A 136,497-nucleotide genomic window follows, 5' to 3' on the forward strand; every position below is an offset into this window, starting at 1 on the left:
TTAGTAGCCACACCTTCACACCTGTGCCTCTGTCAATTGCTAGCCAAAAGCAAGTGGTTACTGAATACCTGTTGTGGTCCAGGGACTGTGTGCTGTCTGGAAAAGTACAGCTGAGACAGGATGCATGGACTCATACTCCAACTAGTTTATGCACACCACGTTCAACACCACTGCCAGCTGTGTGGCGTCCACTCTCATGTCCCCATTTCAGAGGCCAGCTAACCAATGCTCCAGGAGGCTGAGTTCAGTTTTCCCAAGGTCATTGGATTTGAACCCAGGTCAAAACTGGAGCCCGAGTTCTTTCACAATCCCTGTTCCTATGGGATTTTAGGACCCTATTACATACACCCAGGCTGCTGCACAAGAAAGCTGGAGAGAGGTGGGGTTATAACAGTAAGGCAAAGAAATGGCACATGTCGCTTGCAGGTCCACAAACATCACTATCTGTGCCATGCCAGGCATCATGATGCTAGGTACCGTGAGGTCCAGGGAAGCTTGCAACAAGCTCAGATCTTAGTGAAGTACAAAAACCTAGTTTAGGGGACACCAGGGCACCCACCACAGGAAAGGCCGTTAGGAGCAAAGTAGACAGGCTATTCCATGGGCTAATATCATGGCATATCAGGTTAATCTGCCATCTGTGATCCTGGCATCACATATGGACACTAGTTGAAATCCTGCCTGGTTTACTTCCAATCCAACTCCATGGTATTTCACTTGGGTCAGCAGCAGAAGATGGCCCCCAAGTCCTCAGGCTTCTGCAACCATGTGGAAAACCAGAATGAAGTTCCAAGCTCCTGGCTTTAGCCTGGCCCAGCCCGCTGCCACTGTGTGCATTTGGGGAGTTAATTAGTGGGTGGGCTCTCGGCCTCTCAAATAAATTACCTATTTTTTAAAAAAGGTAAGATGGTAAATTTTATTTACTTATTTTTTACTACATTAAAAAAGCGCTGGGCCCGGCGGCGTGGCCTAGTGGCTAAAGTCCTCGCCTTGAACATGCCAGGATCTCATATGGGTGCCGGTTCTGGTCCCGGCAGCTCCACTTCCCATCCAGCTCCCTGCTTGTGGCCTGGGAAGGCAGTGGAGGACAGCCCAAGGCTTTGGGACCCTGCGCCCGCGTGGGAGACCTGGAAGAGGTTCCAGGTTCCCAGCTTCGGATTGGCGCAGCACCAGCCATTGCGGCTCACTTGGGGAGTGAATCATCAGACAGAAGATCTTCCTCTCTTGTCTCTCCTCTCTGTATATCTGACTTTGTAATAAAGATGGATAAATCTTTAAAAAAAAAAAGTGCTATTCCCAAGAGGGAACAGGTGTTGCCACCTGGGGGAGGGGAGGAGCTGGGACAGATGAGCTTCAGTGCTACCCCTGGAAGCAACCCTTCATTGGGGATGGAGAAGGGCAGCACTTGGTGTAGCCACTCCCAACTCGTCACAGGGTGTCAGGGCATCTTTGCTGGCCTTTTACTGGTAAACCACTGATATTCCTATAGGCTAGAAGCAGGCCCAAGTTCATCAAATTGTTAAATAATGACTGAAACTCTGATATTCCATGCAAGGCACTCCCCTGCCCCACCTCTATCCCATCCTGTCTGTCAAGAGAAGAAAGAGTCCGGCAGAGAGACACCTGAGGAAAGAACACACCTGGCGCCTGCCAAGGAGTGTTCAGAAACCAGTGTGGCTGGAGCGAAGACACGGGGACCGGTGTGAAGCTTCGCATGCCAGGTGCATGACATATGGCAGCAGGTGCTTCAGGCAGTTCCTGAAGCCTGACTTTACTCCCTCTTCCCTCCCCTGCAGCTCCCCTGCGGCTTCCACCCACCAACCCCACTCTCAGGAAACTGGCATCGCACCAAGACCTTTCCACTAAGCCTCGGTCTTCATCCATGCCACCTCTTTGAAACTCCCTTCTCGTTTGGTTTCTATTAACATCCGCCTACCTCTCTCTCCATCTCTGAGTCTCTGACTTGTTCTCCCATCCTGTTCTAGAACCATCAGCGCCTGCTCAGGTCCAGGTTCAGCTCCAAGGACCTTGTATGGCTGTCCCTCTTTACTCCAGCTTATGAAGAGCCCTAACAAGGCCCCACCTCCAACCTCCTCTCTCCTCAGAGGGGCCTGCTCCTTCAGCCTCCAAGCCACCAGTCACCCTTCATGCTTCCTCTCCCTATCACATGGATTCAGCAAATGCTTAGTGACTGTCCACCAGGTGCACTGCCCCACTGCCACAGGTGTCTGCATTGCAGAACAAGGCACTGGCCTGCAGCGACCCTGAGTCACTCCTCCCTCTGCTCCGTGGTCAACTCCTTTCATCCATATCTGGTTTTCTGTGTCTACTTCCCAGCGTGAGTCTCTGCCCCCACTCCCCCACAGCCCACATGGTCGTCATAAAGCTCACTCCCATCGTGCCATCACTCCTAGGATCAGGGACACCCTGGGCCAACTCTGCTGTCTCCACACTCACTTCCCACGGTCCCCCTAAGCAACCCTTCCTTCCAGTGACAGGGCTCCCAGGACGTGCTGCCAGCTACTTGCAATGCCTCTGTCTCCGGCATGCCTTCAGCTGACACACCCTTTCTACCTTCACCGCCTCTCTTACCCTTCTGCTGAGACCTTGGCTGGGTTGCACCTCTTCCCTGGCTGCCAACGACCCATCCTTGCCTTAGAGCCACTGTACCACACGTCTAGCATGCGCTTGCCACGCTGCCCTTAGGTGCTATATCAGTGTCAAGCTTCAGCAATTTCTGAGGAGCCAAACCTCAGAAATTACCCCACTTCTAAAATAAAAGCTGAGTAGTCCTTGGTTTGAGTCCTTGGCTAGGAGCGCCAACCAGTGCTTTTTAAAAAACCCCAGCCATGGGCCCGGTGGCGTGGCCTAGCGGCTAAAGTCCTCGCCTTGAACGCCCCGGGATCTCATATGGGCGCCGGTTCTAATCCCGGCAGCTCCGCTTCCCATCCAGCTCCCTGCTTGTGGCCTGGGAAAGCAGTCGGGGACAGCCCAAGGACTTGGGACCCTGCACCCGTGTGGGAGACCTGGAGGAGGTTCCAGGTTCCCAGCTTTGGATCGGCGTGCACTGGCCATTGTGGCTCACTTGGGGAGTGAATCATCGGACGGAAGATCTTCCTCTCTGTCTCTCCTCCTCTCTGTATATCTAACTGTAATAAAGTGAATAAATCTTTAAAAAAAAAAAACCCTTAAAAAAAAAAAAAAACCCAGCCATGGGGCCAGTATTGTAGATCCCAGCATCTCATATCAAAGTGCTAGTCCAAGTCCTGGTTAGTCCATTTCCGATCTAGCTTCCGATTAATACAGCTGGGAAGGCGTCTGATGACAACTTACTTGGGCCCCTGCCACCCATGTGGGAGACCAGCATGGAGGTCCCAGCTCCCTGCCCTGACCCAGTTCTGGCTGCTGCAGCCATTAGGGAAGTGAGTCAGCAGACAGAAGACCTCGTTTGCTCACTGTCTCTGCTATTCTATCTTTCAAATAAAACAAAAATCTTTTTAAAGAGTTCACCAATCTACTTGCTAGTTTAGTTGCCCCAGCTGTGGGATGGGTGGCTCCAGCCTCGGCAGAGGGCAGGAGGGAAGCTCTTGGCCCTGGGGCCCATCCGTCCCCATCTCGCTCCCTCTCACCATGGCAGCTGCAATCTCTTCTGGGCTGTCCCCATCCAGATCAAACCGGAAGGTCACCATCTTGCTGTTGTGGGTCTGCAGCTGGCATTCAACCACTCTGTCATTCTGGTCTGAGACCTTCCAGGGTAGCAGAGAAAAGAAAGTCAAGCCTTCTGTCCTCACTGTGTGTGCACCTCCTCCGCCAACAGGCACCAGCATCCGGGCTGAGTCTGGGACGAAGCAGGCTCCACCCTGGTCGCCAGTGAGACACTAGCCAGGTTGCCACTAGGGAGTTGGTTACATTGCCAGCCCCCTTATCTTGTTGACTGCCTGTCCACCTGACCATACCCTCCTGGCCCTGTGGGACACATTCATCTCCTTACATTGGTGACCCGCAGCCGGGATCGGGGTCTGCGCCGGAGATTCCTCCCTGGGGGTCTTCTCATCCGTCCTAGCCCTTCCCCAATGTCACTCAGGCCTGACGCTGTGTCAGAAGCATAGCTGGGGGGAGCAACAGGTGCCAGAGGGGGTCATGGTGGAGCCCAGTGCCTCAGAACACCAGACGGGATACACCTGGCCCCCAGCTCATTCCAGAACATACCTGTCCCCAGCTGAAAAGTCACTGCCAAGAGGCCCAGAACATGGAATGGACAGGGCAAACGCCTGAAACAGGATAAGGATTCACAGGGTCAGAAGATAACTGCTGGGAACTGGGGTGCTGGGGAGAGACTAGGAAAATGAGATTGGCCTGGGGTGGGAAAAAAAGATAAGGGTGGTGGATTCCCAAGAACAAGGGAACAGGTCATGGGGCTTACGGTTGGGCTGGCTGGGAGCCCACCCCCCCAAGCGACAAACTAACCGAGGGCAGGCAGACTTGGGACTCGGCAGGGCAGGCCGATACCCCGCCGGGGGCCTGAAGGGCAGGATCGGAGGCATCCAGAAAGCCAGAGGAGCTGAGGTAGCCATCTGTCTCGCAATCCGCTGGTCAGGGAATGAATGATCAAGAGATGTAAAGGACAGGAGTAGGAGAGGAGGGGCCTGCCTGAACTGGGAAGGGGCAAGGAGATCTCCCCAGGGGGAGAGGCCAGGCTGCAGGTAGAAGTGCCAATGATGCGAGGCTAGCTTCTGAGTGGGGCATTGGTGGCCCAGGGTCTAGAACCTATGTCCGAAGCGCAGGTGGGACTTACAAGTGGTAGATGAGTAGCTGGCATGACGGAAGAGGAAAGGCTGGTGTTGGTCAGCCTCTGGCTCTTCAGGCTCAGCGGGGAAGGCACTGGGTGAACAGACAGCCACGGGGACACTTGGTGGTGGAGGTCCTGGCTCTGGGGGAAGGGCCTGCAGCTCCTTAGCTTTGCGCAGCTTCTCACGCTTTCGCTGGATAGCAGCAACCCGCTCCCGCACGGCACGGGCCACTGGTTGGTAATCAGCTTCACAGACCAAACCCAGTGCCACCTGCATTGAGAGGGTGAAGAGCAGAACTTGAGGTACCCCCAACCTCAATACACACACACACACACACACACACACACCATACACTTCTTGAGGCCTCTGGGACACGGGAGGCAAGGAACCAGTTATGGATTACCCGCTGTGTCCATGAACTGGCGACTCTTTGCCATTCTCATCACCAAGTGCTCTCTAACACATAGTGAAATGGATCTGCCCAGCCTCAACTGAGAGACAAGGAAAGTAAGGGACTGGTTCATGGTTATACAGTAAGATAGTGGTTCTCAAAGGGGGAAGGGGATGTTTATGCCACATCTAGATACACGTTTGGCTGATGCGACTGGAGGGTAGGTGCAACCATGGGGGTGAGAAACTGGGGTTCTTGTCAATGCCCTGCAATGCACAGGACTGCTCCAAGGCAAAGATGCAAGCAGAGCCATGGTCAAGAGGCCCTGGCGACTAACAGTCAGGATTTGACCTCAAATCAGGCTGAGTCCAACACAGTCTTGGGTTCATGATCTCCACTCTGCAACTGTCATTTCTCTGTTGAGAACCCATCGTCCTCCCATGCGTCCCATCACCCTCTGAACCCAGCTCACCAACTTCTGTTTTCGCATTTTCTACCTCTATCCATGTCTCTCTCCTTCCACCAGCTTCCATTTACCCCCTCCAAATTTACTTCAGCCACAAGCTTTGCTGGGTAACTAAAGCAAGTGGGTAAGGTAACTGACTAAAAGTCTCAACTCCTTGGGTTTATATGTAGCTCATATCACTTCCTTCGTTGGGACCTTGGATAAGAATATACAACCTTGAGTTGGTGTTATGGTACAGCAGGTTAAGATATCACCTATGAAGCCTGCATTCTATACAGGTGCTGGTTCAAGTCCTGGCTGCTCCACTTCTAACCCAGCTCCCTGCTAATGCCACCTCAGAATGCAGCGGAAGTTGTTTCAAGTAGTTGAGCCCCTGTCACATGCTGGGTTCCTGGCTCCTGATTCCTGGGCTTCAACCCGGTCCAGCTCCAACTGTGGAAACCACTTGGGCAATAAAACAATAGGTCTCTTTCTAACTCTGCCTTTCAAACAAATAAATCTTAAAAATGATATACAACCTCTTCAAGCTTCATTTCCTCATCAACAGGTTGGACTCCCATGGCCCTCCATGCAGCGCTGCCACACAGCGATCAGAGGCAGCCTCAGGCAGTGTGGCTAGAACCATCCAGCGGCAGCAGAGTGCTTTGAGTCCTGTTTGGGCATGGGCTGATAATGAGCTCCTACTATGCACCAAGCACCGCCAGGGATGGAAAAATCAGGAAGGTCAGTCTCTGGCCTGAAGGAGTTTAGAGTCCAGTAAAGGTGAAAGGCAGGAACGTGGCCAGGCACAAAGCAGACCCGTGTGGGCAGGACCTGCTCAAGCGGAAAGCAGCACTGACATCTGACTCCAGAGGGGGAGTCTCCCTGCGTCCCATGGTCCTGAGGGCTGGAGAGTGGGGAGAAAGACAAACTGGCAAGAAGGACAGTCCAGGGACCAGGCACTTACATCCACAGGTATGTGTGTTGGCTGGTGCAGGTGACACACTGCATCTGACCCTGCACTGGTTGGCACACACCAAGAGTCAAGTCTGAGTTTACACCAGGCGAACTTTCTTGGGGTACTCCCCGACTGGACTGCCAGACTCAGACCCCAGGCACAGGGGAAAAATCACAGGGTGTGTTGTCTGACCTTGGGGTGCATGTTTCTGGATGGGGCCTCCTCAGTGGCTGAGGCCGTTGTGATGGACAGCATGCCCAGATGCACACTGGGAACATGATGGCCAGCTCATCTAGACCAGCAGGGGAAATCAAGTGCCTCATCAGAGGATGGGAAACAGAACAGATTGGACAATTCCAGCCAAGCTAGCAGCATGATCCTGGGTCTGTGGATGTGCTAAGGTGGACTTCACTGACCAGTAGACCTTGGAAAGATTTTTTTTTTAACCCTGGAGCAACAAAACCAACAACCTCTCACAACTAAACAAAACCACTCAAGTAACACCATCAGAATACACTTTCTCATATCGGGTATCTAAGGCATCAAAGGATTGTCCCCAATCCCAGGGGACTGATGTGGTTTGACAGCAAGGAGCAGCCCTTCCCCCTCCTCCCCTATAGACACAGGAAAAGAAAAACAGGAAAAACAAGTGAAATATTTATCCCACCCACCTTCCTCCATACCCAACCCTCCCCATCCTAGAGGCCCACATGGACATGCAGTCCTCTTAATTATGTAAATGATACTAAAAAAAGAAAAAAAAATTAAAAGATGGAGTTCCAGGAAAACAGATCTGCAGGAGCCAAAACAGAGTGAAATACACACAAACACACACCTGGCAGGCCAGCCCAGGGCTTATCCTGGACGGAACACTGGGTGTGCGAGGGAGTGTAAAAGAGACACCCGCTCAAGAGGCTGGGAGGGGTGGGATGGGATGGGCAACTCTCCCCTGTCGCACTGGCCATGTGTCCCATCCACGCCCAGCAAACAGAACAATTTGTCCTCTGCTTACCATCTCCTGGGCCACCTCCTCAGCCGCATCCCGGCCCAGCTGGAACAGGAACTCAATGGCCTGGTTGTCCCGTGGGCGTCCCCCACGCCGCACGTCTTCCATGCGCAGCCAGAGCTTGAGGCCCGGCTTCTCGCCGTCATCCTCCTCCGCCAGCTCAACATGCACACCGCGCTCCTCGCGGAAGAAGGCGTGCGCCAAGAGGTCCTGGATGGTGAACCTGGGGGCGGCAGTGTGGCCATGAGTGCAGCCCGCAGCGACCTGTGCACCCGCCACACCCCCGCCCCAGCCCCTAGCCCTACCTCTCATTCTTGTCCGTGCGGATACAGCCTTCGATAATCTCCTTCACCTCGGGTATCTTCACCTTGTAGAAGCTGTTGGGCTTCGTGCCCTTTGCGGAGAGGAGCGCATGAGGCCCTCATGGCAGCAAGCAGCAGCAGGAGCCCTTCAAACCCCAGCCCCCTCACACTTGGGCATGTGACCTTGTCCCTGTGCCTTGCACACTGTGCTTTCTGGTTCAGGAAAAGCAGGGCAGGGGGTGTGTCCTGCTGACCTGCAGGGCGGCTGGAGTGGCCGAAGACCCCAGAGGGGCCATCTGGTGCATGCGCACTACGCATCCACGTTGTTATTCTCAATAGTCTGCGCTGGAAACAGCCTGCGGGCAGGTGGCACGACTTCCCTGTTCAACTCCCTGGCACCCTAGCTGATTTCATAAAGGACATGCCCCGGAAGATTGAACGGGGTGGGGGGCTGGAATTCCTTCTCCATCCCCACCACGCCCCTCTCACCGAGGTGACCTTGCGGTAGATCTGCGCCGCATTCTGGCACTCGGAGTACGGGTACTCGGAGGTGGCCATCTCGAGCATGCACATGCCAAATGCATACACGTCCACTGCCTCATCGTACTTCTCCTCATACATCTCAGGAGCCATGAACTCTGGAGTCCCTGGAGGAACCACAGCAGGAATCTGATGGCCCCCTTCAGGGCCAGCTCACAATCAGGAATGGGCGGAGGGGGGGATTCCATTTGTCCCCCAGCTTCCTTAGGGTCTCCCAGTTTGGGGGATCCTCCAAGGGCCTTGTCTAGGGGAGGGTGATCCCCAGGTTTTCTTCTGACCGGGGTTGGGGGAGACAGGAATAGCAAGGCTCCCCTCTTGAAAAGACGCACCAATGACGCTCTTGGCAAAGGAGGCGCGCTTGAGTGTGGCCAGACCCAGGTCCCCGATCTTGACTGAGCCCGTTGGGCCAGTGATAAAGACGTTGTCACATTTAAGATCGCGGTGAAGGATGGGGGGTACGCGGGTGTGCAGGAAGTGAAGCCCCCGTAGGATCTGCCGGCTCCAGCGTTGAAGGACTCGTGGCTTCATCTCACGGAAGCGCCTCAAGTACCTGCAGGAGGACACACAGCAGGGGTCGCAGCGGGGTGTGGGGGTGGAGGGTCTCAGCACCGGGATGGGGACGGAGCGCTGTAACCAGGGAGGGCTGCTCCTCACTCACTCCACCTCAGAGCAAAATTTCTCAGGGTCAGGGAACTGCAGGGTCCTAGAGGGAAGTCAAGAAAGGGGTGTGGTAGAAAGAGCTTACAAAACTGGTTGGTAGGTAAACTCTCAGGTAGGGTCAGGGCCCAGTGCGGTGGGAAGCGTCGGAAGGGATGACTAATTGCCCCCCCCTCGCATGGGGGAGAGCTTCGCTGAGGAAGTCACTTCTGTGTTGCCTCTTGCAGGAGGAGTGGAAGTTCAAGGTGAAAAGTGAAAGGAATGGAGACTTTCCAGACAGAGTAGACGTCCCAGGCAGCAGCCATAGGGCAGGAAGGGGAGGGCAAGCTCTTGAACTGGTTTTGTCTGGACTTTAGGTTCAAGATGCAGCTGTACCCTAGAATTTTGTGAACAAGTTCATCACTGTGGGTTTTATTCCTGGGGCTGTGGGAATTAGGGTAGGCAGAAGGTGGAATCTGCCTCTAGGAAAGATTCCCCCACCCCCAGGCTGCAGTGAATGGAAGCGGTTAGAGGAGCAGAATGGGGCTCCACACCAGTGGCCTGCAAGGTGAGGGCAGAGACCAGGCAGATGTTAAATAGGGACTTGGACAGACTGGAGAGGGACAGAGAACAGTGAGGAGAATCTGCAGAAACATCCATGGTCTCAACTGGACTCTTGGTGGGCACAGGTCAGGGAGGTGGCCGTGGAAGCCCGCATTGCACTTGGTTGTGGCGTTTACAGGGCAGCAGCAGGGTCCTGTCCCAGCCCGGCCCACCCCGCCCAGGGTACAGAGCTCACGTCTTGAGCGTGCCCGAGGTCATGAGTTCGGTGACCAGCACGATGCACACCTGGCCCCTCAGCACCGACTTCCACGAGTCATAGAAGCGCACGATGTTGGGGTGCTGCAGCCCCTTGAGCATCTCCACCTCCTCCGAGAAGCGCTGCCGCTCGGCCCGGGACAGTTTCCGAGTCTATGGGATTGGGGAGACAGAGGTGAGGCCTGGGGCGCACGTGAGGTCAGGAGCCCATGGATGGGCTCAGGTGAGTGGAGTTGCTCACCCAACAGGGTACAGACCTCGAATTCCCAGTTAGTCTCCTTGGGCTGCTCCAAGCACAGGTCTAACCTGGGCCTAGGGCAACTTTCTTAGACCCCCTGCCGGACACAAGCCTCTTTATGCAGCTTTTTGCAGCCTGCTGAGCTCAATAGCGCCTTTGTGGCGGCCCAGCCAGCAGTGGGGCGGGAGGGGGCACCCAGGGGCTGGCAGCAGGCAGGCAGCAGGCGGACCCAAGGCACAGCATTGGGGCCAGCAAGGGGTTGGCCCCAGAAACTGGGAACTGCTAGATCCCAGAAGGCAGGAAGACTGCAGAGGGAGATACAGAAGGAGAGAGAAGCATCAGGACTTGGAAGCAGACTATTCCCACCATGACCATACCCCCCACTTCCCCAATTTGGCCCTCACCCCCTTGCTTGGCCTACAGCCTTGGGTGTGGTACTGGCAGGCACACAGGGCTCACCATGTCCAGCCCCTGTGTAGAGTGGAAGCAATGCCCGGACGGTCCTTCCAACCACCGCCCTCCTCAAAGTCACAGTTCAGTGGCTCTGGTTCTGGGAAGGGACAGCCCAGGTAGGTAGACCAAGGGATAAGGACTGGATTCCGGCCAGGGCTGGTGCTTCCTGCCCTCTGTCCCTCCTGCTCCAGTGGCTGTGAAGTCCACAAATCAGCTGGCTCCAGGAGCCAGGCAAGACCCCTTTAAGCCGCAACTGCCTTAACTCTTGTGGAGGCAGAAGGGACCCTAACCCTGTGTGCCAGCCTGCCGCTCTGCAAAGACTGGACCAGGTTCCCAACGGAAGATTTCCAGAGGTGGGGGAAGGGACGAGACAAGACACTACAGAGCCAGGGAACTGGGAAGGCCAGCCTCTCCCTGCCAGGGGGCGCCTAATCAATTTCCAAGCCTATTTTCTCCTGGGGGAGTGTGGAGGGGGGAGGATTTAGTGTGGAGCCTTTAAAGAAGTTCATGCCCATAGTGGAGCACCTGCCTCAGTTTCTCCTTCAGCAGCCTAGAGGCAAGTCACTGGGGCAAGGAGGGAGGGGAGAGCGTCCGGGCACTGGAGTGGAAAAATACGTCCTCCCCCGGAGGCTGTCCTCCTCCCACGCTCCCATCCCAAGACCGCTGGAGGGTCCCATCGTGGGGGAGGGGGGCGCCCAGCCGCACCTGCAGCTCACACCAGGCCACCTCCACCGTGGTGTCGGTGTCCAACCCTCGGTACACCGTCTTGAAAGAGCCACGTCCAATCTCGATGTCAAACTTGAGGTAGCGGCCGTCCGGGGAAGTGGCCACTGCCTGGGTCTCTGTGTCCTCCTTTTCTTCCTGCTCTCGCTGTCGTTCCCGGGCCGCGGCATCGAGGATCCTGGGCTTCTCCCCGGACCCTGGGGCGCCTGCGGATTCCGAGAGCTCGGGACGAGCAGAACCTGCCGCCTTCGCGGGGGCTTCCCCAGCCCACGTGCCCTCGGGGAGCTCTTGAGGGTTGGGGGTTGGGTTCGTCGCCCGTTCAGGACCAACCGAGTCCGGAGGGTCAGGGGGCTCTGGAGCGGGCGTGGCTGGCTGGAACCAAGAGCTCAGCAGCCCCAAGTCCACGGAGCTGCGGCGGCTGCCACGAGAGGGGCGCGGCCGGGGCTCAGCCTTCCCGGAGAAGCGGCGCATTCGGCGAGGAGGGGGCCCGAGGCGTGGTGGTCCCACCGAGCCGAGAGGCGGCAGGGACCGCAGAGCCAGGTCGGCCTCGGTCTGGGACATGGGGACTGCAGTCTCCATGGTCCGGGGGTGCCAGCATGAGGAAGAGCAGGCCACCGCGGGGTGGAAAGCCAGACGGCTGGAGCGGAGGAGGCTTGACCAGCAGACTGTGGCTGAGCGCGCGCCGCTCGGGGCTCGGGATGTGCGGCCGGGGCCCCTGCCCCAGCCCGGCCTCCCCGCCGCCCCGCCCCAGCCCCGCCCCAGCCCCGCCCCGTCCGTACACCCCGGGGCCGCCCCGTCCGGGCAGCGGGCAGCGTGGATCCCGGCGGTGTGCAGCCCCTCACCTCGGCCGCCCCGCCCCCGGCCGCGCCCCTCGGCGGAGCGCACCGCCTTCCGTCTGTCCAGGAGAACGCCCAGTGCCCTCTCACATGAAGTAAGGCTGTGCAAAACCTGCCTGTTACAGGGACACGACCAAGACACTAGGACAGACAAGGAGCGGAAATGTGACACTGGCTCCCAGGTCTTGGTGGCTGGGTGGCTAGGGGGAGGGTCCCACTCGCCTGCACACCCCAGATAAGGCAGCACCACTAGCCTAATCTTGGGGGGCGGGGAGGGCATGTAGCCCCAGGCCAAGCAGAGGTCAGTGAGAAGGTATGATCTCCTCTGGCCCTTGGTCCACACCGAGATGGGCCTGTGCCTCCAGCACTAGTCCCTCCCCCAAACCAAAAACCCATCTCCACCACCCCGCCTCGACCACGGCCTGGCCCTAGACAGAGTGGCTGTTTTTGCTGTGGGCTCACCTTCCTCCCTCTTTCTGTTTGCTGAAGTCCCCAATAAACCAAAGTCCGCATCCGGTTTACCGCGGTCCCTGGCTCCCCCTGGCCAGGACTACCTCACCCAGAGCAGCCTCGTGCAGGAAGAGGATTAGTAGTTGAGGACTCTCACAAGGGGCAGAATGAGCGCACCCAGGCGGAGGAAAGGGGCCAGTCCCCAAGCTGTGCTCCATCAGCCCTCCTCCACACAGCCCACTAAGTAGATGAATCCCAGGCTCTGGGAATCCTGCCTCAGGCCTACCCTCCAGTCACTTGAGTCCTCCCGCCCCTCTTCCGACAATCACTTGAAAGGCAGACCGAGGGAGCTGAGATTTTAATATCATAAATCAGTGTCAGGCCCTGCCTCTCACAGCCAAGTCTGCTCCTGGGCCCTCCGGCCTTCGCAAAGCCTGGAGGCTGCCTGCAGCCAGAGCTTCCGCCATCCCCAAGGAGGATCCAGCACCAGCCAGACACAGGAGGCCACAGCAGCTAAGGGGGGAGGAGGAGAGCCAGAAGCTTGAGCAGGTGTGTGTGTGTGTGTGTATACACACATCTATGCTCAGGTGTGTGAGCACGTGTGAAGTGTTAGGTTTCCCAGCCCTGGCTCAGGGGCAGTCTGGGATGGGGGAGGAGGTAGGGCAAACAAAAGCAAATCTTTTCTCATTGGCATCTCGGCTGATCCTACCCAGGGGACAGACAGACAGACATAGATATGTGAGAAACCCATCCCTGGGTCCCAGGCTTCAGGACTGGAGCCCTTGTTGAGTCTGGTGGCGTGACAGATCCAGGCTGCAGGGATCCTGGGCCTGCCTCCGTTGGGAAGCCCTGGGAAGGCGGGAGGTAGGAAGTGAAGGGCAGCAGGTGTCAGCTAGAAGAACTTGACGCCTCGGCCGTCGTTGATGGAGATAATCTCGGCCTTGTGTTCCTGCTGGAGGGCCTGCAGAGCCCGCAGGAGGGTCGCCTCATCCAGCCCATGGAATTCTGCACAGGGAGAAGCAGGTCGTCAGGGATGCTCGTGGGACTGAGGGGAGTGGTCTTGCTGCAAGCTCAGGCTGCTTGGAGGCTGGCATATAAATGCCAAGGGTCTGTCCAGCACAATTAGAAAAAGGCGTGCGGTCACAGCATATTTTGACACAGCAGTCAAAATGTCACTTGAGAGGCCTGTATCAGAATGCAGGTTTAAGTCCCAAAGACATCCCCGATCCCAGCTTTGCTCACTCACACCCTGGGAGGCAGCAGGAGATGACAACTCAAGCAGTGAGGTCCCCACCACCCACGGGGACACCTGGATGGAACTGTCAGCTCCTGGCTTCGGCCTGCCCAGCCATGGCCATTATAAGCATTTGGGGAAAATCTCCTGCCTCTGCCTCAGAAATAAATAGAAAAACTATATTTTTTTAGAAATGGTTTAATTACTTAGAAGGCAGAGTGACAGAGGGAGGAAGAGAGAGGGAGAGAGATCTTCTGCCCACCGGTTCATTCCCCATATGGCCGCAGCAGCTGGGGCTGAGCCAGGCTCAACTCCATCCAGGTCTCCCACACAGGTGGCGAGGGCCCAAACACTTGGCTTAACCTGCTGCTGCTTTCCCAGGTGCATTAGCAGGAAGTTGGTTAACATACAGAACAGCAGGGACTTGAACTGGTCCTCTAATATGGGACACCTATCCTGCAAGCGGTGGGTTAACATGCTGCACCATTACATCGCCCCCACCCCAAGTGAAAGTTCTTAGGCTGTTCAGTTTATTTTGGCACAAAAAAAATTTGAAATCCATGTTTTTCCCAAAAAAAATGTATTTTCTATGTATTATGGGAAAAACAAGTTGCACCAAAAATAAACTCATCCTTTTAATTTCATTTTCCAACTTTTGAAGGGTGCTCATATACTTCCATAGCTACCATCCGTACTTCCTGGGCACCCCCGAGGAGTGAGGGATGGAAGGAAGCCTGGGTCAGCATGAGGATTCGGGCTTATTTCGCCCTCTGGCTTTCCTGTCTGACGCAAACCCCCTCCGACTCCAGTCCTCCTGCTCCCTGCCACTTCATGTCTGCCACACAAGGATGAGACTGTATGCTTCTGGGCCATGAAGGGCTCCCTGCAGTCAGGCCTGAGGAGGCCAAGAACCCTGTGAGCAGATATCTGTACAAATGAGGAGGGCCTGCCCCGACACAACGAGGTATGGCCAGTACTGCCAGCCAGGAGACTGGCCAACTTTGGCATTGCTTTCTGCCCTTTGTTAGTTCAAAGGGACAGGGCCGGGAGCCAAGGGCCAGCAGAGTTCCTAGAGATATGGCATGATACTGAGGGAGATGTGAGAGGCACAAGGCAAGCCCCGACAAGCAGCAGGCGAGCTGCGGGGGACCAGCTCCAGTGAGGGAGCCTCCCACTTTGCCCAGCCTGAGCAGTGGGCAGGGCGAAGCTGCCGCACTGAAGTCATGGGTGCTACTCGTGGGAGCAGCAAGCAGAGGCCTGCAGGGCAAGGGGAGACAGCCAAGAGCTGTGACTGGGTTGGGGCAGCCAGGGTCTGACAGCCGCCTCCCCAACCTCCGCCTGCCCTGCCCCACTGCCCCCCGCCAAAGCTGAGACTGGATCACTATGATCCTGGGGATCAGAGGGAGGAGTCAGAAAAAACTAAGGAGGGGTTCACACTGCCAAAAAATCAAAGGGTATCCGAATCCTTGCCAAACACCAAAGTATTGAAATGGGCTGGGGCTTTTGGCCCAGTTCCTTCAGCTGACACCCGCAAACCTTGAGGTCTTGGTGAGAATAAAGGCTGAGCGGACCTGAGTCAGCAAGCGGCGAGCTTGCCTGCTAATCTCCCGGGCAGCTGCCTCCTTTGCCATTCCCAGCAGGAACTCCTAACTTTCCCTGGGCTCCCACAGGCCCCATACTGAGGACTCTCCCTAGAAAAATGCACCTGCCCTCAACCAAACACCATCTGAGTTTTGGACAGGTGAATTCAGGTGGTTTCTAGAATTGCAGGATGTGAATTCAGGGGCAGAGAAACAGAAAGAGTGCATATCAGTTAGAGCCAGGATGGGAGAGAGGATGTGGAGCAAGAGAAAGGCATTACCCTCATCCTCTGTGTCTTCCCCATTGGTCAGTTCATACAGGGTGAACACGGAGTTGTTCTGGCCACTCTTGGAAACCTGTGGACACCATCAGGGCTGGGTAAGGCTGAGAATCTCTGGAGAGAGGGAACACTCCCCGGCTCCACCTCTTTCCTCCAAGAACTCTGCCTATTTCCAAAGTGCAGTTCACGTCACCTCTGCCAGCGGCCTGAAAAGCACAACCCCTACAGGTGCTATATTTATATGTGTACACACACCATCAGGCACCACGAAACCACAGGCCTGCATGTGTCCGTGCACTGACCTCCCCTGGCTGGTTTCCTGTTCAGGAATGGGTGGTGTGTGTGTGTGTGTGTGTGTGTGTGTTATATTTAGGCTGTCAATGCTTCTTCCCTGCTTTTCTCCCCTGAGGAAGGTTTGTGGCTAGTGGGGACTAGGAATTTAGGGGTGAGAGTTTTCAGCCCCCCCCCCACAATTTAGAATGTCTCATTCATAGTATGGATAGCACCATAATGACACAGTGGAGGAGGGGCCCCAGGGGTGTGTGTGTGTGTGTGTGTGTGTGCGCGCGCATGCGCATGTGTCTCCCCTTCCTTTCCCCATTTATCTCCTGTGGTCAGAGCTTCCAGCCAACAATAGTACTCCTGGCTCCCGGGACCGCATTCTCCATACACAACCTCACATAGCCTCTGGTCCCCCACAAGCAAAGACAGGGCGCTCCTGTGCACACAGAGAAGTTGAGTCACTCACAGGGGTTTGCTGGAAGGCCTACACTTCCTCTTTCTGCACCTTCTCCCAGCGGGTTCCATCTCAATCCAGGAACACCAGGCACAGCGACCACCACCCCCTATCCCGGGTCACTGCTCAGTACTCGGCAGCAGGATGGGCTCACCCACTGGTAGATGAGTTTCCCCCATTCTTCCGGCCTCCGCCACATGATCAGGAAGCTAGACTTGTTCTTATCCAGCCACTCGAGGTTCCCTGTGAAACAGACTGATGAAAGCCTCGTGCCCTAGAAAGGGACAAAGAGGCAGACACCGAGGGGTGACAGAGTGGAAGAGATTCTGTTTTTATTTTCCTGTTTGCAAGGCACTCGCTCTCTTTTTTCTCACTTCACTTCAGGTTGGGGTGCAGAGAGATTTCAATGTTGTAAACATATGGGGAGAAAAAGCACCCAGAATCGGGCCATCTGTGGCAAAAAATGTTCTTGGTCTCAAGCCAGAGGTAGGAAAAAAAAACTTAATAAAGGGAAAAACCTTGGACTGACTTAACCTCAGGAAAACCCAAGTAGCAGAACAAATAAGAAATCTGAGGGCCCAGTGAGATAGCCTAGTGGCTAAAGTCCTTGCCTTGAATGCGCCAGGATCCCATATGGGTGCCAGTTCTAACCCTGGTGGCCCCGCTTCCCACCTAGCAACCTGCCTGTGGCCTGGGAAAGCAGTCGACCACCGCCCAAAGCTTTGGGACCCTGCACCTGCATGGGAGACCCAAAGGAAGCTCCTGTCTCCTGGCTTCGGATTGGCTCAGCTTCAGCCATTGCGCTCACTTGGGGAGTTAACCATCAGATGGAAGATCTTCCTCTCTGTCCCTCCTCCTCTCTGTATATCTGCCTTTTCAATAAAAATAAATAAATCTTAAAAAAAAAAAAATCTGAGAAGGCAAACCCACCTTTTTTCCTCAGTTCTTCTAACACAATCTGGATGGATTCCACAGGAAGCTTCCCTAGTTGAAGGTTAAGGGAATCACACACATGTAAATTGGGTGGAATAAAAAAATTAAAATCTAGTCAGTGTTATGCCAAGAGCCACCTTCTTCTGCCCCCTTCCACACATGTCCAGGGTAGTTGAACGCACATTGGATATTAAGAGGAGGGAGGTGGAGAAAAACTCTTGTAGTTAGAAGGGTTTTAGGGGGAGGTGTTTGAGGGCAGCAGTTCAGGCACTGTGTCTCATACAAAGCTTCTGTCCTGCAGAGCTGGTCCCAAGCTCCCAGCACCAGCTTCCCACTCCCGTGCTCCCTGGGAGGCAGCGGGGGATGGCTCTGGCCCTTGACACCCACATAGGGGACCCAGACTGAGTCCCTGGGTTCCCAGCTGGCTCAGTCTCAGCCGATGAGGGCATGTGAACCCGTGGATGGAAAAACCTGTCTGTGCCTTTCAAATAAATAGTAAAAAAAAAAAAAAAGCGAGGGGGGGGCAGATTTAGGACAGGAAAGGTTGCCTTCAGCCTTTCTCCACATAGTTTCAGGGTGACACAGAAAGCCAGAAGAAATGAGCCTTACTTCCGGGGGATGGAGAGAACGGGGGCAGGAATGGAGATTTATTAGAGGGAGTCGTGGGTTTCAGGGGCAAGAGCTGAAGCCCGAGGATCTGGGGGCGACACTTTCACGCGCACACTCCACCCTAAATCCAGTTGGGGCTGGGGGTGGGACCCTGCCTAGTGTGGGTCCGGGACAGGGAAGGGGTAGTGTCTTAGGGGAAGTGCACGCAGGTGCGGGTGCATGGGCTGCAGGGGCGGGGCTGCAGAGGCTGTAGGGGCTGTAGGGGCTGCAGGGGCTGCAGGGGCTGTAGGGGCGGGGTTGCATTGCCTGCAGGGACGGGGGCTGCAGGCGCGCCCCAGGCAGGATACGCTGCAGTTTGACGTTGTTGAAGAGCGGGCTCTCCTGCGCCTCCATCACCGTCATGCTGGCCTGCTTGTGCAGGCGGCAGAAGGACAGCACCAGAGAGCACCACGCGGCCAGCTGTTTCTGCCGCGTGTCCATGTTCGGCTGCAACCTGGGCGGAGGGGTTCAGGCGCACAGTTAGAGGGGGCGACGCGTGCGGGGTGTGGGGTGTGGGGAGCCGGGTCTCTTCTCCCCTCCCCCAGGGCTAGGTCCAGGGAATGGAAGGGAGGAAGAGCGGGGCTTCTCGGGGGCTGAGCCTCACGTAAAGAAGGGCGGGAAGCGATATTGCCAGGGCCATTCGAAACTCATCGCCATCGTTGTAGCCCAGGGAACCCGGAACCTCCGCGCAAGGCACTTCCGGTTTCCACTTGGATCCCTCCGGGCAGAAAGCACAGCAGAATGGTTCCGGATGTCGCCCTAAGGGCCCATGTCGTCAGCCAGGCCTCTACCCCAGCAAAGCCTTGTCCTTTTAGAACAGAACGAGTTTTTTTTTTTTTTTTTAAATAATCTTGCTTAGTTGAATAGGGTACAAGGGTCAAAGGTTACAGGATGAAAGCGGATAATACGATTATTTCCACACTAATATAATTTTTTTCCCTGTATCTGGGGTCAGGGGAGAAACAAAGGGAAAAGCCCCACACAGCCTCCCACCCATCCCAGATCCCCAATGTGAGGCGTGCACTGAGGGTTCTGCTCAAGCACTTTTGGTAGTTCAACAGTTCTGGATTGCTGCCAATCTCGCCGTTCCAATCGCGATGAAACCTATTCAGAGTCCACAGGCTGAGATAGTCTCTTCACGGTTGGGGTGAACAGAATGAGTTTTAAGGCGCCAATATGGGATCCCGGCGTGGTGGCCTAGCGGCTAAAGTCCTCGCCTTGAACACGCCAGGATCCCAAATGGGCGCCGCTTCTAATCCTGGCGGCCCTGCTTTCCATCCAGCTCCCTGCTTGTGGCCTGGGACAGCAGTCGAGGACGACCCTGCACCCATGTGGGAGACCTGGAGGATCCTGTCTCCTGGCTTCGAATTGGCGCAGCACTGGCTGTTGTGCTCACTTGGGGAGTGAATCAACGGATGGAACATCTTCCCCTCTGTCTCTCCTTCTCTATGTAAAACTGACTTTTAAACAAATAAACAAAAATCTTAGAAAAATACCTCTTATTTATTTGTAAGGCAGGGTGACAGAGATTTTCTAGTGGGGGGCTGAGCCTTGGAGTTCCTCTGTGTCTCGCATGTGGGTGACAGGGGTCCAAGCACTTGGGCCATCCTCCACTGCCTTCCTTGTACATCAGCAGGGAGCTGGATCGGAAGCAGAGCACAGATAGTAGCTTCACCCACTGCACCACAACACCAGTCCATCCATTTCTTCACTGGATGAAACCCATGGAGAAGAAAACTAGATTCTGTTTCATCCATCTTTACAGGACAACACACCATACACGATCTGTTATACAACCAGCCACTTGATGCATGTTAGTGGTGTGTGTGAAGACGAACACAGGGGATTCACACACCCCAAGCTGGTACTCCGTTTCCAAGCCTGGTTCCTGCTAATGTGCACCTTAGGAGGCAGCAGAAGTGGGCCCCTGCCACCCACCTGGGAAATCTGAATGGAGTTCCTGGATCCTGACTTCGACCCAGCCCAGCCTTGGCTGCTACAGGCATGTGAGGAATGCACAGTGAATGAACAATCTTTTCCTGTCACTCTGAATATCAAGTAGATTAATTACTAAACGTGTTATTTAAGAAGAGGACGGCTGTGTTCCTAGAATACAGCAACCTCTCTTTCCATGAAAACTGGAAATATCCTTAGCAGTCCTAGAAGGAGATGTGTCTGGTGTGAAGTGTTAGGCAGGCCCCCATGAAGTAGGCAGCCATGCCTCAGGAATGAGACTGTAAGTGTGCTATTGTGGTTTTAGGCAGTTAATTCAGGGTCACGAGCTTGGAAGCCACACCTCCCCCATATACGTGGTCCTTTTGTTTTATTTTGTTTTAAGATTTAGTTATCTTGGGCTTGGCAGTATGGCCTAGTGGCTAAGGTCCTCGCCTTGATCCCATATGGCCGCTGGTTCTAATCCCGGCAGCTCCACTTCCTCTCTGTCTCTCCTCCTCTCAGTATATCTGACTTTGTAATAAAAATAAAATTAATCTTTAAAAAAAAAAAAAAAGATTTAGTTATCTTTATTGGAAAGTCAGATACACAGAGAGATGGAAATTAAGAAAGATCTTCCATCGGCCGATTCACTCCCCAAGTAGCCACAATGGCTAGAGTTGAGCCGATCTGAACCCAGAAGGCAGGAACTTCTTCAGGATCTCCTATGCGGGGGCAGGGTCCCAAGGCTTTGGGTCGTCCTCGACTGCTTTCCCAGGCCACAAGCAGGAAGCTGGATGGGAAGTGGAGCCGCTGGGACATAAACCAGCACCCACATGGGCTCCTGGTGCTTTCAAGGCGAGGACTTTAGCCACTAGGCTACAGTGCCAGGCCCGTTTTGCCCACCTGTGACATTCACCTGGAACCTGAGATGGGGTGGTATTGCATTGTTGTGTAACCACTCCCTCACAAGCCCCCATAAAGGCCCATGATAGGGAGGGGCTCTCTCTCTTTTTTTTAAAGATTTATTTATTTTTGTTGCAAAGTCAGATACATACAGAGAGGAGGAGAGACAGAGAGAAATATCTTACATCCAATGATTCACTCCCCAAGTACTGCCCAATCTGAAGCCAGGAGCCCAGATACTCCTCTTCCAGGTCTCCCACGCAGGTGCAGGGTCCCAAGCTTTGGGTTGTCTTCGACTGCCTTCCCAGGCCACAAGCAGGGAGCTGGATGGGAAGTGGAGCTGCTGGGATTAGAACCAGCACCCATATGGGATCCCTGCATGTCCAAGGTGAAGAGTTTAGCCGCTAGGCCATGGCGCCGGGCCCAAGGACTCGCTGTCTTGATCGTGTGCTTCCTTTACTCTGGCACTCCAACTCTTGGCCTCCCCAGTATCTGCTTGCATTTTGGCTTCCCGTGGACAGACGGCCCCTGAGCATGGCCCCTGTGTGTCTGTATTCCTCGCCCTCTGCTCACTGCTTGAGTGGGGTTAATGCTATTTCTTTTTCTTTTTTTTTTTAAAGATTTATTTATTTTATTACAAAACCAGATATACAGAGAGGAGGAGAGACAGAGAAGGAAGATCTTCCGTCCGATGATTCACTCCCCCAAGTGAGCCACAACGGGCTGATGCACGCCGATCCGAAGCCAGGAAGCAGGAACCTCTTCCGGGTCTCCCACACGGGTGCAGGGTCCCAATGCATTGGGCCGTCCTCCACTGCTTTCCCAGGCCACAAGCAGGGAGCTGGATGGGAAGTGGAGCTGCCGGGATTAGAACCGGCGCCCATATGGGATCACGACACATTCAAGGCGAGGACTTTAGCCGCTAGGCCACGCCGCCGGGCCCTGCTTTGTATTTCTAATCTGGGTACTTTCAAGAGTTCTAGGAGAGGTGAGGCCTAGCAGTAATGGAATGTGGGCAAAGAAGCCATGAAAAGGTGAATGCTTTCAGCTTTTTAATCGTGTACAGATTATTCACTGCATGTCTCTTGGGGTTAACTTACATTGTTGGAGAAGCCAGGACATATGTCTTCATTTTTTTTTTTTTTTTTTTTTTTTTTTTTAAAGATTTATTTTATTTTTATTACAAAGTCAGATATACTGAGAGGAGGAGAGACAGAGAGGAAGTGGAGCTGCCGGGATAAGAACCAGCGGCCATATGGGATCAAGGCGAGGACCCTAGCCACTAGGCCACGCTGCCGAGCCCCATATGTCTTCATTTTAACGGACGGGTTTCACAGTAACGATCGTTTTTTGCTCTCAGGATTTCGATTCATACTGGCTTCCTACATGCACTTGTCATTTGCTAATTCCTAATGGGCACTGCCATGAGCAGGCTTAGTGAATAAAGACCCCTTAACACATTCTAGACTTGCCTGGCGTGATCTCTCCTGTACACTGCAACACAGCTCAGCAAGGAGGAAAGCCCCCAGTGAGACAGGGAACAAATAACAGTCATAATAGTAATAGGTCTCCATGGAAAATCAAGTTGTTTCACAAATGCTGTTGGTGGCCTGGCAAGTGTGTCCCAAGGGAGGGCTGTAGGTGAAGTTACTTCATGAACAGGGCCTCCCCTTGCACAGTGAGTTGTAGAGAGGGGTTAGATACATCCCTAGAAAGTGGGATGTCTTAAAAAAGCATTGGTATGTCTCAGAAAGAACTAGTGGTTGCTATGGAAATAACACTTCCCTAAGCTTTAGGCTCTCAGGTTTCATACAAGTCTTGGCTTGAACACCAGGGGGCAGTGTGTGGTCATGGTGTGGGCCACACCCCATTCAGGACAATGTAGGATGGAGGCCCTAGACGGAGAGGGGAGGGGTGAGCCTAGCAAAGGAAGCCCCACGCCACTCCTCCCCTCAACTCTGAGGTCTTGGGGCCCAGGAGAAGGGGCAGATTCTTGGGGTTTAGTTCAGGGTTCCTTTTCCCAGGACCTCAGATTAAACTGAGGCAGGAAGAAGAGGGAGAGTGAGGGCTGTCCCCTCGTTATGGAAGTCACAGCAAATTTGTCCCTTGCCCCTCCTCCTGCATTGCCCCTAGTTGCTGTCCAGACCGGAAGGGAGTCTTTTCCTGCTTGCTTCCTGGAGCTGTGTTTGGAGAGGCGCAGGAAAGGCCCTGCCCTGGGAGGAAGGTACATGGGGGCATGGCCTTCATCGTGGGGAGGGGCAGCAAGGGAGGGAGGGGGAGAGGCCATGAACGAAGTTCCAAACCGAACCCAAGTCTTCCCACTCTGTTGTCCATTGTGGGAAGGGCAAAGGCTTTGGGAGGGACGCAGGCTGCATTAGGAAGGGAAGGGGGCCATTGTACCCAAAAAATGTCTTTATTTAGAAGATTTCAGAACCCAGACCCACCTTCCACTTCCATCCCCATGGATAGGGTCAGGAGTGAGAAAAGAGAGCAGGGAGGGGAGAGAGAGGGTTACTGTGGGCCAGGGAGGAGGGTCAGTCGGCTGTTGAGAAGCCTGTGTCGCCCTGGGCCTGTGTCGTCCTGGGCCTGTGTCGCCCTAGGCCTGGGCCTCACTGTCCTTACTCTTCCACACCACCAGCGTGACCAGGAAGGGGATGAGGCAGATGGGGGCAATGATCATGGCCAATAGCACATCCTCAGGAGGGTCAGAGAAGGTGGGCTGCACCAGCGAGCAGTTGGCAAAGTGGATCTGATGCGTATCCAAGATGACCCTCTCCGCCAAGGGGTTGGGAAAGCCCAGGCTGAAGACCTCTGCGCTGTGTTCCAAGCATTCTTGCAGATCACTGTATGGTCTGGGGGTAGTAATGGAGGACTTGAGTGAGGGACAGTGGAGCCCCTTCACTGGCTCAGCAGCCTGCCCACCAGCAGCAGGTCCGACTCCTGGCCCCTACCTGCTGATTACAGCCCAGTTGCACCAATCTTTTTCAATAGTGTCCATTTGGTTCTTGTACCTGTTCCAACAGTATACCACCATTGATTCATAGTTCACCTCCACTGTGCTCCCTGTGGGGACATAGGCTGTATGGTGATCATATCCCACCTTCCCTCCCACACCCTCCAGACCAGCTACTGCCCAAGGGGAAGCCCAGACCCTGGTCTTCAAACTTGGGAGCCCCACTACGAGTTCACCCAGCAGCGAGTGCAGCTGTGCAATTCTTGATGCCTCTGGTATGGACAACTCTGGCCATCCCAGCCTAGCACCCTGCACAGGCATCCATCTGGGTCCAATCCTGCTCCAGACTGGGCCACCAGGACACCAAACAAAGGCAGCTTGGTGGGGCAACAATGGGAGTGAGGCAGCGATTGGGAAAGGATTCGGTCACTCCCCATCAAACTGTCCTGGCTCTCCTCCTGACCCTGGGCCTCCCATCCACAGCCCCGGGGCACCCACCTTCAAACTCCAAGCTGTCCGGGGTGGGAAGAGACTGGGCCAGCGACTCCTGGGGCTTCAGGAGAGCTGTGGGAGACTTGAGAGAGGAGGACTCAGTGGCAGTGATGTGGGCAACAGAGCCTGCAGTCGAGGGGGCATGTAAGCTGAGACCCTTACAAATCAAGGTGCCAGCAGAAGAAAAGGAACAGTGCTGTTTCCCACCCCCGCCCCCTCCAAATTCCACACACACCCACACGGGAAACCTCGACCCTGGAAAGAAGGTGGCAAGCACCAGCTCCTTCACGCTCACACTCAGGCCCAGGCGCGCGCACACACACCCACACCCTTTGCAAAGCTTGGACCTCCAAGACTCAACCCGCAGAGCCCCGGCCCCGCACCGAAGTGGGAAGCAGTCCGCGCTGCGGCCGCCCCGAGGTGGGGCCAGCGAACCCACTCGCAGGATGCGCTGCGCGCCGAAGAAGTCCGCTCCGGAGCCCTGCAGCCGGTGCTGGCCCCAGCCCTCCACCCCATTCCCTTCCCGCGCCTCCCTCCCGCGGTGCCCCGGGGCTCCGTGCTCACCGCCCAGCAGAAGCAGGAGGAGGCGGAGCGCGACCGGCCCCCCGGCGCGGGTCATCGGCAGCCGAGGGCCGCCAGCGGCGCGCTCCGGCCGGAGCGAAGCCATCGCGCGGCGACGGGGCGAGGAGGGGCGGCGGCGCTGAGCCGGGCCCGGGCGGGGGCGCCTATATCCCCGGCCCGAGCCGCAGGAAGCCGCGCCGCTTCCTCGGAGGGGCTGGGACGGCTGCGGCCACGTGGGGGGCGGGCTGGAGGGGGAGCCGCTGCCGCACCCGCCGGCCTTGGCCCACTCTCCTTCCAGCTCACCCCGCGGGGCTGGACAGCTCCCCTCGTCTCCCCACACTCGAGATACTGTCCTCAGGCTCGGCCGCGAGGCGCTCAGGACCCGCCGGGGTCTTCTGGTGTGGGCTCCCGGGCACCAGTCGCCCGCCCTCTTTCGGGACAGGCAGAGGAGATGAGCTACTCTGCTGGGCCTGGGGAAGGTTGGGGGGTGGTCTGGGGAGGTGCCGGGGCCCCTCAGGGGGCTGGGGCCGGCTGGGCAGTGGGGGAAGGGGCACCTGGAGCCAGGCCCTGCAGCGCCCCCTCCGCTGATGGGAACCCCTCTGCCGGCCTCGGGAACTGGCCCTGCCGAGCCAGGACCAGGGGAGAGGGGAAACCCAAGTGGGGGGGGGGTTCCCCGCTCTGAAGCGTTTTCTGGGTCCTAGATTCTCCCCAACCCCCAATATGGTAGTGGCCGCTGGGCCCCGGGACAGGACTTCATCAGCCTGAAGCAGCCAAGGAACCCAGGAGCTGACTTGGCCATGATGTTCAAACTCCCAGACACACAGCTGTCTGCACTAAACGTCGATAATGGTTCCCAGACCCTGACCCCTGGCTCTGCTGCTGCTGCTGCTATCCCCGTGTGTGGATGCCTGCTCACCACAAATGGTCTTTCAGGATCTCTTTAAAAATCTTCCTTTCTGGTTCTTGAGACGTGGCCACGGACACCCTGGTGTCCCTCAGCACCACTGGCCCAGGGTCTCCAGGGGAGGATCACCTTTGTGGTGTACAGGACCAAGCCTCAGTACGCCTCCAGTCCTACCCATGATTGTCCTTTTCTGGAGGGAAGCTAGAGGGAGAGTCCTGGGGAATAAGTAGGGAGGCAGTGGCAAGGAGGGGCTGTTGTGACCAAAGCCCGCAAGCCCATAGCCCGCTGTGGGTTAGGACTGAGGTGGGCATCTGACGACAGCCAGTGCTGGGTTGCATGTGCTGCAGGATGCGACGTTTGTTAGTAACTTGAAGGCAGATGCCTGTGTCGTGCTGTGTGGCCTTGGGAAAGCCACATGAGGTCTCTGGAATTGATGGTTTGCACATGGAGATTGGCTTTGTAGTCAGTCTCTGAAATTGATGGTTTGCACATGGAGACTGGCTTTGTAGTCAGGAAAATGCAGGTGATTGGCTTGGAAATGCTGTTAGCCCAGGGTTGGGGTGAAGTTGGGATCAGGATGAGCTCCAAAGGAGAACTTATTAGTAGTCACCCCTGAATTTGGTAGTCCAAACCCTCCAGTTAGGAAAACTGAAAATTTTCTCTTCTCTTGACTTTTTGCACTGGTCATGCCAGCTGAGTAAGGATTCTTTTTTTAAATTTTTATTTATTTTCATTGGAAAGACATATCCGATTTACAAACAGAAGGAAAGAGAGAAAGATTATGCATCTGCTGGTTCACTTTCCAAAAGGCCGTAATGGGCCAGAGGTGAGACAATCTGAAATCAGGAGCCAGGAGCCTCTGGGTTTCCCACATAGGTGCAGGGTCCCAGGCTTTGGGCCATCCTTGACTGCTTTCCCAAGCCACAAGCAGGAAGCTGGGTGGAAAGTGGAGCAGCTGGGACAGGAACTGACACCCATCCTAATGCTTACAAGAAGAGGACTTAGCCATTGAACCATTGTGCTGGACCCTGATACATTTTTTTATTGACCCCAAAGGGCACCCTGTTAACAAGGTCTGCTTTGGGGTTCTTTGGACTGATTCCTACTGGGCACCTCTGTGGCCTGTTTACCACCCTTGCAGCCCCATACATTCCCCTTCTAAGTTCACTTCTACTTTTGCTAAACGAATGTGCTTATATATATATATATTGTTTACAAAATAATCAACATATAAAACTTTATATCCCCACTCTTGTCTCATATCCCATCTGTTTTGGATTTAAAAATAAAAATTCAGGAAGTGCAACACAATGGCTCAATTAGCTAATCCTCTCCTCGCAAGTGCCAGGATCCCATGTGGGTGCTGGCCCATGTTCTGGCAGTTCTGATCCAGTTCCCTGCCTGTGGCCTGGGAAAGCAGTACAGGATGGCTCAAGTCTTTGGTACTCTGCACGCGCATGAGAGACCCAGAAGACATTCTTGGCTCCTGGCTTCGGATCAGTTTAGCTCTGACTGTTACAGCCATTTGGGAGGGGAATTAATCAGCGGACGGGAGATCTTTCTGCCTCACTTTCTGTAAATCTGCCTTTCCAATAAAAATAAATAAATCTTGACAAAGAAAAAGAAAGGAAACTCAGGGGCCAGTGTTGTGGCACAGCAGGATAAGCACCCCATTTCAGAGCACCAGTTCCAGGCACAGCTGCTCCATTTCCAATCCAGCTCCCTGCTAATGCGCCTGGGAAAGCAATGGAGGATGGCCCACGGGCTTAGGTCCCTGCCAACCACCTGAGAGACCCTGGATGGTGCTCTGGGCTCCTGGCTTTGCAATGTACAATGTGGCTGCTGTGGCCATTTGGGAAGTAAACTAGCAGAGGGAAGATCTCTGTTTCTCCTCTATCACTTTACCTTTCAAATCAATCAAGAAACATGAAGTGTTTCCTGATTATAAAATTGTAAAATAAAGCCAATTCAATAAAATGAAACATAGGGATTTGTTCTATTCCTTTTAATTCAATAGCTTAAAGAAAAAAAAGGTTTGGAATTTTTTTTTCTCATGATACTACATGCAGATATTTCTCCTTTCTTTAAACCGTAGCGTAGTATTAACTTCAGACTTTTCCCTCCCTTAGGCCCATTGAAGTCTCAACTTTACTTGAAATGCAAAGAGACAGTCCTGGGGACAGCTTCCATCTCTTGGTTCACTCCCCAAATGCCTAGAACCATTCGGACTGGGCTGGACTGAAGCCAGGCACTTGGGAACACAATCATGGCCTCCCACATAGACGGCAGAGATCCAAGCATTTGTGTCTTCACCACTGCCTCCCAGGGTGTGCATGAGCAAGAAGCTGGAATTAGGAACCCAGGCACACCGATATGGGTACAGGCATCCAGATTGGCGACATCACCTTGGAGGGCCAAAGGGTCACTCCAGTCCTGAGATCTGGTTTTCAAGGCCCTTCCACATTCCCTCATTGCTTTGTCCCCCTCCTCACTCCTACCACCACCACCACCCAGGGCTTGCAGAGCAGGGAACCTGGTTCCAGTCCAACTGGAAATTGTCCTGAGATTTCCGGCCCCCATGTGGATTTTGATTCTTCCTGAGCAGGAGTTCTGCTGTGTAAATTTCCCTCCTTGTTACCAGGCAGCTGGAGTGCCGCCTAGCTGGAACCTTTAGAAAGAGGGCCCTTTCTAATCTCCGATACCCGATACCCCGACACCACCGGCACTGTCCAGCCAATAGGGTGCGGGGCACACATACACCCAGAACAACGTTGGAGGGAGTGGGGTCGGGAGGGAGAGGAGGGGCTCCCCCTGTACCCTGCAATCCTCCCCGCAGTGCCTTCTGCAGTTAGTGCACGCAGGCTGGCCGCTTCCCCAGCTCCACTGAACTCAAGGCAAAATGTGAGGGAGCGTCGGGGTCAGCCGAGCCAGCAGAGACGCCTGGGAGGGGCTGGGAGAAGGACACAGAGGGGGAAGGGAGGCAGCAAGAAGCAGCTGGGAGCTGCAGCCACAGGGCCAAGCAAAGGGGCAGGGACGTGGCACTGTGTCTGTCCTAGCCTCCTCATCTTGAACAAGCTGGCTCCCCTGGTAGCGGGAGCTGGGGACAGGACAGCTGCTGCAGCTTAGCCCTTTGAGGCAGGACAGAGCAGAGAAGTGCTTAGGCCATGTTACTCATCCTCTGTGGAGGGGCTTGGCTGCAGTTCCCGTGTGCCGCCTCCTGTGCTCTCCCATGCAGGCACTTCCTTTTTTTTTTTTTTTTAAGACTTATTTTTATTATTTGAAAAATAGAGTTCCAGAGAGAAGGAGAGAAGCAGTTACAGAGAGAAATCTTCCATCTGCTTACTCCCCAAACGGCTGAAGCTGAGCAGCTCTGAAACCAGGAGCCAAGATGTTTCTCTCAAGCCTCCCCTATGAGTTTGCAGGATCCCAAGGCTTTGGGCCATCCTCTGCTGCCTTCCCCGGCCACAGGTAGGGAGCTGGATGGGCAGTGCAACAGCCAGGACATGACCTGGCTCCCATATGGTGAGATGTAGTGGCTGGAGGCTTAGGTCAGTACACTACAGTGCGGGCCCAGGTGTGCTTATTATTAAAGCCTCACCTTCTCCACAGGTGAAATGGACAAAATTTAAAGTCCCAGAGCCGGGGTTTGAACATCCAATAGCTCAGGATGGAAGTTTCCATCTTAGCCATTTTTAGTACCCTTCCACCCCCCCCCCCCATCTCAGAATGCTGATTCCTTGCCAGGTCCCCAGAGGGAGAGAGAAGGACAGAGAGTCACTTCCAGGACCAGTCTGACTCCTCCAAAAATTAGGACTCCTTCCCACGCACACACAACCTCATTGCCCGTGACATGGCCCTGTGACATCCCATGAAAGAGACTGTTTTTCTGAAAAGAATCAGGACTGATTTGTAAGAATGGCGCTTGGACAGCATGACTGCAGGGGACTGTGATCAAGTGACCATGGCCCATGCCCAGCTGTGTAGAGAACACATCTAGTCCCTCAGCACCTCGGGTTGATTCACGGCTGCTGTCAGGAACAGGATGCGGAATGCCAAGAGGCCTTCTCCCTCTACTCAGAGCATCCCCAGGAACCTTTCTGCTCTGCTCTGCTCCCACCACCCCAGGGATTGGATGTTCTAGAACGAGAGGTACTTGTGTTCATTTGCCAAGTCCTGGGCATGCCAGGGAGTATTTCCTGCTCACCACTGTCTTCACTTAGGGTTCATAGCCATCCACTTCACCAACAAGGACACGGAGGCTCAGGGAGATTATAACTTATTCAAGTTCAAGCAACCAATATTGCCAGACATCCAGTCCTGCCTGATACCAGAGCCTGAACATAAAACATGACAGGTGCAAGCTGGCCGTGCACCTCGGCATGAGGCCTTTCCTCACTCAGTCCTGCCCCTCTCTCCGGACTGTGCTCCACTTCCACACAAAGAGAATCTAAAAGGCCATCATGCAATATTAGATGTTCCATGAAAAAAGATCTATGACATTACAAACAGATCTATTTCTAGATTCCTACAAGGATCCAACATGTTACACAAAGATGACAATTAGCACACATGAACTGACCACATGTGAGCTTAGATAAAATAATAAACAACAGTTTGCCCATCCATCAAATGGGAATGACATAACAGATACATGTTAGAAAATAACAAAGCACTTAAAGTGGGACCACAGCCTGCAGTCATTTGTATATTGTTATCATTTTAAAAAGATTTATGGAGAGGAGAAAAATCTTCCATCTGCTTGTACACTCTCCAAATGACCACAATGACCAGAGCTGGGCTGATTTGAAGCCAGAAGCCAGGAGCTTCTTCTGGGTCTCCCACGTGAGTGCAAGTTCCTAAGGATTTGAGCCATCCTCCACTGCTTTCCCAGGCCACAAGCAGGGACCTGAAGGGAAGTGGAGCTGCTGGGACATGAACCAGCACCCATATGACATGCCTGTGCTTACGGGTAGAGTACTAGCCAGCTGAGCCATCACATTGGCTCCCGGTATATATCATTATTTGTGATTAAAGGTATGCTCTTTAAAGTCAAGCAGACATGGATTTGAATCTCAACTCCATTGTTGTCAAAACTGTATATCGCTTCTTATAGTAATTTACTACTCTGACCTTACCGTCCTTTTACTTTTTTTTTTTTAATTTCTTTTTTTTTTAATTATTTATTATTTAACTTCATTAATTACATTGTATTATGTGACACAGTTACATAGATACTTGGGTTCTCCCCACCCCTCCCCAAACCCTCCCACCATGGTGGATTCCTCCACCTTGTTCGTCCTTTTACTTTTGTTCCTTTAGTTCTTATTTGAAGGACAAAAAAACGCTGAGATTTTCTGTTCACTGATTCACTTCTCCAGTGCTCACAAGATCCGAGCTGATACAGCTGATACCGCTGATATAAGAGCCCAGAACTCAGTTTGGTCTCCTATGTAGGTTGCCTGGACCCAAGCTCCTGAGCAGCATCTGTCACTTTCTAGGGTCTGCAAGCGCAACAGGAAGCTGGAATCAGGAGCAGAGACAGGACTTAAACCCTAGTCTTCTGATATGGGATGCAGGCATCCCAGGGTGTGCCTTAACTGCTGAACCAGATACCTGGCCCTAAACTTGTTTTTCGGCTTGCAAGAGGGGCCTGCTGGTATGCGCCTCGCCGAGCAGTGGACACAACGCACGTCAAGCATGGAGCTGCAAGCCTGGCGCACGTGAGAGACGGAAAATGTTCTAATGTCCTGCGCATACATTTCTACTGACAACTGTGTTTTCCAAGACATTCTGGGATCTTTCTCACAATGTTATTCTTCACATTACACAACATCCTTTCTTATTGAAAAGAATGCAGACTTCGGAGTCAGATGGATCGAGTTCTGGTTTGAATTCCAGTTCCACATGCTGATAAGACACCAACATGCGTGGGGCTGGTGCAGTGGCTTATCAGATGAAACCGCTGCCTGCAGTGCAGAGGTCCCGTGTGGGTGCTGGTTGGAGTTCCAGCTGCTCCACTTCTGATCCATCTCTCTACTGATGGCCTGGGAAAGCAGTGGAGGATGGCCTATGTCCTTGGGTCCCTGTACTCAACACGGGAGAGCCTGAGAAAATGTTGCCTCCTGGCTTGGGATTGGCTCAGATCCAGCCATGGTGGCCATTTGGGGAGTAAACTAGCAGATGGAAGATCTCTCTCTCTCTCTCTTTCTTTGTCTTACTCTGCCTTTGAAATAAATAAATGCATATATTTTTAAAAAGAAGAGAGGAAAGAAACCAGCAAATGGCCGCGGACAGCGTTGTCGGTCTCTGGCTGACACCCTCCTGAGCTACCTGTCTTACGTACTTGTAGGATTTGCACGATGACCATACTGCTAAACGTAGTCTGAAGCGTGCACACATGATTTAATGTTGCTAATTTCTGCAGTGCAGTGGGTGTGACCTGCCAACGTAGACTCTGTGGGTAGAGTGGTCACTTCTCTTGCTTTAAGTGGTTTTCTTCAGCTGCTGTCCCATCGTGGCCCTGGCGTCAGTAGCTGCAGCACCGCTGGTGAGCCAGGGGAGAGGGCAGGAGAAGGCAGAGAACCAAGGGAAACTCCCTTTCCTGTCAGGCTGCAATTTGTTTGTCTTGCACACCGGCTGCTCCCTGCTGATACGGGCTCTTGTCCTGTGTCCCGCTTGGACCGGCATCTCCTGAGCGCAGGAAGCGAGGAGCCCATTAACGCGGAGAAACTGTTTTCCTCCGCACTAACAGACCAGAGTCCCAAACAGGCATTCCCTTTCTGGCGCCACTGGGGAGAGCAGACGGTCATGGAGAGGGTCCAGAATCATGATGTCAGAGCTCCCGGGAAGGGAGGAGAAACGGTGGAGTGGTTCAGAGCATGGCTAAGAGATCGCAGGACCCAGTCCAAATCGGCTGTCGAATTTACTGGCCGGATTTACTGGCTGGAGGATCCTGCGGCATAGTTTAGAATCCCTTAACTTTCTCAGAGATAGTTGACTTCGGATTAGATAAGCTAATCTGGAGAAAGTACCTAACACCGAGGCAGGCTTGGAGGGCTCGTTTTTATATCCCCCCTGCCCCACAGTTGAGGATCCCAATGGCCAGAAAAGAAGCACAGCTCATTAGCTGTCCACCCATCCATCCACCCACCCACCTCCTGCCTGGGCTACTTCCCAGACAAGGTTGTGCCAAAGGCGTGTCCTGAGGGATCAAGGCCCTGCATTAAGTGTGACTGCCCAGAGACCAATTACAGGAAGCACCACCCTGTCTTGGGGGGAGGGGATGAGGGGGAGTCTGGAGTGTTGAGAGTACAGCAAATCAAGACAGGAATCCCACCCAAGTAATACCCCAAAGAGAAAGTCCTTTCCTGTGGCGATTATTTATTCTGCCGTTAACAAAGGCTGAGGAAGCCTTGTCTCATACTTTGGCGTGGAGGCTAGGAGTCTAGGACAAGGGTTTATTGTGGGCCTGTTCTTGCTTGCTGAATGACCCCTAAGCGACCAGGGGTCAGGAGCTAAGTACCTGAGATCAGAGAACGGAGTGTCCTGCCGGGGAGCAGGAGAGCCACCATAGGCTCTCAACTGGCTTTGCAGCTATCTTGGCCACTAAGGGTTCAGGGCGGGGCCTGGCATTTCAGCTGGCCCCACCAAGCCCTGGTGACCTGGGGGCAGGCTTGTGGGTTGTGCTTAGCTGTGTTTGTTTGCTTCCTTGCAGCGGGGTGGCCGTTCCCTGCTTCTGGGTGGGACCCGGGTAGGGGGTGGGGGTAGCAGGGAAGGCGCTTGGGACTTCCTCCCATCTGCACAGCTGTGTTTACACTCGCCTGTCAGGGACCGTGGGGTCCCCCACCTTCTCAGTGGTCAGTGTCCACTCTGAAAACCCCCCTTTGGTGGCCCTGTGGGCTTCTCAAGGGCACAAAGTTCCAAATTCTGAGCTGTGCCATCATCTCCTTTGCTCTCTGCCAGTGGCCCCGGGGGCCAGCAGGAGATGATGACGAACGTATAGCCCTTAGAGCTCACCCATCCTAGGAGGAGGCCAACACATGACCATCATTCTGCATCACTGGACGGAACAAAGTCTTACTTTGTGTCGGGGATGCAAGTGCAAAAGCAGAGAGCTGTGTTCCCCGAAGTTTCCCCAATGGCCAGTGGTCAGGGGTCCTCCTGGGATAGCATGTTAAAACCAAGGAGATTATGGTGCAATATGGACGAATGAAAGAGGATTTAACAAGATATAAGTAAATCGTGTTCTTCTTCTCCAGGGAGCCAACTGAACTGGTATTAATCAGGATACTAATGTTGCTGGCTTCTCGGCCAAGCCCACGAAAAGGACTGCCAAGGCGGATCAGGTGTCAGGTTTCAGAAATCATACACAATTTATTTTTCCGCAATAGGGAACTTTCATTAAAAAGACCAGCCCTGTAGACGACTCGGCACACTTTGTCCAGTTCACTTCAGCCCGAGGCCTCCAAGCTAAGAGTAAGATGCGCTGTGAGGAGCCAAGGGTGACACAGCTGTTCCTTTCTCCCATTGACCGCCTCGGGGTGGGGTTGGGAGGAGTTGGGCCAGGGGTAATGGTTCTGTTTTTCCGAGGTCTGTGAGCTGACCACTTGCCAGTAGTTTTTCCACGAATGTACTGGACAAAGACGCGAAGGGCTGGAAAAGCAAAAGTAAAGGCAGAGCAAGCAAAACAAAGGGTGGCTGATAGTGTCGCCAGAGAGAGAGCGAGTGAACTTACGAGCCAGTGAGTCTGGACTCAGTAAAACTCTCTCCTGTCCCAGTGAGGAGGCAGCAACTGGCAAACATTTTTTCCCCCCAAGAACACCAAACTCACACTTATGAGTGACATGGAAAGTTGTTTTGTAATCCTCCATTGAATGGGGATTACTAAATCCTGTGTTTTATGTCTCCCTTCCCCATCCACTCCCAAGTCCCATGGTGGCTATGAAAGAGGTTAACAGCGTGGAAGTGAGCAGAAAGTTCCGGAGGTGGAGTATCCCCAACGCCCTGGAGGGCTGGAAGTTTTGAGGAGTTTTGAGGAGGAGGCAGAACAGTACTGAGCTGCAGCTTTGGCACCAAGTCCTTCAGCTGCCTTCCTTTGTGCCTTGACATGGTTCTGTCACCTGACTTTCTTTAACATTTTTTTTTTTCTTGCATTCCTCTCTGGTTACTTGGCATGGCTTCCTAAGGCTATGGCAGTCTCTCCTATGGCTTCCATCACCGTGCTAATGGTTCCCCATTCTCTTCTAAAGTCTCTCACCTTACATCCAAACCTTCTATCTCCCCTCACATAATCCACATTCTTTCCGTGATTGCTTAGGTGGTGCAAGAGTCTCTATCTTGGCAACTGTTGTAATCATCTGAGATGCTTGTAAAACTCTAACAGCCCAAGCCTTCCCCCAGGCCAATGAATCAGACCTGCTGGGCATTCAGGGTGGTTTTAGTGGCGATTAAAGTTCTCCAGGTGATCCCAGCATAAGCCAACTTTAAACGCTTATCTAGAAGACACTAGAAGTGGAAAGGAACAAACTACAAATAACAAATATAAAGCAGGGCCCGGCGCCGCGGCCTAGCGGCTAAAGTCCTCACCTTGAACGCCCCGGGATCCCATATGGGCGCCAGTTCTAATCCTGGCAGTGGCCTGGGAAAGCAGTCGAGGATGGCCCAGTGCATTGGGACACTGCACCCGTGTGGGAGACCCGGAAGAGGTTCCTGGTTCCCGGCTTCAGATTGGCGCAGCACCGGCCCGTTGCGGCTCACTTGGGGAGTGAATCATCAGATGGAAGATCTTCCTCTCTGTCTCTCCTCCTCTGTGTATATCTGGCTTTGTAATAAAATGAATAAATCTTAAAAAAAAAAACAAAAACAAATATAAAGCAGTGTTTGCCAGCTGGCGTTGTGGCACAGTGGGTTAAGCTGCTGGTGTGATATCAGCATCCCCTATCAGAGTGCCAGTTCTACTCTTGGCTGCTTTCCACTTCTGATCCTCGTTTCCTGCTAATAGGCCTGGGAAAATAGGGGAAGCTGGCTCCAGTACAACCACAAGGGAAATCTGGGAGGAGTGCCTGGCTCCTGGCTTTAGTCTGGCTCTGACCCGGCTGTTGAAGCCATTGGGAAAGTGAACCAGGAGATGGAAGAGTTGCTTCTCTGTGGCTCTGCTTTTCACATAAGTGTATTTTGTAAAATGGAGTAGTTGCCTTGGTTTGGTAGTTAAACTGATGAGGGCAATGGAAAACAGCCAAGTCAAAATTTGTGATTTAAGGAAAACAGCTCTGAATGTGGAATCCATGAACCCAAGTTTAAAAACTGACAGGGAATTTCTCATTAGGGCAATACAAATCCACAGACTCCTTCATGCCAGAACAGCCAACTATGTCAAATTGGAACCAGCCCTAGTACTGCCCAGGGTTGCCATCAAGGTTATTTTAAAAATTAACAAACAAAACAAAAAAACAAATGTGGGCCTCGTGCAGTAACTTGGTGGCTAAATCCTCGCCTTGCATGCCCCAGGATCTCATATGTATATCTGCCTTCCCAATAAAAATAAGTAAATCTTTTTTTAAAAAAAGCAACAACAAACAAATAAACTCTGTATGATTTTTTATTTTAAGATTTATTTTATTTGAAAGGTAGATTTTAAGGAGAGAGGGGAAGAGACAGAGAAATAGCTGAGATCTTTCAGCCATTTGGTTCACTCTCCAAATGGTTGCAATGGCTATAGCTGAGCCGATCCAAAGCTAGGCAATTCTTCTGAGTCTCCCACATGGGTGCAGGGGCCCAAGAACCTGTCTCCCAAGGCATATCAGCAGAGAGCTGGATCAAAAGTGGGGTACAAATTGGTTCCCCTAAAGGAATTAGCACTTGCAGGCTGAGGATTAGACAACTACACCACTGAACTACCCATATTATTTTTTAAAATATGTATGTTATTATTATTATTATTTTAAGATTTATTTATTTTTATTGCAAAGTCAGATATGCAAGGAGGAGAGAAAGAGGAAGATGCTCCATCCGATGATTCACTCCCCAATTGACCACAATTGTCGGTGCTGAGCCGATCCGAAGCCAGGAACCAGGGTCTCCCACATGGGTGCAGGGTCCCAAGGCTTTGGACCGTCCTCGACAGTTTTCCCAGGCCACAAGCAGAGAGCTGGGTGGGAAGTAGAGCTGCCGGGATTAGAACCGGCGCCCATATGGGATCCTGGTGCATTCAAGGCGAGGCCTTTAGCCGCCAGGCCATCAGAAAGGCAGATATATAGATAGAAAAAGAAATCTTCCATCTGCTGGTTCATTCCCCAAGTGGCCACAATGGCCAAAGTGGAGCTGACTTGAAATCAGGAGCCAGGAGCCACTTCTGGGACTCCCATGTGGGTGCAGGGTCCTAAGGCTTTGGGCTGCCCTCTACTATTTCCCAGACTACAAGCAGGGAGCTGGATGGGAAGTGGAGCAGCTGGGCCATGAACCAGCTAATGCAATGCTCCCAGCTAATGCAAAGCCAGGATTTAGCCACTAGGCTATTGCACCAGCATCACTACCCCATATTATTATATAGTTTGAGAAAAACCAAGATAATGTTACTTTGTGTATCAGGTTTTTTAAAATTGTATTTGAAAACACAGAGACACTGCTCCCATTTGCTGGCTTGGCTCACAGTGGCAGAGGTTGGGCCAAGGGCAAAGACAGATGTGGTAATTCCATCACCATCTCCTAAGTGGGTGATAGGCACCCAGCCACTTGAATCGTCACTGCTGTTCTTGGATGGTGAACCAGCAGAAGCTGCAGTTGGCAGCAGGAGCTGGGAACCAAGGCCAAACACTGTGACGCAGGGCACATCTGCCAGTCAAAGTGTCCACCCACCCTGCACTTGAATTTTCAAACCCTATTTTAAGATATTTGTAAATATTAAAAATTCCCTTAAAATATCTTATAATAATTTCAAATTTGCAAAACAGTTGTAAAGGAGGCCTACAGTATCTATATACACTTCATTCAACTTCTTTTTTTTTTTTAAGATTTATTTATTTTATTACAGTCAGATACACAGAGAGGAAGAGAGACAGAGAGGAAGATCTTCCATCCAATGAGTCACTCCCAAAGTGAGTCGCAACGGCCGGTGCTGCGCCGATCCGAAGCCGGGAACCTGGAACCTCTTCTGGGTCTCCCACACGGGTGCAGGGTCCCAAGGCATTGGACCGTCCTCGACTGCTTTCCCAGGCCACAAGCAGGGAGCTGGATGGGAAGTGGAGCTGCCGGGATTAGAACTGGCACCCATATGGGATCCCGGTGCGTTCAAGGCGAGGACTTTAGCTGCTAGGCCGCGGCGCCGGGCCCCATTCAACTTCTTCAAACCCAAGAATGGAAACCAGGAATGCTGACATACTACTGGCGATTCTGCACAATGCATTCTAGTGCCGTCAGATCGCCCACCAGGAACCTGTCTGCTGCAGCGGCACCCACCAAGGCTGACACACCCCATTCAGTTGTCACGTCTCCTCCTTCTCCAACCTGGGGCAGATCCTCACACTTTCTGTGTCTTGCATGACACGGATACCTTTTTTTTCTACTTATTTATTTTCATTTTTCATTTGGAAGAGAGACAGAGAGTGATTCACTCTCCAAATGTCTGCAATAGCCAGAGAAAACCCAATCTGGGTTTCCCACGTGGATGGCAGGGACCCAGGCACTGGAGTCATTCCTGGATGTGTGTTAGCAGGAAGTTAGATTTTTAAAAAAAATTTGTTTTGAAAGCGTGTGTATTTTGCACATTCCATAGGTACAGATGTAAGGAGAAAATCCTACTCCCCACCTCCCCTTCTGCCCCCAGGAAGTTGGAATTCCAAGTGGAGGCAAGTGAACCCAAGTATTTTGATAGGATGTCCGTATTTCAATGGACAGCTTTCCTCTTCCTTTCCTTTATTTCTTTATTTTAAAATTCGTGTTTACTTTTTTGAAAGGGAGAGAGAATCTTCCATCTGCTGGTTCACTCCCTGAATGTTCCCAATGTGGAGGCTACCTCAGCCCAAAGTCTGGAAGTCCAGCTGGCTCTCCCACGTGGGAGCAGGTGCCCAAGAGTTTGGAGGTTCCTCGGTGGCTTTCTCAAGCATTTTAACACGGAGCTGGATAGAAAGCGGGGCAGCCGGGACTTGAACCGGTGCCCAGATGGGATGCATCACAGGCAGAACATTAGCTGCTCTGCCATGTCCCTCATTTTGTACTTGTCTGCCAGTTCCTCATGACTACATGCAGCAAGAACACATCAGAAGTGATGTCTTTCCTTCCCACTTCAACACACCGAGAAGTAGCCGCTAAGAATCTCATGGTTAGTGATGCTAACCTCTGTCCTTAGGGTGGTGCCTGCCTCATTTCTCACAGTTACTTTTCCCTCGGAAACTTAAGTGTGGACATATTGTAACACAAGGCCATACTTTTGAGTGGAAGTCCTTGGGAAAGTCACTGACAGGAAAATGGGTAAATGAGTCGTAAATAAAGCAAGAAGCTGAAACCCCGCACAGATGTTGGGGGGTACTGGTGGGGCAGGGTGACCTGCCACCACTGGGTGGCAACACGGCAACCGCTGGATAAGGTCTTCAAGAAGCTAAGAGGTCGGCAGGACCCTTCCTCGCCCATGCACGTGCCGCCTGGGCCGCAAGCCGGGGTCCGTCCGCACTCTGTCCAGCTCCTGACCGCGGTTAGGTGAAGGCGACGGCCCCGCTACTCCACCTGGGAGGGGCGGGCGGCTCAGTGCGCAGGCGCCGGGAGAGGCACGGGGCGTGGCCGCGGTGCGGGGGGCGTGGCCGCGGCGCGCAGGCGTTCTGGCTGCCGGTGCCTGCGGCTCGGGATGGAGGGTGAGTGAGTAAACAATCCGGGGCCGGGCGGTGGGGCCGGGCCTCCGCACCTTGCAGCCCGGACCCTGCGGAGGGGCTGACGACGACATCGGGGTACACACTGCCCACCTGCCCGCGGGAGGCCGGCAGACCCTCCTTGTGCCTAGCGCTGGAGGACAGACGTGGGGCCGGGGTGCCGGCGTGGGGAGGAGCGGCAGGGGCGGGCCGGGGACCTGGAACCCCGTTGGAGGGCCGGTGGGCCGGTGGGCGGGAGCCCCCAGCGCCGGGAGGGCCCTGGGCGAGGTGTAGTCCGGGGACCAGAGACCCGGACGTGGGTCGCGAGCACTCTGGGGGAAGGGAGATGAGTAAGCATAGAGCCGTGGAGTAGTCTCAAGTGAGAGGCACCTGCTACGCAAAGCATCAGGGGACACACTGCTGGCCGGGCAGGTGCAAAGCGTCAAGGGACACATTGCAGGCAGGTGCGGAGTGAGCCCTGGCGCGTCCTCGCACCTGCGCACCAGGCCCTGTCCACCCTCTGGCTTCTCCCATGGACCCAGCGATACAAGTGAAGTGCCTTAAAGGTGTATGTGTGTGTATGTGTGTGTTGCATGTGTTGTGTGTGTGTTGGGAGGGGAACATGTCTGTTAGGAAACACACTTTGATTTTGGTGGGAAGTGACTGTTTGCGGGTTCAGAGGGCAGGCAGAAGGATGCGGGCGCTGCCAGTGGGATGCTGCGAGGGGACTTTGGCTGTTTGAAGCGCAAGATTGTAAATGGAGTGGGCCCAGCCTTCGAGCCCAGCCAGCCCTTCTTGGGAGAAGTTAAGGGAAAGAGCTGAGGTAGCCTTAACAACTGGATGTGCACCAATGGCTGACTCGCAATAGAAACCACCCCCTCTTACCTGCCACCTCCCAGGACTTTTATGTTTATGAATCTGATATTGAATAAAGTGTGGAGCCTGAGAAGGTGCTGACCCTATCAGAGGTTTCTGTGACAGTTTGCCTTTGTAAATCTTAGGAGTGGGACTGGTTGGCTACTCTGGATTCAACCCTCTGCAGGAGGAAAATACTCAGAAATTTTCATGTGACCTGACTATGTACAGACTTAAAAAAAAAAATGATTCCCTAAAGGATAGAGTGTAACATCTATTTACATAGCATTTACATTGTATTGGGAATAATAAACACCCTATGTTTTTGGCTCCATAGTCAAGACACCATTGGAATGCGCACACACCCTTTGTGCATAGGTTCAAGTCCCGCTTCGACTTCCAAATCCCTGCCTCTTGCTCATGTTCACTCTGGGAGGCAGCAAGTGTTGGGCAAGCAGTTGGATCCCTGCTGTTCTCATGGGAGGCTTGGCTGGTGCTCCCCACTCCTGGCTTTCAGGTATTGCAGGTGACTGGGGAGGGAACCAGCAGGTGGTGGGAGATCTCTGTCCCTCTGTCTTTCAAAAAAAATTAAAATTCAGAAAAGACACAGGAGAATGTGTTAAATATATGCCGATAATGGGTCATTTTATGTGAGGGAACTTAATATCCTCCCTCAACTTGAAGGGAAGACTTAGAAGAGGTGTGTGTTAGGAAATGCGTACTTCGGGTAGGGGAGAAGCATATGAGGCCGCTGCTTGCAACACAGCCTCCCATACCAGAGAACTAGCAGGCATCCCAGCATTTCTGCTTCAGCTCCAGCTCCCTGCTGACACACCTGGGAACACAGCACAAGGTGGCCCACGTGCTGGGCCCCTGTCACCACCGCTGGAGACCTGGGTGCAGGTCCTGGCTCCTGACTCCACCTGGCCCAAACCTGGCCGTTGCAGCCATCTGAGCAGTGAACCAGTGCATGGGAGATCTCTCTTGCGCTAGTCCTCCTCTGTCACTGCCTTTCAAATAAATCAGTCCTTTTATAGAACCTGTTGAAACAGAGGATCCCATGAAATATTACTGTTGGGAGTTTATGCTAGGTATTGTTTTTTTGGGGGGGGTCAAAGGGCTTTATTGGTGTGTGCGGTGATGGCCGGGGCTGAGGCCACACAACAGTGGGCCCAGGGCCCCCAAGGCAGCAAGTTCCCAAGGCACTGGGAGGGCTCTTCTGGCTGCTGCTCCGCCACGTGGGGTCTGCTCATCTCCGTTTGTGGGACCTGGCAGTCTTTTGCCGGTAGATCTCTGCAGTGAATGGCTCCTCATAGTAGACAGCCACCACGTAGACGAGGGCCACGACGGCCGTCAACACCAGGCCAGTGGGGCTGGCTTGCCTAGGAAAGTCCCAGTGAAGCCCAGAGCGAGGAAGCTGGAGACCACAAACAGGATGCCCATGGCCAGCAGTGTGAGGCCCAGGCGCTGGACCAGGGCAGTGTCCAGCTGTCCATCCTGGGCTGATGCAGCATTGCCTCTGTGAAGCAGTGGGAGCGCAGCAGGTTCAGCAGTAGGATGGCAGCGCCCAGGGCATAGCAGACCAGGTAGGGGGACCCAAAGGCCTTGCTCAGCCTGTGGGTTTTCTGTTCCCATCTTGCAACCACATTCCAGAAGAGCGGGTTGAACGCTATGGTGAGGACGCCGACCACAAAGCTGGGATGGGAGGGGTCCACGTAGCCCAGCAGCTGGTTCATAACGCGGAGATCTGCCTTCCTCCAGTCGACGTGGCCGAGGCCTCCACAGCACTCGGGCGCCGCCCCCAAGCCGCTCATGGGCTGCTCGCCCCCAGCCACCCGCCACCCACTGGTCCCTGCACCCCGTTACTGCCGCCTCGCTTCAGGAGGAAGTGCACAGGGGCCCTCCATCGCACCAGAGGAGCGCCGCTGGTTAGGTATTTTTTTTAAGAGAAAGATTTATTTATTTTTATTGGAAAGGCACCCATGTGGGTAGCAGGAGTTTAAGTACCTGGACCATCCTCTGCTGCCTTCCCAGGCACATTATCAGGCAGCTGGATCAGAAATTGAGTCGTCAGAACTTGAACCAGTACTCTGATATGGCATGCTAGTGTTTCAAGCAACAACTTACCTCATTGTACCACAGTGTCAGCCCCTAGACTTTTTCTTAAAATAGCCTTTGGATGAGTATGCGGTTTTTTAAATTTTAATTTATTTTTATTGGGAGCTCAGGTATACAGAGATGAGGAGAGAAAGAATCCTCTGTCCACTGATTCACTCCCCAAGTGGCTGCAAAGGCCGGAGCTGAGCTGATCCAAAGCCAGGAGCCCTGGAGCTTCTCCTGGATCTCCCACGATTTCCCAGATCTCCCACGCAGGTGCAGGGTCCCAAGGCTTTGGGCTGTCCCCAACTGCTTTCCCAGGCCACAAGAAGGAGCTGGATGGGAAGTTGGGCCGCCGGGATTAGAACCAGCACCCATATGGGATCCTGGTGGGTGCAAGGTGAAGAATTTAGTTACTAGGCTACCTTGCAAAGCCTGGATTAGTATGTGTTTTAAAAATCAGTTGGGATGATTAATCCATGTAGTTCTTGAAATCTGAAACCTGGTTTCCTTAGTCTTATAGGTAACAGTTTCCTTGCCTTGATGTGTGTCTTAAATGAGGCATGTAACAATACGCCTCATTAAGTGTATCTTTTTTATATCTCTGGGTTAGGTTTTAAAAGCTTCTACTTCGTTCCTATTTGAAAGTTCCTATTTTGGTTACTAGAAACTTTCTAGAAAAGATTTAAGGCAATCACATCAAAGATGCATTATGTTTATATAGAGGATAAACTAAAGAGGGAAAAGAGAATGGGGCTAGTAGTATGAGTGAAGCCGGGATTGAGGCAGAGTGTTTAAACCATGCTGTTAGAGAATACCTTCATTCTGGAATATCCCTAGGGATTTTTTTTAAGGTTTGTTTATTATTGGAAAGGTAGAGTTACAACAGAGAGAGACAGAGAGAGAGAGATCCTGTATCTGCTGATTCATCGTTCTCCATTCCCAAATGGCCATAATGGCCATAGCTGAACTGGTCCAAAGCTGGGAGCCAAGAGCTTCTTCTGGGTCTCCTACATGGGTGCAGGGACCAAACACACAGGCCATCCTCTGCTGCTCTCCCAGGAACATCAGCAGGGACCTGAACTGGGAGTGGAGCAGCCAGGTCTCAAAATGGTGCCCACGTGGGATGCTGGCGCAGTAGGTAGAAGATTAGCAAGCTACGCCATAGTGCTGGCCCCATTTGGTTTGTTCAAACTGTGTATCGGGTTTCTTCCTTTAGTCTGTCATGTCAGGCATGGGTTGGAATGTTTCAGTCCTTCAAGCTCTATAGTCTTGAGTTACTTAAGGGTTAGAGTTTAGGGCCTCTGCTGTGCTGTGTTCTCTGACTCCTTTAACCTAACTGATCATCTGATTCAAACTAGATTTGTAAATCTTATTTTGATTGAGTGATAATGGGCAGCCACTCAGTATGAAGCTTGGTGCTGGCATCCTAGAAAACTAGGTAAAGTGGAGCACCAGTCTGTTAGAAGATTGATCTCACTTTTTTTTTTCTTTTAAGACTTGTTTATTTGAAAAACAGTGACAGAGAAGTAGGAGAGATAGAGCAAGAATGAGCAGCGAGAGAGAGAGGGAGAGAGAGGGAGAGGTGTCTCTTCCATGCACTAGTTGACTCCTCATGGTTAACTTCTCAAATGCTTACAATAGCAGAGGCGAGACCAAGCAGAAGGCAGGAGCCAGGAACTCCATCTGGGTCTCCCACGTGGTGGCCGGGGCCCAAGTATTAGAACCACCATCTGCTGCCTCCTGGAATGCGCATTAGCAGGAAGCTGGTGTGACTCCCAGACGGAAGTGGGTCTCTGTTCCAAGCACTCTGATATGGGCTGTGGCTACTACAAGGGAGTGGCTTAACCTACTGAGCTACAACACCCACCCCAAAGGATTAATCTTTTCAAAAAATAAACACTTTTTTTAAAGAACAGCTTTAGAATTATAAACACAATTACAAAGCTAGTACAGGGAGTGTTTTTAAGTCCTACATCCAATTTCTCGATTTATTAACATCTTACAAAAGTGTACATGTAGGGGGACTGGTGCTGTGGCTTAATAATGTAAGCCTCTGCCTGTTGTACCAACATCCCACATGGGCACTGGTTTGAACCCTGGTTGCTCCACTTCTAATCCAACTCCCTGTGATGGCGTGAGAAAACAGCAGAGGGGAACACAGATCCTTGGGCCCCTGCACCCACATGGGAGACCCAGAGGAAGCTCCTAGCATTGAATCAGCCCAGTCCTGGCTATTGTAGCCACCTGGAGAGTAAGCTAGCAAATGGAAAATTCTCTCTCTCTGTCCTTTTCATAACTTTCATGTAGATAAATAATTTTCCCCCTGTTATTTCAGAGACAAAGAAATTGCCCACTGCTTGCATCAGTATGGTGTGGGAGGGCAGCAGCAAGGCCAGGACGTGGACATGCAGTTAGGAAGGGTTAGGAAGGACCCAGCTACTGGTGCTGTCACTGCTGCCTCCTGGGGCCTGCGGGAGCAAGGAGCTGGAGTACTGATCTAGGCCTGGGCATCTGGGCTCAATCCTGGGAACTCTACTGTTGGCCCCAGTGGACTGAGAGGTTACCCCTTCTCTCAGTTTGTTTTGGACTATTTAACTTATTGCTGAGTTGTAGAAGTTTTTTCGAGTTTCGTGACCAGAACAGCGTGTGTTTTGGAGTTTGCTTTCAATATTTCATTAAACATGGTTGAAAGACTCTCACATCCTTAGCTGGGGTATCAGTGCTATTTTGCTTGTGTAAATACATTAAAAAAAAACAGAATTTAATAGAAAAATAAAATATTTTTGGTGCCACTCTCTTTGTCCAAAGTGAGTGAACCCACTTCTCCATCCCTGTTCCGTTGAATGTTGAGTTTTTGTTGGTGGCCTGGAGTCAGTCACTGCAGGAACCCATCTCTGGCTGGGTTTCAGGTGTTCATTTTAATCCTGTCTGTTGCAGTCCACTTCATCTTCCTCAGGCAATCTGTGGGAACTGACCACCTGCCAAAAAAACTCTTAGAGGCATGGAGGATCTATTAAAAAGTCACGGGAAATAAAACCTGGCTCTTGTGCACATGGGATTCAGATGTCACACTAAGTACCAGCAGAGGAAGTGTGGCTTATTTTGCGTTGTGATGGGTGAAAACTGAGTGGGATTTTCGTTTCGTGTGTATTCTCCTCTGGCCAAATAAAACACTAGAATAAAATTAGCAACGGAACTATTAATGGTTGGATTATTGTGATGTATTTACTGTCATCTCTCTCGACAGACGGTAGGAGATCACATTTCAACGATGACTCGTCTTTAATAAAAATATTGACATTGTCCTCAGCCGTCTCCTCTGAGAAATACACACAGACACACTAGCAGCTGTGGATTGAGTGAGTTCTTTTCCATTGCCTTATCTACAGTTTTGTTTTTTTGTTTTTGTTTTTTCTTTGAAATCTAATTATTTGAAGGGCAGAGTGATGGAGAGAGATAGGAAGAGAGGAAAGAAAAGAAATCTTCCATGATCTGGTTTATTCCCCCAAATGCTTGAAGCAGCTAGGACTGACCCAGGTTGAAGCAAGGAGCCAGAACTTGCCGGCTGGGGGCACCTTTACTGCCTCCCGGGTGCGTTAGCAGGGAGCTGGGTCGGAACAGAGCAGCTGAGACTGGAACCAGCATTCATCGCAGGTGTCCTAAGCTGTGGCTTACGCCACTGCACTACAATGCTTCGCCTGGATTCCAGATCTAAATGGCTGGGCAACCTATTCTAAACTCACTACTGCAAAAAGTAAAAATGATTTCAGGAGGATTGGGACTGGGGTTGTGGTTGAATGATTTTTTTTTAGGAAGGTGTCATGTCTTGTTGAATCGTGATATATAATGTTTGAGTCTCAGTGTGGTTAGTCCAAGGTTTTTGAGACAAGCAGTTTTGTGCTTGACTAAACAGTTTTTTCATTTCCTGGAGCAGAATTTATTTTTCAAAGCTTTATTTTCTTTGAAAGAATCTCAGACAGAAGAGGGAGAGAGAAAGAGATCTTCTACCCACTGGTTCACTTCTCAAGTGACCACAACAGCTGGGGCTGGGCCAGGCTGAAGCCAGGAGCTCCAGCCCAGTCTCCCATGTGGGTGCAGGAGTTCAAGCGGCTTGGGACACCTTCTGTGGCTTTCCCAGGTGCATTAACTAAGAGCTGGATCGGAAGTAGAATAGCTGGGATTCAAACTCGTGCCCATATGGGATGGTGGCATTGCCTCCTACAACAGAGTATTATCAAGCATGTTCAGGGTATAAATTATGCTGGCAGTCACTTACTGTAATACGTGAGTGTTGTGTCTGTTGTTAGTTTTATTGTTTGAAAAGAATCTGTCTCTTGGCTTCATTCTGTATGAGTGAGAATTTCCTAAAATATATATTTTTTAAGATTTATTTTATTTTTATTGCAAAGTCAGATATACAGATAGGAGGAGAGACAGAGAGGAAGATCTTCCGTCCAATGATTCACTCCACAAGTGACCAGGATGGCTGGAGCTGAATCAATCTGAAGCCAGGAGCCAGGAACTTTTTCTGGGTCTCCTACACGGGTACAGGGTCCCAAGGCTTTGGGTCGTCCTTGATTGCTTTCCCAGACCACAAGCAGGGAGCTGGATGGGAAGCGGGGCTGCAGGGATTAGAACCAGCGCCCAATGGGTGCGTGAAAGGCAAGGACCTTAGCTGCTAGGCTACTGAACTGGGCCTAGTGCTTTAAATTCTCAGATTTGGTTGTTGCTGCTTCATTGTCTTCCTCGCAGAGATGATGTTTTTTTATTTAAATATTTTAATTGTATATGTTATAAAGTGTAGTGTGATAATTCAGTACATGTGTATAATGTGTTACAATTAAATCAGTGTAATTAATATTTCCATTTCCTTACCACGGGTGGGAAGCATCCAGCCCACAGGCCATATAAGACCCGGAAGATCATCTGGCCAGGGCCGCCAGAGGCAGAACTTGAAATTCAGTTAGTCTGCAGAAGGCTTTTTTCCAAGATGACAATTTTCGATGGTTGTGAATGGTGTTATAATTATGTAGATGATCTTTGTCAGAAAAAAGGTTCCCCAGCCCTGCCCTAAACCTTCAACGGGGTGAGCATTGTGGCCCAGCAGGTGGCGCCACCAGCTAGGCCGCCCACATCCCACAGGCCTAGGGTCAGGTCCTGCTTCCAATGCCAGTCCAGCTTCCTGCTTGGGCAAACTGTGGAAGGCACCAGTGACTTCCTGCCACACCTGGGGGAGACCCCCTTGGCTTTGGCTCTGCCCAGCCCCTGAGCTGTTACAGGCATTTGGGGAGTAAACCGATGGATACAAGATCGCTCTCGCTCGGTTGCTCTCTCTCTCCCTCTCGCTGTCACTCTGCCTTTCAAATAAATAAATCTTTAAAAAAAAAAAAAATTAGAAAATGAAGTGCTTCTTTAAAACAAATGTCATGTTCTACTTCCAAAGAAAAAAAAGTGTAGGCAATTTTTAAAAACAAGGTCTACAACTTTAGTTTCTGTTGCTACTAGTGGTTTTTCATAGATCCTCTAAGAAATCTAAATAATTCATAGGACATAAAAATATCATTACAGATTTTATTAGATTTCAATTAATTTTTAATGTTAGTTGCCTTTCTAAAATAATTAGAAGGTGGAGCTTGGATGATTTGGGGAAGTAGCTACAGACGAGGTGATTGTGAGACTGTGTTCATGCATTACGAAAGGAGGATGAATTTAACAAAATAAGGCCCTTCCCCAAATGGCATGAAGTGTTCTCAAAACCTGACTTCCATGTCACAATAGCCACAGTGCCCTGTCCTGGGGAGCACCGTGCAGGGCGTGCCAGGCTCCAGCTATGCTGTTCCAGGTACCTCAGACCGCCGGGGTACTCCTGGGCAAAGCTGAGCGCTGGGCTGGCCCTCGGGTCTCACCATTCCTCTGCAGGCCAGTGGGCCAACGTGGAGCCCGACCCTTCCTGGCTGTTCCCTGCGGCAGGTGGTGTAGCTAAGCACCGAAACGATGATGCGCAGTGTCCTCAGTGTCTGTACCTGGCTACTGTCCTTCCTGGGCCTGTCGTGCCTTCAGATGGTTCAGTGAGGATGGTTTTGGGGTGGAGGTGGTCCTTCTGTGAAGCCCTTGAAAATGAATTTGTCTTTTGCTGAATATTTCCCTTACTCAGAGTGGTAACCTGGCTTCCACATTCTCATGTAATTGGAGTTTCTGGTGTACCAGATGTTAAATTTAAAACCAGCCACCTTGGGCCCACTGTTGTGGTACAGTGGGTTAAGCAGTCACCTGCAGTGCCAGCATCCCCTGTGGATCCCAGTTCCAGTACTGGCCTTTCTACTTCTGATTCAACCTCTGCCAATGTGCCTGGGAAAGCGGCAAAAGATGGCCCAACACTGGCTGACCCCCTTGGCTTCAGCCTGGCCCAGCCCCAGCTGTTGTGGTCACTTGAGAAGTGAACCAGTGGGTAGAAATTCTCTCTCTCCTCTCCTCCCCACTCCCTCTTTTTTTCTCTGTTCTCTTTCTGAACTTTCAAATAAATATTTAAACATATTTTAAGGGCCCAGCATGGTAGCTTAGGGTTAAAGTCCACACCTTGAATGCGCCGGGATCCCATATGGGTGCCAGTTCTAATCCTGGCGGTCCCACTTTCCCATCCAGCTCCCTGCTTGTGGCCTGGGACAGCAGTTGAGGATGGTCCAAAGCCTTGGGACCCTGCACCCACGTGGGAGACCCGAAAGAGCTCCTGGCTCCTGGCTTCAGATCACCTCAGCTCCAGCCATTGCAGAGCTGAATCATCATTGGGGAATGAATCATTGGACGGAAGATCTTCCTCTCTGTCTCTCCTCCTCTCTGTGTATGTGATGTTCTAATAGATATAAATGTGTCTTTAAAAAAAAAAATATAGGGCCCGGCGGCGTGGCCTAGCGGCTAAAGTCCTCACCTTGAAAGCCCCGGGATCCCATATGGGCGCCGGTTCTAATCCCGGCAGCTCCACTTCCCATCCAGCTCCCTGCTTGTGGTCTGGGAAAGCAGTTGAAGACGGCCCAATGCATTGGGACCCTGCACCCGCGTGGGAGACCCGGAAGAGGCTCCTGGTTCCCGGCTTCGGATCGGTGCGCATCGGCCCGTTGCGGCTCACTTTGGGAGTGAATCATCGGACGGAAGATCTTCCTCTCTGTCTCTCCTCCTCTGTGTATATCTGGCTGTAATAAAATGAATAAATCTTTAAAAAAAATATATATATATATATATACACATAGTTAAGAAAGAAAAGCAGCCACCATAAGAACAGTAGAGGCTCAGCTTTTTGATAATCACAGCAGGAATTGCTATTGTGAAATCTTTTTTAACGGAATTTTTTTAATGAACTTAAATGTGAGTTCATTAAGTTTACACATTTATGAGTAAATTTAGTGGGGATGAAAGCATAATTGTGTTTACCTGAATTTGAGAAATGCTTCATTTATAAGCAATAAAACACTGCTTTTTAAAGTTTTTTGTTTGTTTGTTTGTTTGTTTAAGGATTTGTTTATTTTAATGACAGTTTCAGAGAGAAGGAGAAACAGAAATATCTTTCATCCACTGGTTCACTCTCTAAATGGCCACAATGGCTGGAGCTAAACCATTCTGAAACCAGGAGCCAGGAGCAGGTGCAGGGTTCTAAGGCTTCAGGCTGTCTTCCGCTGCTTTCCCAGGCCATAAGTAGGACTGGATGGGAAGTGGAGCAGCTGAGACTCGAACTAATGCTGGCACCGCAGGTAGAGATTTAATGTACTATGGCATGCCTTAGGCCCCAAAATACTATTCTTCATCTCTGTCTTTCTTGGATTCCAGCAAAATGGATATACCAAATCCTCCAACTTCCAAATGTATCACTTACTGGAAAAGAAAAGTAAAATCTGAGTATATGCGACTTCGACAACTCAAACGGCTTCAGGCAAACATGGGTGCGAAGGTAAGCAGTCATTTCTGCAGGAAAGGTGGTCTGTCTCGGTGAACCGATGCCGCGTGGAGGCTTGGAACTTTTTTTTTTTTCCTTAACACGTGCTTCCTTCCTTGGCCCTGTCAGGCTCTGTATGTGGCAAACTTTGCAAAAGTTCAGGAGAAAACGCAGATCCTCAACGAGGAGTGGAAGAAGCTGCGCGTGCAGCCCGTCCAGTCCATGAAGCCCGTGAGCGGCCATCCTTTCCTCAGAAAGGTACTGCGGCTGCGCGGCCCCAGCCTGTGCTCCTCCCTGCTTGCCTGATGAGCTAGAAAATGAGGGGCGCAGGTGTAGCGCCTCCTGTCAACCTGGAGTCACCAAGGTGTTAGCTCTGTGACTGAAGAACTTTTTCACCTGTTTCCTTTTTAATGTTTCTGTAGTTGAGCAGGATGTATGCCCACGTACGTCTCTAATTAGGGTGGAGAGAGTTGAGGTATGAAGGAAGGTGGGTGGGATAAATGCTTTCCATTTTTTTTTTTTCCCTTTCCTCCTGTATCTGCCCAGGACAGCAGGGCGGGAAGGGGAAGAGGCCGCTTCTACTTTTCACCTGTTCTCAACTGAGCAACATTGTGAGGTTCTGATTAAAAGCTGAGAGGGTGCGGGCTCCTCTCAGCCACTGTGTCCAGGCGGTGGAACCGCCTTGCTGGTGCCTTCTCTAGCCCCTCACGGGCTTTGATGTTGGGAAGGAATGCTCTGGGTCCAGCCAGGGGGCACTGATTGGAGGGACCTCCCTGATCAGAAATTGGAAAAGAACATTCTAATTTCTCAAAGAGATAATATTTCTAAAATGGAAAAAGCCAGGGAGTGGGTGTGACTAACATCAGAGTGTCCTGGTGGTCCTTGGTTCTGGCTCCCGACCCCAGCTTCCTGCCAGGGCAGACCTTGGAAAAGACACGTTATGCATGTTGGGAGACCCAGCTTATGGTTTTAGCTACTGGTTCCTGCCTTGGTCCCCTCTGGCCAGTGTGGGCATTTGAGGGGGTGACCAATGGGTGAGTGCTCTACCTTTCTAACTGTTTCTCTAATAAGTAAAAATAGCAATTCAGAGCCAGCCTCGTGGCACAGCATGATAAGCTACCGCCTGTGACGCCAGCATCCCCTAACAAAGTGCTGATTGGTGTCCCAGCTGCTTCACTACCAGTCCAGCTCCTTGCTGAGGCACCTGGAAAAGTACATAGGTCCCTACCAGCAAGTTTGGGACCTGGATGGAGTTGCATCCAGTTTTGGCCTGGCCTAGCTCTGGCCTTTGCAGCCATGTGGTGGAGGGAATCAGTAGATGCAAGATCTCTCTCTGTCCCCTCCCCATTTCCCCATCACTCCACCTTCTAAATAAGTAACATAAATCTTCACACCCCCCCCACACAAAAAACCCTAAAAATTTGTTTAAAATGATATTTAAGTCTCTTTTGACACCAACACTGTGGCATACTTAGTAAGGCTGCTGCCTGCAGTGCCGACATCCCATATGGGTGCTAGTGTGAGTCCCAGCTGCTCCACTTCTTACCCAGCTTCCTGCCAAAGTGCCTGGCGAAGCAGTGAGGACGACCCGAGCCCTTGGGCCTCTGCACCCTTGTGGGAGGATTCAGACCAGCCCAGCTCCATCCACTGAGACCGCTTTTAGGGAATGGGCTCATTAATGGGAGATTTCTCTTTCTGTCTGTCTCTCCCTCTGTAACTGTGCCATTCAAATAGATAAGTAAGTTTTCAAAAACAAAACAAAAAGTATCGATCCAATGACATATAATGATGAAAGAATTATCTTCCCTAAGGCAGAATGATATTTCTTTAAGTTATAATTTCCATCCTGTTTTGGTTCCCTGTGTAGTGGCCCAGTCACTGTGTGAGGGGGTTGGTGTCTGTGTCAAAGATATTTGTGTCTTCAGGCGGACATCTGCCAAGTGCTGCGGAGGCCCTTGGCTGCCGTGTGCTTCCAGGGGACCGGCAGGTTCCACTGATGTGACCCTGAGGTCAGTGTGGGAAGCGCTGTGCTGGGCACAACGTGAACCAGACAGCAGTTCCTGCTTCCCCAGGCCAGCTAGAGGTTCCTGCAGGAGCTGCCGTTACGCAACCCCAGCCTTGACATTTGGCGGAATTAGAAGGGCTCCAGGATGAGTTTAGAAGGAAACACAACTTTCCCTCTTTTTTTTTTTTTCTCCAGATCTTTTCCCTATGCTTCATGGTCTTTTGGATTCTTCCCACCCTGCCTTTTTAACTCATTAGAGAGGCAGAGAAGGAGAAAGATCAAGAGAGGGCAAGCAAGCAAGAGAGAGAGTGCGCTTCCATTTGCTGATTTACTCCTCAGATGTCTCCAGTGTCAGGGGGTTGAAGCTGGGAGCCAGGAACTCAACCCGTGTCCCCTGCATGGGTGACAGGAACCCAATGACTTGAGCCACCACCACCACCTCCCAGTCTGCATTAGCAGGAAGCTGGAGTCAGGAGCCGGAGCTGGGACTTGAACCCAGGCACTCTGATGTGAGACACTAGGATCCTAATCGGTGTTGTGGCTGCGGGGGCCAACCACCCACTGCTGCAGTGCCGCCTGGGGCTGTGTTCTCACTGTCCTGTGCCTGTGTGTTGCAGTGCACCATAGAGAGCATTTTCCCGGGCTTTGCGAGCCAGCATATGCTAATGCGGTCTCTGAACACAGTGGCGCTGGTCCCCATCATGTATTCCTGGTCCCCTCTGCAGCAGAACTTTATGGTACGTATTGAAGGCACTGCTGGCTGCTCACACTGTAAACTAGATGGTTCTCTTAGGCTGACACACCGGAGCTCCTCTCAGAGACAGTGAAAGTGCTTCACAAAGTGTGGGCACACGAGGCAGAACTAGCTGGAATTTGCGTTGTTCCTCCAAGGTGCTTTTGCTTTGTGAAGTCTGGATGTTGGTCTATTATCCTTTTCTTTTTTCCTTTTTTTTTTTTTTTTTTTGAGTGAATGAGATTGGGCAAGACTGATTTTTCTCTTACTATCTTTGTCCAACTTTATTCCATTACGTGCAGTTAAATGCAGCGTAAGTCACAGACGCTGTAGCTTGGGCAGCTTGTCAGCTCCCGGCTGAGGGAGCACTTTCCTGAGTCCTCCAAGGCAAGATGCCGTGGGAAATGACCGCCATGCATGTGGGGACACTGTCCTGTCGTCTGGGCGTCTGTGCTGGGGCCACAGATAGCTCTGATCCCCAGCCCTCCCGGAGGGTGTGGCCCAGGGCAGCGCTGCTGACTGGACTAGGGCAGGGGTCTACAGAGGATGCTGGTTCTGAGGGTAAAAGCCTGGAGTAACGCTCCTTGAAGCTCAGCATTTCAAGTGAGCAGAGTCTCCTCCCTGTCCCTTAGCACCATTCGCTGCCAGAAAATGCCGGTAGCGCACACACCACAGTAGGCTCCGGGGTCCCAGCAGCTGTGATTGGCAGCCATTGGGAACCATAAGTCACTGTTGATTTTTTGAGGAGTCTGCTCCTATTCTGCAGGATATCCAAAATTTGTTTGGTGGCCCACTTCTCTTCTAGTGGTCCTGCAGCCCACCCTCCAAGACATCCTCCTTTTGGCTTGCTCACGACAAAGCAAGTGCCGTTAGTCCCCGCTGAGTTTTGTGTGGGTGGCGCTCCTGCCCGTGTCACAGAGCTGTTTCACTGGTCAGACGAGGAGATGGGCGGGAGAAGGGAGCACTGTCAAATCCTAGGTTCACGTCAGGCTGAGCCTCTGGAGCTTCACATCATCCGTTAAACTGACTTTTTCCTCCTCTGAGTAACATTGCCGCTTGCATTGGAGTGTTGACGCCAGTCTTTCAAGTGCAGGGACGGTGGGCGGGAGGAAGAACTTGCAGTGTTTCGTAGCTCAGAGGGTGAACTGGTTGACACCAGCTAGTTGTGTATCTTCAGATAGCTGACAGAGACGATTTGGAATGTTCCAGCACAGAAGGGAGCTGAATGTCAGCTAAGCAACTGGCAGCTAAGCCAGTTACCCAGATGTGATAACACACATGTATGGAAATATCACCCTGTACTCCATAAATATGTACGACTACTGTATGGTAATTGAAAATTTTAAAACACATTAAAAATGCAGCAGACTGCCAAGAAACAGAAAACTACCTAGATTTCAACTACTTAATCCTTGCAATCATGGGACACGAGAAGTCTCACCATCTGGTCCTCAGTTTGGTCTCATTATTTACGTGGCCACTGTGTCCAGGCTTTGGGACCTTCTACCATACTCATGACATCAGGTAGCCCAGTATTTAAAGCTGCTTTCTGAGGCCTGGACTCACGCTGAGAACCTACAGAAAAGCACTACCCAGGTAGTTGGGGCTTCCCACTTCCAGCTCTTCCTGAGACATCTTGGGTTTCCTCAGTGCTGTAGTTTCCCATATGTACTTGGAGCTGTCCTGAGTTTCTCCCTGTTCCTTAGCTTCGATTGGAAACGTGAGTGGAGTGGACAACACCTTACTTCTACTTTAAGCGTAGGAATAACATCAGGAAATCTAAGCTCATTGAAATGTTCTGCATTTTTCATTGGAGTCGGTTTTTCTAAGTGAATCTAATTTTTGATCCATTGATGTGCGAGTATCAAATAAAGTCACACACCAAGATTAAAAAAAAAAAGCAACAGAACATTATGCTTTTTACTGTCATGGAAAATGAAACCATGTTAGCCCAACCATTTAAAATTTTTTAAGAAGGCAGGGAACTGTTACCAAAGACGCTTTTAGGGGATGTGGGAGCAGCACCTCAGCAGGGCTGTCGCAGAGCAGGAGGGGCAGCTGGGCAGCGGCTCAGGGAGTGAACGCCTCCGACTTGCTTTCAGGTAGAAGACGAGACCGTGTTATGCAACATTCCCTACATGGGCGACGAAGTGAAGGAGGAAGACGAGACGTTCATAGAAGAGCTGATCAATAACTACGATGGGAAAGTCCATGGTGAAGAAGGTAGCAGCAGGCTGTGTGGGCGGAAACCCTCAGAGCCAACCCTCCTCGGCCCATCGGCACCTTGTTTTCTGATCTGCCCCACCGGGACACAGGAAGGACTGTTTCAGAGAGACACAGAGAGAGAGAGAGAGAGGAACAGAGACCTTCCTTCTACTGGTTCCTTCTCCAAATAGTCGCAGTGACTAGAACTGGCCTGATCTGAAGCTAGGAGCCAGGAGCTTCTTCTGGGTTTCCTGTGAAGGTGCAGGGGCCCAAGTGTCTTTCCAGGCCATAAGCAGAGCGCTGGATAGGAAACTAGGCCAAGATGTGGCATATGGGGCCAATTCTCCACCTGTGGCAGCTGCATCCCACACGGGTAGCAGTTCAAGTCCTAGCTGCTCAGCTTTTGACCTAGCTCTTTGCTAATGGCCTAGGAATGCAGTGGAGGGTACCCCAAGATCTTGGACCAGTGCAGCCGTGTGAGAGGTAAAGAGGAAGCTCCTGGCTTGCGGCTTCAGACCAGCTCAGCTGGGGCTGTTTTGGCCATTTGGGAAATGAACCGGGACGTGGAAGATGCCTGTCTCCATTTCTCTCTGTAACTCTGATTTTCAAGTAAAAGTAAAAATAAATATTTTAAAAGGTTTTTTTTCGTTTATTTGAAAGGCAGAAACAGCAAAAGACAACGCCTTTTTTTTTTAAGATTTATTTTTTTTATGGGAAAGTCAGATGTACAGAGAGAGGAGGAGAGACAGAGAGGAAGATCTTCCGTCCGATGGTTCACTCCCCAAGTGACCACAATGGCTGAAGCTGAGCCAATCCGAAGCCAGGAGCCAGGAGCTCTTCCGGGTCTCCCACATGAGTGCAGGGTCCCAAGGCTTTGGGCTGTCCTTGACTGCTTTCCCAGGCCACAAGCAGGGAGCTGGATGGGAAGTGGAGCTGTCAGGACTAGAACTGGCGCCCATATGGGATCCCAAAGTGTTCAAGGCAAGGACTTTAACCACTACACTGTGGTGCCGGGTCCCAGATTGCCTTTTAAATAAAATAATGATAATGATATTAATAGTAGCAACAACAACAAAAATAGCCCAGTTAAATTGTAAAAGAGTTGGGACATAAAAAGGTTACTGAGAATGAGGGACTGGAGAGTTTCCCTTGGGACAAGGGAGTTTCATCTGGATTTCTGTGTGTCCATCCAAGGCCATAAATCCTTCATTTCCCTTTTTCTGAGAATGGCAGTGAACATGAGCCCTCTCCAGCCACTTGGATCCACAGCTGTCCTGCATCTCACAGATGTTTAGCAACCTGAGTGTCCTACAAGTAAATCACCAAGAATTAGTGGTAATTGTATAAAAGATTGTCAGGATGTGAGAGGAAAGCAGGGGGGATTAAGTCCGCAGCCTCACCTCCTCTTTCTCTGTGCTGGGTGCTCCTGGGATGATGTTGAAGCACATTATTGGTCCACAGCGCCCTCTTGTGTTCAGACTTATAGAAATTCAATTATGTGGAAAAATCTTTTGATTCAGAGAAAACAACCTACACAAGTAGCTGGAAAACCAAGGGAGGATTTTCTTTTAATGACTCTTCTGTCTCACTTGGGGCTGTTTACACACTTTGGTCAGGTCTTGAGCCATAACTATAAAGTGGACCCATGGCTGAGGAAGTGAAATGCCCAGTAACAATCAAGCCCCTGGCTGGGCTGTCCACTCCAGCCAGCTGACCTGTTGCAGGTGCAAGAGCCACTCTTATCATTCCCTGGTGGTCCGTGTGACACACACGTGTGGCAGTTGCCTGGGCCTCAGCAGCAAAGACAAGAAACCTGCCCTGGAAGTTTCCTAAGGGAGCACGAAGCGGCCGGGGCTCACCCTCTAACCCCCCCATTTCAGAGATGATCCCTGGATCTGTCCTGATTAGTGATGCTGTTTTCCTGGAGCTGGTGGACGCCCTGAATCAGTACTCAGACGAGGAGGAGGACAGCCACAACGATGCCTCGGACGGGAAGCAGGATGACGGCAAGGAGGACCTGCCTGTCACAAGGAAGCGCAAGCGCCACGCTATGGAAGGTGCGCCACTGGACCACCCCATGAACACCATGGGGCTGGGGGGCCTCTGGTAACTTTCTCTGGTCCACCTGAAAGCAAAACATGACCGTTACACAACAGCTTGGGCTGGCTGTGACCTAGCTGAGGGAGAACTTACAGCGTAATGATTGCTATTCGTTTTCAGTGATATAGGTCACGTGTTTGGAAAACATGGAAAATTGTAAAGAAGAAACAAAAATGATCCCATAAATCTGCTACCCAGCTACTAATATTTCCTTCCAGACTCAAACAAGGCACATATACGGATCGACAGGTCCATGTGTTATGTGCGCCTGGGGTCCAGCTGTGTTCCTCTTCGTGCCATCACTCTAGTCGTGCTGCGGGTGCAGGGGCACGGTGCCTCTCTCGCGGCCTCCCAGTGCTCCTCTCACCCGGTTCTTCAGTCAGCATTCTGTGTGCAGGCAGACCCCCAGTCCCAAGTGGAACGGGTTTTTTGGTCAGTGCCCACTCGTGGCCTCTGTGAGCCAAGGCCTGGCAGCCTACGGTCCACCGCCGGCTCAGCCCCAGCCGTCGTGCTGGGAAAGCTTGCCCAAGGCCGGCTAGGCCCACGGACGGCTCTGTGCGCAGGCCCAAGGCGGGCACTCAGGAGGGTGTCCTCGTTTGCCATGCAGGCACCAAGAAGAGCGCCAAGAAGCAGTTCCCCAACGACATGATCTTCAGTGCCATTGCCTCCATGTTCCCCGAGAATGGAGTCCCGGACGACATGAAGGAGAGGTGAGGAAGGCTGTCCCACCCAGGGCCCGCGCACTGCTGCCGTGGTTAATGAAGAACCGGTTGCGATGAGTGAGTTGTGATTTGCCGGCCATCTGGTTACGTCTGGCGCTGGCTGACCTTGGAGCACCCCTTGCCCCGAGGACGGCCGCAGTGCGGCTCTGAGTCCGTCTAGGCGGAAGACTCGGCGGTTCTCCTGGGAAGCTGCCCCCGGTACCGCGCCTCCCCTCGCCTGCAGCCCCGCGTCATGCCTCCTGCGGTGGCGTGCCTGCCTTACACACCGCACCCTCATCCCTCAGAAGGATCCCCCAGTGTCCTGGCAGGCCGTCCCTGCCCGTCCCCTGCCCATCCGCATGCTGCACTCTCCCGGTGGAGACAGTCCCTCGAGGGGCCTCCTCTCTCTGTACCAGGTACCGAGAGCTGACCGAGATGTCAGACCCCAACGCGCTGCCCCCTCAGTGCACGCCCAACATCGATGGTCCCAACGCCAAGTCCGTGCAGCGGGAGCAGTCCCTGCACTCCTTCCACACGCTCTTCTGTCGCCGCTGCTTTAAATACGACTGCTTCCTTCACCGTGAGTGGGGCCGCCCCCAGGCTCCACCCCCTCCCCTCTGTCCGGCTGGAGCTCCGGGCCTCTGGCTGACCAGGGTCCCACAAGGGAGCCAGTTCCATCTTCCCCAGTGCAGCCGCATACATGGCCCCCAGCACCTCCAAGGTTGGAGGGGATTGGGTTGGGGTCAGAAATGTGCTCCTAAGTCAGCCCTGTTTGTATCTAGTTCTCATTCCCATTTAGTTTTGTTCCCACCTGCCCCACCACCACCACCACCAATCTTGTCAAACTGGTGGACCACTGGGAACCAGACACTTTTTGTGTTTCAGCTTTTCATGCCACCCCAAATGTGTATAAACGTAAGAACAAAGAAATCAAGATTGAACCGGAACCGTGTGGCACAGACTGCTTCCTCTTGCTGGTATGTCCGTAGGCTGTTCTGGCTTTGGCTGGGTAGGCAGTCCAGCGAGAAGTGTTTCTTGGACTTTGTTCCGTCCCCCCGGGGCCACATGAGGCCAGGTGAGCTGCGCGTGGCTGTCTGGAGGTCGTGGAGCCCACCTCTGGTGTGTCTGTGCTCAGAGGAGCACCCACTGGTCCCTGCAGGGCTTTGGGGGTTTCTGTGCTCTAAACACCACCTGCTGGGGTTTCAGATGTATTATTAGAAGTGTAACAGTCCTAACGTAGGTCCCTGTGGGGTGGGCACTCCCTTGTGTGGCTGTGTCCTTTAGGTGCCTGTAAATTATACAGGAAGCGGACAGGATATACCCTTTTTTTTTTTAAGATTTGAAAGGCAGAATGATAGAACCTTCTTTTTGGAGGGGGTATTCTAGACCACTTTTTTTTTCATTTTACTTTATTTTTTTGATATTCTTACTTAGTTACTTAGGGTACAAAGGGTCAAGGGCTACAGGAAAGTGGGTAATACCATTGTTTTCACACTAACATCATAACAGAACCTTCTATCTGCTCATTCACTATAGCTGCCAGGACTGGGCCAGGGCCAGGAGTTAGGAATTCCCTCTGGCTCTCTCATGTGGGAGGCAGGAGTCCAGACTGGGCCATCTTCCGCCCCCTTCTGGGGGCATTACCAGGAAGCTGAGTCAGAAGGCAGATTGCCGGGACTCAAGCCAGGCTCTCTGATAAGGGAGGAGTGGCCCACCAGTGTCCTAACTGCCACGACACCTGTCCCAGAGCTGATCCTCACTCTGTATGTTTGACTTTCCAATTAAAAAAATTTTTTTTGTTTAAGTTACATATTATGCCCAAAATTATTTTGTCATTTATTTTTATTTGAGAGGTAGATTTTTAAAAGACATATATATTAGATATATATACATTTATTTACTTTTATTGGAAAGTCAGATCCACAGAGAGGAGGAGAGACAGAGGAAGATCTTCCACCTGCTGGTTCACTCCCTAAGTGGCCACAGTGGCTGGAGCTGACATCCAGCGCCTCTCCCGGGTCTCCCACGCGGGTGCAGGGTCCCAAGGCTTTGGGCCGTCCTCTACTGCTTTCCCAGGCCACAGGCAGGGAGCTGGGTGGGAAGTGGAGCACATAGGATTCCAGCGGATGCAAGGCAAGGATTTAGCCACTAGGCCTTCCAGCCGGGCCCAACCTTGTGGATTTGACTGTGCGTACCTTTTGTCTTTTTCTGATCCATTTGCATATAAATCACTGACTGTTGTGATGTTTGCTAAATAATCCAACAGCAGCTCCAAAAAACAAAATCATTTCTTGTATACTCAAGAAAATTACCTGGAAGGTCGGAACATTATCTGCTCTGCGTTCTATGTTAGTTCTCCAGGTGTACTGAGAATAACCTGAGAAACAAACCCAGGCTCCTTCAGCTGGGCTTCATGTTTACCAGGCAGCTGCCCTCTGTGCGCTCCCGCAGGCTGACCCGCATTCTGCAGGCAGCTGCCCTCTGTGCGCTCCCGCAGGCTGACCCGCATTCTGCAGGCAGCTGCCCTCTGTGCGCTCCCGCAGGCTGACCCGCATTCTGCACTCCTCTCTGCCTCCCTCTTGAAGTCAGTGACTTTCTTCCTGTAGCCTCCGTGGTCCATGACCCGGACGTGAGCAGCGCACACTCGAGTTTTTTTTTTTTTTCTGGGAAAAACTCTGGGTAACCATGCTTCACAAGTGAGGCAGTATCTTTATTGAAAAGGCAGATTTTTACAGAGAGAAAGAGCTTCCTTTTGCTGGTTCACTCCCTACACGGGTGCAGTGTCCAGAGCTGAGCTGATGTGAAGCCAGCAGCTTGCAACCTCTTCCAGGTCTCCCATGCAGGTGCAGGGTCTTAGGGTCTTGGACCATCCTCTACTGCTTTCCCAGGCCATAAACAGGGAGCTGGATGGGAAGTAGACCAGCAGGGACACAAAAGGGTACCCACATGGGATCCTGCCATTTGCCAACTGGGAGGATTAGCCAACTGAAACATCACAATGGCCCCCCAAAAATAAATGAATAAAATGTCAAAAAATAAAGAAGTGGAGGCAGCTGTCTGGCCCAGCAATTCACACGGGTGGATGCCTGTCCCGTAGCAGTGTCTGGGTTCGAGTTCCAGCTCCGGCTCCTGCTAAGGCAGAGCTAGGCGGCAGGCAGGGGTGACTCAGGTAGTGGGGCCCCTGCCGGCCTCGTGGGGCACGGGGAGCGGGGCGATATCTGTCCCGGCCTCACCAAGCCATTGTGAACATTAGAGAGAGAAGCAGCCTATAGGAGTTGTCCTTCTCGGGTCTCTCTCAAATCAGTAACGTTTTTTAAAGATTTATTTATGTATGTATGTATTGAAGGTTTATTTTTTTTTTATTGGAAAGTCAGATATACAGAGAGGAGGAGAGACAGAGGAAGATCTTCCGTCCGATGATTCACTCCCCAAGTGACCGCAATGTCCAGAGCTCAGCCAATCGAAGCCAGGAGCCAGGAGTTCTTTCAGATCTCCCATGTGGGTGCAGGGTCCCAAGGCTTTGGGTCATCCTCAACTGCTTTCCCAGGCCACAAGCAGGGAGCTGAATGGGAAGTGGGGCTGCCGGGATTAGAACCAGCACCCATGTGGGATCCTGGCACATTTAAGGCGAGGACTTTAGCTGCTAGGCTACTGCACTGGGCCCTAGATTTATTTATTTTTATTGCAAAGTCAGAATTACAAAGAGTAGAGACAGAGAGGAAATTCTTCCATCTTTCCATCTGCTGATTTACGCGCCCCCCCCCCCAATGGCCGTAAGGGCTGGAGCTGAACCGATCCAAAGCCAGGAGCCTGGAATTTCTTCCCAGTCTCCCACATGGGTGCAGGGTCCGAAGGACTTGGACTATCCTCGACTGCTTTCCCAGGCCACAAGCAGGGAGCTGGAAGGGAGGTAGAGCAGCTGGGATTAGAACCAGTGCCTATATGGGATCCCAGTGTGTGCAAGGTAAGGACTTTAGCCACTAGGCTACTATGCTAGGCCCAAATCAGTAACTTTTTGCAAGGTTATTTATAGTATAGCTATAGGTACTAATGGTATTTTCAGTTTCATAATAGATTATAATTTCAGAATTAAATAGTAATACTGTGTAAGTTTAAGGACTGAAGATTTTATGAGGGAAACACACTGGGCCAGTGCTGCGATACAGTGAGTTCAGTCACCATCTACACACCAGCATCTCTCATGGCTAGCCATTGCGTCCTGGCTGCCCTCCTTTCTATCCAGCTCCCTGCCAAGGGCCAGGGTCAAGCAGTAAATGATGGCTCAAGTATTTGGGTCCCTGTCCCATGCAAGGGAGACCCAGATGTCAGCCTGGCTCAGCGCTGGCCTTTGTGGCCACTCGGGGAATGAACCAACATGATGGAAGATCCTTCAAATGAATCAAATCTTAAAAAAGAAAAAAAAAATCAAGGTTGTAAGCTGTACAGTTTTTGTGGAGTGGTTGTTGCAGTCACACTAACCATGTGGTACACAGCACCCGGAAAGGCAGGAGCATTGCCCCTTGGGTGTGGATGTTGTGGAAGGTCAAGGTTGCTGAGTGAGGACCATGTGTGGTGACTGGCGTGTGTCGGTTTCTCCTCTGCCGCAGGAAGGAGCCAAGGAATACGCCATGCTGCACAACCCGCGCTCCAAGTGCTCCGGCCGGCGCCGGCGCCGGCACCATGTGGTCAGCGCTTCCTGCGCCAACACTTCCGCCTCCACTGTGGCCGAGACTAAAGAAGGGGACAGTGACAGGGACACGGGCAACGACTGGGCCTCCAGTTCTTCAGGTACAGTGGTGTGAAGATCTCATCTCCTTGCAAGGACAAGGTCGCCACCCAACACTTAAGGTTACCGTGGGTGGAACCATCCATTCTGCCGCCCAAGTTCACCTGCAGGCAATGGCAAGGGGGAACATTTCCCCTAAGTTCTCCCACATACGTGCAGCCATCATGGCTGGCAGCCCTGCACCTTGTTTTGTCTCCTCTCAGAGGCCAACTCGCGCTGTCAGACGCCCACCAAGCAGAAAGCCAGCCCCGCACCAGCCCAGCTCTGTGTGGTCGAGGCGCCCTCGGAGCCCGTGGAGTGGACTGGCGCCGAAGAGTCCCTCTTCCGTGTCTTCCATGGCACGTATTTCAACAACTTCTGCTCCATAGCCAGGCTCCTGGGCACCAAGACATGCAAACAGGTACTCCTTCAGCACGGTACAGGCCCGGCCGATTGCGTTCCCCGCAGCCTGTGGGTCTGGGGTGTTCCTGCTGACTTTGTGCCTCCGGGTCCCTCAGAGGAGGCAGGGCCCAGTGTTGCCTGCAGGTCCGCCACCCCTCTCCTCTGACTTGCACCTCTCCCACCTCCCAGCACTGAGTGGACCCACGCTTCTGGAGTTGTTGCTTTCCTGGAAGGGCCTTCCACTCATTCTGTGGATCTCCAGAGCTGGCACGCTGTGGCCTTGGCTGCTGTACGCCTCCCATCAGCCCCCTAAGCCGTCTAGTGTCTCCATGTCCTGCTGCCGAGTTTCGGTTCCCAGTTGCTGGACCTAGACCTCCTCCTCCTAACTCAGACCATTGCGAGAAAGAGCTCCCCAGCAGCCGCTCCTGCCCTGCCGACAGGAGCAGAGAACCCACAGACTGGCGACTGGCGGCCAGGGGGCAGGGCCGGGTGTGTGGCAGGACAGGAGCCCTGTGGCCTGAGGTCCTGGCACGAGGTGCCCTGATCCTGCAGGGTCCCTCCGGCCTCCTTCACTTAGGACAGTCACGAGAATTGGGAGCCAAAGTCCTCTTGGCTTTCATCTGGGAGCTCACTACCTAACTCCCCGAAGCACAGGCTCCCAACTAACCCAAAAGGCTAGATTGCAAGCAAAAAAGAAAAAAGTGTGCTTTTTTTCCTGAGGGTAAGGACTGTAGTTTCCGCAGAAATCTGAAAAGGGCACAGAGCCAGCGAGGGAAAGGGAAGAAGAGCAGCAGGAGCTATTACAACAGGGTGCAGAGGACCTGCCACCACAGCCAGGGTCCTGCTGAACGGCAGGCTTTGGCATCTCCATGCCAGCAGGGGGCGCCAGAGCTCCGCCCGGGGCCCGGTTCCTGTGAGGCGGTCCTCGCAGGCAGGCTAAGCTCCCTTCCTAAAAGCCAACACTAAAACTGCAGAGATCCAGCCAGCGGCCACGGTGAGAAGAGCCGTCATGAATGCTCGGCCCCTGGGCCGCTGCCGTGCTCAGCATTTCTCCCTCCTCGGGCCCGGGTCAGCCGTTGAGGGTCAGCCAGGGACCCCATGTCCCTGTAGTGCCCCGTCTCCCCTTCACTGAGGAGCCTTCAGTCCGTTGCCTGTGTGCCACGCCCTGCCCTCCTGAGCCAAACTCCTGGGCTCCATGCCCACCTGACCGCGTGGCTTGGCTAGGAGTGACAGGCCCCATTGCGTTGCCTACCCAGGTCTTCCAGTTCGCGGTGAAAGAGTCACTTATCCTGAAGCTGCCGACAGATGAGCTCATGAACCCCTCGCAGAAGAAGAAGAGGAAGCACAGGTGGACTGTATGGGCCGCCGCCCTGGGCAGTGCGCTCTGGGCGCTGCGTGCCCTCTGGGCCCAGCCTCCCTTCCAGGGTTGGGTGAGCCCCTTTCCCTGCCGAGGGCCAGTTTCTTGGCTATGGACCTGGGCCCAGCCCTGCCCACTCCTCCAGATGCCCTGGACCATGAGGTGGGCTTCCGGTTTTCCACGTGAGCTGCCGGCCACCAGCTCAGCAGCCCACCTTGAGGATGTCCTTGTCTCCTGGCCTGGTGGCTGCTTCCCGCCTCACCCACTTCTCTGCTGTGACCTGGGCTGATTTCTCCGACCCAAAAACCTGGCCCTTGGCCTGCTCTGTTCTCTAATGTCACTCGTGGTGGCATTCGCCAACACTAGGGACCTGTGGCCCCTCGCTCAGAGGGTCTTGCCACCTGCCACCCCCTCTGCCCCCACCCCCAAGGACAGGTGGTGGGCACACAGGATCGGCTTTGTTCGGTGTTTTCTGTCCGGGGAGAGGGGGTTGTGCCCTGTAAGTTTCAGTCTTGCAGTCAAGGCCAGGCTCTGATCATCAGGGCAGAGCAGCGTGACCAGACCCACTCTTCTGTCTTACAGACTGTGGGCTGCGCACTGCAGGAAAATCCAGCTCAAGAAGGGTAAGTGGCTCCCGGGCTGTGTTTGTGGCCCCTGCCCGTGGGCCTCACCTTCGCCCACCTCACCCCACACAACGTGTCCTCGCTGACCCTGGCCACTTCCGCCTAGGGCAGGTTTCTGAAGCTTTTGCAGTAGCTGGGGAGAGCAGTTCCACCCCTCACTGCAGCTGCAGCCCAGCAGCCCTCCTCAGAAGCAAAGACACCCCCTCCCCCAGCCCCCACCCTGTTGCTGTGCTGCTCGGCAGACTGCTGATCCGAGAGCTCAGACCCTGGTATCCAGCAGAACTGCATGTTATCTCGGCGGCTCATCCGCACAGAACACGCCCCCACACCAGGGCTGGGGAATGGCGGTGCCTGCCACTGCTGCCTTCTGTCAGCCGCCAGGCGTGTGCCCCAGGCTATGGCTGGAACAAGTCCCTTTGGAATCAGGGCCACAGGCCATTGGGGCTGAAGGGCTGGCCTGCCACAAGGCGGGTCCCAGGAGCCTCCTGCTTCGTGCTTCTCTCTCCTAGATAACTCTTCCACGCAAGTGTACAACTACCAGCCGTGTGACCACCCAGACCGCCCCTGTGACAGCACCTGCCCCTGCATCATGACACAGAATTTCTGTGAAAAGTTCTGCCAGTGCAACCCAGACTGTAAGCATGCTGTGGGACCTGTCTCCCCATCCCACCCCAGCCGTTCCTCTCACCCCTGACCCCTCGGTGGCTGACAGCCTTGTCCTGTTGTCCTGGCTCTGGCTGAGACATTCTCCCAGGGAACTTAGTGCTTAAGGTCTTGAAGGCGGGGGGAATCACTTTAGAAAAGCCCTTAGGTACATGACTGTAAGAAACAGCACAGGTTGAGAAGTGGGGTGCTGTCCTAATTTTCCCTTCCGGAGAAACTAAAGAGTGTGGGGATCTCTTCCCTGAAGGTGCTGTCACAGTCTTCCATTTGGAGACCTTTCCTTTTAGTTTAAACTTAAATTATCTTCATTTGACTTGAGAGAAAGAGACAGAAGATGGAGGCTCAAAAAGGTCTTCAGTAGCCAGGGCTGGCCGTGTGGGGACCAGGTGCCCAGAACTCCATCCCACAGGGATCTGGGCACTTGACCGACACCTGCGGCCGCCCCTGTGTCTGTTAGCAGGGAGCTGGAGCAGGAACGGAAGCGCTATCTTGTGTCCAGCCTGGCCCAGCCCTGGCTGTTTTGAACATCTGGGGAGTGAATCAGCAGATGGATAATCTCTCGCTCTCCTCTCATTCTCTCTGTAACTCGGCCTCTCAAGCAAATAAATGAAAACGTTTTTTAAAAAGTGGAGGTGCTCGAACTCAAGCCAGGCTGTCTAGTGCAGGGTCTGAGAATTCCCAGTGGTGACCAATGCACACCCCAGAAAAAAAGGAAAAAACAAAACAAAAAACAAAATCCCATTCTGTTAGGAGGCGGTAGGCAAGGGCCCTGCATGTCACAGCAGTTGGCAGCTCCTCTTTCTCCCTTCTGAGCGCCTTGGGGGTCCTCCCCGCCTCCCCCGCCCCCTCCCAGCTTGCCCCGGTGCCCAGGCAGTCAGCAAAACCACCTGAACCCGCCACAGCCGACAGTCTCAGCCACAGCAGAGAGGCGCTCGTGCTGCGGGGGCTGTGGGCGGAGGAGGGTGGCAGGGAGCGGATGCGTTCTGTTCTCAAAATGATACTTGCTTTGATGGTGAGGCTTTGCCAGTGCTGAGCACAGATTGCATTTTCCCGGAAGCACTCCCCACGTTCCCCCAGCAAGGCTGGGGGTGGGGGGTGGAAAGTGAGACCAGGGAGCCTCGGGGAAAGCCAGCTCGCTCTGCACTCACACCTGCTCTTTCTCTCATGGCCCCCGCCTGCTTCCCCCACACACCTGCTTGGCTTGACCCACAGGCATGTCAGCAGACACTTTGTGGAAAAATTGAGTACATGAGGGGCCTTCGGAAAGCTGTGGCGAAATGGAGTTGAAAGCATACCTTAGGGCAGAGTATCTGTGAGGGACTGGCGTTTGGTATGACAGTTATGTCGTCCCTCAGAACACCTGCCTCCCATATCGGCAAGCGAGTTGGAGTCCTCCCTGTCTTCGGCTCGTGCACACGGTGGAAGGTAGCATGGCAGAGCTTAAGTGCCCGAGTCCCTCCAGCCATGTGGGAGCTCGGGAAGGGCTCCTGGGCTCCTGGCTTCAGCCAAGCTCTCATAGACATTTGGGGAGTGAGCCAGTAGATGTAAGATCCTTCGGTGTCCATCTGTCTCTCTCTGCCTCTTCGCCTTTCAAATTACAACGAAAAGAACAAGGGTTTTTTTTAAAGGTTTATTGATTTTTATTGGAAAGGCAGATACATAGAGAGGAGGAGAGACAGAGAGGAAGATCTTCTGTCCGATGGTTCACTCCCCAAGCGGCCGCAACGGCTGCAGCTGAACCAATCCGAAGCCAGTAGTCTCTTTCGGATCTCCCACATGTGGGTGCAGGGTCCCAAGGCTTTGGGCCATCCTCAACTGCTTTCCCAGGCCACAAGCGGGGAGCTGGATGGGAAGTAGAGCTGCCAGGATTAGAACCGGTGCTCATATGGGATCCTGGCACATTCAAGGTGAGGACTTTAGCCACTACGCTATCACACCAGGCTCCAGAACAAGTCTTTAAAGTACGTTTTTTGAAAGGTTTTTTGTTTGATTTTCAGAAGCAGGCATTTGAACACGGTAGTTAAACCACCCTTCCTTAGGCCACATGTCTCCCACATTCGCATGGCTTGGTCCTGGCTCCCCTGCCTCTGGTCCAGCTCCCTGCTCAATGCCCCTGGGAGGCAGTAGAGCTTGGCCCAAGTGCTTGCGTTTCTGCCTCCCAAGTGGGAAACCAGAATGGAGTTCCTGGCTCCTGGCTTCAGCCTGGCCCAGCCCTGGCCGCTGTGGCCTTTTGGGGAGTGAAGCACCCACCAGATGGAAAGCCTTTCTCTTTCCCTCCCTGTCTCTGCCTTTTGAGTGGATCAAAATAAATGATAATTTTTAATTTTATTTATTTTTTCAAGTTGCAGCACAAAACATTTAATTCCATTTGGTCCATGGTTTAAGAGAGGGCTCCGGGGGTTGTTAACAAGCTGCCTAGTGACTGGAGGGGGTGGTTAGGCAATTGATAATTTTTTAAAATTTCAAAGTGCATGCATAGTTTTCTCATGAACATATTTATTCAATTGTTTACTTGTGTGTTTATTCATTTATTTGGAGAGGCAGAGAGAAACAACAAGAGCGTTTCCACCTTCTGGTTTACTGCCCAACTCAGATACCCATCTAGTTCAGAAGCTGGGCACTCACTTCAGGTCTCCCACATGGGCTGCAGGAACCCACTTCCTTGAGCTGTCACCACTGCCAGGTGTCAGGAGCGGAGCTGGAACTCGAACTCAGGCACTGTGATGAAGGTCACGGACATATAAAGCGGCACCATACCTACCAGGCCAAACGCCCACCCCTCCATGAGGCTTTTAGAGCCCCCTTGTGTGATCACCAACAAGCGAGCTGCTCTCCTGCGGGGCCACACCTTCTTGGACGCAACACGCATGTTTGCCTGCCATCCCCTATCGGATGTTAGCCCTTCCTCACTTTGCCTGTCCACCCCTAGGTCAGAATCGTTTCCCTGGCTGCCGCTGTAAAACTCAATGCAATACCAAACAGTGCCCCTGCTACCTGGCTGTGCGCGAATGTGACCCCGACCTGTGCCTCACCTGTGGGGCTTCGGAGCACTGGGACTGCAAGGTGGTCTCCTGCAAGAACTGCAGCATCCAGCGGGGCCTCAAGAAGGTGACGCCTCATCTCGGGGGAACCCCACAGGCCAAGCCCAGGCCAGGACCCCCTTAGCACCAATGCCTTCCAGTTTGCCATCCTAGTGTCGGGTTAGAAAGGCAGCCCTCTGAATCAGTTAGGCTAGAAGTGACTGCGCTATCCATGGGGCGGGGGGCAGGGGTTGACCAACACAGAGCCATGAATGCCCACAGCTTAGGGTCTGAGAGGCCCTGAGCCAGTAGGGAGGAAGAGGGGTCTGTTTGCTCTTGCCACCTCCCTGTTTGGTCTCTCCTCCATCACAACAGAATGGCTCAGGCCTTTTTTCTGTTTTCAGATCCTCTTAAGTTTCTAGTTCTTTCCACCCTGTCCCCTGCCACACACCCCCATCTTGGCTGCAGGCTGAGCTGTGGTTCCCTCTCCCATCCCCCAGCACCTGCTGCTAGCCCCTTCAGATGTGGCCGGATGGGGCACCTTCATTAAGGAGTCTGTGCAGAAGAACGAGTTCATTTCTGAGTATTGTGGCGAGGTGAGTGCTGCGGGCCTGGGCGGCCACTGATGAAAAACACTGATTGTCTGCAGGCCAAGCTTCCGTGGAGTGATCTCTAAATCACTCAGCGGGGCTCTCACGGCGGGGAGGGTGGGGCGCCCTCAGGGATCCCACAGGGCTGCTCCAACAAACCTCTGGCTCTGCAGCTCTCAGGCAGGTTTATCAGCCCCGGGGTGGGCAGCACAGCGTGACCTGGTACTCAGCAGGTGCCTGTGTGTGGTGCTGCCCTCCCAGTCCTGTCTGGGGCCTAATGTTTGCCACTCTTCTCCCCCAGCTCATTTCTCAGGACGAGGCCGATCGCCGAGGGAAGGTCTACGACAAGTACATGTCCAGCTTCCTCTTCAACCTCAACAATGGTGTGGAGCCCCTTCCCACCCACCCCCTCCTACAGAATAGTTTGTGCAGGGCTTTCTAGAACATTCCCTTCAGTCTAGGTTCAGATGACCACACACATAGCACAATTCCAGCTTGCCCTCAGAGAGCCTTGCAGGCCACAGGCCATTAGATGTGGAGACAACTTCCATTCCCAGATTGTGTTTGCAGCAGGAGTGCTAAGCACCTAGGCTTGCTGGGTGTTGTGGCACACCAGGTTGAACCATTGCCTGGTATGCCTACGTGCCAGATCACAGTGCTGGTTCAAGTCCCAGCTGTTCTGTTTCTGGGCAGCTCCCTGCTGATGTGCCTGGGAAGGCATGAATGCTGGCCTGGGTTCTTAGGTCTCTGCCACCTCCAGGGGAGACCGGGCTGCAGTCCTGGGCTCCAGGCTTCAGCTGTTATTGGGCATCTGGGATGGAGGAGCAGATGGAGGAGGCCCTCACCCCTTTCTCTGTCACTGTACCTTAGAAATTGAAGAGGAAATAAATCCTTTTTCTTCAAAACAAAAAACAAAAACCCTTAAAAACAGTGTCCGTGCCCGGTAGATGGGAAGTGGAAATCTGTACTCCAGGCACGGAGGTCCTCCAGGGTGGTCCCGGGTCTGTCACTGTTTAATTGATTCAAGAAGCTACAGAGCTGCCTGGTGCACTCACTGTCTCCCCTGATATGCTTGATGCAGATTTTGTAGTGGATGCTACCCGGAAAGGAAACAAGATTCGTTTTGCAAACCATTCCGTGAACCCCAACTGTTATGCCAAAGGTGAGTTCCCAGCAGCCTTGGAGGTGAGCGGGGATAGATGCTTCTGTGACAGCTAGCCCCTTGAGCAGCACTCTCTCACTTGATCTCAACCAAAAGGCCGAGACGCGATGTGTGCAGCTCTTCCTCAAGCTGGGCTTTCTTTCTTTCTTTTTAAATCCAGAGATAATCACAATTAATGCCATTTAATCATGGTATCATTTTAGACCTCTCGTTCAGTTTCAATAATCTGCTTTTTCATCATTGTAAACAGTTTCCCACAAACATGATTGAAAGATAATTCTGCCCACATCACATCTAACAGAGCTCAGAGCACAGGGCCAAGCCTGTTGCTGCTGCTTGGCCAGGTCCACTGGTGTGTGTGTGTGCTTGTGGGAGTCGGGTCAGGAGCCCCAGGCCCGCCAGGTGGTTGCCCCAGCACCCTGCCCTGCTGTGTCCCCACCGCAGTGGTCATGGTGAACGGGGATCATCGCATTGGGATCTTCGCCAAGAGAGCCATTCAAGCCGGGGAAGAGCTCTTCTTCGACTACAGGTGGGGTGGCCGTGGGGACTGCTCTGCTCCCTAGGGCCCTGCCTCAGAAGTGGGGTGCTGGGGAAGGGCTGTGTGGGGAGAGGGAGTGACCCAGCAGGGAGCTCTGCCCTTTTGGTCAGGAGAGCCTCCAGAATAACATGGCTCCCCTCTGTCCTGGGACAGGTACAGCCAGGCCGACGCCCTCAAGTACGTGGGGATAGAGCGGGAAACCGATGTCCTTTAGCTCCTCGGCCCCAACCCCACACCAGCCCCGTGGTGGCTGCACCATCTTTGCTTCCATGCACACTAGTGCCGCGTCTGTCCTTGTATCCTCTGTTTTCCACATCAACAAATCACCTGCCTGTTCCCCATAACGCAAGGCCTCAGCTGCATCCTGGGGGGGATCCCACTTCTCAGTGAAAGGGGAGACTGTGGCAGCATAGAGCTGCAGAAGAGGCAGGCTGCGGGGTTGCACAGGTCAGTCCCTGGCTGCGCGCCTACAGGCAACGACCCCAAGTAGAGCGTTCCTTGGCCGGGGCCCTGGTGTGAAGGAGGCGCCAGGCACAGCTCTGAGGCCCAAAGCCTGGAGTGAACAGGCCGAGTTATATCCAGGGCTGGGGCCAACACACATTAGAGGAGGGCCTGGCAGGCAGCACAGACCAAGCCAGAGGGAGATAGGTCCCCAGCCGCTGCTACCTCCTCCCTCTGGCAATCTCTGCCCGACCCCTGGGGTGGAGTCAAAGCCAGGTTCAATACTAGGGGAGGCAAGTGAGAGCGAGCCATCTTCCCTGGACAGAGTGGGAGGGCAGCTGGCACCCAGAGTTCAGCTGCCATGTGCACCCAGAGTTCAGCTCCATGCCATGTGCAACCCAGAGTTGTACCTCCCTATGGCCAGCGGAGGCGCCTGGCTCCTTCTCACAGCTTGACCTCCAGCTGCAGGCAGGCTGGTCCCTGGACACAGGCCTGGACTGCAGACGTGGGGGCTGAAGCTGTGCCAAGCACCCTAATACCATAGGTGTTAGAAGGTCAGGGCCTTAACCACACATGGGGCAGGCTGGCGGAGACAGGCAGATCAGCTACTCGAGGCTGCAGTACCATCCTGGGTGGGGTTTGTGCAGAACAAAGCACTTTATTGCTATGAGAAGGTCTGGGACTCGGGTAATGGCTGAGACAGGGTCTCAGGGCCCCTGCCCAGTCCCACCCCTGCAGGAGGAGCCCGTGAGCCGTAAAATTCTCCAGTGTGGCTGGCCAGGAAGAGGAATTGGCCTGACACCGCAGAAGCCAGCAAGAACAGAACCAGGAACCAGCAGGAGTGGCTTGCCGTGGGGCCCCGGGCGTGGAGCTGGGGGCGTGCAGGCAGCAGGCTCAGTGTCCTTGGCCCCTGGCCCCTGCTGGCTGGCTCACACAGGAGGAAATATAATTCCCCCTGGCCACTCTGCCTCCAAGGGATCTGTGTGGAACACAGACGTGCAAGTACACACGCAGCACACTGGCAGGCCCATGCCCCCCTACCCTCTCCATCCCCTCCCTGGGGCTTGGAATGCGCTGTGTCAGGGAGGCCTTCAGGCGGGACCCTGGGCTCTGAGTTCCTGCTAAGCTATCCAGGGAGAGTGGAGGAAGCAGGCCTGACTGGAATGCAGGGGAGCTGGCCGCCAGGATGGGGGCCAGGCTGAGGCACACCCAGCCTTCTCAGCGCACAGCTCCAACTCCAGGCCCCAGCACACCCCTCCCCCTGTCCTTGTTGGTCCCTTCCCCCACTTCTCATGACGGGTCTTGAGCTCTCTACCCCACACGCCATGGCGGATGGAGTGGGGTGGCGGGTGTGGAGGGCATGTGGTCCTCCCACCAGTGATGTTCATGCACTTGAAAGTCCTGTGGCTTGTAATCTCTTATCTGAATAAAGTGTTAGGAACCATGTGGGCCAGTGTCATGCTGTGTGCCTTGGGGCTCCAGGGATGGGGTGCAGTGTGTGCCAGTGGGTGTGGCTGTGGCATGAGCCATCAGGATCCCCACTTACCACCCACAGCCTGATCTGTGGGCCAGGCCAGGCCATGGCTGGGGGTGCAAGGGCTCCCAGAGCCCTCAGTGGTTCCTATCAAACTGCCCCCTCTTAGCCCAGCCCAGTGCCAGCCACCACACACAGCCTGTGGTTCTGCCACTCTGTTTTATTGGTCTGGCTCTGAGGCGAGGGAAGAGCAGGGCAGCCCCCCACCAGCCTCAGAGCAGCCTGGATGAGTGACAAACAGGGGGAGCCAACTACAGACTGTGGGCACAGCACAGGACCGGACAGCCAACTGGGCTTTTCTTCTATATATAAACAGGTAGTTTAAAAAATTAGAATAATATATACCGTTTCCCTAGAGACAGACTCTGCAACAAAAAATATATAAACAATAGGACCTCCTGGGCAAAAGCAGCAGCATCTGAGAGCGAGGGCTCGCGTGCATTGGAGAGGGGGCGGAGCCTTGGGTCAGGCCCCAAGGCGACTGCATAGCTTGGCAAGGGGGCAGGGCAGGAGGGGGCTGGCCAGGCAGCGTGTCTGCGCTATCTTCTCTACACAGCAGGTTCCTTATGGCTTTGGCTAAAGCAGTGAAGCAACGGAGGTACTGAGGTGCTAAACTGAGGCCTCTAGTCTCTGTGCAAAAAACGAAATGTGTGGGTTGGGGACATCAGTGAGGCCCCCCTCACCCACCAGGGTGGAGAGGAAGCAGGTGGGAGCCGACAGGGCAGGGCAGGGCGGGGAGGGGGGGAAGGGAGGCCGCCCTGCTGCCTGCACACACGCACACGCGGCTGTCCCTGCCACGGGGAGGGAGGCAGTTAATCTCCCAGCACTCTGGTTAATCCCTCCCAGCAGCTGGGACGGAGAGGGTGAGGGCAGGCAGGGCCATTCTGGCCTGTCCCCCAGAGGCTTTCCTGGGGCAGGCGCAGAGCCAGGAGTCTGTGGGGGTGGGGGGGCCAGAGTGAGTGTAGGCAGTAAGGCCCCTCCCTCAGCTCCCTTCTGTGGCTCTGCCTGCCAGAATTGGTGGGGGGTGGGGTGTCTCTGGAGCAGAGCTGGCTAGGTGGGGCCAGATGTCTGTTGCTGCAGGGAAGGGGGAGGGGGATTGGAGGAGCTGGGCCCTGCAGTCCCTGCTCCCTACTCATTCAGACTTGCCCTCTTCCGAGATTCGGGGTAGGGTCTGACCCCGGGGACCAGAGGCTGCAGCTGGGCCTGGGCCTGAGCCAGGGGCTGGGGTTGGGGTTGGGCCAGGGGCCGGGGCTGGGGCTGAGGCCAGGGCAGGGTTGGGAACTGGGGCTGGTGCTGGGGTCTGGGCAGCGCCTGCAGCATGAGGTTTGCTGCTGGGGTGGTAGTCATGGGCAGCCTTGGGCTCATTGGTGTGATAGGAGCCCTTGTAGCGGTGGTTCTGCAGGTAGAATAGCACCAACATGCCCACCAGCCCCAGTAGCAGGAAAGCCACCAAGACTGCAAGCAAGAACAGCAACCGTCAGTGCTATCACACACACACACAGAGCAACTGTCAGAGCTTTCACACGCCCCCTCTCACACACACACACACTCAGGTACATACCATCTTGACACATGCGCACCAGAGCTAGCCAGATTACCCCACGAAACTCAACGCCTGGCTTGGCCCTCAGCTCACTTCTAATTCCAGCACCCTCTTTCTGTATCCCTGGGGTTTCCCAGTTTCTTATCTCTCCAGCTGTTGGTGTATCCTCCCCCATTTCCTCAGTCCTCAGCTGTAGCCCCATTTCAATACTTCCAGAGGGCCTTTAAATATCAGGGAATCTGCAGCCTGATCATACACCACACTCGCAGTGGTCTCTCTGTACCAACAGGCATCCCACCACCCGCGAGACCCCTCAGGCTGGGGACGGGGTAGGATCCCTGCATGGAGACAGAGGGTTAGCGCCCGAGCAGGGCTACTCACAGCCTAGCAGAATGGCGACCCAGCCGTCATCGTGGTAGTAGAGGAAGTCTGCAGGAGAAAGCGGCAGTCGGACCGCGCGCCCTGGCGCTAGCCCTCGCTTCCCTGCCGGCCCCTCCCACATACGTGCGCGCACGCGTGCGCGAGTGCGCCGCGCCAGGCTCGGCCGTACCTGGGGGAAGGTACCAAGGATCCAACTCGGGCGGCACCTCCGAGACCAGCCGCGGCATGGCCCCGCAATTGGACTCGGACAGCTCTCCCTGGACGCGGAGGGCCTCGGCCAGCTCCGCCGTCATAGGCCGGGGGCTGCGGAAGTGCGTCTTGAGTGGAGCCACGTTGTTGAACCGAACACCGGACAGGCAGCCCGAGAAACCCGGGGTGTTGTAGCGCTGGATCTCCGGGTCAATCACCCCCGTTTCTGAGACAGAGAAGGGTTTGGACCACCTCCTCCCCAGTCCCGCCCCGCATCCCGCCCCTCTCTGCCACACCCCCAGCCCTGCCCCAGGCTCCGGGGTCTGGCTGCTGTGCACCCTCTGCTTACCCATCACGCGCCCGAGATACAAGGCCTTGGGTGAGTCCAGCTGGCTATCCACCAGCAGGGAGAACTTCTGTTCTGTCATGGAGAAGTAGTCCACCTGGGTACGGGGGTGAAGGGGATGGCGCTGAATGTGGCTTAGTCCCAAGCGGGCAGCTGCCAGCCCAGGAGTAGGATTTGGTGTGTTTAAGAAAACCACCCAGTCTGGGGTTAGATATTGGAAGTGAAGGTTAAGATGCTAGCTAGGATTCCCAAGTTCCACATCTGGGGACCTGGGTTGGAGCCTCAACTCTGGGTCCTGACTCCAGCTGCCTCTTCATGTGCCCCTGGAAGGCAGCCAAGGTGGCTCAAGTAAATGGATTCCCCAACAAGCACATGAGAGATAGCTCCTGGTTTCTGCCCTTCTGCCATTGTGGGAATCTGGGAAGTGAGCCATCAGTTGGGAACTAAGTGAAACATAGAGTTACAGAGAGAGGAGGAGAGACAGAGATCTTCCATCTGCTGGTTTGCTCTCTAAATGGCTACAACAGCCCAGGGTCTGGACCAGGTCAGAGCTAGGAGCTCAGAGCTTGGACCAGATCTCTAGCGTAGGACTTTCTTCTGCTTTCCTAGGCACATTAGCAGGGAGGTGGATCAAAAGTGCAACAGCAGGGCCCGGTGGCCTCACCTTGGACTCACCAGGATCCCATATGGGTGCCGGTTCTATTCCTGGCAGCTCTACTTCCCATCCAGCTCCCTGCTTGTAGCCTGGGAAAGCAGTCGAGGACGGCCCAAAGCTTTGGGACCCTGCACCCATGTGGGAGACCCGGAAGAGGTTCCAGGTTCCCGGCTTCGGCTCACTTGGGGAGTGAATCATCAGACGGGAGATCTTCCTCTCTGTCTCTCCTCCTCTGTATATATCTGACTTTGTAATAAAAATAAATAAATCTTTTTAAAAAAAGTGCAACAGCATCCACAGGGGATGCCAGCATCACAGGCAGGGAGGGATTTAACCTGCTCTGCCATGATGCTGGCTCCTGGCTGTTCTACTTCTAATCCAGCTCCCTGCTAATGTACCTGGAAAGGCAGTGGATGATGATCCAAGTACTTGGTCCCCTGCGACCCATGTGAGAGATGTAGATATAGTTCCTGGCTTCAGCCTGGCCCAGACCTAGCTGCTGTGGCTGTTTGGGAAGTGAACCGGAAGATGGAAAACTTCTCTTTTTGGCTGTCGCCTACCTTCCTTCTCTGGTTGCCCTGCATTTCAGTCAATCAAGGAATCAATCAAACAAATCAACAGCAGCAAACCAGCCTGGGTTTCAGACCATTTTAAAAAAATGTATGTATTTTTATTGGAAAGGCAGATTTACTAAGAGAAAGAGAGAGAAAGCTCTTCCATCTGCTGGTTCACTCCCCAAATGGCCACAACAGCCAGAACTGAGCTGATCCAAAGCCAAGAACCAGGAACCTCCTCTGTGTCCCCCACACAGGTGCGGAGCCCAAGGGGGCCATCCTGGGCTACTTTCACAGGCCGTAAAGAGGGAGCTGGATGGAAAGTGAAGCAGCCAGGAAATGAAGCAGCACTTATATGGGATACTGGCACTTGCAAGGGGAGGATTAGCCAATTGAACCATAGTGCCGGCCCCTGAGGCCTGTCTTAGCAGTTCGACTTTGGGAAAAACAATTTCCTCTTGGCACTGACCTATTGCATCACCACACTGGGGTGTTGGGAGGGCCCAGTAGGCCGAGGACATGGCAGTCCTCTGCAGGTGACATTTTGTGGGGTGCTGGCACCAGAGGTGGGGGGCATGAGCTTGTGATCTGAGGTCTCCCCTGCCCCTGCCATACCTGGATGAAGAGGTTGCGGTACACTCGGGTGATGTTGACGCTGTGGGGCTGGCCGTCGGTCACTGGTCGTGTGGTTAGCTGGTACACATAGGGGCTGGTTCCCAGCTGGTACCGTAGCTGCAGGGTCCCTATGGGGAGGAAGGAAAAGGGTGGGTTTTGCTTGTACCCAGCTGGTGCCAGTATGGGGCGCCAGCCTGGGCAGGGTTGGGAGGACCGAAGCGGTGCTCACCATCCTCCTTGATGAGCACAGCCATGTAGTCACGCACGAAGGAGCTGACGTAAAGCAGGACAGCAGGTGCCGAGCTGGTGCTGAAGCTGAAGGACACCTCCTCTCCCGTGACATTGTATACAGGCCCACGGTAACCAGGCACAGGCCGACCAGGCCGCGGGTAGTCAGGCAAGTGGTACCCAGGGCCATGATAGCCAGGCACGTAGCCAGGGGTATCGTAGCCAGGGATGTAGCCAGGCTCATAGCCTGGCACAGGCCGGCTCAGCATATGGGAGAACTCACGGGCTGCAGAGCGCAGGGCTGACTGCAGGTTGTAGCGCATCCAGGTACCCGGCTCGAAGAAGCCGCCAATGTCTGGAGGTAGAGGCAGTGAGGTGAAGGGGCCCCTGACCCCTCGCTTCCCAACTCCGAGGCTCTGAGTGGCTCACACACACGCATTGACTGACACTGGCTAAAATCTCTGTCCCCATCCCCAACCTGTATGTACGTGAGGGTCCCACAGTAGAATCTTAATGCCCTGACAAAGCCGAATGTGCCTTTGCATTTTACAGAAGGGGACACAGAGGCCCAGAGATAGCTGATGACTGACCTAAGAGCAAGTTAGAAGGGACAGCCAAGATGAGGATAGAGCTGGCTTGATTCCATCCATCATACATGCCATGGCATTCCTCCCACTTCCAATCCAGGTCCGGAAGTCCGCTGTCCCCTTGTCTACCACAGCCACCCCTCCCCCCGCCCAGCCACCCAGCTGCCTGTGGACTCCTGCCCTGTCCAGGCCAGTTTCCAGGAGGCTGCAACCTGCGTACGTGTGTACAGTCATGTTATGCGCAATGTCAAGGTTTGCTTTAAGCAAGAACCAGGGTGGGGCTAGGTTTTTGGAGCACAGCAGCTGTCAACAGGAAATGGCCTGGAAGGCCACAGTGAGCCGAGGGCTACGTGTAGGTAAGGTAACAGCCCATGACCTTGGAGGTGGCGGGACCAAGGGGAAAGGGACTGGTTTGATGTTTCTGAGTTCTTTGTACACCAGCAAATGGGACCAGCCATGCCCCATCCTATTTGATGCTTTGGAGTCTACCAGCATCTTCACCTGCCAGCTCAAAGCTCAGGAACCCAGTGATGACATTTTCCCTGACACTGGCTGTAGACCCCCCTGCCCTCCCTGCTCTCCCCTACACCTGGCTATGCCCCCGGTAGCCAGCAGCACTGACCGTGGTTGCAGTACGGCCCATCGAAAGCCGTAAGGTCACAGTCACACGTGTAATAGCTGTAGCGCTCCACGCAGCGGCCTCCATGGAAACAGGGGAAGCGGGGGTGGGAGCAGCGACCTGTGCAGTTGGGCGAGGTGCCCTCAGTGGCATTGGCACGACCCTCCAGGTTCAGAGTCACTCCATTCAGACGCATGGCCCTCAGGCATCCCACAAAGGGGCGCCTCTTAAGCTCTGCAGATCCTGAGAACAGACGGGTCAAGGAGTGGGTGATGGGAGAAGCTGGGAGGGGGCTGCCAGGGATTGGAGGGAAATGGGGGAACTTTGGCCTGCAATGAAGCAGAGGGCCCAGAAGCCCAGAGACCAGTCTTGAGAAAGTGGGATGGGCAAGGGTGCCCCAGAACTACCCTCTAGCTGCTGCTCACCCACATAGAGGGGCTGGTCATACTCCAGCCAGATGTAAGTCTGCAGGGGCATGGGCCGCAGCACCCAGGGCCGGTGGTCCACACGCAGTCGGGCCTGCTTCACATTGATTTCCGCCCGGACCAGGTGCCATTCATCGTCGTTGAACTCAAAGTCCTCTGAGTGCACCGTCAGGTTCTCATCCCCATTGCCCACGTTGAAAGCGAAGACCACATCCCTGGATGCTGGACAGGGTCATGGGGACAGATTCAGGCCTGTGGGGTCCTTCCCAGCCTCCCTTCCTCACCTCTCTGGGGCTCCTCCCCTGGCCCCTGACCTTGGCTTTGGTCTTGGCCTTGGCCTGTGACACACTCTCTAAATGGCTTAAAGCCTCATGCCCATGGGCTGCAGGTAAGACTTGTGGTCCCTAGTCCCACAGTTCCTCCAAGGTGGGGAGATCCCAGGAGTCCAGCTTCTGTTCTTGTTCACAGGTAAGGAGGACCAAGGCCCCAAGAGGCAAAGCAAGTGCCCATGGCCACACAGCAGCCAACTCAGGGCCACTGAGCCCTTCCCTAGTCACCTCTCCCAATGGTTAGTCTTCCTACCCCAGCTTCTGCCTGCCCCCGGGCCCGTGCTCACCCACCTGCCCGTCGCCCTCCCAGAGCCCTCCTGCTCACTGTTGAGCTCTAGCCGCACATAAGGCCGGCGCCACTGGCAGTAGGCGCCCCCCATGTTCTCCAGAAATACCCCGGAGGGAGCTGAGGTCCTGAAGTAGAAAGACACGTCGAGGCTGTGGTTGGCACGAATCGGAGGGAAGCGCAGCGCAGCCCCAGTGTGGAAGGAGATGGTGTTCCAGGAATTTCCTGCAGAATGGCAGACAGCAAGGACTTGTCCAGGAGGCCCCAGGGTAAGGAGTTAGGGGAGGGGCAAGTCCTGAGCACAATGAGGGGCAGATCATAGCAGCAGCAGCAATTGCCAGTGCATCCCAAAGACACCATACCCCACCCCAAGCAGCCTACATTCTGGACCCGCAAGAGCCGGCGTGAGGGCGGCATGCAGAAGGAACCTGCCACTCACGGTCGCCATAGCAACGCAGAGGCCTCAGGAAGAACTGGGCCTCCGATGTGGAGCGGTTTGTATCGCCCACCACCACCTGCGTGACGGGCAGGTGGTCCACGAAGGTCAGCAGGCCCTTGTCAGTTCTCCTGCGGGGCGGGAGGCGCCAGTTCAGGCCCTGCCACTCAGCTGCCCCTGCGATGCTGAGCTGACCCCAGGGGCTCTGCCCCACTCACCACTGGGGCTGGTCAGCATCACAGTTGCAGTGTAGGGCTGGGTCTACGCAGCTCCGGTCCAGCCCACAGGCGCAGCGCTGGATCCCAGGCTGTGAGCCTCCCCAATAGAAATGCTGCTCCTCGTTACGGCCAATCCAGAAGCTGTAGGGGTAACCTCCTGGCAGGAAGGGGGAAAGAGGGGCGGGAAGGGCAGCTTCTAGGCCCTGTGCCTCCATCAGCCTCCAGCACAGACTCCTGCCTGCTTCTTCCTCTCTCTCCTCCTCCCTCCCACGGGTTCCCGGACACTGGCCCTGACCTCCCGTGTTGAGCAGGCGGGAGTTATAGCAGGAGAACTCGATCCACTGCTCGCAGTGCTGCGAGGCGTTGGCCAGGGCGCTGACCTCCTCCCAGGACGCGTTCCAGTACTGCACTGCCCCCAGGAAGGGCCGATCCATGCTGGAGCCCGTCACCCGCGTGGTCCATAGCCTGTCATGCCGCACCACCGTCCAGGCCCGGTTCTCTGGGGGCAAGGGAGGGCACAGAGCCTTGACTGCACGTGGGGGCCTTCCCCACCCATCTCTCTGCCCATTTTCCCACAGCCCCAGCACCCCCACACCACTGCAGCCCGGAGTCAAGGCGTGGAGCCAGTAGCTGTGCTGCAGCCCAGCCCCACCCTCACGGGGGAGGCCGGAATGGGTCGGGTAACAAATCCCTTAGTGTCTCCTTCTCCCTCTGGGTTTAATCTCACTGCCACGGCCCTCCTCCCTGCCACATCCTAGGTTGCCAGGTCAACTGCCCCTTGCTACCCATTGGAGCCTCTCACCTCGAATATCACAGTAGACCATGAAGGGCTTCAGGGGGCCGCTGCCATCAGGATCAATGGTGAAATTTCCAGATGTTTTCCCACTGAGCCGATAAGCCTCACAAGACTCTTTGTATAAAGCTGGTGGGTAGTGCAGTTGGGAGAAGGTGATCATGGGGTTGGGGGGCTAGGAGGACAGGATTCCCTCCTCTCAGCGGCCTTCCTCTCCCTCACCTCCCCCGCACCCAGCCTCCCAGTCCTGGCTGTCCCCAGCACCCCCGTGGCTTACGCTGGTGGCAGGTCTCCCCCTTGTAGCCTGTGAGTTCACAGTAGCAGATGAAGTCGTCCCAGGACTGGTAGCAGCGGCCGTCGTGTTCACACATGTTAGGGCTACACCTAGGCCAGGGGTCAGTGCCCAGGGGATGGAAGCTCATTGGGAGGCAGAGAAAGCTTCACCAGCAGCTCTGGGCCACTTCCCAGGTCCCCCTGGGGCACACTCAGGTCTCCTTCACCAGGTGCAGGGGTACTGGATGCTGCTGGGGCTCAAGTATTCCTGGTCCCCCTCCCCCTTCCACCCCAGAGAACAGAAACTGCCTTATCCTACACTCCACCAGTGCACACGTGTACACACACACACACACACACACACCCTCAAGGGCCAACAGTACATGCTTTATTTCCACTCTGAGCTTGAGTCAACAGAAGAAGATGGGAGGTGAGAAAGGCCCTCTCGCTGGCAGCCCAGGGGACTCCCAGACTCCTGGGAAGGATACCTGTCCGTGATGCCACACGTGTCGAAGAGGACCTCAGCGTAGTGTCCAAGCCGCCGGAACTCGACCAGGGTCAGGTTGACCAGCTGCCCATCCACTTTGAGCAGCTCCATGCAGCCATGGAAAGCTGTCTGGTTTGAGTGGCAGTCCCATCGGCCAGCTGGTTTGGGACAACCTGCAACAACCACCCTGCTATAAGGCCCTCCCCAGGAGCGAGAGAGGAAGGCCAACTGCAGACATGAGCTTCCACTCCCCAGGGGTCCAGAGGTGCCAGCAGGCTCCTCTCTGTGTGTCTTCCCTCTCCCCTCCCTCGCCCTGCCCTGAGACACTGGTCTCCACTCACCCCCAAAAAAGTAGGAGGTCCCTGTTCGGATCAGCAGTGGATAGGAGACCCTAACTTCTGCCCCCTCCACGTCGTCAATGCTGATGACTGCATGGTTTTCCTGGGCCACAAAATTCACCTCATGCCAGAAGCCATCATTCAGACGGTACCCTGGGAACAGGAAGAACGGTGCAGGAGCAGGCTCAGGGGAGGCGGGAGGAGGAAGGAGAGGGAGAGAGGAAACAGCAGTGTGGAACCGGCTCTGTGTCCCCCGCTGTGCCGCCTCTCCTGCTAAGCAGGGCCTCTCTGAAAGTCCTATTTCTCTCTGTGTGACCCCAGCAGGTGGCCCTGCAGAGCCAGAATGGCTGCCAGACCTGCTAGGCCTCCCAGCTCTCAGAACTGCCTCCAGCCACTCCCTCCCCGCGCCAGCAAGCCCCGGCCTCGCTCCCCGACCTGAGTTCCACAGCCTCTCTTGAGCCCTCACCAGCAGCGAACTGCAGCTTCTTGCGGCCACTCTGCGCCACTGAAACGTTGACCTGTCCTTCGCTGAGCATCAGTTCCACGTGGCCCAGGCCGTCCCCCAGGCGGGAGAAGAGTAGCAGCCCCGTGAGGTCCCACGTGCGGAAGCGAAAGGAGACGGCAAGGCGGCCACGGCGCGGGAAACCAGGCACTTGCACGAAGTTGTGCGGGCCTCCGAAGTTGATGGGGTGCGGTACAGGGTCCAAGCAACGGAATGCCACCTTACCCTAGGGGCGAGACGAGGCTGTGTCAACCCCGAGCTCGCTTTGGCAGTAAGTACCATTTCACATGGATCATTGTTGGCGAAGCTGGGACCTCTCCAACCAGTGCCACGGGGTGGGGGTGGAGGCTGACCCGTGCGCCTTGCGGGATTATTGCCCCCGCTCCCACACACACACTTGAGAATCTGGCGGCTGGTGAAGGAGGGGTGTTCTACCCCAGCTCTGCCTGGGCGGTGGCTCCCGGGTTCCATCCTCCCGGTGCCTCCCCGCACCACTAGCCTCAAAGGTGATCCGTGAATGGCGCCGCACGGCCAGGTCTGCGATGTTGACTCGATTGAAGATGACGTTCTCCATGCAGCCGCGGAAGTTGTGCCGGTATGCGAGGTTTTTCTGTTTGGCGCCCACCAGACCCCCGATGAACATCTGCGGGGGTGGGGTTGATGGTGAGGCTGTCTGTCCCGCCCTGCACGTCCCCACACACCAGGCCAGGCTCCAAGTACGCAGGACCCCACGGGCAACGAAACCATCTGGGATTCTTGGTTTGCAGGTGGGGGGGAGGAGTGTGGTGTTGGCCCCTTCCGCATGGTTGTGGGAGGAACCAAGTGAACACGCTTTCTCCCTTGACTAATTCCCAGACTGCATCCCGGGCGTAGGCATGCTAACAGCGAGCCGTGGCCTCCCGTAGCGGCCCGTATCTTGCGGAGGATCTGACGCTCTGCCGTGGACAGCTTCGAGATTCCGGAGCAGTAAAGCGAACTTTTCAGCCGCAGGAGGGAGACAGGCACCCCTCACAACCCATGCTGCTCTACCCAAGCCCGCATGCGCTGGCCTCTAGCACTTCCCTGTGGCGGCCTCACCTCTGTGTCCAAGTTCAGCATTTCGAAGTCACCATTGAGCACGAAGCGCTGCACGTAGCCATCCAGGGTGAGATTGGCATTGCGGCCAAAGCGGTCCACGCGCACGTAGTGCCAGTGTTGGTCGTTGAGGACGCCACCGGCGCTCACCGTCGTGTGCCCGGGCCTGGGCTGAATGGGGCTACTGCCTGGGTGGGGGGCGGGGCCGAGTGAGCTCTCCCGCCAGCAGGTGCAGGACCCAGAGCCACGCCCAGTGCCCTGGGCGGCTGACTGGGGCTAACTTCTGCTACCCTAACTGTAAACCTTAGGTTGAAAGCCACTTCTCTCACATCAGCTGACAAGCTCAGGAGACAACCAATCATAACGATTCTCCATGAGTTTGCCGTGAAGCTGAAGCAGGGCCTTACCCGAGCTCACAACTCAGCCCTCCTGGCAGAGGCCAGGGCTCTGCTGACACCAAATCCTGACACCAGATGCCACAGTTTCCCTAGCCAAGGGTGGACTGCCTGGCCAGCCAGGAAAGAAATGGCTAGGTTCCCGCACAACAGCAAGCGGAGTAGCAGCGACTCTGGGTTGGGCCACCCCGGTCGCTCACCCAGGCTCATGTGTAGCAGCAGGTGTGCGCCCTGCAGCTCCAGCGTGATATAGTCCCCCTGGGCGCCCTCTGCGTGCAATAGGAGCCCGTCCTTCTCCTCTGTCTTGAAGCTGAACGCGAACACATCCCACAGGCTTCGGCTGACCCCTCGCGGGAAGCGGTAAGAGATGGCATCATCACCATCGAAATACAGGACATCGGACTCTGTGTAGAAAGTAAAAAGACAGCTGGCGAGCCCAGGCTGGGGGTAGCCACATGTCTCCCCTGCGCACGCGCGCACACACACACCGTGCCTCTGCGCCCTTATTGTATGCGCAGCCCCCCTGCGCATGCATACACACGCGCACACACACCGTGCCACCGCGCCCTCCGCGCCCTTACTGTATGGGCAGCCGTAGAGACCGAGCCTCAGGCCGATCTTGCCACGAGGATTCCAGGCGAGCGGCACGATGCGGATGTAGCGCGCTGTGAAGTGATAGTGGAAGTCATGGCGCACGACTGCGGACTCATTTACATTGCCGAAGAAGGTCTGTGGAGTGGAGGCCAAATGCGTTAAAACCTCCCCTGCATCCTCTTTGGCCTTTCTCCACGCCTCCCAGCCCATCCGGCTTCCAAAGCAAACCCTGCAGGATGGTCCCCCGCCTTGGTAGCTCAGCAGCGGCGGTGGAAGTAGTGCCAGTGCACAGTTTCCCTAGCCTGGAGTGTGCCCCCTCCCACCAGCGTATTCTTTCCGCAAAGCTCCAGGTGCATGCCACCTCCTCCAGGAGCCCCCCTGGGATTTCACCCCACCTGTGTATGGAAACCCGGAGATCTGAAAGAATCTTGCCCACACAGAGAACTGGCAGCTCTAAGGTTCCCCTCCTGGACCCTCACTACCACCCTGTTCTCTTCCTTGGAGGGGGTGCCCAGCCCTGAGCCCAGAGCAGAAAAAGCTCCCCAGGTGTGCGCGCCTGGGTGCTAGGAGTACCGCATTGTGCCCTTGCTGGTAGAAGGGCGTCCAGCTGTCCACACGGTCGCCATAGAGCAGCATGTAACGTGTGACCCAGTCCCAAGAATTAAAGGAACCCTGCGTGGCCACGGCTCGGATCCGGTGCTTCTTCATGAGGTCTATCTGGAGCCAGGGATTCGGGTCCCCAATCCGGGGTGACCATCCGCTTATACCTACACAAGGGTTAGGGCTGTCAATGTGCGGTCTTCCCCCACCCCAGCCCCGGGAGTCCCCCGCGTGGCCACGCGGTGGCGTGCTCACCGTGCAGACGGGCGAAGCGTGGCGCCGTGAAGAGCCCGTAGTAGGAGGAGGCACCCAGGGAGCGTGCATACAGGGGCCCCACCAGCTCCTCGTCGCAGCCATCTGGGTTGGGAGAGCAGGCCAGACAGTCAGTGCCCATACCACTGACACCTGGGTCTGCCTGCTTCCTTCCAACCACCACCACCACCTTGGTCCACCACTGCCAGACCCAGCCCTATTTCCCAGCAGGGAGCGCGGCAACAGCTGCACACCCAAGGGACGCTCCCTTCCTTGCCAGAGGGGAACCTGTGGGCCTGATGCCCAGTAGCTGCCCTGATTCGTCACCCACCCCAACACAGTCCTAAACCGTAGCAGCTCCCAGCATCCAAACCAGCCCAAGACACCCAGGCAGCCCCAGCCTTAAGCTCCCCCCCCAAACCTGAACCCCAGGTGTAAGACTTTGCCAGCACCCACTGCTACTAGCTCTCCAAGCCCCAGCAGCAGCAGCACCCTCTAGGTCAGGGTCACCCACTACTGCTTGGATCCTAGCCTCAAACCCCAGTCCCTGGGCCAGCTCTAAAGTCCAGCCCCATCCTCTGGCAACATCCCCAGCCCAGATCATCCTAGGCTCAGCCTCAGTCTCAAATCCAGGCACTAGCTTGGGTTTGGATGTCGGCCCCAAATCCCGGCCCTGGTGTAGCCCAGCCCTAACCCCAGCCCTGCAGCATGTGCGCAGCAGCCTCGGAGCTGCAATGCGGAGCACGGGGGAGAGCGAGGAGAAGATGGGAAAGAGCCGGCGCGCGCCGAGAGCCCGGGAAGCAGCAACGACCACCCAGCCGCAATGCGGCGCCTGGACCCGCCCTGCCGGCTCTGGGTACCTCAGCCCGACCCCGCCCGCCTCCGAGCGCGGCACTCACAGTAGCCCCAGCCTTGAGCTCCCGAGACAGCGGCGAGCAGGATGCAGAGGGTCCTGGGCTGCATCGTGCAGGGCAGCCGGCTCCCAGAGCCCCACTCCAGCTAGGGCTCCGCAGCAGACTCAGCCTCCAGGCTGCTGGTGCTCGCAGCGACCCACGCTTCCTCCTCCTGGCCCACCTCTCCCACCCTGCCTTGCTGCTGTCTCCCCCACCTATCTCTTCCTTCCGCCTCTCTCGGTTTCCCGGTCTCCTCTCTCCTCTCCTTTCCACCCTCTCTCCTCTCACCTCCCCCCCTCCTCCAGCCTCGCTCTCCTGGCACGCGCGTTTTCCCGGACCCCGCGCAAGCGCGTGCCTCAGCTTCGCGCGCCACGAAAGGGCGGGGGTAGAGCGCGCCTCCAGCCACCAGGGAAATACCCCAGCACCCACAGCCTGGCAGCTTCGGAAGCCGCAGGGGTGGCCTAGTGGGGAGGCAAGGGTGCCAGGGGAACCTGAAAAACTGAGGAAAAAGGAGGCAGGAGGCAGAGGCCTGGAGTCGGGGAAGCACATGGTGAATTCAGCATTGTCACCTTACTCCACTCTGCAGGTGAAAAACCTGAGGCTCCCAGCTCATAGCCGGGTTCAAGCCCCCACCACTAACTGGCACAGCATTTTTTCTTTAACAACAAAGGGAAAAAATGCAGAGAAAAGAGGCCAACTTCTAGGGGAAGTTGAGCCCACAACCCAAATCCTCACCTCCCGCCTAGCCCCTCTCCCCGCAATCCTCACCTCCCGCCTAGCCCCTCTCCCCGCCCCTTCCTTCCTGTCCCACGAGTTATTTAACTTCTAGCCCCTGCGGCTACACCTCAGAAACCCTTGTAGCCAGAGATGGGGACGCAGCCCACAGAGCAGGTGGGAGTGGGGGCAGGGCGGGGGGAGAAGGGCTGTTCCGGGGAGCGGAAGGGGGGAGAGCTGGGCCTCCCCACCTGGCTGCAGGTCTTGGGTTGCCTGGAGTGACCTCTGTCTGCCGCCCTCCTGGATGGATGGGGCTGGTGGGGTGAGGCTGAGGTTGGAGAGCTGGGGCTGAGGGGGAAGGGTGGCTTGAACCATGCGGCCCCAGGTCCGCAAGGAATGTTAAGGCTGCCACCCACAACCTCCTCCAGGGAGGGCACGAGTGGCTGAGAGTGTATGCACAGGAGGATGGGGAAAGGAGTAGGGAAAGGGGACAGGAAGCCAGTCTAGACAAAGCTTCCAGCTCAGGGTCCAGATCTGCGGGCAAGGCTACATCTGTGCGTCTGTCCAAGAGAGGGCGCTGCCGAGGGACCCAGAGCCGCAGGCTGTATCAGTCCTGCAAGCCAGTGGCCGGTGGAAAACACAGGTGCTTCCCCTCTATCACCTTCCATATGTCACCAACCCTACAGCCAGCGTGGCCAGGACTTGCCAAGGGGACATCACTTACTGGGTAACTGAGGTTCAGAAAAGTTCAAGGTCACCCAGGGATCTGAAAGCAGCAGGAGTTGAAGGAAGTCCAGACCTATTTGCAGAGCAGCACCAAGGGTCCCTAGGTTTGTGTGTGCCCCGGGGCCTCTGTCACACCAGGCCAAGCGGGGCAGGCACACATGCAGGTAGAAGAGGAGGTGTGTTAAGAGTTTTCCTAACGCCCCTCCTCTTACTTTCGCCTCTCCAGGTTTCCTGGGGCCCCTATTCTGGAGAGGACGACGAAGCTTACTCTGCAGAACCGCTGCCAGAGATCTGCCACAAGGCGGATGTCCAGGCCTTCAGTCGGGCCTTTCAACCCAGCGTTTCGCTGACCGTGGCTGCGCTAGGTCTGGCTGGTAACGGCCTGGTCTTGGCTACCCACCTGGCTGCCCGACGCACTGCCCGCTCGCCCACCGCTGCCCACCTGCTGCAACTGGCCCTGGCCGACCTCCTTCTGGCCCTGACCCTGCCCTTCGCTGCTGTAGGGGTTCTTCAGGGCTGGAATCTTGGAAGCATTACCTGCCGCGCCATCTCCGGCCTGTACTCGGCCTCCTTCCACGCTGGCTTCCTCTTCTTAGCGTGTATCAGTGCGGATCGCTATGTGGCCATCGCACGGGCGCTTCCAGCCGGGCCCCGACCCGCCACTCCAGGCCGTGCGCACTTGATCTCCGTCCTCGTGTGGCTGCTGTCGCTGTTGCTGGCGCTGCCCGCGCTCCTCTTCAGCCAGGACGGGCAGCGTGAAGGCCTGCGGCGCTGCCGCCTCATCTTCCCCGAGGGCCTCGTGCAGACGGTGAAAGGAGCCAGCGCCGTGGCGCAGGTGGTGCTCGGCTTCGCGCTACCGCTGGCCGTCATGGCCGCTTGCTACGCGCTCCTGGGCCGCACGCTGCTGGCCGCCAGGGGGCCCGAGCGCCGGCGCGCGCTGCGCGTCGTGGTGGCCCTGGTTGCCGCCTTCGTGGTGCTGCAGCTGCCCTACAGTCTTGCCCTACTGCTGGATACAGCCGACCTCCTGGCAGCCCGTGAGCGGACCTGCCCTGCCAGCAAGCGCAAGGATCTAGCGCTGTTGGTGACGGGCGGCCTGGCCTTGGCCCGCTGCGGCCTCAATCCCGTGCTCTACGCCTTTTTGGGCCTGCGCTTCCGCCAGGACCTGCGGAGGCTACTTCGGGGTGGGGGGTTGCAGCCCCAGATCCCCAGGCCGCCGCCGCTGCCCGCGCCGACCCCGCCTTTCTTCCTGCTCGGCCCCCACGGAGACCCACAGTCTCTCCTGGGACCATTAAAGCTACGAATGCAAAGGAGGGGGCGGGGTAGGGGTGGGAGGGAAAGATCGGGGGAGGGGCACCTTAAGAAATGCTGGGACCCAAAGGGATGGCTGCTTCTGTGCCTTTGCCTCACATTAAAATTGATAGCATAGAAATGAGATGCAACCCATCAAGTGTTACTATTTTTGAGTCACTGACTTCGAAGCAATTTGCAGCGGAGTTCTAGCAGGTGGGTTTCGTCCTCCCTGCCCCCACCTGCTCCTAGCCGAGGGCTCTAGAGCCGGGTGAGGGTGAGAGGCTATGGGCTCCGACATGCTCCTGCCCCCCCACCCCCACCCCACCCCCCGCCACCTGGGGCGGCCTCCTTTGGAAACCTTGTGAGGAAGCGCTCGCCAGCGGCTCTAAGCCCTGTCCGATCATGGCCGTCATAGCAAGCAGCGAGCCCACCGGCTGCCCCAGGGCCGTGTGCGTGCGTCAGGTGTGGGCGTCGTGATGGGGCAGGAGATTCCTGTTTGGGGTGGGCGTTTGGATTAATTACCACTTTAAGATCGCTCCTGAAGTTCTGGGCTGCAGAGCAAAAAGTCATGCTTAAGCTTGAGTCAAGAGCCTTTTTTTTTCACCTGGGGAAAAAAAAAAGCAAGCAGAGAATTGCAATTTGCAAATTTCCCCAGGGCAGAGTACAGGCGTGGGGTGTGTGTGTGCGCGCGCGCGCGGGCGCCTCCACTTTCCCACAGGATTCAGTGGGAGGAAAGGGGCTGTGTGTTCACCGGGGAGACGACAGAAAAGAACTTCCCTCCCGGGATTCAGGCAGGGCAAGGAGCCTGTGATTGTGGCGTCTCCATCCCCGGAAAATCTCAGTACAAGCTCTCCTCTTTAGGGTCGCCTTGATCCCGGGTCTTTGTCTTACACCATGCCAACGGGCAGGATGGCGTTCACGTGCGACAAGTCTCGCGGTTTAACATCCGGCGAGCAAAGCTGTCCCCGCCACTTCAGCCTCGAGTCGAGGGGGCGAGAAGGGTGTGGCGTGGAGAGGAGGTCTCCAGGGAGGCGCTGGCCTCAAGTCCCCGCCCTGTCGCGCCCCGCCTGGTCCGAAGCTAGCCGTGCGGGCCACCAGAGTCTGCGGCGGCTGAGACGCAGAGCCACGGCCTCGAGGGACCGGGAGAAGGCGGCGAGCTCGCACCGCATCCTCTGGGGGCCGACCTGGCACCCTCCGCCCGGGACCTGGGGAATCGCCGCTGAGTCAGCAAGGCGCCCCCCCACACCCCGTCGCCCCGACTCCGCCCCGGGCGGCTAGCGCCTCCATTAACCCTGTCTTACCCAGAGGCGCAGGCTCTTAACCTCCACTCTAGTCCCAGGCCAAAAGAAACTCCCCAGAATTCCAAGCCACTCCCTACGTGTGCTCTGAGAGATGCGCGCTCCAAGTTCGATTTTATTTCCCGCCTAGATCCGCGCCTCCCTGGAGTCGCTGCCTCAGCCTCTTCCCCTCTCCCAGCACGTGGAACGCGAGGGGCAGAGCTGAGTCCCGCGCAGGTCTGGCCACCTTCTAGGTAGCTGAAGCTCTCCCCCTTTCCCAGAGACCCCACGGAGAGACGGGGGTGCGTGCCCTCCTGGTTCTCCCAAGCTCCTCGAAAGGGTTAATCCGCGGCCGGGCGAACCAGGAGTTAAAGCGAGGCGGGAGGGCGGGCTCCCGTGACGCCACTGGCACCCCGCGTCCGACCTCCGCGGCCGGGGCGTGGCCACCGTCGCCCCGCCCCTCCCTGCCGATTCCCCCCGCCCCTCTCCGCTGTCACCCAGCCAGGGGCACATGATGCAACCCGCCGCGGTTTCAGCCTTGTGATTGGCGGCCGCGCCCGGCGCCAGGCACCGGGATTGGGCAGAGGAGGCTGTGACGAAACCTGGACCCTGCCCTGTAAAAGAGGGGAGGAGAGAAAGCAGAGGGAACCGACGAAGAGGGAGGGGGTGCCCGGAGGAGGGGGCTGGGAGGCGGGGTCCCAGCCCTGCGCTCTCAGGCCCCCAGCGCGCCAGTCCCCGGGCTGCAGGGAGCGCAGCGCGCGCGGCCCGGGCCCCGGCCACCGGACGCCCTACCGGACACGACCCTCCCTGGAGCTTGGACAACTGCCCACCTCGGACACTGCACCGGACACTGCCCCCCACAGGGCTGGACACTACAACGGACACTACTTCCCAGCTCCGGACATTGCTCTGTCCTCTCCGCCTCCCCCCCACCCCACCGCCAGGCTCTGGGACGCCTTTCCCCCTCCCCCTCCGGGGGCCCAGACATTAAGTCCCCCCCTCCCCCTCAGGCTCTAGCCAGCGGCCCCTTGCACCCCAGCGGTGGACACCGCCTCCTCTCAGACCGCCTCTCAGCTCCCCCCTCCACTTTCTCCCGCCTCAAATACCCCCTCCACCGACTCAGGTCGAAGCCCCGCCAGTTTCTCCGACCCCCTGCTGCTCCGCCAGGGCTGTCGGAGCCCCCTCCCCCGGCCCGGATGCCTCTCCCCGGGGGATTGTGGTGGCTTCTCTGCTGCCGTCGAGGCTTCACTCTTCTGCACCGAGACTACGGAGACGGCGAGCTTAGCGGGGACGGGGACGACGAGGACGACGAAGAGACCTTTGAGCTGCGGACCCCGAGTCCAGCGGGTGGCGGGAGGGTAAGTCGGGGCGACGGGTGAGTGGGGGGTGGTGGTGGAGGGGGGATCTGGCGTCTGGCGTGGCTCTCTCTCACTACCAGCGGCCGTCACGCCTGATCCAGCTCCAGACTCCAGCTTTTGGCAAACTGGGGACGTGGAGGGAGATTCTTGCCTAGGGGCCAGCAGGGGGGGCAGTCCCTCCGCCCCCCTCCCCCCAGGAGCGGGAGTAGCAGCCTTGCTTGGGATGTGCCTGTGGGCCTCGTGCAGCACGCTGGGCGCTGTCCACCTGCTGGGGGCCCTGAGGCAGGGGAGGCGTCACGCGTGGCCCGACCTGGCCCTGCCTCTCCCTTCCCCTTCGGGCTTGCGTCCCATCCCGTCTCCTTCCGCCTCCGCCAGCGCCAAGGAATGCGGCGAGGCCGGCTAGGCGGCTCGAACGCCTGGGTCCTCTGGGCTCCCAGTTTGTGAATGTTGGGGCCAGATGCCGGAGCTCCCGCCACAGGGACCCGGGCTAGGGGGAGAAGGCGCTCTGGGACTGGGATCTGTGGCAGGGGCCCCACGGAAACGGAACGGGGGATCACGGCTCTTTGAAGACCCTTCGCCATTGCCCTGCCACGCAGGACAGAATGCTCAGCCTTCCCCGGTGAGGCTCTTGGGGAATCCCTGTAGGCATGTGGGCCACAGGCCCGGACTGCCTGGCTCGCTCAGCTCTGTTTGTGGGAGAAACTGAGGCATAGTCGGTGCGGGAACCCTCTCTACCCTGCCCCTCCCGTTGGGGCCCCTGCACACGGCGCACTGGGCCAGGTCAGGCTCCCATCCCCCGCCCCGGCTCAGGGGTCCCCAGCAGGCCTTGGTGGCTCAGTGCCCGGGTGGGGCGGGCTGCGCCGCTGCTGGGGCCCGAGCCAGCACCTGGCGAGGCAGAGGGCAGATAAATATAGAGGAGAGAAGGGTGGGGAGCAAGGGACTGGGGCTGGGGGAGTTTGGTCTAAAAGGGTGGTCAGTACCTACCCCCCCCCCCCGTGGTGCCTCTGAGAGCCCTGCTCCAGAAACTAAACGAACACCTTCTCAGGGAAGGAGCAAGACCCCAGCGTCCCCACACTTCCAGCCCGGGCATGGTTTGCTCTGTCAATCATGCCATTGCCTCCCTCGAGCTCCACTTCCAACCCCCCTCCCTGGAGCGTGGGGACAGGTGTCCCTGGCCTCCCTCCCCCAGGCCTTCCCTCTTGACTCCAGCAGTCCAGACGCCATGGGAAGATGGCATAGTTCTTGACTGGCTCTGCCATAGGTTGGGTCGCCAGCCTCTCTCGGACCCTGGTGGATGGGACTTAAGCTGGGTGAAAGAGACAGACACAATACCCAGCCACACCTGGTCTGCAGCTGTATGCTGCTTTTCAGCCAGGCCTCCCTTTCGCAAACTTCTGCAGAGGGGCAGGGTCTCTAGCCTGCTCACTCCTGAGTCTCAGAGTAGATAAAACGAAAACTAGGAGGTCCAGGCTCCTGCCAACTCTCTCCCTTTGGAAGGAAAGCCCAGAGCCAGGAGGGGACTTTGTTGCGAGCATGGTCCAGCTGCTACTACAACTCAGGTCTCCCAAATTTCACACAGCGCTCTTTCCACCCTGTTGCGCATCTGAGCGCGCCTCCGAAGTTAACAGACAAGGCATGCGCCTTGGCTTCTCTGCTCCAACTTCGGTGGAGCTCGACTGAGGGTCTGCCTCAGGCGCAACCGGCGGGCTGCCCCCTCGACTCCTCCCGAGTTCGGAGCCACGCACTCCCCGGGGCAGAAGCCAAGGACATCATCTAGGGAGAGCTCCCGTCCTGAGGACTTCTTTTCTCTCCAGGGTTCCCTGGACGTGACGCTGACTCAGCCAGGGAGAAGCGGGCAGGTCTCCGACAGGTGAGTTTCACCCTTATGTCCTCATAGTCCCTAAATCCCTGTCAGTCTCTAAGACCCCCAGCCGCGCTCTCCTCCTTCCCGGGATTGTGCAATAAGGGAGAGGCCCTAGCAGCCGGACGCTGTGGTTTGGCCGGGGGCCCGAGGGGGGGGCGGTCCGGCTGGGGGCCCGGGGAGGAAAGGAGTGAGGTGGGGGGGAGGGTCCCAGCTATTTCTAGTACCAGGTCAGAATGGCCCGGCCGTTCCCACAGCTTGGAGGAGGGGTGTCCAGCTTGGAAACGGGCACCCCTGGCCGTCTGGGGTGCCCTCCCAGAGGAGCCCCCTGGAGGCGGAGCGGAGGCTCTGCAGCCTCGGCCAACCCTCGCCCCCCACTCCAGGCTGCAGAGCTGGGAGGAGACGTGGAGCCTCATCCCCGAGAATGGGCTGCAAGAGGATGACCCGGATGTCGTAGTGAAAGGTGAATGCCCTCTGGGAAGCCCGCAATTCCAGCCTTGCAGACGGTCCCCAACTCTGTCCTGCTGACCCCCCTCTTCCCTTGCGACCCACCAGGTTGGCTGTACCGGGAGCCCCGCAGCGGAGCGCGGCCATGGCTGCCTCCGCGCCGGGCCTGGTTCGTGCTCACGCGGGACTCACTGGACCAGTTCAGTGGCAACGGGAAGGGGGCGCGGCACCTTGGGAGCCTGGTGCTGACCAGCCTGTGTTCCGTGAACGGCCCGGAGCGCAGGCCCAAGGAAACTGGTGAGACCTCGGGCAACCTCCCTAGCGCGGGAGGGGAGGGGAGGGTGCTCAGCCGGTCCTGACTGCCTTCTGCGGCCTCTTCTTTTCACCCCTAGGGCTGTGGACAGTGACAGTGTCTGGCAGGAAGCACAGTGTCCGCCTCTGCTCCCCTCGCCAGGCCGAGGCAGAGCGCTGGGGGACGGCGGTGCGGGAAGTGATCGCTTCCAAGGCACCAATGGAGACCCCAACGCAGCTCCTGCTCCGGGACATAGAGGTGAGACTGAGATCCTCGGGCAGGTGGAGGCTGGACCTGCAGCCACCGCCCACTACCTGGAGTGCCTCAGGCAGGTGGAGGATGGACTCACAGGCGCTGGCCATAGCCTGGAATGCCCTGGTCTACCTGTTTGACCCTCCCCCACTCCCACTTCCAGGAGAATTGTGGAGACCCTGAGGCTGTGGCACTCATCTACCAGCAGAACCCCATCCTGAGACACACCAGTGGGGCCCTCTATGCCCCCCTCCTGCCGCTGCCCTATGGAGTGAGTTCCCCAGGTGAGTGGCCCTGTGGTGCAGGTGCCCTGGATGGGATGAAGTGCAGAGGACTGGGAATGCTGCAGCTGGCAGGGGCCTTCCCAGCACCTCACTTTGCAAAGGGCAAAGGTGATATAGGAGTTGGCCAGGGCAGAGGGGAGGGAAGGGTCATAGAAATTGGGGTCCCCTTCCCCATGGGCTTTATTCTGATCACTGACCAGCTGAGCCTCCCAGAGTTTTTATACTTTCTCGTCTATTAAAGGATAACACACACATACATCTATTTAAGAGAGAAAAAGTGTTTCCATCTGCTAGTTCACTCCAAAAATGCCTTCCCCAAAAATCTGAGGTTTGGCCAGATCAAACTTGAGAACCAGCAACCTAGGAATGCAGCCTGGGGCTCCCACAGGGCTGGCAGGTTCCCAAGGACTTGAGCCACTGTTTATTGCCTCCCCGGGGTTTGCATTACCAGGAGCTGGAGCTGAGTGTCCCACCCAGGCCCTGGGAGTGAGAGGCAATCCCAACCAACAGCTTCCCTGCTAGACCACCTCTATTCTAGTTGTCATTCTACTCATAAGATTGTGTTATATCACCTCTTTCACGGACGGGAAAAACACCACCTGGGGAGAATGTGTTGGTCTCATGCAACTCTACTCCCCTCCCCCAATAGGGTGTAGTGATTGGCCCAGGTCCTAATGCTAGAGGGTTAAGATGGGAGGGGAGGGAGGAAGAATCCTGGTTTTCTCACTTCCAGTCCACTTTCTGGCCCATAGTGCTGGCGGTCAGTACCCAGTGACTGAATCTGGGGTTTGAGCCTGACTCCTGCGCACTGTGCATGTACCTTACTAATTCTAAGTTCGGGCTTAGCAGGACTGGGCGAGGGCAGTGCTGGGAGGCAGGTGCGAGACTCGGGACCACTGCTTTCCCTTCACTCTTCCTATGCTTGTGCCTTCTTCCGCATCCCCCTCTCACCTGACCTTCCCCTGGTTGCTACCTTCCTCCCAGGGCACAGCTCTGTGTCCCCTCTCCAAACCGTCCCTCCACCCCCACCCTCCCACAGGTCCTGGCTATGCACCCTTGCGCGAGGAGGCAGTGCGGCTGTTCCTGGCATTGCAGGCGCTGGAAGGGGCGCGGCGCCCCGGGCCCCTGATGCAGGGTGTGCTCCAAACCTGCCGGGACCTGCCTGCGCTCCAGGACGAACTCTTCCTGCAGCTGGCTAAGCAGACCTCAGGCCCCAAGGGGCCTCCGGGGCTCCCCGCCACCGAAGACCCCGCAACCCTGCGGTACTGGCAGCTCCTTACCTGCATGAGTTGCACCTTCCAACCAGGGTGTGCCGTGCGGGATCACCTCCTGGGACATCTGCAGAGGTGAGAGGGGAGGGACCAGGGTTAAGGCCAAAGTGAGAGAGCTGCAGGGCTGGGAGAGGTTTGCAAAAGGTTTTTATGGAAGTGACGGGACTTGCCCAGAGTCAGAGCTGCTGCTAAGTTACATTATACAGTGCCCTTGTGGGAATTGTCAAGATCACATCTCAGTTGGGGTCATACAAAAGGCTGCCCCTTGCTTTGGTCTGAGAAATGATTTTGGAGGGCTGCTTCTCCTCGCGCTGAGGAAGGCTTTAAGGCTGGTTTCCAGACTGCAGCGGGATCACCCAGTCTTGTGGGAGTGGGTGGGAGCAGTTAGGAGCTCGCTGCCAAGGGCCCTAGAATGGAAGAGTCGGGCACCAACTTCAAGGAAGTGGAGTTGGAGGGGAGAACCCGAGGAGACCAAGTGAGCTCCAAGGGCCGGCAGGCTGAGGCGCTGGGAGAGCCTCGGCGAGCTTGGAGCTCGACCTCAGCAATCCTGCCTCCTCACCCAGGACGGAGCAGGCGCTGCCGGACTCGGAACTTGCAGAATACGCGCGTTTCATCCGGAAGGCGCTGAGCCGGACTCGCGGCCGCGAATTAGTGCCGTCGTTGGCGGAGATCTCCGCGCTGAGCCACCGGCAGGAGCTACTGTGCACGGTGCACTGTCCGGAGGCTGGTGCTTGCCTGGTGACCATCGACTCCCATACCACGGTGGGCGAGGTGAGGTCCCAGAGAGGCCCTCGCACCTCTAGCCCATCCTGGCTTCTTCCGCCCGCTTTTGCCCCAACCCTAAGCGTCATTAGTTTGGCAAGGGAGGAACTCCGCGCCCTCTCTCTAGTTGGACCAGAATCCTGGTTTTTCTCCTGGGCTGCGGGGCCGGAGGAGAGGGGAGGTGGGGGAGGGTCTGACTTTTCCCACCCCCTGACTTCCTTTCTAGGTGGCGGAAGAGCTGGTAGGGCGACTGGGCTTAGATCGGAGTAAGAACTCAGTTGCGCTGTATGAGCAGCGAGGAGCCCAGGAGCGAGCCCTGGCCGGAGGGACCCTTGTGGCTGACCTGCTCACCAGGTTTGAGAAGTAAATGTCCAATCCCAGCCCTGCGGTCTACTCGTCCCTCTACTGTTCCGTCCAGGTCACTCCCTAAGCAAACGGTGGAACGCTGGCCACGTGGGTGCCACACGCCATCCGCTGAGATATGCGGGCGCGATTAGCCCGGCGATTAGCTGGCGATTAGCCGGCGATTACCCGACGGGACCCTGCCCGCGGGCAGGTCTCACCCGCTCTCACTTCCGGGCTCTTCGGCCCGCCAGGCTCCGCCCGGGCGCACGGGTCCCGCCCCCTACGGCTCCCCAGCCCTGCCCGGCGGTCCTCTTCCCGGAGGGTCCGGTGGCTCCAGTGCCTCGCGCTTTTTCCCCTCCTGCAGTCTGGCCGTGGAGGACCCCGAGCTAGAGGACTGGTCGGACTCGGGGTGTAGATTGTGTCTACGTCTACTTGGACCGATGGACACGGAGGAGCTGCCCCCGGACAATCAAGAACTGCCTTTCGTCTTTGAGCAGGTAGGACGCTCGCGAACTCATCCGAGCCCGAGTGCGAGCCCGGGCCGAGCCCGAGCCACCTTCTTCCTGGGCCATCTTGCTTACCCGGTGCTCTCTGCCACGTGCTGCCGCCCCCGGCCCCCTGATGCCAGGTGACTTTCTCCCCCTCGTCACCTCCAGGGTCACGCTCTGTTACTGCATGGCCGGCCGCCCCCACCTGATGACACCCTGCGCGCCCTGACGACGCTGCGCCTGCAGAGCCTGCGCCGGGAGTTGCCGCGGGTGTCCCTGCCGCGCCTGGACTGCCTATTATCGCCTCTCGGAGACCCACTTTGCCCGATCCCCAGGCCACCGTCCTCCGCCGCCCTGCTGGCCGGGGCCCTGTGGAACCCTGGCCTGGCCAAGAGGCGGGCAGAGCGGGCCCGGCGCGGCGCGGCGGGCCGTCCGGCAAGAATCACGACCGCTGAAGAAGGAGATGGCGGCGCCAGCTCAGGCACAGCAGCTGCGGTGCTGGGCAGCTGGAAGCGGCTCCGAGGCATGGGCCGAGCGGAGGCCATGGCTGCCTACCTGGCTCTGGCGGCGCAGTGTCCGGGGTTTGGCGCTGCTCGGTATGACGTTCTGGAGCTGAGCACGGTGAGGGGAGAAGGGAGAAGGGGTCTGGTGGTCGAGCCGAGCACCTCTGCCCCAGAGCCGCGAGCGCCTGCTGGGCTGCCCATCTCAAAACCCCTGGCGTCACCGGCCTACCTTCCCTATTCCCCATCCTACCTCCTGCATGACTGTGTCTCCCTGGAGCCATAGCCCCCTTGGCACTTGGCCTTGTGAATCCTAGAGGGATGGGGAAGGCCTTTTGTGTGCTCCATCTCCCAGAACCAAAGATGGTGCCTTGCTTGTCTATCTTTAGGAACCTGGTGGAAGTGTTCCACAGAAGCTATGCCTGGGCCTGGGAGCCAAGGCCATGTCCCTCTCCCGGCCAGGTGAGACAGAACCCATCCACTGTGTCAGCTATGGCCATGTTGCCGCCTGCCAGCTAATGGGCCCTCACACCCTGTCCTTAAGGGTGGGAGAGAACCAGCTCATCCTGCAGAGCCCCCAGGTGAGTGGGCAGAGGGTTGTGGAAGGAGGGAAAGGAAGGGATGTCAGGAGACAGAGCCGCCAGCGTGGCCCAGGTGCAGTACTAAGATGTTAGCAGTCAAGGCCGGATACCAGAAGGGAGGAGAAACTTGGGCCTGGACCTGAACAAAGTACTCTCAAGCCGGCTCCATTGAAGATAATGGTAAATGCTACGAAACGAAGAGCCATGGACTGCAGGAACTCTGGCATTAGGGTAGCCAGGGAGAACTCCTCAAACAGGGTGGCATTTCAGCTGGCCTTAGGGAAATCTGGGGAACAGCAGCCAGAGTAGAGGGAGCTACAGGAGAGTAATTCGGTGTGTTAGAGGGGGTAGAAAAACACAAGGGGGCATGCAGCAAGCATGAGGAGAAGTGGTGATGTGGAGGGAAAGGTTGCAGGGCCCAAGTATAGGTAGGGCCCCAGAGCCTGGGTGGAGGAGAGAGAGAAGCCTGCCGCCCCTGTTGCACACTGCCCTCTGCCCTCTCCTAGGTGGAAGAGATCATGCAGCTAGTGAATGCCTACTTGGCCAGCCCCTCCCCCGAGAGGCCCCGCAGCCCTTCTCCTCCATGCCAAGACCTGCCAGCCGCCTCCCCTCCCAGCCAGCACTCGGGCCTGGATGAGCCCCAGGGACAGGCTGGCTGCTTGGGGCAGCTGCAGCACTGAGCCTGCCAAGAGGTCGTGACTTCCCTCCTGCCTCCAGCCTGGGCCAGGACTGTTCTGAGATTTGAGGGAACCATGGTCTCTTTTGGCCCTGCAGGGACGGGGTACATCACACACCCAAAAGCTGCTATGGGTGTGGACAATTTTCTAGTTTGTTTCTTAATTTATTTGTAGAAGAGAAGCCAAAAAAAAAAACCTTATTTACACAAAGCCTTCCTGTGGGAGCGTCATTGTTGCCGGTGGGTTGTGTTGGAGCCCCAGGAGCTCAGAGCTCCGCCCCTGGGGACGCCCACACTCTGCACTTTTACCAGGCACTGAGGAGCCTGGACACTACACAGCCCCACCCTCCTTGACCTCCTGGATTTAACCTCCTGCTGACCAGTGTGTTGCCATGGCAGGGTGGGTGGGGCCAGCAAGAAGGCAGTATTGGAAGCTGGCAATTACTCACCCTGTGCCACTGAGTGGTGAGGGGTGGCCTCCCAGCATCCCTGAGGCTGGAGGGCACTGAGTCATCAGGACTGGCACTGCCCAGTTCTTCCCCTGGCCTCCCGCTTCGGCCCCCCTGCTGGGGTCTGCAGGATAAAGACCCAACAACTTCTCTGGCTTGGAAAAGCAATTTGGGATGGGCTCAGCTTGACTCTTAAGTCCTGTTCCTGCTTTTCAGGTTGAGTTCCTAGGAATCCAGAGGCCTTGAGCACTACAAATCCAGAATCCTGGCTTTGCTGGCTTGCTCAGAATGCAGTGGGCCCCACGTCCTCTGTCTTGAGGGCAAGAGGTCGGGGCAGTCTCAATCAACCCCTGGGTAAGAGCTTGGGTACTAAACACAGAGCCGACCTCTCTAATCCTCTGTGACTGAGAGTGAGGGCTGCACTAACGCAGGTCCGTCGTTCATGGTGAGAGACCCCAGTGGAAATGGGACATTAACTAGACTAAGCAGCAAGAGGCCAGAGCAGGCAGGGGCCACCTTCCGACCCTGTGCCTGGAAACCAGAGATCCCGTCACCCTCCACCCCCAGTTCAGCACAAGTCCTGACCGCTCACAGACACGCTTTATTACTTTATTAGAGCTGAACAAGCATATCAAGGGTCAGGGCAGAGCAGGGAGGAGGTAGGGCCAGCTCTTGGGCTGGAGATGAATCTAGAAAGGGTAAACTTGAAGTGAGGTTGGGCTGGAGGGACCAGGCGTGGAGGCCACTTCTCATCCAGGAAGAGCAGCGGGAAGGGAAGTCACTGCTCTTGGGTGCCCCAGGAGATGTAATCCGGCCGGGTGGCTGCGTGGTACTCATCGATGAGCTCCTGGACGACCTCCCTGGACCTGTCCATCTCGTCAAAGTTGTCCTTGAAGATGTCCTCCTTGCGGAATTGTTCCAGGAAGGCTCCCCGCTTCCACAGTTTGTCATACTGCTGGCAGGAGCTTTCAAAGAGCTGAAGGAAGCAGGAATCTTCAGAAGATCCCATTGTAGGGTGGGAGATTAAGGAACTGGGGGTTGAGAATGCACAGGGCCCTGGCAGAGGGACAGAGCAGCCAAAGAGCAGCGGACTCACTGAGGAGATGCTGGTGTGGTTGGCCATCATGAGCCCGCTGACCCGGTGGGCTGAGGGCAGGTAGGGAGACTTCCTCGACAGGGCCACCTGGATGCTGGCCGGGCCCCAGGGGATGAAGTTGGCTAGTTTGCGCTCCCGGATCCTCTGCAGGCTCTTGTGCACCTGGCGGGCACAGGGAGGGTGAGGGCAGTCTGTTTCCTGGGGCCCTGTGGGTTCAGGGCTCGAGGGCAGGGCCTCCCTACCTGGGTGGGGTCCACCTCCCCCTGGATGATGTTGAGGATGGCGATGTAGCAGTGGTTAGTCTGGCGGTCCCGGCCTGTGGACACCATCACGTTCTTGGGCTGCAGCAGCCTCCGCATGACGTCCAGGACTGTGGTCTTCCTCACGCTGGCCACCTGAGGCATGGGACAGTGGGTCACAGGGGCCCGCAGGCAGGGCACCATTTGGGGACACAAAGGAGGCAACATGTGTGTCCTGCAGACTCAGAGCAGATGCTGTCTGCCGTGGGAGGGGCATTTCCGTGGCTCTCAGCCCAGCAACTCCCAGGGTCCCTCTGTGCTATCACAGTAGCTGACCACACGCCCTCTGTGCCACAGCAGCTGACCCCATGTCCCTCTGTGCCACCACAGCAGCTGACCCCATGGCCCCCTAGGCCCACAGGATCACAGAGCAAAGGGAAGATGGAGACATGGCAGTGAGGCCTTCACTTGCTCTGTGCCAGTCCCTGAGCATGAGGGGCACTGCCACGGGAGGAGAGAAAGGCTGGTTCAGGGCTCGGCCCAGGGACCCTGACAGCTGCTCTTACTGACTGGTCCGTGGTGAGGGGGGTGTAGCCGGTCATGAGGAAGTGGAGTCGGGGTGTGGGGATGAGCGAGGCGATGAGGCCGATGAGGTCGTTGTTCATGTAGCCGGGGTAGCGCAGGGTGGTGGTGCTGGCTGACATGATGGTGGACACCTGGGGACGGGAAGCTGCGTCATGGGCCTGACCTGGGCAGGACCTCCCTTCCCCAGAAGGCCTCCAGCAAGAGGTTTTCCGGTGTGATGGAGTAGGGCTCACCAGCTGGTTGATCTGGGAGAAGGACGGGTTCTGGATGTGCAGGCGGTCAGTGGCTATCCGGTTCAGGGCTGTGTTGTCCAGCACCACCTGGAGAGACAGAAAGGGTGAGGATAAAAATAAAAAATTTGGTCAGCACTTGCTATGCTCTAAAACTGATCAGTAGCTTTGTTAATTTTAAAGGAAACGGTTCTTTGGAGACAGTATGAGTTACTTTGGGCAGTGCAGAGCTATAAACACATCTGTGAGTGTCTCCACAGGCTACATACTTAGGCTGGACTGCCCACAGAGAGGCACGTGGCCACGGCCTTCATCGGAGTTCACCAGTCTCTAGTTTGGTAGAGGGAGGCTAGCACAAAGAATAAAACAAAGGAAAGATGCTTGTAATCTGAAATATGGTGAAGGGCGCTGTGCTTGACTGAGCAGCCAACAGAGATTCTGCTAAGAAAGTGACATCTGAGCTGAGAATTCAAGCCGAAGTGGGCAAATCGGTGTAGGTCCTGGGGGTGGGGGGGAAGACTCCTTTTATTGGGGAACCTGTCACCTAAAAGTGTAAGCAACTAGGAGGCTGGGGCCTGATTTCTGAGTCGACCCCCCTTGCACAGTGCAGTGTCCAGAGCAGGACTGTGTGGGTGAGGCAAGGCAGCACACTGCAGCCCCAGAGCAGGACTGTGTGCGTGAGGCAAGGCAGCACACTGCAGCCCCAGAGCAGGACTGTGTGCGTGAGGCAAGGCGGCACACTGCAGCCCCAGAGCAGGACTGTGTGCGTGAGGCAAGGCGGCACACTGCAGCCCCAGAGCAGGACTGTGTGCGTGAGGCAAGGCAGCACACTGCAGCCCCTGACCCTCTCTGTCTTTACTCACCACGCAGTCTGCGTTCTGGGTCAGCCTCTTGAGTGTGAGGAGCGAGTTGTAGGGCTGGACCACCACGTCGCTCATCTCATCCTGGTTGGGAAACACCGAGTATGTCTGCACCAGTTTCTTGGGGTACCTGAAGTTGATGAAGAAGGGAAGAGGAGGGAAGCGCATTCAACTGTGCATATCTGTCTTCCCTGGGGACAGTGGACACCATTTCTTTCCATCGAGCTCTTGCACAGCAGGGTCACAGAATTCAGTGTTCAGAATTGCAGAAGCTGCAAGCACCTGGGTGGGTTTGTCCCTGTTACTCAAAAACAAGTATGTAGGGGGCAGACCTTCTTTGGGGACAAAAGGACAGCCATCAGCCATGGGACCAGGGCTCATGGCTTCCTCTCCAACAGAGGCTTACCTGTCATTCAGCCGCTCCAGCAAGTAGGAGCCCATGCCAGAACCTGTACCTCCGGCGATGGAGTGACACAGCACGAATCCCTAAGTAGAGTGAAGGACAGTGTCCAGAGATCTGGAGGAGAGCTTCAGGCTTATCTCACCCACCCCCTTACAGCACACTCATGTTGCAAGGCTTCCTCCAGGTCCTCCCAGTTAGATGCCCCTGGGGAAGACTCAGAAGCTGAGCTCATGCTGAAGGATTCAGATCTAAAAAGCTGAAGCCCTCTGGGTGCTGAGAACCAGGACTGCACCTTATCTACAGCAATATCCCAAGTCAGAGACTCAGTCAACAGGCAAGGACACCTCGGCATTCTTAGCCCCTCCCCACCGCATCCCAGGCGAGCAGGGACCTCACCTCCAGACTGTCGCTCCCGTCTGCCTCTCGGTCTATGATGTCAAAGATGTCCTCATGGATCTTCTCCCCCTGGATGGGGCCATGGGAAAGATGGTCAGAGTGGAGATTCTTGGCAACAAGGGAATACCATGCCGACCTCTCCCCCAAAAGCAGAGCCTCAGCCACAGCCCTCAATGCAGAAAAGATACTTTGTGGATGATTTACACAAAAATCTGACAAAACCTCTCTCCAGCTGTCCCTTGATGAATGCATCACTTTATCTCTTAGGTTCAATCCGGTCTGTGCCAATTTCCAGGTTGCTCAAGTGTGCCTTGCTCTGGGAGGGGGGCTTGAGGGAAGGCAAGGAGTTTGACACCTGGGAGAATCCCCTGGCCCAGTTGTTGCCAGCTCCGCCTCCGTGCTCAGCCAGGTAGATGTTTTCTGGGTTGTAGAGCTTGGCGTAGGGAGAGTTGAGGATGGAGTGGATCACCCGGGGCTCCAGGTCCAGCAGCACAGCTCGTGGGATGTAGTGCTCATCGTCTGCCTGCGAGCAGGGGTCCAAGGAGGGGCCCTGTCAGCCAGCGCCCGCCTGGTCCTCAGGCCCCCCAACCCTGGCTCATGCCCGCCCTCATGGCTCAAGCTTGCGGGGGGGGGGGGAGGTGGAGCGGAATGGGCTGTGCCCAGTGTGGTTTCCAGTACCCTTCTGGATCACTGGGGGATGGGGTAGGGAGATTAGTGTGCTGGCTGAATAGCGGGGGGCACCTGGTAGAAAAAGACATCCTTGCGGTCCGTGCCCTCGGTGGCAAACTCCTCCACGATGCCCTCTGGGCTGATACCATGCTCGGCACACAGTTGTTTCCAGAACTCGAACCCAACTGGGAAGGAATGGGGAGAGGGGAAGAGGCCTGGGTCTGCGAGGGCCGTAAGGCCTGAGAATCCCAATGTTAGAGTTCTGAGGCTGCCACAACCTGAGGGCAGCGGATGTCAGGACGCTGGGCCTGGGAGCTGGCACTGCACGGGCTGGAGGCGCAGCTCTCAGCCTGGGTCGTCCGGCGCAGTTGCGACAGGGGCCTCACGACAGGGAGAGGGGGACTGGTGGGTGCCAAGGGGGCAGGAGGACAGACTTGCTCACTCTGGTTGCCGCATTGGCCCAGCTGCAGGGTGATGATCTCCCGGGGCATCGCGGTCCAGACGCGGGCGGGCGCGCTGGCCCCAGCCCGGCGAGAGTCACGGCTGAGACGAAAGCCTGGCAGCCGAGCGCGCAGGACGTGGGCAGCGCGCGCTCTTTGGCTTTTGACGCGAGGCCTCGGTCTGCGCGTGTGCAGTGCGGCCCTCTCCTCCACCAGCCAGCCCCGGAGCCCATCCTGGGCATCATTTTCTCCCGTAGCAGGAGCAGCTGGAATTCAGCACAGGCGCAGAGCGAGGCCACGCCCCCGGCTGCCACCGCTTCGCGCCTGCGCCGTGAGGCTGGCTGGGGCCCGCAGGGTCGCGACCGGAGCTGGTGGAGGAGGGGAGAGGAGGGCGGCCGGGTGGACCGGGCGGTGCGGGTGGAGGTCCCGATTCCCTGGGGACTCTGTCGGCTCTGCTGGGACCGGGGTTTGGATCCGAGCCAACTTTCTTCGTTTACATTTCTGGAACATATCCGTACACAGCATAAAACTGATTTGAGTCATCTAAGTAGACGGTCCTAAGACCATTAAGCACATCTTTCTTGCTCCATAACCATTACCACGGTCCATTTTCAGGAATTCTTCATCTTTCCAAAATGAAACTCTATCCATGAAACCAGCAGTTTCCCACCCCGTCTTCCTCTTAGACTAGAGAAGTCACTCTTCTTTCTGAGTCCCTGAATTTTGTGTATGCCAGTGTTCGGATTCCTCCATTTTGTAGCGTGTGTCAGAACTTCCTTCCATGAATAGTCCATGGAACTGATACACCCCATTTGTTTATGCACTCAAGCCTTGATGAACATTTGGGTGGCTTCTGTCTTTTGGCTATGGTGAGCATTGTTCCTTTGAATACATCTGTTTCACTCCTGCCTTCATTCTGCGGGCTATATACACCTGGAAGTAGAATTGCCGATAATTGTTTCCTAGAGGAACTGCCAATATTCTTCCCCACAAGTGGCTGCACAGTTACACTCCCACTGACAATGCTGAAAAATTCCTGTTGTATCCCCACTAACTACTTTCTAGTTTTTGATAGTAGCTATCTTCCTAGGTGTGAGGTAGCATCTCATTGTGCTGCCTATCTTACTTTAAATTACATGAAAATATTTGTAGACAACATGATTTTATGTTTTTGTTAGGAAATTTACATAACTGACACCGACATATAATATTAAATTTTTTTAACTTTCTTTAGGACTGTTTGTGATTTTGCCATCTCAATATGTGATCTGCATTCCTTTAAACTGCCATATACTATTTCATTAGACAAATAAAACCAGTCTATTCTACTTCCAAATAAGTGTAGGTGGGTTGTTCCTGATTAGAGGTGGGAGAAGATCAATTAATGATAATAGAGTAGGTAGGAGAAGAGGTTTGGTGTCCTTTTGCCCAATAAGTTGACCACGGATAACAATGCAATCTTGTATGATTTCTTAAAAAGCCAGAAGCATAAGGCATGTATGGGCATAGCCGCAGAAGCTGGCACTGGAGACTAATTCTGTCAAGTCAAATCACAGAACCACCTAAAGAGTGCATAAACCGGGACAGAGAGACCTGGGAGGGAAAATGTGGGTTCCCCCTTCTTGGGTCACTATTCCCGTGGGAGGGCATGAAAACTAGGACGGGGGCTGGGATGGTTAGATAGAGAGGCACTCAACAACACCCGTGAGGGCTGGATGGTTGAGTTGGTTAGATAGAACTAAGCTTTAATACCCATTGACAAGTGCCAGAGCCAAATGGGATGGGGGACAGACTGGTCTTCTGCTACACATACTGGCAAACCAGGGTAGGGGGCGGGCCTGGTGGGGGTTATTGTGGGTTGCCCCAACTAGGCTGCAGCTCCCACTGGGTTGTGTGAGGGCCGAGTACGTGCTGGGCAGAACCAGACTGGACTGCAACACCCATTGGTTCCAGTGCTACTCGGGACTGAAAACAGAACCAACCCAGCAATTGCAACCACCAGCTGATCGGGGTGATGGACTGTGCTGGGCCCTGTGCTTGCTAGAACATACAAGAAACTAATCTGGGAATACCTCAAAGTTTCTTTGGAGATCTCCCCAATCGAACTGCTGGACTCAGAACTCTAACCAAGAAAAGACAGAAGACAGAGCATATCAATCATTCATCTCAGCTATATGTTGGCAGCGAAATATGGGGCAAACGGAGACTTTACGATGGACCATATCAATCAGTGGACGACCTCATCGAGCGAAACTGGCAGCGATTCATAACTGGAGAACTATTAACACCACCTGAGCACATATCTCAGAGCATGCCCCACATCCGGGACTCGGGGTGGGCGGGAAACCGGGTGGGGCTTCTCCCTCAATATCCCCCTTTACCTCAGATACATGATGGAAACAATATGGACATGGTAGTATTACCCACTTCCCTATCCCCCTGAACCTTTTTTTTTCTTTTTCTTTAACTGTAATTAACTATGTAAAGATTGTCAACAACAACACAATAAAATAGATTAAAAAAAAAAGCCAGAAGCATAGAGATGATCATGTTTGAGGAGATAGATTTGTTTACTGTGGTGGTTTGAACCATAAACTATGTATGTTTGGAGACATTACATTGTATTCCATAATTAGCTACATTCTTATACATTGTTACAAAGAAGAGAAAGGTGGTTCTGGCTGGCATGTCCGGTTGCAATCATGAGTGAAGTTGCTTTGCTTTGCTTTTGTTATTGACCTTCTGGGAATTCTTCCTCTGTTTATATCCTTCACCTACTTGTCTTAGACAATGACTGTCTGTAAATTCGTTCTGTATGGCTGCAAATATCATCTGAGCCTATGTGGCTGGGTTTTTGTTTTGTTTTAAGATTTATTCATTTAATCGAGTAAGTCACAAAGGGAGAGACACGCAGAGAAGTCCATTCACTGGTTCATTTGCCAAATGGCTGCAATAATCCTAGGTGTCCCCAGAAACTCCATTGTGTCTCCCACGTGCATGCAGGGGTCCAAGCCCTCGAGTTACAGCCTTACCAGGCGCTTTAGCAGGCAGCTGGACGGGAAGTAGAACAGCCAGCACTCCAACCAATACCTATATGGAATGCTGCTGTCCCAGGTACGCCTGTTTCTGTCTTCTTTGTACATCTAGGAAGTGTCTTTTGCCATAGCAAAGATGTCCATTTTAACGTGGACAACACTCTTCATCTTTTCATTTGTTTTGGTAACTTAGGGACCCCCCCCTCCTCCTCCGCTCCCCACCGCCCCTACTCCCCGTCCATACAGCGCTCCTGGGTTTTCCTCTAAAAGCTGCCCAACAATTTTTGCTTGTTCCCGGTAGGTCTCCAGTTCATCTGGAATTTATTTGGAGGCCTGCCGCGAGATAGGGAGCTACTTTATTTCTTCCATATGGATGGGCAATTGTCTCCGAACCAATTACGGCGGAGCGAGCGAGCGCCTCCCCCTGGAACATTCCGAGCCCCCGCTCCGCGGCCGGCCCGCTTCTGGCCTGGCTGCGAGCTGCGCCGCAGGTCGGGCGGCCTTCTCTGGGAGCCGCGGCGGAGGCTGGCAAAGGTACCGCCAGGACTCATGCTCAAACCAGGGTTTTTGTTTTCTCTTTTTGTTTTTAAGGAGAACTCGGCCGCCTTCCAGGCTCCGCAGCCCAAAATCGTCCGGGCGGCTTTGGGAGGCTCTGGAGCTCGCCCCACGCCCGCCCCCTCCCCTGCCCCGGTCAGTTCCCCTCCCCTCAGCCCTGCTGGCTCCAGCCGGCTTCCTCCGGCTCGGACCGGAGAGCTCTCGAGCGTCCCGCAAGAGGGCCGATAGTCTGGCTCTTCCAGGGAGGGTCTGGCTGTTCGCTTTGAAGTGCAAGGGCGGGGTCAGGGTGCCTGAGTTAGCCTGGCGGCTCTCTCGGCGCCCCCTCAACTCCCACCCAGCCTCAGCGTTCCGTCAGCGCCCCCCAGCGCCTCCTCAGGGCTCTTTAGTGCCCCCTCAGCGTTCCCTCAGCGACCCCAGCGCCACCTCAGCGCCCCCTCAGCGCCCCCAAAGTGTTCCCTTAGCGTTCCCTCAACGCCCCCAGCGCCCACCCAGCGCCCCCCAGCGCTGTCCGATGCTTGCGGGCTGCGGCTCCCGCGCCAGGCCGCCTACCTCCCCGCGGCTGCGCAGGGGAAGCAACGCGCCTCCCGAGCCGAACTTAAACCTGCCTCCGCCACGTGAGTGCAGCAGCGCCGAGTTAGTGCTTCCAGCAAACACTGTGGGCAGTGTGTGAACACAGGGGATGCGCGGCCGCGTCCTGCACATTCCAGTCTTCTGGGCCAGAGAAGCCCCGTTTCCTCTCGGAAGCCGGGGGCGGGCCCTTCCTTGTCTGGTGGAGGGGATTGGCAGAGCTGACCTCGAGTCCTCCTGCTCACCGTGCCCTTCATTTCTGCAGGGAGCCGGGCATCAATACAGCTGCAATGGGAAGACGCACAAGTCCTGTGCGTGGTGCCAGGCTCCCTCTCAAGATCCCACGAATATCAGCTGCTGTTGTTTCCACAAGATGCAGTCGTTTGAGTTGACTTCTAGGTGGGCAGCTGCAGCCCGTGAAAGACCCTGTGTAGGCTAAAAGCAAAGTGTGTGGTTGCTTTAAATACGTGTTATAAACATCCAATATTCATGATCCTGTGGGTTCCCTTTCAGAGCTGACTTCGGTTGAGGTTGAGTGCAAAGCCCAGGTTCATGATGATGAATTTCAGTACCAGAGTTCCAAGACGGCAGGCTCATGGCTTGGCCCGTTGAGTTTTGACTTTGATTTGCATGCCTCTGATCTGGGTTGTGATAAGCTGCTGGGATGTGCTGTTCCTTCGAGGCCTTCATTGGCTTCTGATAAAAATGTAGCATTTGAAACCTCAAGCAAGCTGCTCGCTGAGCCTGTGTTGGCCGGCCTCAGACTGAATGAAACGCTGTTGGAGGCACCTTCGTTTCTGGCTTGTTTATGAACACCCCACCTGCCGTCAGGAGCCCAGGTATTTGGTGGAAATGGAGGTGTGAGAGGTGGGGAAGCGATGTTTTGTGTGTGTGTGTGTGTGTGTGTGTCCATTTTGGCTGTCAGTCCCAGATCCTATGACTCCAGAGTGTAACATTCAAAATAAAGGAAAGAAGAAATTAAAACAAGGAAGATAAAGAGCCTGAGTTGGTTATGTGAAGGGAGTTGTGCTAAATTTGTATTTTGATACTGGATAGGAAGAAAAGGCTTGAGTGTTGTTATTTTCTGTATTGTTTTCCCAACAGACACGGGAAGGAAAAATAAGCCTGAAAGCAATCCTGTTGGATTATTTGCTTATTCTTTTCATTGTTTTGGTCTGTGCCTGTGTTAAACCAGGTGAACTGTTTTGAGTTGGGTTGGTTAGTAATAAAGAACTCACAGTCTTCCGCAGGAAATAAGCATACAGAAAGGCTAGTCCTGCTTCAGAATTTGGGGCTTACCTTAGCAGGAGGAAGGGCTTCCCATATGACCAGAGCTGAGCTGAGCTGAAGCCAGGCATCAGGAACTTCTGGGTCCCCACACAGGTGCAGGTCACAAGGCTTTGGGCTGTCCTCTATTGCTTTCCCAGATTACAAGCAGGGAGCTGGATGGGAAGTGGAGCAGTCAGGATACAAACTGGCACCCATATGGGATCCCTGCATCTGTAAAGCAAGGATTTAGCCACTGAGCTGGGCTCTGGGTTCAAGTCTTGAATCCTCTCCATCTTCCAGCTTCTTGCTAATGGGCACCCTAGGAAACAACAGGTCACCCTCAAGTGTTTGAATCCCAGCCACCCATATGGAAGACTCTGATTGAGTCTTTGGCTCCCATCTCTGTTCTGGTCCAGGACCCTCATTGCACCCCCAGAACCCCAATTGCACCCCAGCACTCCCGTTGCATAAAGGGAAGATCTCTGTCCCTTTCTTTTTGTGTCACTTTTTCAAAGAAACAAATAAATAAATAAATCATTTTTGTTAAAAAAAAAAACTGGCCAGTACATGGTGGGTGACAAAAGTCATAAAACAATGTGCATGTTTTTGCTGTTATGATAAAACTGAAGAACTTCAGAGTATGTGTGCAAAGAGAGAGGGAGAGAGGGAGCTGGAAGGATTGATGGTACAAGAAGCAACACGTTTTCAGGCCACCTGTGGCATGCTGAGTTTAGGATGAACATGGAAATTTTCAAGTACTGAACCTGAAGTTGGCAGAGGCCAGACCTGGGTGTGCCTTGTGGAAAAAGAAACCGCTGGGGGATCCTGAGTAGCATGGGGCCAGGATCAGATTTGCATTTCTTGGGCATCCGTGACACAGGTCAGGAGAGCAAGAGAACAAAAGATGAGGCCAGGTTACCAGGCAAGTCACTGCGTTCATCCAGACATGAAATGAGGGCCCTGATGGGACAAGCAGGTGCAAACATGAATGGGAAGACTTCAGAGGCCACGATGATTGAACATGGAATGGAACAGGGCAATCTGGTGGCACGCACATTTAAGCGGCAGGAAGGAAAACTGTGCTGAGGAAGAAATGAAGGACGAAGCAAAAAGAAAAGCAGAAGAAAAGTCAGTCTGTATCAGTAGAATCTGATTCCCTACCCTCTGTGGCAGGCAAAGCCCAAGTTTCTTCTGATTCTACTTTCGCTTTCAGGGACTTGGTGGTAGGTAAGTCTGCACTGATCCAAGCAAATTGTGATTGTTTTAGTTCCCTTACCAGGGACAAGTTTAGAAAGGGACATGTGGTATAGCTCAGGCCAGGGAGATATGAGGAAAGACTTCTGGGGATGGTCTTTCTTATTGATTGAAAATAGACATGTGGGGAGAGACATAGTCTTCTTCAGCTGTTGATGTCTTATTAGGGTTTGTCACCTGGAAATATTCTAGGGTTTTCCAGAGAAACAGAAACAGTAATAGGGCCCAACGCAATAGCCTAGTGGCTAAATCCTCACCGGGATTCTATATGGGCACCGGTTCGTATCCTGGATGCTCCACTTCCCATCCAGCTGCCTGTTTGTGGCCTGGGAAAGCAGTCAAGAATGGCCCAAAGCCTTGGGACCCTGCACCTATGTGGGGACCCAGAAGAAGCTCCTGGCTTCAGCTGGCTTCAGATCAGCTCAGCTCTGGCTGTTATGGCCACTTGGGGAGTAAACCAGTGGACTGAAGATCTTTCTGTCTCTCCTTCTCTCTGTATATCTGCCTTTCCAATAAAAATAAATAACAAAACCTTTTTAAAAAAATTTTTTTAAAAAGAGACACAGCACAAAAGAAAGTACTGGACATTGTGGTGCAGTGGAATGAGTCACTCCACTTGGGACGTCTTGTTGTATTAGAGTGCCAGTTCGAGTGCTGGCTACTCTGCTTCTGATCCAAATTCTTGCTAATGTGCCTGAGAAGTGCAGAGGATGGCTCAAATGCTCGGTTCTGTGCCACTCCTGGGGAAGGTTGCAGGCTCCTGGCCGTGGCCTGGCCCAGCCTTAGCTATTATAGCTATTGGGGAGTGAGCAAGCAGATGAGAGGTATCTCTCTCTCTCTGTGTCTATGTCATTGTTTTAAATGAATGAATGAATGAATGAATGAATGAATAAGTAAATCATTTAGAAGCCAAATAAGAGAAGCACATATATTATCAAACCAAAATTGGTCACAAACTTTTAGTTATTTTAAATGCATGTGTTTTTATTTTTATCTACCTGAAAGGCAGAGAGGCAGAGAATGAGAGAGGGCTCCCATTCCACAACTACCTGCAAAGTCAAGGCTGGACCAATCTGAAGCCAGGAACAGCACTCAGCCTCCCACATGTGTCACCAGGGCTCTAGCACTTGCGCCATCATCTGTTATCTCTCAAGATGCAGAAGCAGGAAAGTGGGCCAGAAGCAAAGTGACCAGGACTGCTCCAGTGTGGGCTGTCGCTAGCACAAACAGTGCCTTAACCTGCTGTGCCATGGCGGGCTAAGATAGTATTACATGGCAGCACAGAGCCTGCTGGCTAAGGTGCCGGGGGTTAAGCCTTGCCTCTGGCTCCTGCTTCCGACTTCCTGGTGAGGTAGTCCCTGGGAGGCAATGGTAATGGTCCAAGTGATTTGGTTCCTGCCTCCACATGGGAGACCTGGCTTCAGCCTGGCACAGCGTTGGCCACTGTAGGAATTTGGTGAGTGAGCCAGTGAAAGAGAGCTGTCTCTTCCTGTCTGTCCTCTTCTGCCTTTCAGATTAAACAAAATTAAAATATTAATATACCCATGTTTCAGTATAACTGTTTTCCATGGTAATTCTGTATCTGTTATTTTATTCATTCAAATAACATTGTACACTGAACTGCCAAAAAGAAACATCCATGGTTTGAAAAGTTTAAGAACCCCTGCTGTAAAGGAAATGTAAGAAAGGCAGAATTGCAGAGATGGGAACATAATATGTGGGGAACTTGGCTTTGCAGAATGTAGCAGAGCTTCCATATCCAAATGCTGAAGAGGTAGGGAGGAGTTTTTGAGAACCAGGGGCCCTCAGGAGGCTACAGCTAGTAGGATACAGGGCTCAGGTGGAGGGATTAACTACAGGAAGGAAACTTTCCCCACAATCAAAGGGAGCAAAGGATAAGTGTAGATAAAAATAAGTGTCTCAGCGGGGTGGGAGTAGGGGGCAGGAAGCTGGGGGGCCTTCTGCCTGACAGCTTCTATTTTCACCAGTCAAGTAGGAGTGAAGTTATCAGAGTGAGGAAGAGAGGGGAGGTAGAGAAAGGTAGCAGACAGGAGAGGGCTGACCAACCCTGGGGTGGAGAGGGGTGGGATGGCTAGAGACCACTGCGTTATTAAGGCAGCTGTGTAGTTGGAGGCGCCTTGTCTCGATCAGTACTTAGTGACCCAAGCATAAGGGCAGAAGGCAAAATCATTTAGGAGCAGGGTCAGGAGCATGAGGGAAGATCAGGAATATAAGAGGGGCTGCATCTGGATGTCCATGGAGAAGAAATGTGAGTCCCTGAGGCTAACTGCTTGGGAGAACGAAATAAATCAATATCAGGAAGAAGACTAGGATAGAGAATAAGGACACAGAAGTGCAGGAAGTAGTGGCATGAGAATAAGGTAAGCTGGAGCCTGGTGTTAAAGTACAGTAGTGAAAGCCGCCATCTGCAATGCCAACATTCGGTATAGGTGCCAGTTCAAGACCCGGCTATTTTGCTTCTGATCTATTCGCTGCTAATGACCTGGGAAAAGCAGTGAAGATGACTCAAGTGCTTGGACCCTTGCCACCAACACAGTAGAGACCTGGGTGTCAGCCTGCCTCAGGCCTGACTGTTGTAGCCACTAGCAGAGTGAACCAGCAGATGGAAGACTTCTCTTTCTCTGTCCTCTGATTTTCAAATAATGTTTTTTTAATGAGCCAGTCAAGTTTAAGGTTAGGAGTCATTAGTGGAATGGTAAATAGCTGGGCCAGGGAAGTGGCATTGCATAGGAAAGGTCAAGGAAAGGTCAGTTTTGTCGGCACTGTTCAAGTGGATGGAGAACCACCTGAGTGAGGCTCGCTGTGAAAAGGAAAGGCTTTGGTGAAGGTGGAGCAGTGAGTTCAAAGTCAGTGGATGGTTGGAACAAAGAACAGGAGGTGATGGTGTCGGGCAGTCCATGCACACAAGGGGGAAGGCTTTCCCAACAAGATAAACTAGTCCTGCTCTCAAAGGAGCATCAAGAGATAAAGAATGCTTGCCCACCACAGCATGAAGAGTGGGTACCCATGCTCCCCACTTTGTACCCTTGATTACAGAGGCCAGGGATCATTCCGCTCTGGGCTTGAGATGGTCCAGCTTGGTGGCTGCCTGCTCAGGAATAAAGTCTCCTCCCACTCCCCACCCTCACTGAAAGGCATTTGCAAACCTGCAGAAGCCTTTTGGGTTTTGTCACAGTCGTGGGGGTGATAGAGTACCCAGATTCCTAAAGCTTACTTCCCTTTATACACAGCTGGCACTAATGGATGTTTGAGAAAAATCACAGAAGGGAGGTATGAGTGGAAGTTCAGTAAATGGTTAAGGAACTTTAATCTGAGACATACTAGCCTTTGGTACCTGCAGATCAGGAATGCTGAGGAACACCCCACCCACTGGAAGATTGTCCTAAATGCTGGTAGTGTTTTTCAGAGCTTCCATTCAGGAGGAGACAGGGTCCTTAGGACTGAGATGTGGACTTGCTTTTGGGAGCTCCAGTGGTCTTCATGTGAACATCTTGTGCCTCTGCACTCCCTTGGCAGACAGCGTGGGTAGGTGGGTCCAGCCCTTTTCCCTAGTCCTCCACCAGTGATCGGTCTGTGGTTGCCATAGCTGTGGTCTGGTGATGGAATGCAAGTTATGGAGTCGGACTCCTTGGCTAACTTTTGTAGAAGAGCAAGTGCAGCTGCCCCTCACTCCTTGGCTGTGCTCCCTCCACAGTTGTCATGGAGTCATGAGTATAAAGTCACACATCAGTGATGGTAGCACAGAAAGAAATCCTACAAGTGGGCTGTCCACCTGAGGATTAATCATGGAGAAAAACTGCTGTTTGTTTAAGCTGCAGCTCGTTGCATCTCGTGTTGATTGCAGCCAAATGCATGCCTTGCTGAGGGAGTCCAGGGTCAGTGAGCGGTAGCGCTGAACAGGCTTTCCTTAATATCAGTGCTACGTAGTGTCGTCCCCAAAGCAAAGTAAGCATCCCTGAGGACCGTGTAGGAGTGCAGAGTGTGCACTCCACCTAAGCCTTTCTACATGAGGAACCTTGCCTGGGGAGGGGAATGGTGGGCCAACAATGCTTTCAGGAGCCCTGTGAGTGACTGGCAGAGCCTGAAGTGTGAGAACTCCTGCTTTATTGCCATACTCTGTGCAGGGGCGCTGACTAGCAGCTGCAGCAGGAACACCTGGAGGCTGGTTAGAAATGTACCATCTTTACACTGGCATTATGGTGCAACTGGTTTTTTTGTTTGTTTGTTTGTTTTTAAAGATTTATTCATTTTTATTGGAAAGCCGGATATACAGAGAGGAGGAGAGACAAAGAGGAAGATCTTCCGTCTGATGTTTCACTCCCCAAGTGAGCCGCAATGGGCCGGTGCGCACCGATCCGATGCCGGAACCAGGAACCTCTTCCAGGTCTCCCACGCGGGTGCAGGGTCCCAAGGCTTTGGGCCGTCCTTTCCCAGGCCACAAGCAGGGAGCTGGATGGGAAATGGAGCTGCCGGGATTAGAACCGGCGCCCATATGGGATCCGGGGACGTTCAAGGCGAGGACTTTAGCTGCTAGGCCATGCCGCCGGGCCTGGTGCAACTGGTTAAGCCGCAGCTTGGGATGCTCATTTTGCATGTTGGAGTGCCTGTGCCAGCGCAGGCCCAGCTGCTGGCAGTCGGCTTCCTGCTGTGTGCAGCCAGTGAACCTGCGATGATGACCCAGGTGCTTGGGTTCCTGCCCCCTTCACGGGAGGCCGTGGGTGGAGCTCCAGGCTCACAGTTTCAGCCTGAGCAGCCCTGGCTGTTGTGAGCATTTAGGAAGTAGAGCAGCACATAGAAAAGATTCTCTCTGTGTCACTTTGCCTTTCCAATGAATAAATATTTTAAAATACACACACACTACAATGAGCTTCACCAGACTTACAATCTAAATCTTTTTAAGGAAGTTTTTGGGTTATTTGTGTGCTCACTCTATTATTTTTTTAAAAGATTTATTTGAGAAGTTAGCATGGTGGCACCCTGTGACACTGGCATCCTGTATGCGTGCTAGTTTGTGTCCTGGCTGCTCCGCTTCTGATCCAGTTCCCTGCTTATGGCCTGGGAAAGCAGCTGAAGATGGCCCAGGTACTTAGGTTCCTGCACCCACATGGGAGATCTGGAAGAAGCTCCTGTATCTGGGTTTTCAATCAGCTCAGCTCATCTCTGGCTGTTATTGCCATTTGGGGAGGGGAGTGAATCAACAAATGGAAGTTCTCTCTCTGTCTCTCCTTCTCTCCATAAATATGATCTGCCTTTCCAATAAAAAATATCTTTTTGAAGACTTATTTATTTTTATTGGAAAGGTAGATTCACAGAGAGAAGAGACAGAGAGATCATCCGTCTGCTGGTTCATTCCCCAAATGGATGCAATGGCCGGGACTGAGCCAATTCTAAGCCAGGAGTTAGGTGTTAGGAGCTCATTTGAGGTCTCCCAAGCAGGTACAGGGTCCCAAGGCATTGGGCCGTCCTCCACTGTTTTTCCAGGTCACAAACAGGGAGCACGGGAAGTGGAGCAGATGGTATATGAACCAGTGCCCATATGGTATCCTGGCACTTGCGAGGAGGAGGATTAGCCAATTGAGCTATGAGGTTGGGCTCTCTCCCCTCACCCCCACAAAAAAAAAAATTTAAAGATTTACTTGAATCTCTCTCTCTCTCTCTCTCTCTCTCTCTCACACACACACACACACACACACACACACAGAATCTACTGATGGACTACCCAAATGCCCACAACAACCAAGGCTGAGTCAGCCTGAAGCTAGGAACCAGAAACACCATCTGGGTCTTCCACATGGGTGTCAGGGGCCCAAGTACTTAGGCCATCTTTTTCTGTCTTCCCAAAGTGCATTAACAGATTTAATTAGGAGCTGACCAGCCCCGACCTGAACCAGCACTTTGCTATGGGATGCAGGTGGTGCCAGCAGCTTAGCTTGAGGCTGGCCCTTCCCCGCTTGGTTCACTTCAGCACCATGGATCTACAATGTACTTCCTGGACACTTTTGGTTGATTCTCTTAAAATAAGTCAGACTCTGGGCCCGGCGGCGTGGCTTAGTGGCTAAAGTCCTCGCCTTGAACGCCCCGGGATCCCATATGGGCGCCGGTTCTAATCCCAGCAGCTCCACTTCCCATCCAGCTCCCTGCTTGTGGCCTGGGAAAGCAGTCGAGGACGGCCCAAAGCTTTGGGACCCTGCACCCGCGTGGGAGACCCGGAAGAGGTTCCTGGTTCCGGCATCGGATCGGTGCGTACCGGCCCGTTGCGGCTCACTTGGGGAGCCTGCACCTGTGTGGGAGATCTGGACGAGGCTCCGGGCTCCTGGCTCCAGATTGGCTCAGCTCTAGTTGTTGTGGCCACTTGGGGAGTGAAACATCAGATGGAAGATCTTCCTCTCTGTCTCTCCTGCTCTCTATACATCTGACTTTCCAATAAAAATTAAATAAATCTTAAAAAATTATCTGCATCATCTATATAATGATAGTCTTATTATGCATGGTCAGCATTTTTCATTATTGTGATTGTTATATTTGCTTTTCTTCTCCTTTGAATAATTGTGATTCCTTTTAAAAACAAGATTCATTGATTGATTGATTTTGATTGGAAAGTCAGATTCACAGAAAGAAAAGGAGACAGAAAGATCTTCCATCCACTGATTCATTCCCTCAGTGGCCAAAACAGCCAGAGATGTGTCAATCCAAAGCCAGGAGCCAGGAGCTTCTGCCAGATATCCCATGAGACTGCAGGGTTCCAAAGCAGGGTTACCATCCTCCACTGCTGTCCCAGGGCATAAACAGGGAGCTGGATGGGAAGAGGAGCAGCCAGGATTTGAACTGACACCTTTATGGGATCCCAGTGGATGCAAGATGAGGACTTTTGTCACTAGGTTTCCATTTCAGGCCCTAATTGTGATTTCTCTTTAATTCGTGATACATGTGTATTGATGCTACCCCCCAAAACTATTTGTGCTCTCTGCCTCCACAAATATGCTTTTTATCTTTTTTTTTTAAATTTGTTTTTTGTTGGAAAGTCAGATATACAGAGAGGAAAAGAGACAGAGAGGAAGGTCTTCCATCTGCTGAGTCACTCCATATGACTCCATAACTCTCCAGGCTAGGACTCTGGTGACTGACCCTGGAGCTCAGCATGTTGCAGACAGTCCTGTGGTGCAGGCTGTCAAGGTGGCCTTGTGACTGTGAGAGGGAGAACTGTCAGAATTGCCACTGCTTGCCTGTAAATTAATAATAAAAGCAAATAGTGAGGGAGTTTTCTGGATGGATCGAGACCAAACAGGTTGAAGCAGTGCTCCCTGGCTGAATCACCCTAGACTCAACTAGGGAACTGATAAACTAAGGAACCCCGGAAATAAGCCCACGTGCACATCTCTGCTTCCCTGTGCCTGACTCCTCCCTGACCCAGGGCAGACAGATGGCCAGAGATGTTTTTCTGTTCATCACAGGTTGAAGCTAAATGTTCTCACGTGTCAGAATCAAAGTGGTTTTAATCTTATCTTCTGTCATCTGAGTCAATGCCTGCATGACACAGTCCCTCCTTCCAGAGCCTGTCTACAAGCATTTGAGGCTGTGAAAAACAAGATTCTAAGCTCTTATAGCCTTTGCTTTTTTAAAATCACACTTTGGTTTGTTTTTAAAAATTATTTACTCGAAGGGCCAACCCTGGCATAGCACGCTAAGCCTCCCCTGCAGTGTCAGCATTTTTTGTGGGCACCAGCTCCAATTCTAGCTGCTCCATTTCTAGTCTAGCTTCCTGATGCTGGCCTGGGAAAGCACTGAGGATGGCCCACGTCCTGGGCCCTTGTACCCACATGGTGGACCTGAAGGAAGTTCCTGACTCCTGGTTTCAGAGTAACGCAGCTCTGGCCATTGTGGCCATTTGGGGAGTGTGCAACCAGATAGAAGATTTCTCTCCGTGTCTCTCCTTTCTCTGTAGCTTTGCCTTTTAGATAACAATAAATAAAATTTTAAAAAATGATTTATTAGGGCTCGGCAGCGTGGCCTAGTGGCTAAGGTCCCTGCCTTGATCCCATATGGCCACTGGTTCTGGTCCCGGCAGCTCCACTTCCTCTCTATCTTTCCTCCTCTCAGTATATCTGACTTTGTAACAAAAATAAAATAAATCTTTTAAAAAAAAAGATTTATTAGAAAAGCAGAGCAACAGAGATTTTCTCTTTTTTTGAAAGATTTATTTTATTTTTTATTGCAAAGTCAGATATACAGAGAGAAGGGGAGACAGATCTTCCGTCCGATGCCGAGATCCTCTTCCGGGTCTCCCACGCAGGTGCAGGGTCCCAAATCTTTGAGCCGTCCTCGACTGCTTTCCCAGGCCACAAGCAGGGAGCTGGATGGGAAGTGGAGCTGCCGAGATTAGAACTGGCTCCCATATAGGATCCCAGTGTGTAAGGCAGGATTTTAGTTTTTTAAAGTTTTGTTTAAAGGTCTTTGTGTAGGGAGAGATGCTAAATTGTTCAGAAATCTTATAGGATAGGGGTTGGCACTGCAGCTCAACGAGCTAATCCTCCACTTGCAAGCACTGTTGCAGTTATTTGGAGAATGAACCAGGAGATGGAAAATTTTTCACTCTGTCTCTCCATCTCTCTATACGGCCACTGAACCATTATGCCAGGCCCTAAGTCACTTGCATTTTTAATTAAAACATTGTTTTTTAGAAACCTACATTCGTGTTACCACATCAGCCATTTTCAAGTGTGCAGGTCAGAGGTACTAATTACATTCAGAATATGAAATCATTGAGATATCTTAACACATAAAATATGTACTTTCCTCTAGATAATATGTATAAATATGATAAAGAATTGCAAATGGAGAAGAGAAACTTAGATTTTCACCAGTATTTATATGTCAGGCTAGAACCTTAGCTCTAAGTTACGCATCAAAATGATGTATCAGGGCCCAGCAAGGTAGCCTGGTGGCTAAATCCTCACCTTGCACACACACCAAGATCCCATATGGGTGCCAGTTTATATCCTAGTTCTCTATTTCCAATCCAGCTCCCTGCTTGTGGCCTGGGAGGCAGTTGAGAACGGGCCAAAGTCTTAGAACCCTGCACCCGCATGGGAGACCTAAAAGAAGCTCCTGGCTTCAGATTGGTACAGCTCCAGCCATTGCGGCCACTTGTGGATTGAACCAGTCAATGGAAGATATTTCCAATAAAATTTTTAAAAAAATGATGTATCAACCAGTATTAGATTCTCCACACTACCTTGAGAAGACAAAAACAAAGTTAAATATGTTTTCGTAAGAAAGGACGCACTTTATGAATCAACGGCTCCTGAGGCCCAGCCTATCCGGCCCACGGCAGAACCATTCCTCACACGTACTGTGAGTACCATGGCCTAGTAAGGAAGACACCTAATAATCCCCACCAGCCCCACCCCCGCAGCTCTGGTTTTTGGGTGCCAACCTCTGCTACAGCCTAGTCTGGCCCAGCCCAGCACCCATCCAGTTCTTGTGCACACCTGTGAGTGCTGGGGCTTACCTCAGCCCAATCCACTCTCAGACCCAACATTCACATGTGCTGACAGGTGCTGCCACCTTGTCCAGCCTGACCCACCTACAGCCATAGCTCTTGTGCTCAGCAGCAATAGCTAGGACCCAGCAAGGGAGTGCCCACAGCTCCCTTGCCAGGCATTTTCCTAGTCCCACAACTTGTGCTTGCCAGGGCCTACTGCAGTCCAACCTCACATGGCTAGCACACAGTCCTGGTGCTTGCCAGCTGGTATTATGGCCCAGCACATCTGGCCCAAACCCATTCTGTTTCTCACGCCTGCCAGTGGGTACAGCAACTTAACCCAGCATGCTCTGCCCTCAGGCTGGCCTGCCCCATTCCCAACTCTAACGCTCATAGTGAAAGCAGTGGCCCAGTAAGGGAGTCCCTAAGATTCCCCTAGCAGTCTCATTCCAAGCCCTGGGTCTTGTGTGTGCAAGTAGGTGCTGTGGCCCAAGCTACGATGACCCATGCCTAGTCTTAGTATTCAGAAGCAGGTGCTATAGCCTGGCTCTTCCTGGTCTGCCTCCACTCCCAGTTCTTGCTGGCAGGTGCAGCAGCCTAGCTCAGCCTGCCCACCTCCATGTGAACTTTCAGGAATTGTGGTTCAACCCAGCCTGCCAAACACCCTGTTCAGACTCTCACTTATGCCAGAGTGTGCTGTGGAATGATCCAGCCCAGCCCACACCCAGTGTGACCCACCCCCAAACCCATCTTACACATGTGCCAACAGGTGCTGCATCCCAGCCTGGTCTAGATGCGCGCAGCCCTGGCTCATGCCGTGCCTGGCAGGACAGTTCCCCAAGTTCCCCTACCAGGCCTGCTTCCAGCAATGGGTATTGTGTGTACCTATGGGTGCTGCTACTCAGACTGACATAGCCAGCCCACATTTGGCACCCACCAGCAGGTTCTACAGCTTAGCCTGAGTGGCACAAAGCCATTCCAGCTAACACCAATGGGTCCTACAGCCTAGGCCAGCCTGAATCTCTGCCAGGTCCAGTTCTCATGTGATATGGTAGATGCTGTGACCTAGCTTGGCTTGTTTCACACCCATTTGGGCTCTCATGATCACTGGGGAGTGCTACAAACTAGCCCAGTCTGGCCCGTTCCCAGACCCAGCCCACACACACGCTGATGGGTGCTGCAGTCTTGCCCAGCATGGTCCACCTACGGCTTTCACAATCAGTGGGAACTGCAGCCTGGAGTTTCTCTACCATGCCTGTTCCCAGCCCTAGATCTTGCGCATGCTGGTGAGTGCCATCAATCCAGCCTGACATGGCCCACCTGCAGTCTCAGCTCTTATTGGCAGGTGTTGCAGCCTAGCCCAGTTGGGCAAGGCCCACACCTTGGCCTGGCACACCCCCCGCCTTGGCTTTTATGCTCCCCAGCAGGAGCTGGGGCTTAGTAGGAAGTTCCCCAAGTTCCTCTACCAGGTCTGCTTTTTTTTTTTTTTTTTTTAAGTTTCCTGAGGGTAATGTATTTTTTTAAATTATTTATTATTTTTAATTCATTAATTACATTGTATTATGTGACACAGTTTCATAGGTGCTTGGGTTCTCCCCACCCCTCCCTAAACCCTCCCACCATGGTGGATTCCTCCACCTTGTTGCATAACCACAGCTCAAGTTCAGTTGAGATTCCCCCATTGCAAGCGTATACCAAACATAGAGTCCAGCATCTTATTGTCCAGTCAAGTTCAACGGCTTCTTAGGTATACCCTTTCTGCCAGTGGGGTCAGCGGCCCTGTTTTGCATGGTGTGTTGCCAGGCTTGCTCCTTGCATGTGTTGGTGAGTGCTGTATCCTGGCACCACCCAACCTTATCCGGGCTTCAGTTCCCAAGAGTATCAGGTGGGTTCATGTTAGGTGAGTTCTGTGGTCCAGCCTGGGTCAGCCCATCACCATCCCCAGCTCTCTGCATAAACCAGGAAGTGTTGCAGTTCCACAGAGGAATGCCTACAATCCCCCTACAGAATGTGACCTCAGATCCAGTTTTCTCACATTCTGGTTGTACCATCTATCACTCTCAAACGGATTCAGCACAAAATGTCCCAAATAGTGACCACAATCAGTGAGGGGCAGTGCAGGCAGCCAGCAAGGGCAGTGTTCTGGATACTTTACTTTCAGGCTTTAGCCAAGTAGAAATCTTGGGCCTGAGGAGGGTGAGGGATGTCAGGGAAGCTGCCAGGTGCAAATGCCAAGAGGGCACCAAGGCAGTTTGGGTATAGGTCAGTTTCAGAACCAAGTGCCCCTCATCTTGGTCTAGGGTCCTGTGTTTCCTCACTACTGTCTCTAATGTGCAGAAAGGTTGTGGCCCCAGGCCGTGCTTCCATTTATAAAACTAGCTCTTGCAGTTGGGGCTGGGACTGGCATTTAATAACTCCCCTCCCACAAGTGAGATCCTACCACTACTTCGATTAAATCCACAGTGGGTGTCCAGTATACTTAATGGCTGAGCACTATGGCTTTAAAATAAGGACATGGAGACACATTATTCACTTCAAGTCGCCAGTTACTGTGGCTAAAAAGAGTATTTCTCACCCAAATTGGCTCAGCAAAAGCATTGGTGGTTTAGCACGGGAGCAAACAATGTACTTACGTGCTTTGTGCACAGCCGCCATCTCCTGGTGCTGTGGGGGACCCCTTGAAGTAATCTTGTCTGTTCTTCAGGAGTTTCTTGGTCTTCTTTCCCAGGCCTTCGACCTTGTCAAAATAGATCTGCAGGCTTGTCTCTCTTCTCATCGCACACTGCAGGTACTTGTGAAGCCACATAACAGCCCAGGTGCTGGGAGGGGCTGGGGGATGGGTGAGAAGGAAATGCACACTCAGGGGCACATTTTCACTAAGTGTCTCATATCAGGACCCTGAGCCCACCAGGGAGACCAGATGGAAAGTAAGGCTCATGTTACCACTTGAACAGTAACGGCCCTGGCCAATTGCTCTGGGACCAGAAAGGGGAACCTGAAAGGTATCCTGATGGTTCTGGCCTCTGCAAACATGTGAACTGCTTTGAGGCTAAGACTGAAGGGTTATGTCAATCCAGCATCCAGCTCTGATGCTCTCTGGCTCATCTCACTCCCTTGGCTTCTAGTATTAGCACGTCCCTCTTGTTTTACTATTGGGATGTGCCTCCTCTATTTCATATAAGTCTCCCGGGGTCAAGTTGTTGATTAAACTTCCCCATCCCAAGATGTGCACGTGACCTTGACTGGCCAGAGTCTCCTCATCTTTGACCTATGTCCATGAGGTACAATGAGGAGACCTTAGAGGTCTGCCTTTTCTCAGAGGTGTCTCCTCTCCATCAGTGTTGAGTTTCAATGCTCATCATTGCAGACAAGAGACATGAATCCTCCCAAGATCAAAGCCATCACAGAAAAGCAGAATGGAGAGACAGGTGGGGGAGGATAACCATTCCAGTTATTATTGTTGGGTATCACAGCCCAGTCTAGCCTGGTCCACACGTAGACACAGTTCACACCTGGCTCAGCAAGAGCAAAAACCTAGCCTAGCTCATCCTACACCTATCCTGGTCCTCACAAGCACCAGTGGGTGCTGGGGTCTGGCCCAGTCTGGCATTCTCAGCCCCAGTCCACACTTGTGCCAAGGTACGCTGCAGCCATGTCCAGACCAGAATGCGGCTCCCATTCCAACCCCACGCTTACCAGTGGGAACCACAACCCAGCCAGTGTATCCCTTTAGTTCCTCAACCAAGTCTATTCCCACCTATAGATCTTGCACGTGGCAGTGGTTGCTCTGACCCAGCTTGGCCTAGTCCCTCACCTGTTATGACCTTTGCTTTTGGATGCTGTAGCATGACCTGACCCAGCCTACCCCAAGTTCCACCATTGCTGGCAGGTGCTGGAACCTGGCTCTGCTCCATCTGCTCCCATCCCAGGCTCATGCAACCTGTTAGGTGTGACAGCCTAGCTGAGCTTGACCTATGCTCCAGGCTGGTTTCTGCTCGTCAGGTAAGGTTGGCTTGATCCTGCCCAGTCTGCCCCACTCCAAAACCAACCCACACATTAGCCAACAGTTGGAGTTTCCCTACTCAGGCTGCCCAACAGCCAGGCCTGGAACTTGTGCTCACCAGCGGGAGCTGTGACCCCAATAGGGGAGTTCCCAGGTTCTCCCACTTGGCCCACTCACCGACCCAGATCTCACATGCCCCAGCAGTTGCTAGGCTCTTGCCCAGCATAGCCTGGCACTCCATCTTGGCCTTTGTATGAGCCCAGCCTGCCTCACATCCCGTTTTAGGATTCATGTCTTGGTGCTGCTGCCTGGACTTGCCCAGCCTGATTTCAGTCCCAGCACCTGCTGAGTGTCAGCAGGGTCCATGGTCACTCCTAGCTCAGGCCATCATCACCCCCAACCCTTAAGCTAACCATAGGGTTGGGCCCACTTATCCCCTTCAGAATTTATGGGGTTCAGTTCTTTCAAGTGGTTCTTTTTTTTTTTTTTAAGATTTATTCATTTTATTACAGCCAGATATACACAGAGGAGGAGAGACAGAGAGGAAGATCTTCCATCCGATGACTCACTCCCCAAGTGAGCTGCAACGGGCCGATGCGCGCCGATCCGAAGCCGGGAACCAGGAACCTCTTCTGGGTCTCCCACACGGGTGCAGGGTTCCAAAGCTTTGGGCTGTCCTCAACTGCTTTCCCAGGCCACAAGCAGGGAGCTGGATGGGAAATGGAGCTGCTGGGATTAGAACCAGCGCCCATATGGGATCCCGGGGCTTTCAATGGGAGGACTTTAGCTGCTAGGCCATGCCGCCGGGCCCATTCAAGTGGTTCTCTTTTAAAGGACCAGGTTTCCTGGGAAAGGCAGCACTAGTTAAGGTGGCGGGGGCACTGGGGCTGGTCTAGTGTTTGCCCTGATGAGGGGGGCTGAGAGAAATTGTGCAGCAGTAGGAACTCTGGTAGTCACTGCCTTACCACTGTCCTGAAGCCAGGGGTGTCCTTCCCGGGTTGTCACATTAGACAAGCCTTCCTCTTAGGCTATTTTAAGCAATGATAAGCTTTGGAACTCCCCGGTTTAAAATGACTTCTAGAGAAATTGCATTAACGTTTCAATGTGTGCCTCTCTCTTCTGGAGATCACAGCATTTGGTGTCAGGTGCATCTGGGTGCAGATTTCAGCTCCACAAGGCACAGTCCTCACAGCATCTGGGGTGGCTACTTGACACAGTGTGTGGAGCTTCAGGAAGTCCTTACTGCCCAGCTGATCACAGGGGGAAGAATGTGGCAGCAGTGAGGAGTAGGAGATGGGATCTTACCCTGTCAACATTCCAGCTGAACTATTGAAACCTAGGAAAGAACTGGGTTTGTGACAGACAGTGCCTTTGTAGGCAGCACCTCAAAAAGAAGCCCCGGGATAGATAGGATTGTTGGCTCCAGTTCCCTGCCCTGTCTGATCCACACACTGCTCTGATCTCATTGTGGGTGGACCACTCTCTGTTGCCCTCTGGCTTTGGGCTTGACCATGTAGCCAGTGTTGGCTCATGGAATGAAGAAGCAATGAAAGGGGTCCAGAGCGGCAGCTTAGTGCCCGAAGTCCTCACCTTGCAAGCACCGGAATCCCATATGGGCACCGGTTCGTATCCCAACGGCCCCCCTTCCCATCCAGCTCCCTGCTTGTGGCCTGGGAAAACATTGAAGGATGGCCCAAAGCCTTGGGACCCTGCACCCATGTGGGAGACCCGGAAGAGGCTCCAGGCTCCTGGCTTTGGATTGGTGCAGCTCTGGCGGTTGTGGCTACTTGGGGAGTGAATCAACAGACGGAAGATCTTCTTCTCTATATATCTGACTTCCCAATAAAAATAAACCTTAAAAACAGCAATGAAAGTTGCTAGTTCTGCCCCTAGGCTTAAAGAGGCCTTGTGAGTTTCTGTTTCCTTGTGCACTTCCAACTTCTCTGTGGGTAGCAGCTGGCTCTTCAGCCTGGACCCCAGAGTGGACACCCTAGGACCAGCCCCCGCCCTGTCCTTGCCAGTGTGCAGACCTATAGGAAAAGCAGAGCCAATCTTAGTTGCAGAGCCCTCCGGTATAATGATACCATCCACCTGCAGACCTGTGGGAATCCTGATTGTAATCCACTCTGTTTTAGTATGGTGGATCACATAGCATTCTTGTGGCCACAGCTAACTCTGATGTGGTGGTAAGCTCAGGGGGCTCTAATAGAGACTCGATACAATAGCAGGTTAAGTAAGAAAGCAGTTTATTGGGCTCTTGTGTAATCTGGTTAGGAAATCCAGGGTTAGTTTGATGGCTCAGGTGTCACAGATAACTTTTTTTTTCAGTGATTTTTATTTGCTCCATTAGTTTTTAAATTAATTTTTGATGATTACATAATTGAGAAGGGTGCATGCCCATGTGGACCACTGATTAGGATGGGAAGGGGTCAAGGAATAGTAGGTAGATGAGACCACTGCTTCCAATTCTGTTTTCCTTCTTCCTGTATCTGGGGGAAGAAAGGAGAAAAGGGAAGAAGCCACACCCAGCATCCTAACCGCATTAGTACCAGGAATGGGGGGATAGCCAATGTCATCCCAGGGCCCTGAAGGTGGAGCATGCTCCCAGGGCACTACTCGAGTGGTTTTGATAGTTCTGAAATGCTTGCTGATTTCATTACTCCAAGGATGAGAAATCCTTTCAAGGTCCACTGGCCGACATACTCCATCTCAGAATTTTCATTCACCTATATACGTGCTGGCAAACCTTGGCTGGGAGAGCTGTCCAATTTGTTCTGCCCTCCATCCTCTGCTATGGTACTAGATGTCCTCTGCAGGCCCCAATGAACTTCCGCATCCTCCATGTACATCTGGGCATGCCGTCGCTGCTCCATCTTCAGCAGCTTAAGGCCAACTCTGCCACATGTAGCCCAGGATCAGACCACAGATCCTGTGATTTTTCCCTCCATGATTGGTGTTCCCAGTCCAGTGGTCCAGTTGGGGGGTCCCCAGAGAAACCTCACCAGAAGTGATCTCAGACATGACTCTTTTTTTTAAAGATTATTATTGGAAATCCGGATATACAGAGAGGAGGAGAGGAGGAGAGGAGGAGAGGAGGAGAGGAGGAGAGGAAGATCTTCCATCCAATGTTTCACTCCCCAAGTGAGCCGCAACGGGCCAGTGCGCGCCGATCCGACGCCGGGAACCAGGAACCTCTTTCAGGTCTCCCACGCGGGTGCAGTGTTCCAAAGCTTTGGGCCGTCCTTAACTGCTTTCCCAGGCCACAAGCAGGGAGTTGGATGGGAAGTGGAGCCGCCAGGATCAGAACCGGCACCCATATGTGATCCCAGGGCGTTTAAGGCGAGGACTTTAGCCGCTAGGCCACGCCGCCGGGCCCTCAGACATGACTCTTATGTGAAGCCAGTGTGGGGTCTGGTTCAGTCCATCACCACATCAGCCTACACGCACACTGGTGGTTGCAGTTGTTGGGTCAGTTCTGTCCCCAGATCCATCTCTTACACAAACCAATGGATACTGTGGCCCAGCCCAACCCTACCCACAACACATTCAGCACTCATGCATACCAGTGGCAACAGCAACCCTGTCAGAGCAACTTTCAACTACCCCCACCAAACCACCCCCCAGCTATGGTTCCTGTGTAGGCAAGATATGCAACAGACTGGTCCAGTCTGTCCCATATACCATTTGGCTTTTCTACATACCACTGGGTGCTGCAGGCTAGCTCAGCCTAAGCAACCCCACTACCCAGCCCACAGTTATGCTGGTGGGTGCTACTGCCTGTCCAACCAGATCCACCCCCAGCCCTAATTCTCATTCTTATTAGTCCTGATCTTGTACTTTCCAGGTGGTTCTGTGGTCTAGCTAGACGAGACTTGCCCCTAGTTGCAGCACTTGCCAGCTGACACTGTGGTGAAGCCTGACCAGCTTGCACTTATCTGGCTCATGAATGCACCAGTGGCTATGTTCACTTAGCCCAACCTGGCTCACATGAACGCCAATGGGTGTTGTAACCCTGCCTGTCCTGTTCTGCCCCTGCTGGTCCCAGTTTCTCATGCTCAGCAGCAGTAACACTGGCCCAGCAGGGGAGGCCCCAATGTCCCCCTGCCAAGTATATCCCCTCAAGTGTTACTTGTGCTGGAGGGTCCTGCAGCCCAGTCTGGTATACCTGGCTTCAGGTTGGCATTCACCAGTGGATGCTGCAGCCTGGCCCAACCTGGACAACCCCCAGTCCTGGCCCTAACGTGAACTGGTTGGTGGTGCAGCCCAATCATGCTTGTCCTGCACCCTGTGCTGGTTTTCACATCTGCCAGTGGGTGCTATGAATTGGCCCACCCTGGCCCAACTCCAGACTTGACCCACATGAATGCCAGCAGGTCCTGTAACCTGGCCTGGGATGGGCTGATCTCTGCCTTGGTTCTGATGCTCACCTGCAGGGATTGAATCCTGACAGGATTTCCCTGAGTTCCTCTATCAGGTCAATTCCCAGTGGTAGGTCTCACGCACACTGGTGGGTCCTTGGCCCAATCTGACTGGGCCCACCTCCTATCCTGGCAGGAACAGTGGCCTTGCCCAAACAGCCCACAGTCAATCTGGCTCTTACTATTGGATGCTACAGCCCAAGCTCATATGGTCCACCCCAAGATCCAATCAATCTGGCACACCCCAGACCCAATCTACACCGATGCTGAGGTATACTATAGTCATGTCCAGGACAGTTCGCCAACCCATCCCAGTTCTCATGCTTACCATTTGGAACCACAACCTACCCAGGGCATCACCCTTAGCTCCCCAACCAGACCTGATCCCAGCCACAGATCTTGTGTGTGTCATTGATTGTTATGGCACAGCCTAGCATAGCCCACCCAGTCACAGCTTTTGCCAATTCATGCTATAGCCTGACCTGTCCCAGTGCACTCGCAGTTCCAACTCTTGCTGGTGGGTGCTTCATCCTGGCTCTGCCCAACCTCTCACCATCCCTGGCTTTCACACAAACTGATGATGTAATTAGCCTAGACCAGCATAGCCTGCACCCCACCCTAGCTCCTACACATGCCAATGTGCTAGTTTGGCTCGGCCCTGCCCAGTCCGCTTCCCCCAGAACCAACCCATACATCTGCTGACAACTGGAGCACCTTGCCAGGCCTGACCAACACCCAGACCTGAATCATGTGCTTACTAGTGGGAGCTATGGCCCACCAGGAAGTTCTCCAAGTTCCCCCAACAGGCCCACTCCCAGACTCAGATCTCATGTGTGTCAGTGTGAATTAGGCCCTTAACCTGGTATAGTCTGAACCGTGTCTTGGCCTCTAGGTGAGTTGGTGGATGTTGTGGCCAGACCCACCCAGGAGCTTATTCTTGGGTGTTCTTGTGAGTGGTGCAGCCTGGACCAGCCCAGCCTGTTTCAACCCCAGTGCCCATGCGTGTCAGGGGGTTCCATGATCATACCTAGCTCAGTCCATCACCACCTCCCAGCTCTTGAGCAAACCAGCAGATATTACAGTTCTATAGGACAAAGCCCCCAAAATCTTCCCCCAGACCTGATTCTCTCATGTGTTGGTTAATGTCATGGCCTAGCCTAACATTACCAGTTCCCTGTTTGGACACTCACTGGTGGGTACTGTGATCAAGCCCTGCCAGGAAGAACCACAGTGCTAGCTTTAGTGTGAGCTGGTGTTTGCTGGTTAGCAGTGGTCATGGCTCACTAGCCCAGCTCAGGTCTCCCACATGGGCAGGTGCATTGGTCTGACCCAGAGAGGTCCTCTAGCTTCCCTCCTCCAACTGTTCCGCCTCAGCTCCCTCACTGACCTGCTAAGTATAGTGGTCTTCTTGGTTGAAGTCCCCCAGAAGTCATTCCTCACTTGCAACATACTTCCTCAGCAGTCCTCCCTCCCACACATCCCCATACCCCCTTCCCTGAGCAATCCATAGTTGCTGCACCCAGGAACACATGGGTTCCCCAGCCCAGGCTTCCAATGGGGTGGTGGCGTGCTGGTGTTGAGCTCTGCCTGCCCATCAGAGATCCAAGCTCCAGACATGCATGCTGGCCTGTTTACTACTCCTCTGCCCACCCAAGAGCCAAGCATGTTCACAGTTTCCCTAGCCCGGTCCACCAGTATGCCACCCCAGCATGCTCACCTACAGTTCTCCCTTCTACATTCTATACCCCAAGCCCCTGCCTGGATCAAGTACATGCAGAAATCCTCAGGCTCACTCTGTTTTTCTGGGCACAAGTCCCAGGTTCCTGCATTCACCTGCTGGCACCACTCCCAGGCTCCCTAAAATCCCACACCCTGAGCCTCCCAGTAGCCTACCAGCGCTGGCAGAAGCCAGGTGCTCTACCACAGGTAACTTTTATCTTACTGCTAAACCTTCCTTAAGGTGTGGCCATTCACATGAATTTTCTTATCCTTTACATGTTCAGCTCCTCCTTATATCCTACACTCTCATTAAAATGAACATTCCCCAGGGATGCAGTGGGAGCTGGCATGGGCAGAGTTGATGTCCTTGTGACTTAATGGTGCGACACAACTGTTCAGGATGGTACCTGGCCATGCTGGTGCTTAGTAAATAATAGTGGTCCCTGTCTTTCCATCTGTGTGGTTACCATGGTTACTGACCTGGATGGTAGCCCTTTATCCCTGCATCCTAGAGTCGCGGAGCAGAATGGTTAGGAAACTTCGGAGTCTGACAGCCCTGGGTTAAGCCTCACTTGTGGATGTGTGGCCTTGCGCGGGTCACCTCTGTTCCTTGAGCTCTGTTTCCTTTTCTATGAAATGATGTCTAAAAACCAAACAGAAAACTCTATTCCATGAATTCCTGGGATAGATACAAGACTGAACAATGCCTGTTCCAGGGCTAGGCCCCAAGTAAGCAAATCAGAAATGGTGGTCCCCGTAGCCACCCACTGCCACCACTGCTTAGTCTCGCGTTTCACACTCAGGAATCTTTACTGGCTCACTGAAGCCAGTGGGCAAGAAAAAGGTGTTTTTCTTTCTCAGCAAGGAACTTTGCGAGGTAACTTGGGGCAGCATGCAGCGAAAGCCAGACCCGAGAACTTTCCCAATGGCTTGTAAGGACCAGTGCCCTTTCGACAGCATCATGAGACACATTCACATATGAGGCTGTGGGCTTGGGGAAAAGGCAGGACATGTCCCCACAGGGCACGGGGCTTCAACATCCAAATATCCAGGCAACCTGAAAGACCTCAGAGGGGCCAGTGTGGCAGGTCCTCTGTGGTAAATGACTGGTTTTTGATGAGCCAGGGGAGAAGGCCCTGGAATGCCTGGTATTTCACATGTTCATGTCCTAGAACCTGACTGTTGGGGGCATGTGGTGGGACCCCTGCTCGTCCTGTGCCCATGGTGCCACCAGGGGAGGATTTTCTACCTCGGAGGCTTCTAGTTGTCTAAAACTTACACTTTCATTTCTTATCATCTTGGCTGGGACTGCTTATGAATATCACACACACAAATATTAGAAGGGAAGTATTTTTAATATGAAATGGAGGCAGCCGCAGCAACAGGGCTCACTCAGTGAGCACCTCCTCAAGGGCTTCACTTTCTCCGGCAGTTGACTCAGCGGCCGCCATCTCGCCTGGGCCTGCACTCACCGTGCTGTGGGGAACAGAACAGGCCACTTGTCCTCTCTGCCTGCCCTGTTGGCTCCCGTTAGGGAAGGTGGTGAAGGCACCCTGTCATTTACCTTGCCGGTTTGATGAAAATTGCCTCCTCGTCAGAGGTTTCAAAGTAGAGGTTTTGAATCACCTCTTTTTTGCTTGTAGCACAGCGGGGTTTGTAGTCACCCCTCAGCCAGTGCAGCCACCTCTCCCAGAAGCCCACCTAGGGAAATGCAGTAGGTTTAGCACCCTTAGGGATGGGGAGGGGAATGTATATTTTGCCCCTACTCCCACCATTCCTTCCTCCAGCAGCACACCGTGGCCCCTCAGTTTACCTGCTTCTTGGGTGATCCGAAGAAGTCGTCGCTGGGGGAAAACACATGCCCAAGACAATCAGAGACTGGTGTCACTCTCCATAGCCCACACATCTCTGGTGTGCCCGAGACAAAATGTGTCCTTGTCCCACATATACCACAAAGCAAAATCACCACAGACCCGGGATCTAGGCTTCTGAGAGCTCTCCGTGACTGCCTGAAGTGCCCCAGTGCTAAGGACCAACTTTAACCACTGCTTTGTGTGAGGCTGTCAGCCCCAACCACTGCCTTCCCCAAGTGCCCTTGTGCAGTGACAGACTGCACAACCACATGGGGCACACACACTGTCTCCCTCCTTTAGTATTTGACACCAGCCCCACCGGGACTGAGTCTCACATGCCTCCTTCACGTGCGGTGAGGGAGAAGGTGCCTCTGTGTGCATTGTCCTTTGAGCCCCTGTAAACTGAGTCACATCAGGCAGGGCCTGAGTCTGACAGCAGTTACCTAGCTCATGCAGCCTCACACTGCAGATGTCACTGATGGAAGCCCTCTGGTATGGCCAAATGACTGTCAGCTGCAGGGATGGCACAGCTGGAGTCCCTCCCCAGCCCCTGCCTCCAAGAAGGACTGAGGACAAGGTTCCTGGTCCTGGCATCGGATTGGGGCATACCGGCCTGTTGTGGCTCATTTGGGGAGTGAAACATCGGATGGAAGACCTTCCTCTCTGTCTCTCCTCTTCTCTGTATATCCGGCTTTCCAATAATAATAAAATCTTTAAAAAAAAAAAAGGACTGGGGACAGCAGAGGTGCCATGGTAGTGCTGTCTACCCCAGCTGTGAAGTATGCTTCCTGTCTGTGGAGATTTCCTCACTATTCAATGAGGTGATTGGAATACATGTGTTCTAAGTTCCCTTCTAGTTCTCGAGTTTCATCTCACACATTGATGGGATGGTACTTACCTCAGACCTTTTTCTATATCTACCTCAGGTCTTGCCCTGTGAGAGTAAATCTGTTTTGGAAGAAGACAGAGTCATTGTTATGCAACACAGTGACCACAATGTCCAGATCACTTACATGCCTTTCTTTTTGTATGCATCTGGCGACTAATACATTTTACTGGCTGTTTAGAGAACTTTAAGCAGACAATTCTCCATGAAACCTCTTCAAAGAGGAAAAGATGAATCATCCTTAACTGGATCAGAAAACTAAACAGAGGGGTCAAGGGGACTAGGCTGCTTAGTAGGATTGCTACTATCTACCACTGTTGAGGAGGCCCTAACATAGGGGCCAGTGCAATGGTGTTTAGGTTTAGTTCCACCCGTGGTGCAGCATCCCATTTGTGTAACGGTTCGAGTCCCAGCTGCTACACTTCTGATTCAGCTGTCAGCCAACAGCCTGAGTAAAGCAGCAGAGGACAACCCAAGTGCTTGGGCTCCTGTGCCTGTGTGGGAGACCCACAGCAATTCCAGGCTCCTGACTTCAGAGCAGCTCTGGCTGTTGAAGACGTTTAGAGTGAACCAATGGGTGATACAGCTGTCTCTCCAATAAGAATAGATAAATCTTGAGTATCCATTTTTCAAAAAGACAAATACAGTATTGTATTGCAAAGGAAGACAAAACAAACGTCATCTGAATGTGAAATGATGGACAACTCGGAAAACCCAACAGAATCAACTACCATTTTTGTGGAAAGTAATATGCGAGTCCAGAAAGTTGGCCAGACACCAGGTCAAGAGATCAACATACATGGTGTGGTAACTTTCCTGTGTACTGCCAACAACTAATGGGAAAATGCAAGAAGGCTCCCATTTGTAACCAACAAAAAGGATTAAAGATGCGTAAGATTATGCGATGAAAACATGAAAGCTCTTTTGAAAGCCATGAGACTTGCGTTCCTATAATGTTGTGATGATGTCAATTCTCCTCAATCGAAATAATTCAATTCAGTTTTATTCAAATCCTAAGGTACATTTTTACAAAACTGACCGGCTGCCATTCAGTGGGGAATGATGGGCAAGAATAGTGCAAGAAACATGAGAGAGCTGGAGCTCGCTCTAACAAAAATGAAACTCAAAACTAAGCCATAAAGTGACTGGAATTTACTTGTGTGATACAGGTATGGGTGGAGGAAAAGACAACAGAATCAATGCAAAGAGCATAGCGTCCAGATCAGGATATTTTAGATTGGTAAGGAATGAGTGAACTGTTCAAAGAAAAATTATTTTAGAAGATCTGGAAACTCATGTAGAGAAAGATAAGCTAGATTCCCTACTTCAGTCATATTGAAAAATAACTCCAGAGGGATTACAAAATAGAAATTAGAACAAAATGTTACAGAAGTCCTAGAAGAAAATATAATACTACTCTATCAGTTTATAATCAGTTTCAAGAACCTAACAAACTCACATCCCATCAGCAAAATGTGAGACTGGCAGGTGCAGGCATGTGTGCTAGCAACCCCCTATCCCAGAGTGTGCCCCCTTCTGTTGGGGTGTTACCTGTTCTTTTGCTGTGGTTGGTTTAGAAACCTTTTTTTTTTCTTAAAAAAAAAAAAAAAAAGCAATAAATATATTAATCATTTTGGTGGCCTTTTTCTTGTTCAAGTGTTTCCAGTATTTCTCAGTGTGTTTGTAAGGAAGGGAAAGAGAACAAATGTAATAAGGAATGCATTCTTTGCAGTCAGGAGATCTGGGTCTGGCGTTGGTGTTGTCATTTGGGACCATAGCTTGATTGCCATGACCTGTGAAAGGGGAACTGCGGCAAGGGGTAAGTCGAGAACACAGGGAAGACTCTGCCCCAAGCCTGACCTCCCCAAGTGCTCAGTTAGCAAGCAGTGTCACACACAGGCAGACAAATCTTTCAAAGGTTTCTCCTGTGCCACTGTGCTTAGAAAGCTCTTTTCCATGCCAAGACTGAAAAATACTGCTTGCAATTTATTCTCAGTATGTTTTTGTCTTTTTTTTTAAGACATTAACTAAAA

At 54.0% G+C, this 136,497-nt stretch overlaps 8 protein-coding genes and 1 pseudogene across 17 annotated transcripts in view; 3 read left to right on the forward strand and 6 right to left on the reverse strand.

Moving 5' to 3' along the window:
• Window positions 1–11,986, reverse strand: part of WNK4 (WNK lysine deficient protein kinase 4) — a 14,786-nt gene extending 2,800 nt beyond the window's left edge. For both annotated transcript variants that reach the window (XM_058675361.1, XM_004597397.4), the window contains exons 1-11: window positions 11,284–11,986; window positions 9,868–10,040; window positions 8,762–8,982; window positions 8,382–8,539; window positions 7,896–7,984; window positions 7,597–7,813; window positions 4,796–5,060; window positions 4,468–4,589; window positions 4,210–4,271; window positions 3,992–4,109; window positions 3,630–3,746 (exon numbers count right to left, since the gene is read on the reverse strand). In XM_058675361.1, coding sequence (XP_058531344.1) covers window positions 3,630–3,746; window positions 3,992–4,109; window positions 4,210–4,271; window positions 4,468–4,589; window positions 4,796–5,060; window positions 7,597–7,813; window positions 7,896–7,984; window positions 8,382–8,539; window positions 8,762–8,982; window positions 9,868–10,040; window positions 11,284–11,880 — 2,139 coding nt within the window. In that variant the 5' untranslated portion in view covers window positions 11,881–11,986. The remainder of the gene's footprint in view (window positions 1–3,629; window positions 3,747–3,991; window positions 4,110–4,209; window positions 4,272–4,467; window positions 4,590–4,795; window positions 5,061–7,596; window positions 7,814–7,895; window positions 7,985–8,381; window positions 8,540–8,761; window positions 8,983–9,867; window positions 10,041–11,283) is intronic.
• Window positions 11,987–12,932: 946 nt separating this feature from the next.
• Window positions 12,933–18,750, reverse strand: VPS25 (vacuolar protein sorting 25 homolog). The gene is made up of 6 exons (XM_058675392.1): window positions 18,604–18,750; window positions 18,308–18,453; window positions 17,349–17,402; window positions 16,573–16,661; window positions 15,683–15,758; window positions 12,933–13,592 (listed from the first exon to the last, which is right to left on the reverse strand). The coding sequence occupies exons 1-6, from the start codon at window positions 18,654–18,656 to the stop codon at window positions 13,480–13,482; spliced, it is 531 nt and encodes a 176-aa protein (XP_058531375.1). The 5' UTR covers window positions 18,657–18,750; the 3' UTR covers window positions 12,933–13,479.
• A 4,481-nt stretch (window positions 18,751–23,231) lies between these two features.
• Window positions 23,232–25,058, reverse strand: RAMP2 (receptor activity modifying protein 2). The gene is made up of 4 exons (XM_058675389.1): window positions 24,847–25,058; window positions 24,289–24,408; window positions 23,789–23,900; window positions 23,232–23,689 (listed from the first exon to the last, which is right to left on the reverse strand). The coding sequence occupies exons 1-4, from the start codon at window positions 24,947–24,949 to the stop codon at window positions 23,434–23,436; spliced, it is 591 nt and encodes a 196-aa protein (XP_058531372.1). The 5' UTR covers window positions 24,950–25,058; the 3' UTR covers window positions 23,232–23,433.
• A 14,452-nt stretch (window positions 25,059–39,510) lies between these two features.
• EZH1 (enhancer of zeste 1 polycomb repressive complex 2 subunit) lies at window positions 39,511–72,086 on the forward strand. Of its 2 annotated transcripts, XM_004597352.3 has the most exons (21): window positions 39,511–39,588; window positions 45,785–45,896; window positions 50,356–50,476; window positions 50,591–50,719; window positions 53,084–53,203; window positions 55,302–55,422; window positions 57,285–57,461; window positions 58,112–58,214; window positions 58,622–58,785; window positions 59,091–59,182; window positions 62,813–62,993; window positions 63,195–63,391; window positions 64,629–64,720; window positions 65,312–65,352; window positions 65,862–65,987; window positions 68,945–69,123; window positions 69,536–69,631; window positions 69,927–70,008; window positions 70,707–70,787; window positions 71,232–71,316; window positions 71,479–72,084. In XM_004597352.3, the coding sequence occupies exons 3-21, from the start codon at window positions 50,360–50,362 to the stop codon at window positions 71,537–71,539; spliced, it is 2,244 nt and encodes a 747-aa protein (XP_004597409.2). In that variant the 5' UTR covers window positions 39,511–39,588; window positions 45,785–45,896; window positions 50,356–50,359; the 3' UTR covers window positions 71,540–72,084. The 2 variants fall into 2 exon arrangements, with proteins under 2 accessions (XP_004597409.2, XP_058531494.1); XM_058675511.1 differs by lacking the exon at window positions 53,084–53,203 and having other exon boundaries at window positions 71,479–72,086.
• LOC101524670 (phosphatidylethanolamine N-methyltransferase-like) lies at window positions 41,558–42,268 on the reverse strand (annotated as a pseudogene).
• Window positions 72,087–73,440: 1,354 nt separating the features above from the next.
• CNTNAP1 (contactin associated protein 1) lies at window positions 73,441–87,092 on the reverse strand. Its single transcript, XM_004597399.2, has 24 exons — window positions 86,919–87,092; window positions 86,023–86,124; window positions 85,741–85,934; window positions 85,155–85,302; window positions 84,774–84,977; window positions 84,182–84,366; window positions 83,604–83,747; window positions 83,069–83,330; window positions 82,606–82,755; window positions 82,266–82,437; window positions 81,782–81,888; window positions 81,514–81,633; window positions 81,007–81,210; window positions 80,712–80,868; window positions 80,497–80,624; window positions 80,097–80,282; window positions 79,443–79,664; window positions 79,021–79,260; window positions 77,813–78,166; window positions 77,584–77,711; window positions 75,763–75,856; window positions 75,394–75,639; window positions 75,225–75,272; window positions 73,441–74,755 (listed from the first exon to the last, which is right to left on the reverse strand). Exons 1-24 carry the CDS (start codon window positions 86,980–86,982, stop codon window positions 74,433–74,435), a joined length of 4,182 nt encoding a protein of 1,393 aa, XP_004597456.2. The 5' UTR covers window positions 86,983–87,092; the 3' UTR covers window positions 73,441–74,432.
• Window positions 87,093–87,778: 686 nt separating this feature from the next.
• Window positions 87,779–89,745, forward strand: CCR10 (C-C motif chemokine receptor 10). Its single transcript, XM_058675850.1, is given in 3 exon segments — window positions 87,779–87,803; window positions 88,579–89,535; window positions 89,537–89,745. Coding segments are annotated over 3 exon segments (1,089 nt in total). The 5' UTR covers window position 87,779; the 3' UTR covers window positions 89,645–89,745.
• A 1,814-nt stretch (window positions 89,746–91,559) lies between these two features.
• Window positions 91,560–100,247, forward strand: PLEKHH3 (pleckstrin homology, MyTH4 and FERM domain containing H3). 8 transcript variants are annotated; one of them, XR_009246963.1, is made up of 13 exons: window positions 91,560–92,277; window positions 94,092–94,147; window positions 94,396–94,601; window positions 94,694–94,882; window positions 94,978–95,135; window positions 95,293–95,413; window positions 96,453–96,759; window positions 97,248–97,455; window positions 97,673–97,809; window positions 98,156–98,288; window positions 98,448–98,875; window positions 99,169–99,360; window positions 99,867–100,004. XR_009246963.1 is itself a non-coding variant. In XM_058676242.1 (13 exons), exons 1-13 carry the CDS (start codon window positions 92,116–92,118, stop codon window positions 100,038–100,040), a joined length of 2,487 nt encoding a protein of 828 aa, XP_058532225.1. In that variant the 5' UTR covers window positions 91,560–92,115; the 3' UTR covers window positions 100,041–100,247. The 8 variants fall into 8 exon arrangements, 6 of the variants coding, with proteins under 6 accessions (XP_058532225.1, XP_058532223.1, XP_004597411.2 ...); XR_009246964.1 differs by having other exon boundaries at window positions 94,522–94,601; XM_058676242.1 differs by having other exon boundaries at window positions 97,673–97,800; window positions 98,448–98,900; window positions 99,867–100,247.
• An 831-nt stretch (window positions 100,248–101,078) lies between these two features.
• TUBG2 (tubulin gamma 2) lies at window positions 101,079–105,690 on the reverse strand. Its single transcript, XM_004597355.4, has 11 exons — window positions 105,406–105,690; window positions 105,036–105,148; window positions 104,650–104,817; window positions 104,295–104,363; window positions 103,902–103,981; window positions 103,499–103,625; window positions 102,639–102,725; window positions 102,387–102,536; window positions 101,824–101,976; window positions 101,582–101,743; window positions 101,079–101,461 (listed from the first exon to the last, which is right to left on the reverse strand). The coding sequence occupies exons 1-11, from the start codon at window positions 105,452–105,454 to the stop codon at window positions 101,264–101,266; spliced, it is 1,356 nt and encodes a 451-aa protein (XP_004597412.2). The 5' UTR covers window positions 105,455–105,690; the 3' UTR covers window positions 101,079–101,263.
• Window positions 105,691–136,497: the final 30,807 nt, after the last annotated feature.

Source organism: Ochotona princeps, chromosome 17, assembly GCF_030435755.1.
Source record: "Ochotona princeps isolate mOchPri1 chromosome 17, mOchPri1.hap1, whole genome shotgun sequence".
Taxonomy (NCBI): Eukaryota; Metazoa; Chordata; class Mammalia; order Lagomorpha; family Ochotonidae; genus Ochotona; species Ochotona princeps.

Excerpts from the sequence above, each read along its gene's own strand:
- VPS25 (XM_058675392.1), bottom strand. The coding sequence starts at position 18,656 with ATGGCGATGAGTTTCGAATGGCCCTGGCAATATCGCTTCCCGCCCTTC. Across the intron at positions 17,403-18,307 it reads CAACAACGTCAAACTGCAGC|GGAAGCTTCCTGTGGAATCC; the intron begins GTATCCTGCCTG and ends ACCTTCAACTAG. Across the intron at positions 13,593-15,682 it reads GGAAGACACAGAGGATGAGG|AATTCCATGGGCTGGATGAG; the intron begins GTAATGCCTTTC and ends CTCCCTGTGCAG.
- RAMP2 (XM_058675389.1), bottom strand. The coding sequence starts at position 24,949 with ATGGCTTCGCTCCGGCCGGAGCGCGCCGCTGGCGGCCCTCGGCTGCCG. Across the intron at positions 24,409-24,846 it reads CCTCCTGCTTCTGCTGGGCG|GCTCTGTTGCCCACATCACT; the intron begins GTGAGCACGGAG and ends CCTCGACTGCAG. Across the intron at positions 23,901-24,288 it reads GGACAGCTTGGAGTTTGAAG|GGAGCACAGTGGAGGTGAAC; the intron begins GTGGGTGCCCCG and ends ATGTCCCCACAG.
- EZH1 (XM_004597352.3), top strand. The coding sequence starts at position 50,360 with ATGGATATACCAAATCCTCCAACTTCCAAATGTATCACTTACTGGAAA. Across the intron at positions 53,204-55,301 it reads CTCTGCAGCAGAACTTTATG|GTAGAAGACGAGACCGTGTT; the intron begins GTACGTATTGAA and ends ACTTGCTTTCAG. Across the intron at positions 55,423-57,284 it reads GAAAGTCCATGGTGAAGAAG|AGATGATCCCTGGATCTGTC; the intron begins GTAGCAGCAGGC and ends CCCCCATTTCAG.
- CNTNAP1 (XM_004597399.2), bottom strand. The coding sequence starts at position 86,982 with ATGCAGCCCAGGACCCTCTGCATCCTGCTCGCCGCTGTCTCGGGAGCT. Across the intron at positions 83,748-84,181 it reads TGCTGAACTTGGACACAGAG|ATGTTCATCGGGGGTCTGGT; the intron begins GTGAGGCCGCCA and ends CCACCCCCGCAG. Across the intron at positions 79,665-80,096 it reads TGTGCGGCTAGAGCTCAACA|CATCCAGGGATGTGGTCTTC; the intron begins GTGAGCAGGAGG and ends GACCCTGTCCAG.
- PLEKHH3 (XM_058676240.1), top strand. The coding sequence starts at position 92,116 with ATGCCTCTCCCCGGGGGATTGTGGTGGCTTCTCTGCTGCCGTCGAGGC. Across the intron at positions 95,136-95,292 it reads TCCTGCTCCGGGACATAGAG|GAGAATTGTGGAGACCCTGA; the intron begins GTGAGACTGAGA and ends TCCCACTTCCAG. Across the intron at positions 97,456-97,672 it reads CCCATACCACGGTGGGCGAG|GTGGCGGAAGAGCTGGTAGG; the intron begins GTGAGGTCCCAG and ends CTTCCTTTCTAG.
- TUBG2 (XM_004597355.4), bottom strand. The coding sequence starts at position 105,454 with ATGCCCCGGGAGATCATCACCCTGCAGCTGGGCCAATGCGGCAACCAG. Across the intron at positions 102,726-103,498 it reads CCCAGAACGCAGACTGCGTG|GTGGTGCTGGACAACACAGC; the intron begins GTGAGTAAAGAC and ends CTGTCTCTCCAG. Across the intron at positions 101,462-101,581 it reads ACCACACCAGCATCTCCTCA|CTCTTTGAAAGCTCCTGCCA; the intron begins GTGAGTCCGCTG and ends TGCTTCCTTCAG.